This window comes from Thermobia domestica, chromosome 1 (assembly GCF_964235325.1).
Source record: "Thermobia domestica chromosome 1, izTheDome1.hap1.1, whole genome shotgun sequence".
NCBI classification, from domain to species: domain Eukaryota; kingdom Metazoa; phylum Arthropoda; class Insecta; order Zygentoma; family Lepismatidae; genus Thermobia; species Thermobia domestica.
In genome coordinates, this window is record NC_137454.1 from 337,969,165 (window position 1) to 338,099,500 (window position 130,336).

General features: G+C 36.2%; 1 protein-coding gene across 1 annotated transcript; it reads right to left on the bottom strand.

Moving 5' to 3' along the window:
- Window positions 1-43,019: 43,019 nt before the first annotated feature.
- On the bottom strand, window positions 43,020-114,704 carry LOC145663230 (death-associated inhibitor of apoptosis 2-like). Its single transcript, XM_081729601.1, has 9 exons — window positions 114,474-114,704; window positions 87,629-88,413; window positions 76,796-76,987; window positions 73,704-73,885; window positions 72,366-72,485; window positions 59,494-59,645; window positions 54,075-54,311; window positions 51,941-52,104; window positions 43,020-43,761 (listed from the first exon to the last, which is right to left on the bottom strand). The coding sequence occupies exons 2-9, from the start codon at window positions 88,374-88,376 to the stop codon at window positions 43,568-43,570; spliced, it is 1,989 nt and encodes a 662-aa protein (XP_081585727.1). The 5' UTR covers window positions 88,377-88,413; window positions 114,474-114,704; the 3' UTR covers window positions 43,020-43,567.
- Window positions 114,705-130,336: the final 15,632 nt, after the last annotated feature.

Sequence of the window (130,336 nt, forward strand, 5' to 3'; positions counted from 1 at the left end):
TACGTAGTATAATTCCTATTAAAGAATCTTCTATGTCAGTGGTCTTTTGAAACTTAATGTGCTATTAAGGAACGAAGGCCAACGCCTGTGTTGAAAATAGAACAGAGGGCAAGAGAGTTCTGTATGCATTGGTACAAAGAAAATATTTGTAGTTGTTGAAATAAAGAGCAGCGTATAAAAAATATTTAAGTATGATTCTGTTTTTAAATGGGAATTAAGTGACACACAAAATATCTTGATAGAATGCCTGTCTTGTGTTTTGAACAATATAATTAAAGAAAATTTTACAAGCAGAGTTTGTTTCAATACATGTAGACTGAATAATATATGTTTCTTGTGAAGCGCAGATAACATGATAGTCCATCTTCCCTACCCGATCATGCCAATTAAAACAATTAAATTGCATTATGGCGAATTAAGATCATCTACGAGTCACATACGTCAATTTCATTATGAAAATTGAGATCCGGATCGAATAAGTGCTGTCGATGGACTACAATTGCATTAAATTTATGTGAATTCGTCTTCTTGTATTTCTGTAGTAAAATATTTATGTCTAATCTGTTTCATTTTATTATTATTATTATTATTATTATTATTATTATTATTATTATTATTATTATTATTAGTAGTAGTAGTAGTAGTAGTAGTAGTAGTAGTAGTAGTAGTAGTACTAGTAGTAATAGTAGAACATTGGGCCTACCCTCTTGAAACTATCACCCTTCGCCACTGCTTATATGTCAATAAAAGTATTGATGAGAGAGAAATTACTTAACTGGGTGGAGTGGGAAAGTCCCGTTGACTGCATTTATACTTCAATTTGGTGTTCCATGTTGGTATCTCCTGATTTCATGGTTGCAGTCAACGGGATCATGATTAGTATGACAATACCAAAGAAAGGGAAACACCTTTCTTGAGAGAGAACCGATACTGGACAGTCCTTGAGGCAGTAAACATTCTTAAAATCTGCACCGATGTGAGCACAAAATTAAAATACGGAAGTATTTTATATTTTGACAATTCATCTGTTTTAAACATAATGAATATTTAGGACTACAAACGCCTGCTGAACTTTTCCCCACCCGCAAGTAAGGAGGATGGAAAAGACGGATACACAAGCGAAGTATCGAAAAATGAAATGAAATGAAATTTTTAAGTTTAACGTCCCACGGTTATGCCGGTTAGGCTAAAGGAGACGGTGATAGTGAGAAATGAGTGAAATGGTGGAATGAAGAAAGTGGGAGGAAACGGGAGAACCCCGAGAAAACCCACGCACACGGTGTTTGTCCACCACAAAGTTCATTTGGCGGAGGCTGGGATCGAACCCGGGACCCCAAGCACCAGAAGTGAACGCTCTACCACTGAGCCACCGCGGCCCCAAGCGAAGTATCGAATATACACACCTTGATGCAAACAATATTCATGAAATACAATAATTATAATGTATTTCATAATTTATAAACTATAGTAAATATATTAATTAATACTGCAGTACAGTTAAGCAAATCTAAAATGTTTGAGCATGTACTTCGGAGAACCAAACTCCTTTCGAAAATCCATGGGGATTACCCCATTTTACTCTCCGTTGCGGCTGTCTATGTTTGAGACTTTTACTATAAAATAGCCGTAATCACGCTTCTCTCAGTCAGAAAAGGGTAGAGTCTGCCCGCTTCCATTGCTGGTCTTAAACTTAAACCGCTTCATTTATTCATTACTTCTCAAGCTTTCTTCCAAAAACTTTTGCTCGGGAACAGAAAAACAAGAGGATAGATTCGATAGCAATTCAATTTTCTTAGCTTCGGGGGGAATGCTAGCTAACTTAGTAAGGGCAAAGCCCCCCTCCTAACATTATGCTTGGAAGAAACACTATTACCACTAGATGCATATTTGTTCTTTGCGAGTTTGTGTTTTGTGAATCAATCTTTTCTTAAAAGCTTCTGATCTTACCCAATCTATCAAATGAATCAAGCGCTGCCTAGCAGAGGAATTCGTAACTATTACAGAAGCTGTCTATATACCGGTTGCCGACCAAAGTGCAAATGGAAGCAGACAATACGGGAAGATAGCAGCAATGCAGGAATAAATCCACTTCTCCATGTTAAGAGATAGGAGCTCACTGCCATATGCTCAATGTTACTGCTTCCAGTGGCAACGCTCGCTGCAACTGGAAATGTAGATCTCTCTCTCTCTCTCTCTCTCTTTAAGTTTTTTAAATTGATTTTTTAGAGATACATCAATATTGTCTTGCGCTCAAGAGCAAAGGTTTAATTTTTTACTGATACACTATTTTAATACTTAAAAATATCCTTAGCATTAAAGAGATATGCGGTTGCACAACTATGCAACATATATTGCTAGCCGCCACTGAATAATAATAATAATAATAATAATAATAATAATAATAATAATAATAATAATAATAATAATAATAATAATAATAATAATAATAAGAAGAAGAAGAAGAAGAAGAAGAAATAGAAGAAGAAGAAGAAGAAGAAGAAGAAGAGAAGAAGAAGAAAAAGGATCATAAATATTATGTCATTATTCGCAGGTCATTTTTTGCAGCTGTGAAACTTTCATGCTCCACAGTCTTGAGTTCCTCTTCGTATTCACGTATGATTTTTCTGTTTTTATACCATCCATCAATTATAATTTCCTTCGCCCCTTCCCTCTCTTTCTTCCACCATACGTTTTACGCTCCACCCAGGTAAGTATCTCGTTATTCTTCACACCCACATTTCGAGAGGTTCCAGTAGTTTTTCATCACTTTCGTGTAATATCAGTATTTCTCCCCCGAACACTACAATACTCTACAGGAAGCATTTTATAAGTCTTTTTCTCAACTCCTAACTTAGGAGAAATGGGATTTTCTTTCTCCTAAAGGCTTCTTTCACCATTCCTATCCTGCCTTTGTTTCACATTCGCACTTCTATCAAAAGCTAATCACTTGCTCAATTTTCTCCCCTCCTACCTTAACATCTAGGCCACACGGTCTATCTCTACTCTGGCGTAAGTCCTCAACATATTTCTTCCATCTTCCTAAGACTTCATATCTTTCTCTGACTACCTTCTTATTCCTATTTTCTACTTGCATCCCTTTTGTTTCCTCCGAAGTTCCAAAGTTCCGAAGTGCTAGATTTGACACCGATGGCTTTAGTTTTCTAATATTTATTTTCATCCCACATTCTTCACAGCCCTTCCTCAAGTTTTCAAACATCTTACTGGTTTTCTTTTCAGATTCGAAAACAAGCACCATATCATCTGCAAACCATATACACCTAATACAGATCGTTCGTGGCTAAGTGGTAAGCGTACGCAACTTTGGCGAGTGAGACCCGGGTTCGATTCCTGGCGGAAGCTCATGTGGTTCGGATTCCACGTTAATCAGTAGGTCCACGACTCATATAGCGTCGCTGCTGAACGGGACGTTAACCTCAACATCAACTCAACTCATATACACCTAATTATTCTACCTCCTATCAAAATGTCTTCATTATGTATGTTCTTTTTCACTATCCCTTCTAAATATATATTAACACCGTAGGAGAGAGACAGCATCCCTGTCGAACCCTCCTAATTGCACTCTCCTCTGTCATTTCCTCCCCTATTCTAAAACTTATTTATTGGTACATATATACTTTCCTTACGAAACTCTGAACTCTGATCTTTCCATTCCAACCAACGCTCTTTAAGGCTACCAAAAAACAATTCCCAATTCACGCATTCCAACGCTTTTTCTAGATCAATAAATAAACTTCTATATCTTTCTGGTTTTTCTGTAAATCTTTCATTGAGTACCGTTAAAAATCCAATTCCATCTCCTGTGCACTTGTGCTCTTTCCTGAACCCGAACTGTTCATTTTATTCATTTGTTCTTTCATACAACCCCCTGTTCAATATTTATAACAAAATTTTTGCTACATGCGATATGAGACTAATAGATATTATGATAAAAAGGCCTTGTGTCCATCTTAAATACAAACTAAATACAACTTTCTTACAAGACTGTCTATAATCTTTATTATAAATTAACTAGGCATGTTACAGTTTCGGAAGTATATCACTTCCTTCTTCAGACTACTACTTCAACTGATTTCAGTTGGAGACTAATAGTTCTATAAATCTCATATCTCTCTGGGTTTGCTTTCTTAATCATCGGTATCATCATTGTCTTCTGAAAGTCTTTTGGCCACTCTTCTGTTTCATATATTTCATTGCAAAGTCAGGAAAAATTATTTTCTTCTCCTTGTCTCCCCTATTCTTAATGAATTCGGTTGGCACATTATCTGTACCGGTTGCCTTTCTATTCATAATTTCTCATATAGCTTTTTCTAATTCATCCCGAAGAATAGTAAATCCTTTATCATCAAGTACTTCATTCTCTACTTCAACATCTAGGCCACACGGTCTATCTCTATTCTGGTATAAATCCAACATATTTCTTCCATCTTCCTCAGACTTGATCTCTCTCGCTGACAACCTTCTTATTCCTATTTTTTACTTGCATCTTAATACCCCTTTGTTTCCTCCGAACTTCCATAGATTTCATCTCCCTGTACATTTCCTCATATTTCCCAACTCTAATTGTGTAATGGAAATGGAAAAGGCTGAAAGTGCCACAAAGTAAAATTTCCAGTATTCAATAAAAACTTCCTAAAACTGTACTTTATCCTTTAAGGTGCTGCTCCTTGCGAGTGCTCTAGAAACTAGTAGGAATTTTTCTGGCACTTTGGACCTTCTCTAGGTTGTTGGCGATGTCGTTTACAACACATTCCATGCAAAAAATCGATTTTTTATTTTTTGGCACTTTCAGCCTTTTCCATTTCCACTACACAATTGTTCCATGTCATCGTATTTTCTGTCATAAAACTTTTCTCTTGCTTTGTCTGTTTCTTTCTGTAGCTCATTGTTTAACTTCCTTTACATATTATTATTATTATTATTATTATTATTATTATTATTATTATTATTTGGGGGGAGAGGAGGAGGATATATATGTAAAAAATTAAATAAAATTTAACTCTTGAAACATCCAACTGATCTCGATTAAATTTTCAACATACATGATATTCGGGCCTAGGATAATTTTTTATAATTTTACTTTGACTTGCAACTTAGGGGAGGGATGCGGGAGATATATGTAAAAAAATAAAAAAAATAAAAGTGACTTTGTGACGTCATTACTCTTGAACCCCAGACCGATTTCGATCAAATTTTCAACATAGATTAGGTTCGGTCCTGGGGTGGTTTCCATCATATAACTTTGACGATAGAACTTAGGGGAAAGGCAGGGTAGGGGAGATATATAGAAAAGTAAATAAAACTTAACTCAACTCTTCAACCACCTGACCGATCTCGATCAAATTTTCAGCATAGATGAAGTTCAGACCTTAGATGGGTTTGTCATATCACTTTGACGGCGCAACTTAGTAGAGGAAGGAGGGGGAGGTACATTTATAAATGATCGAAAACGAAAGATATTAGTAGAGGAGAGGGTGCAAATGTGGAAACCCAGTTTGTATTTCATTTGTAAAAAAGCTGTGAATCGTTAATTTAACCTGGAAAATTGCCTCAAAATGGCTTAGAATGTTAGAAATATAGGACCATAATTCACAAGTGCAAAAACCATATACGTAAAAAATAAAAAAAATATTTGGCACATCATATTTCGATTTTTAAAAAAACTGAAGGTAATGTGGAAACACCCTAAAATTACAGTAAATCAATGTGTAAACACATAAATGGTTGTTTCCACACCGTCACACTAAGAGTGACTCCATTCCTCACATAATTGACATTGAATCCGTAGTTCACTACGCATATCTTTCAAAAATGGATTCCCATAAATTATGCACAGAGGGTCTTTTTCGGTGGACTCTTCTACTCCAACTGGAAGAGAGACTGCAGAGTTTCTTTTTTTTAATTGCAGGAGGAACTTTGGGCATTTTTCTAGTTTTCTTACCGCCTGCAGGCGGCTTCTGTTTAGGTCTAGTAGTACTCTTACGGTTAGATAAGGATTCTTCGAGCTGTTTTTTTTTTTTTTTTTTTAAATCGGAGACGATGTCAAAACAGCGCAAGAACTCGGCTTACGATCTCTATTCGGAGTCTTCCTCTTTAAAAAGGGTATTTTCATTATTTCATATGGTGACACACAAACTTTTGAAGAGATGCTCGGTACGCTGGGATCTTTTGAAGTGGTGCTCGGTACGCTGGGATCCTCTAAAGAGGTGCTTCGTACGCTGGGATCCTCTGAAGAGATACTTGGTACGCTGGAACCCTGTAATAAAAATCGTGGAGACAATTATTTGCCTTTTTCCGCCTCTTTGTCAGTTTCCACTTTGTTTTACTCCTAAGCCTTACCCCTCTGCCCTACCCCTTACTTAGACCGTGAATAAAAAGTATCTAACATATACCTGTATGATTCAAATGTGTGTTATCTACAATAAATTATTTACTAATAATAAAACAATGCAATGGACGTTAGGATGAGGGAAATGTGGAAACGTTTCCACATTTCCCTCATCCACAAGTTTCCAAGTTACCCGCACTGTAGTTAAACTGGATTGTATGAGTTAAGTTAAAAACACGTTTGCTTGTGATTGATTGAATACCACTAATACCTTCCCAATAACTCCCCTTCACAATACTCTGATATGTATTACACTACATCTATGATATTTTAGACTTAATAATACTACACACTTACCCCCAAAAACTTCACGAAAATGTGTAAACAACAATCGACGCACCACCATTAACTACACTGGCCGACTGCTTCATAGCGTTGTGTCGTGACGAATGGGGACGAGGGTGATTGTTTACGGCAATCGCTGCAAGGGTAAAGCTCTCTGCAGTCTACATACGTTACGTTTCCATATTACCCTCACGTTTCCATATTTGCATCCTTTCCTATATCAAATCTATAGTTTTAGGGGTCGCTGAGATGCACAGTGACACTTGTGATGCTGATTAAATCCAAATTCAGCATCGCAAATTGGGGGAGGGGAAAAGGAAAATACATAAAACTGATCAAAAATAACCCATATTTGTGTCGAATCCATAGTTTTCGGGGTCGCTGAGCTGAACGGTGACACTTCCGATGACGTGCCCCGCAACATGGAGGAGGGATATATATATATGATCGAAAGTGTCTGACATCAGTGTCCAATCCGAAATTTTTGGGGTCGCTATGATGAATAATGACACTTCCAATCCCGTTTAAACTAAATTCAGCCCCGCAACTTGGAGGAGGGAGAGATATATAAAAATGATCAAAAATGACTTATATTAGTGTCGAATCCCAGTTTTCGGGGTCGTTGAGATGAACAGTGATCTTTTCGATACCGTTTAAATCGATGCCATTGAAAATGAAAACAGCATATTTCACGGGTACCAAATACATAAGATACTGAGTTGTGCATTTAAATTTCATTTTAACCCAGCAAAGCGGGTAATGGATGCTAGTGATTATTAATAATAATAAACCAATAACAGAATTACAACAACAATTATTTAAACAATAAACTTTTATGAAGAAAATTATTTGATACATCGGGACTCGAGCCTGGGTCTTTTGCTTAGCAGTTTCATACAATACCACTACGCTATAATGCAGTCTTCATGTAATGCAGACAAATTAAACTACTAGTTACGGAGGACATACGTTTGCTAAGCGTAGTTTGCTTTAAAATAACTCGAAACCTCACTAATATTTCACACGTCTTGATACAATTTACGGAGTTACAAAATAAAGTTTGCTACATGTTTTCTACCGTCCTAGTCTGGAATCAACATTAAAATCTCGTCTTTAACTTGGGGAATATTTCGAGACATTTTTTCATTGAAGAAGGTTTATTCAATGTTTCTAAGTTGAAATAGAAAATGACGAGTAACTACTAATGATCGTTGCTTCACACAGTTCTATGAAAGATTTTGAACTAGCTAACAGTTTTTGTGTAATATCAAACAAGTGATTGGCGTAGGTAAGTGGTATCGTACCACATTGGATTTCTATTCAGCCGGACCGAATTCGAATCTTCTCAGATCTGAAATTTTTAACATGTTTCAATTTCAATTTCAGTCCATACTCAGTGTGATGTAAGATGTTCTCCTGGGGAAAAGGAAAAAGATGTTCGAATGACGAGAAATTGGAGTAGGTCAGAATGGAGACAAAAATTTGGAACCTTATTTTCTTCACTTGTTCCAGATTAGGAATTTTCAGTTAATTTCAACTGTTTTCTAACTCATATAAGATTAGTGAGTTTTTCTTTCTTTACACATAAAATATGTGGATAAATAACATTATAAACACGATGAATTATAATGTCATTGATGTATGGCACTCATTGGACAACACGCTCCAAACAATAGAGATAATCTTAAATTCGAGAAATTTTACGTGCATCAGTTGCACAGCAAAAGCGTATTTGAAATATTATGTGTACGATGGGTTGCATCTGTCCAGGCGTTTCTGATACCAGGAAAATTCCCTAAATAAGTCGGGAAATTACTGTTATTGTTCACTGTACCACGGCGTCAATCCCACCAGGGACGTGTTCCCTTCAATATTTGTAAAACGGTTTTCGCCCCCCCTAATATTTCAAGTATCTTAGGTTAAGTATGACCTAAAAGAGGCTTAAATATGTAGCAATTTGCTGCATTTACAAAATAACTTAACAAAGTGGATATGAAAAAAGTTTGTTTCCAATTGTGAAAAAAGGCTGTCCATTTCTGGCCCTACAAGGTGGAGGTGTAGTAAACTGTAAACTAACAAACTATTTTTGTTTATATAGCGAGCAGCAAAACGAGTTTAGTTGATCTTTTTTAAAAAACATAATTCTCAACTATTTTTTAAAACATAGACTCATTTACATTACTTGTAGGCTCATAGGCCTAAAGCCTATTTTCCAAACTTTATTGTTTCTGAGTATTTATTTTACATTACCCATTATCATTATTTTATTTTTGATATAAACTTGTTATTTAATTAAAACTGTAAAACAAGATTGAATTTTACTGTTTAAACAAACAAACTGTAAAGCATATGTGTACTTTTTAGTACATTAAAAAAAAAAGAACTATCAAAGATAAAAGTGAAATACAAGAAGTTTTAAGTTTTTGTTTGTTTTTAAGTAAAAATGCTTTAAAATGCAATGTACGAAGACTATTTTTTAAAAAGTTTCCGGGGGAGGACCCCGCTTTCCTGGGGTCACTCTATACACCCCAGTCCTCCCGGTAATCTGCCCACCCAAAGTTTATGTCCTGCTGACGCCAATGGACTGTACCAAATGTAATTCCATTAAGATGGTCACTCTTAGCTGTGTTAACTCATTTAGAAAATTACTAATCTGCTGTAGTACGGGAAATAAGTATAAAAATATCTTTCGTATTTGTTAGTTAGTCGCAAATGCATGCCAACAATCTTCGCATACAAAGCAATGAATATATATACGAGTATTTGTAGCAGAAGAGCAACACACTGAAAAAAAGCAGAAAGCTTCCGCTATCAGTCAATGCAAAGGGAAGGGTCTATCCTGCCTGGCAATGATAAAATTCTGATGCTGATAACTTCCGTTATTACGCTTCAGAAAACAGAGAAGCTACACTTTTATGTTCCACGTTTTACAGTGAACTCAACAATTTTTTTTAAAAAAAAGAGTTATTTATAAAAATAATACATTAGATTTTGTCACATATGTTGCAGGAAATATATCATAAAAGTTATTTATTTATTGATTTTCTTTTTGTAAATGCAACATAATAACCCACCCTCAGTGGCGGCTAATGTTAGTGTTGCAGCGTTGCACAACGTTCAAGAAAAAAATATGATTAACATTAGTTGTAAAGAATAGGAAAAAAAATACTCTCTAATACTCCCATACACTTTAAATAACATATTTTTTACATATATAATTATAAAATCCATTAATCCGTTTTAAAAACAATCCGTCACAGAGTCTCTCATTTTGATTGCGTTGCAGCGAGCATACAACGACCAGATTCCTACAGCATGACAATTGGAGCGAATCTTAAGTCTCCTTTCCCCTATCTCACAAGTTAAAATCTTTGGTCGTTGCAGTGTTCCTGCAACAACGCGTCACGGTTTCCAGTGAACGAGAAGGTTTTTCGCGCTTTTCACTACCAATTAACAAATGGAATTTATTTTTATGCATTCATATTTTTAAATTACGGAACTATATTGAAGCAAACTAATATAATGACAATTTTTTTAAAAAAGTGATAGCAGAATTACAAAATAAGAAAGTAAATATGTAATAGAGTAGAAAAGAAATGGAAATAAACACACATTTACAAGTTAACTCTTAGCTTATATAGATAATGAAAGCTTCTTGTGCAGCAATTTGTGAACCAAATATTAATAAGTCAATATATAGAATCCCCCCTCTGTGGATAATATTTTTAATGTTTTATAAAATAAATGTATTTTCTACTCTTGATAACTTTCCACATAAAACTGTATGATTGGGAAACGCCACATTGAATTTGGGACTAGTTAGCAATGCTCAGGGACGCAGCCACGATGGGGTCCATCTGGTCCGGACCTCCCAAAAATTTCGAAGCTCGACTGACATTTGTAGACTTTGTTGACGAATTATACTTGTTTAACAGAAAAATGATTGATGTAGGCTAAATAATTTATTTTACACCTCATCATGTACTCTTTCTTTTCTTATAAAGTAATCGTTCTATGATTTTTTTTTTTAAATATAGGAAACAGTAATTAAGAATTACTTTCGGAAGCAGAATAAGACAGGTTAGGAACGATATTACATAGACATATTGGACCCCCTCAAATACTTTGGACCCCTCCCAGCAAACATTTCTGGGTGTAGAACTGGCAATGCTGTTTGTTTTGACGTTCTTTGACTTATGTTACATGCTGCTTCTACACTTGCCGGGTTTCAAAGTTTGCTTTCCAGAACGTATGACATTGATAAGCATTGTTTCGAATTGTGTAAAAGTATATTGTGTTCATCGTGCATTGCTTACAACCAAGACGGATGATTTGAAATGTAGTTTTACGCACGTGTGTGAGTTGATATATATGTGACATTCGCGGTTCTTATACCTCTTTTGTATCACCTGTTTTATCTGAATCAGCTGGTTTGGTTTTTATTTATTAAATTTACTTGAATTGTGTGTGCTCTAATTCTGTAAATTACTTACAAATTTTGAATGAATTCTATACCATGACTTCTGTAAATAACTTACCAAAAAAAAAAAAAAAAAAAAAAAAAAGCAATTTGCCCAGCAATTAAGGCTTAGACAAAACAAGCAAAGGGCAATTCTGAAGAATGTTCCGGTTTAAATTCACAGGGCATCTTATGGCAGCAATATTGTTTGTCTTAAATATATTTTTACAATTTGTTTTAAATTTTCGTAGATAAACTATGAATAAAGTGTGTTCAATTTATATTTTTTATATAACACTAATCTCTGATACGAACTGTCTTCAGTGTACGCCGCAAAGTAATTTGGAGCACTGGATTGGCCTAAAATTAATTGTCCGCAATAACGAAGAAAAATGATTGAGTGAATCTACAAAGCTTCTGAAATTAATATTAACTGTACCTATGACGTTGGCAAAAGGAAACACGCGTTTTTTCCACATCGAAAAGAATTGACACTTTCAAGGAATTGAATGTTCCAAGAAAGGTTATCACCATTGGTTATACTTTTCATCGAAAAAAAAAAAAAGCCTCATAATGGGAATACCAGAGTTCATCTAGCATGTACAGGGCCGGATTTAGCATTTTGGCGCCCCTAGGCCCAATAATTTTTTCCGCCCCCTAGTCTGGTAAAATTACTTTCCTAAAAACCTTTATTAAAAATTATATCAGGCCTATATGTTAATTGCTTAAACACCACTCCACGATGCAATTTTATCATTGCAAGTTTTCTGAGGAATTTATTTGGTTCTGGGCTTAACAAAATACCGTTAATGTATTAACAAAAGATTGGTGAGCCTTACCAACAATTATTTGTTCCAATGAACTTCAAAATCAGAATGCTTTATTAGCCTGATTTTTTTAATCAATTCAAAAAATATGTTAAGTTATGGCTATTTATTTTTATTTCTAGATATTATTTTATTTTTTTCTTTCGGCCGTGCGCCCCCTGGGAGCTTGCGCCCATAGGCCCGGGCCTATAGAGAAATCCGGCCCTGAGCATGTATTAGACAAATTTACTCCAATCAAAGAGAGGAGAATGGACTTACTAATTAAATAAGGTGACTAATCGGATAAAATGTTCTGCATTATTATTATTATTATTATTATTATTATTATTATTATTATTATTATTATTATTATTATTATTTTTAACAGAATTTTATTTGATTTCACATGTCATATAGCATGTTGCATCTAAAGTTATGACGATTAGTCAATGAGTCCAGTTTATATCTTCTGTCTCCGATCGTTCGTACTGCAACATCCGAAACCACAATCTACCGGCCGTCACTGCCTACTCTATCATTACAGTTGTGCTCAAAGCAAGAAGGGGACTTCCTTATTGTACCGGTATACAAGTGATGGCGAGTTTCCAGAATACGGTTTTAAAAAACTGTCCTCCATTGATTTTCAATATTTTTTAATATTTAAATGTCGAATTTACTTCACAGGTTAACATTCAATCTGAAAGTAAGGTTGTTCCATATATTGCCTGTTTATTCTTTTTCTAACAGCAATTAACAAAACTTCTTGCAAAAAATTCTTTTAACTCTAAGTCCTAACTTTAATTGCCTTTAACTCTGAAACCAAAGGTCTGTACAGGAAAATGTTTCACATGCATACTGACTGTTCAAGCCAACTTTGGTTAAGGTTGAATATAAGCGTAACTTGGCCCATGTGGTTGGGGGCCAAATCATTCGTGTACGTACGTACACACACACACACACACACACACACACACACATATATATATATATATATATATATATATATATATATATATATATATATATATATATATATATATATATATATATATATATATATATATATATATAATTCTCAACCTTTGTGGAACCACTGATGGATGAAGGTCTCTCCAATTTTTTTTCACACATATCTATTTTCGGCAGTTCGTTTACACACACTACTTCCTAATTTCGTCACACCAGATTGTATTACAACTAGTGATGTGAGATGGAAAATTTTCCGCTATATTTTTCCGTTCTAAAAAAAATATCAGTAAGCAAGTAACAATTCCTCAGTAATCATAACATTGATTGAATTCATGTATAGGAATGTTAAAAAGTGAAAGATCGTTTAAACAATCTGAAAATTTTCATGGCTCAGACAATTTTCAGTACTATGTAGGAACAAGAGAAACCTTTTTCATGAATCGAAATATTTTCTGTCTTCTATGGAAAAATTGAAGAACTTTTTATGAGTCGGAAAATTTTCATCATTTTGAAGCAAAAAGCAAAACAACCTTTTTTGTGAATCAGAAAGTTTTATTGCTCTGTAGAGACAAGTGAAAGGAATATTCATAGATCGAAAAATTTTCATTGCGATGTAGAAACAAGTCGAAAAAAACTTTTCATAAGCCGGACAATATTGGACACTATGTATAGTGATTTTAGGTGGAAAATTTTCCACTATATTTAACTGCACATTGAGCTAGAAAATTGAATATCTGTAGAGAAAAGTTAGTCAGCAAGAAATTATAATTTTTTAATTAGCTTTCAGAACCGAAAAATTTTCTAATATTTCAAGTTCGGAAGTAAACAATTACATAGTGTTTCTCCCTCTCTCTCTCTCTCTCTCTTCCTCTGCGAGCTCCTTCGTTGCTAAGCGGTTAGCATACGCGCCTTTGGCACGGGAGACCTGGCTCCAATTCCCGGCAGGAGCTCATGTAGTTCGGATTCCACGTTAACCTCCTAAGACCCAAGACAAGACTAAAATTAATTTTGTCATAAAAAATGCATTTCTTAGATGAAAATCAGATGTGTATAAAACTCAATTCAATAAAAAAAAATTATGAACTCAGATTTTTTATAGTGTTGTAATTGAATGTTCCCTATAGGGAACATTTGGCCTCGAGCTCATGTTTTGTGAGAGTATTTTTTTAAGAATAAGTCAATGTTTATTTCAACTATTTTACTATTGTTTTACAATTATAAGTAAAATATATTATTACAAGGATTAAGAAAAAGGTGTAAATTATACATATACATACATAATTATAGATACACACTTAAAATATGTACAATAAACTACTTTTTAAAATGATATCGCTGAAATTTCACCTTTTCACCTACATTTACGTATATTGTACTCAATAATTACACCGTGGCCCCTCGTAGCGTAGTTGCTAACGTTCTCGCCTTCAGTGCGAGCGGTCCCGGTGGGGGCACTCGGTCGAAAAAGTGTAAAAACGCTTTTTCAGGTAAGCCATCCTGAATGAGATTTTCCTGAGTTTTCTTCATTCACACCAGCCAAATGCTGGGGTGGTACCTATTTTCAGGTCCCAGGCCGCTTCCTTCCTTCCCCCAATCCTTTATTTCTTTTCTTTTCCCGAATAGTGTGCTCGCCGAGGGACGATATCCCTCAAACGTGACCGGCAAAATGGCCGTAGATGCCGAGAGCCCAGAAATCTAAATCCTAAAATCCTAACTCAATAATTACACCATGTTGTGGTACTCTTTGAATCAATTCCTATTAGCTACCAGGCACAAGTGAACATTACGTGCCTTGCACAGAACTCTGGCTTTATTGCTCTTACATCCAGGAAGTCGACATCTATGTGCTTCGCTGTCCATAATTTCGGGCATATGAAGAGAACGTGTCTTCCTGAACTCAACTGAATGATGGGGACTTGTTGTTTGTCGTTTACGTGGATTTCTTGTCATTTCACCTTCTTCATCGGTTTCATTCTCTGGCTCTGGCTGTCCATAGTCATTCATTTTCATTGTACCGTGGAGGAGGGATTCTGCGAGAGATATTTTTAAATCAAGAAACTGGAATCTGTTCGTTCTAGATGTGCCTCTTACTATTTCATCTCGCCTCATTTCTAACTAGCTGGCTGCAATGGCAAACATAGAGATGCATAATAACTGTCCATTTCCTTGTTTGTGTTTGAATTCTGTAGTATGAGATAACTCTGTCCAAAAGATCGCCATCCCCCATTTATTATTTAAGCTTATCAACTATAAAATGGTGTATTGGTGTAAAGGTTCGGGTCTTGGGTTTAGCTTACAATAAAAACGCGATACAATAAAATTTTCCGTTTGCCAATTCAACGCGGGACGGAACTCCCTCGTTGCTAAGCGGTTAGCGTTCACGCCTTTGGCATGGGAGGCCCGGGTTCGATTCCTGGCCAGAGCTCATGTGGTTCGGATTCCACGTTAATCAGTAGGTCCACGTCTCATATAGCCTCGCTGCTGAAAGGGACGCTAAACTAAAATCAATTCAACTCAAAGGGGAACGGTTTTCATTATCCTAAAAAAAAAATGTTCAAACAGGATAGAATTATCTGGAATTTACCCCAGCTGATTAATAGTCTTTCTTTCAGAAAAAAATCTCCAAAAAGAGTATTTTAAAAGTAAAAAAGGGGTATTATAGTTAAACATATGTTTCTTGATATCCTGATTTTGTCTGAAAAATTGCCGGAAGGGTATTTTCCACTTGAGTGTGTGTGTACGTTGGGGGAGGAAGCCCCGGCTCACCCTCTGAAAGAAATACTGCTTATCAATAATACAAGGAAACCACAATATTAGGAAATCCAAATATTAGCCAGTAAATATCACATTTATAATTTTTATTTATTAAGTTAATATATTTAGGACCACAAGATTTCCGACAAAGAGCCGAGTTCTGTATGTCTCTGCTTATCCTTATAAAACACCCTGTATCCCAGACAACAGACCGCCCTGTACTTCCTTTGACCATCAACGTACACCGCATCCCCTTTCTCCAGCACGCTTAAAGTTCACTGACCTTTGTTAAGATGGATGTAGCAAAACATTTATTGCAGATGTGGTTACAATCAGAGTTCCATTCCCGTTGTTATTCTTTACAGTCGAACATTTTATAATAATATCAGCATAGATAAGACATTTTTAAATAACTGTCTATTGTCTAAGAAACAGCTAGAATCAGTAAGGGAGAAAGTACATGAACATCTATGAACATGACCAAATTATTTTAAGATATAGTTCAAAGATATAGTTCAATCACAATTTTACACTGGATCTGTAACCCTTTCCCTCTCCCAAAAAAATGTTCACAGTAAGTCCATCTTTATTCAAATTACAAGCATTTCTGATGTAACAGAAAAATTAAGAAATTGACACTACAGTTTATAAATAATTATTATATAATTATTGTTATATAATAAATTATTATTATTATAAAATAGGTGTGAACCAATTCAGATCACATGCATCGAAAATGAGTGACAATTACCCAGCTAGTAGTAGAAAGGCAGTGAGAGGGCTTAAAGTGAGCCGGAACGCGCCCATACTGCGTTCCGGCAAATGAACGTACTGTCGGAATTTAGTTCGTGTGCAATACTTGTCACTTTACAAACTTTGTGCATTAATTTTTAGTTAATATTTTGGTTCCGTCTATGAAACGACTGTTTATATGATTTATCAAACCAGATCAGGAACATGGATCAAGAATTATTTATTTTCATTATTGACTGTGTTCTGGCAAATCACTGTGAATAAGCATTCTGGCGAGGCCTCTATTCACTGAAGCCACTTTAAGTCCTGGGCAGTGTGTGTGCCTAACGATCACCATTGGAAAGGTGGTGCATGGGCACGAACTCTGTTCCGATCGGCCATCCTGACTGAGTGACTGAGGTTTTACCTGGTACCTTTGTCAGGCCAGGGTCGCTGTCATTTCGCTTCCTGCTCCTCCCTTCTTTTGGCCTGGTTAGTCGCCTAAAGGCCTTAATACAGTGAAACAAAAACAAAATTAATCAAAACGGTGTCCTATTCGCTTCAGCTTAGTTCACAGATAACACTAGATGACTATCCTAATAAACTTCAGAAATTTTGGGGGGACAGTCACTCCCCCTTGCCCCCTAAGTTACACCTATGAGATTGGATGAAGGCTGTGGATTGCATATGATGTCTTGACCTTGTGATTTAAAAATAATCAAATAAAGGAAAAAAAAAACGCATGCCAGATGAAACCACGCAATATTGAGGAAACACTGGACTCATTCAATCCTTTCTAATTGTTAAGCTTACCCATCAACGTTTATTATTATTATTATTATTATTATTATTATTATTATTATTATTATTATTATTATTATTATTATTATTATTTGAGCTTAGTGTATTTTCAGCCATGAGGGATATATGAGACGTAGAATTGCAGATTAACGCGGAATCTAAGCTCCCGTCGAAAATCGAATCCTCGTCTTGCAGCCTTTTCTCATATATATTGATTTTCTCATGTCGTACATATGAAAAACAAATGACATGAACCTACTTAACGTGGATAGTCAGATGGATTTATCTCAAATTACGCAGTTTCGATCCAACCACACGAAAGCTAACGCCTGAAAAAAGGAATCGTTCATCACAGGAGAATGTTCATAATGTTAATCTTAACTGGTGTGATCGCATCCCCCCCCCCCCCGAATATCTCCATTTTATAATATTGTTGCATTGTCATAAATGGCACATTTAGTGTAGTAAAAGTGTAATTTATTACTTCATTCTTATGATAGTAAAATATATTTTTAAAAAATCGCTTTTGATTTCATGAAGGGCAACGGAGAACTAGTTGTTACTGTAAGGGGCCTGCGACATCAGAAAGATTAGGAAATACCGCTATAGACTGTGAACTTCTATATTGTGTTACAAGAAAAGTATGCATGTTTTATCAGTTTCCTATAATAACTAAATTTGTAAGGAACTAACTAGTTTTAACATGCTGTAAGACTTACATCAAGCAAAACATGTGATTACTCCCTCAGTCATTTCAAAACATACATGTAATGACTTGTCTTTTTGATTGTTGCTCGATAGTTACTATCTTAGAGAAAATAATTTCATTATTGATATAACAGAAAAGAAAATATTGCTTATTTAAAATATTGATATAAGATTGAAATTACACAGTTTATCTAGCTTATTTAGCATGAATTTATACATTACAATGTCTTCGTCAACCACTTACCATACTTTTTTGTATTTTTTTTTAGATGAAAATGAAAAAATGAAATGAAATCTTTGAGTTTTACGTCCCACATTTATGCCGGTTAGGCTAAAGGAGACGATGATGATTAGAAATGAATGAAATGGTGGAATTAATAAAGTGTGAGGAAACGGGAGAACCCCGAGAAAACTCACGAGCACGGTGTTTGTCCACCACAAAGTCCACACAGCATGAGTTGGGATCGAACCAGGGAGCCCAAGCACCGCAGGCGAACGCTCTACCACTGAGCCACAGCACTTTTTTTTTTTTTTTTTTTTTTAGATGAGTGGACTGTGTTCAAGTTGACTTACACTTTCCTAAAACTGTAATTATACTTGTTGAATATAGTTAAAATAATTAAAAGCTGTGTCCAGAATAACTGTTTACATAAATAACTTGGCATAGTGGGTACACAGAATTTCCTTTTGAAAAAATCAAGCTTCAAAGATCATATCGCTTCTGGATTTCTGTATACATACCTTAATATTGTGAAGGTTTAGTTTTTCATATCTTGTTGAAAAATATTTCCTGTAGAAATCCAATTTTTATAAACCAAAACACAAGATACTGTATTTATGCATAGCTACATACACTGCTAATGTTTCGTATTAAAATAATTCATTTTAACATTCCTATCTATCGCTGAAGTATTTTACGTTTCCGTAGTTCTATTTTCTGTTTATGCTCGCCGCACCATAAACTGAAATGAGATAAAACATGGAAGTTATCGTAACAAGAGTTCATGAAGTACATATAAACATTCCTTCTGGTTGACACAAGCCCATATAAGATAGGTGATGCTAAAGCAATGTAAAAGCAAGGCAGATAATTTATTTACATACATACTCTTATGTATGTACAAGATTGTTCATGTATACTATGTATTTTTGACGATGACGACTTAGCCTCTTAATCATGTTGGTAAGCGTCTCCTATAAAATTAAGGAAGAAAAGTAACCAAATAGTTTCCCAACTTAAGACGTCATTCCGTACCACCTTCGCAAATAATGTGAAAAGTAATGCAACGCAAACAATAATAAAGCAATTGTAACTGCTATATATGTTATCGGAAACTAAAACGCAGACTTTGCGTTGTGTTGACACAAACTGATGCGGAATGTGGCTCTTAGTCATAGACTGCTGTGATATGTACTGACTGTGTGCCTTTGTAAATTTTAATAGATAAACATACTTCCTTTAATTTGCAGAAATAGGCCTATAATAATTGTACTTTCAAAGATTTACTGCACGCCATAACAAGAGCGGGTAGGAGCGCAAGCAGGGGTGCTAGCATGAGCAGAAAACTAGTAAGAAAAGTAATTTTGTCTTGTTGGTAAGAAATCTCGTGATCTTTGATCCCCAACTCGGTAAACATTTACATCATAAAGCCTATCATACATAGTCATAGCTTTCCATCAAATGTGTATTGAACTTACTTTTGATAATCATTTGGTCAACTAAGTTGACTAAAACTTTGACACGCACTATAAACGATAAAATACAAAACTTGATTGTCTTGCTCATTTGTTTATATTTCTTCATTCAATTGTTACATTTGTTTTGTAACCGCACAGTGAATTTCGTTTGTTTTCTTTGATGCTATGTTGGATAGGAATAGAACATATTGTACTTTAGAACCAAGGATCTTATAAAATAGAGGATCTGCTCTTACAACAAAATCTTGAAGCCATACGTCACAGTTTTGTCACCCCTACTCTGCCCACTCCGCCCAATAGGATCGCAATGTTTTGAGCCAACAATCATGGCGGAAACGAAAGTAGCCAATCAGACGTGCCGATGCTCGGTTGTATTTGGCTTCATCGATTTAATAGGATGACGATACATATGGGCAGATCCTCTATTTATAACATCCTTGTTTAGAACAGTTGTATCAAATGTTGTAAGCAACTTAAAAGTTGTTTATAATCTGGTATCATACATGTTCAAGTTCACTTTGCTGAAACATTTGATACGATATTTGATGAAATATAACCGGCTTAAGACGTTAGGTTTGTGGCATTGAATGCAAACATTGTTGCCGAGGTAAGGAAAAAAAAAAAAAAAGGAAGCATTTATGACTAAAGCACGCAACTTCTCTCTCCAAATTTGACTAATTTGCGTCATAAGATATATGGACCAAACCAACGCTGAAATGTTGCATTGTATCTAGTGACAAAAGATCATCAATAAGACCAAGAAATGGGAAGCATTCTGAGATAAGACAAGGGGGAAAGTTACCTAAGTGGGCGTCGCCCCAGATCTTATCACTACAAAAAAATAACGACTACCGTTTGTGACATTGCACGCCGCAGAAACTGTTCCTGATATATACAGTAACGGTGGGGTGCTGACTGCCACAGCCAATTATTGGTGCTGATTGCCACGACTGGCGGTGATTGCCAATATCAAGGTGCTGACTGCCACGAGCCTGAGAGAAAGTTGCTAGACGTAACATTACCGGACGCCAAGAAGCATGAAAGAAACTAGATGAACCTTAGGATCGTGTTGTTCAGACCAACACCTAACAAAGGTAAACAGGTCTCTATATGTACACTCATGTCCAAAATTATTGTCGCATGACTATAAATATGTTGTTCTAATAATTTGATAACGAATCGCCCGGTATTTCTTATAATGTTAGTATGTGATAATCGGCAAAGACAAGTATGTGGTAAATTTCATGTCAAAAGAGCAGTAAATAAGAACAATAAAACGAAAATAAATTTTTGTTGTCTATTAGTTACATTTTATTTTATTCATTATGATTTTCGCATTTATAATTCTTTCCCTATGAAATTTACCATAAATATACATTTTCTGATTATACACATATCAGTATTAAAAGTACTCTGCAAAATTATCAAATTATATTCTTACAAGAAGACAGTTATAGATATGCGACAATAATTTTGGACATGAGTGTACTTCAGTTTTGTCAGGGAGCGGTGCGTACAAAATTAGTACGATTTATGTATTCTCACTTGAAGTCCCTATGTCAGCATGAACTGTGTACAGCTGCGCAAATTGTTTCGAGCAGGTCTTGAAAGTTCCATCAAAAAAGCACTGCTGGCTGTCCCTCACAAGGGAAGTTCAGGATAAAGCACTCGCTGATACTAAGCATGTCATTTAAAATCCCAATTCATGCTGATTACAACAAGCTAATAAAATTCCTGTACGGTTGAGAACGGTTCGAGATATTCAACTTGGAAGTTTATATGAGAAAATGAGGATATACGCATTTATACGCGTTAAGTACAACATAATTAGTAACGAATATTGACATACGAATTGAAAGCTATCGGAAAAACAGGAAAAAAGTGTTTCGCAATAACTAACGGGTTTGTTAGATACAATTAGTCATTACATTGTTAACAATAATCATAGGTTAGAGATGAAAATTGATGACTGTTGTTCTGTTTTATGCAAGAAATGACGCAGGCAAAATACTCCCTTGCACCATGAACATTTTATATGTGCAATTGCGTTGCATCCGTCAAGGGAACAGTTCGCAGAACCAAAGCAAAAAGCAATTTCGACAAGTGATTCAAAAGTTATAGGCCTATAATAATTTGTTCGTAACCTGCCTTGTAGAACGCAAACTGAAACAATCCAATGTATAGCGGTGATCGGAAGTGATTCGTATGGACACGGAACTTTATTTGATTGTTTCGTTGGTACATTATAGCGTCCAGATGAAGATGTTTCATACTATGTACAAATCTCCTGCCATAATCTTTGATTGATCGGAATCAAAACACATCAAATGGTTGCACAAATCGTGTGCAATTCTTTGGTATCTTCTCAACCATTAGGTCTTTGCCATCCGTCATGCAACTTGTAATGGACAATTTGTCTGTGAATGGACCCCAGTGATCAAGCAATAGGAACTTCAAACCATCAGGCTTCGCCATGGGAGAGAATACTTAACGCATTGAAACGTGCATCCACTCATTTTCTCATATAAACTTCTAAGCTGAATATCACGAACAGTTCTCAACGTACCGGAGTTTTATTACCTGTTGTAATCAGCATGAATTGGTCCTTCAAATGACATGCTTATTTCTCTGCAGGCGAGTGCTTCTCCCAAACTTCCCTTGTCAGCTGGCTTCAGATCATCATATCCATTAAATAATATAATAAAACAATTAATATAAACAATGAAATGTGCAAATTGTACATGTAACAGAAAAGACAATCCCTTTATAAACATCCAAGCGTATGTCGTTCCACTTAGTGAGCAACTTTGTAACTTATAGGATGCCACATAGATTTGCTGTGATGATTACTAAATTAATCCCTAATTATTCTCTACTAAATTAATTAATAATCATAAATTTAGTATGAGGGATTAATTCCTCTCTTTCCAAATACAGTTTCTCCCAGGCTCGTGGCAGTCAGCACGCCGTCGTGGCAGTCAGCACCCATGGCAATCAGCACCTATCCACAGTAATGAGTAAGGCAAAATAATCGAAAGCATCTCTTGGTAAAACACGTACCCCCTTTTCCCAAATTTGAACGAAATTTACGTCACAAGATATGGCCTATCGACCAAATCAACGTTGAAATCTCGCATTATGTTTATAGTGATAAAATACCAATAATAACACAAAGAAATAAAAAGCAAGAAGCCAAGGAATCTAGAGACTACCTGAAACAAGGCGTCCGAACATTTTGGGCCCTTTGCAGAGTCGTTATGAAACATGATTAGTACCATACTAAAGAGTTCGACAACATATATTTCCTGCAGTAGTCAGGTTTTAAGTATGACGTTAATCATACATCAAAACGACTCTGCACAAGGCGGATTATGTATAGAAATAATTTTAAGAAGCGAAACAGTCTGTAAACCGAACTCAGAAGCTCCTGGTATGCAAAGCTGTGGAGCACATTATCTGTTGCCGAACTCAGATTGCACCTGCCCGAGCGCGGCCAAGAAATATAACGATCTTTATTCCTTAGACGATGGGTTACTACCCATCAAGTTTGATTCAGATCCGGCCAGTAGTTGCCGAGAAATAAAGACCACAACGCCTTGCGTTTAACTATAGACTTCCATATGCTTACCCACAGAGCTAAGAAACACATAGGCCTACATAAACCGGTGCTAGAAAGAATTATAAAGATAAAACAAAAAGTTTCACGACTACATCTGGAAATGATTTATTCTCGAAATTGACATTAGCATTCAAGAATAAATGAAGAAAATATTGTAATAATAAATTCCCTATTAGGCCGATTATATGGTATTGAAATCGTTAAAAGTTACTCCGAATATAGCATAGAAATGTGGACAAGAGTATGGCAGTGTTACTTCCGATCTGAACATCACAAAAACTGATCTCAGCTAAAAATCTGGAGTCGCCAAGCTTTGACAATATTTTATCCGTTTATGTCGCATTTCTCTGCATTCGGAAAAATTATAGAAAAACCCGGTGTTCTTGCCCAAGGATCTCTCCATGGGTGTCTGTCTGGGAGTCCTTGCAACAGGTCCCGGGTTCGATCCCAGCCCCCGCCAAGTGAACTTTGTGGTGGACAAACACCGTATGCGTGGTTTTCTCGGGGTTCTCCCGTTTCCTCCCTTTATTCATTCCACCATGTCATGCATTACTCATCATCACCGTCTCCTTTAGCCTAACCGGCATAACCATGGGACGTAAAACTCAGATTTCATTTCATTTTTTCCTTGCAACAGGTAAAAGATAGTTCATCCACTCCTTGTAACAACCATGCAAGCAGGTTTCTTCCAGACATGTTTTTGGGGGGCACTTTCCCCCGGAGGAGACCAAAATAATACGTCTTTAAGATAATTAGGGCCCGGAAGTTGAGGAAAAATCCTCTTTTTTACGAGTGCCCGAAGACGAGGCTTAACGTAATATATGTTCATTTTGGGACATTAACTAGAAAATGTTGGATTTTATTTGCCTTTTTTTTTTTTTTTGCCTTTTTCGGTGCTTTTTTTGTTTATTGGTCTTTTTTAAGCTTTTCATAGGTCTTAACGTCGTTTTTTGCACTTCATCTTTCAACAATAAATTTACTGGCCATTAACTCGAAACACCACGAGCTCTTTAAACATTTAGTAAAGAAAATTCCAATTATAAGACATTCTTCAACGACTGGACTGATAAGACCAGATCTGCAATAATCAGAAGTCAGATAAGGAGGCGTAACAATGTCCTCCAGCAAGGGGGGGAGGGTGAGGGGGGAAGTTTTTTTTATTTCAGTTTGTGGACGGACAGACCGTTAACCTACCAGAAGGGTGTATTTCTTGGGCATTATATTAATTAAATATGTAATTCAAATTAAACTAGGTCTTATTTTTACGTTCATTTTTCTAGTTTTTAGGTCTTTTTATAGGTCCATTTTAGGCAATTTTTAGGTCTTCAACTTCCGAGCCCTAATAATAATAAATAGAATAGTGCCAGCAGCTTCCCCCCCCCCCGGAACATATTTTCTGAAAGAACGACTGCATGCAAGTACTTCATGTAGAATCGTTTCCAAGTGTACACAAGAAACAACCAATCGAACTTTAGACCAGGTTCTTCCAAGTTTTGAGCAAAAAGATTTCCTCACTTTCCATGACTCTCAATAGAAATTCACAGACTACAGGAAATCTATTGAATCAGGCTGCTCCTTTCCTTACAGCCGACCGCTCGTCACCAACATGGTAGGCTAATTTTCCTTTGTTATGATGATTGATTACTATTCTTACATTCATTACATATTCCATATTAATAACATTTTGATTATAATAAGGACAACAAATATCACAATACCATATCTATACACGAAAGAATGTTTAACAATCGTATTTAGTATCTTGACAAAGTTTTCGTCAGTACCATTGTTTTTAATACAGTGATTTTTTTCAGCCTATAATTTTTGCATCAATTACATACTGTTTTCCTCATTCTCTTGACATACCTGTTATAACGATAACATTTATAAATATGTATATGTTGTTATGGACAACAATCCGTATCGTATGATATTATTTTTCTTTATGGCTAGACCTGTGGTATCATTGAAACATTCAGGGCGGAATGCAGTCATTTTGACGCATGATTAGTGCCATACTAAAGAGTTCGACTAACATGTTTCCTGTAGTAGTCAGACCTTTAGTATGACGGTAGTCATACGTCAAAACGACTCTGCATAAGGCTGTTAGTGTGTAAACTAAGTTTTAATTAGTTCCAGAAATCCTGAACAGCACTCATATATTCCAACAAAAGGGAATGACTATTCCAGTTTTCACTTTACAATCTCCACCGGAAAAGGTCAAAGCACACCTTCTAACCAACAAACACAATGGTACTCCGCTTACAATTCCAAGGATATGGGTGAAACAGACTATGTCTGCACTCCGATAATTCAACACCTATCGATAGGTGAAGGTGAAATCCTGAAATAACGAACTTAGGGGAGAGGAGTTCCGCGGAGATTGTGAAAGTGTAAACATTTCCGATAGTGAACTGCCGGAGAGGAAATGGTTAAAGTGGAAAATATTTATCATTCACTATCTACACACATTACACATAATCACGAAAACATTTACATACAATTCACAATTACTCTACACGCACTCATTTCATTTATTTTTCACTTTATCCAACATTTTCACCCCGATCATCTGGGTAACTGCCCCTCTTCTTCCCGCTGGAACTCCTCGATTTTGACCATTTTCATACCTGATTAAGACGTTACAATTCTTACCTGGATTTGTCTAATTGTTTTTTATACACTACAAACTACATAACTAACAATTTATATTTAAATGTATATTTAATACTATATGTAACAGGCAATTCGACTAGAAAGTCGACCAACAAATGCAAATGGCGGCTTCCGCCATTTGTAAAATTAGTTACAATGTCAATACAAGTATTTCAACTTAAACACATTTTTAGCATACTTGGCTTAAAGCTGATGCTCTATAATAACACCGATAACGGTGAAGAAGACAAGACAGTAACTTAGGGCAAAAATAGACGTTATAATGTTTATTTTCTTCTAATTCCTTGAGTCTTGCATCCAATATCCTATCCTTCTCACAGCTTTCTTCCATTCTTCACTTCATTTCTACCTTTCTTTGGTCTTGATAGTGGCTCCGTGCATTTGACGCATAATCCAGCATATTCCTTGAGGTCTCGACATTCTGAACCCCACCTGCCTCTAGGATACTGTCGTACACTTGACATCGTGCCACCACAACTGTCTTCTCCGTCACGTTCTACTGACAAAGACTTATTGTGGGAAAACCACCTTTGGCAGTTGCGTTACTGTATATGCACAGTCCTCTATTAACCTATTTCGTGAAAATATTGCAATGTCCTGATTGGTAGAGTCTTAAATAATGGACTCAGGATTTAAACCAATCATCTTTTATTAGAAATAAAGACATAGAAATTTTACAAAGTTTTTGTAAGTTTCTGAAATGTTTTCAGAATTCAATAAGATCCTCGGCACACGAAAGTAGCCTCGGGATAAAGGTTCAATTATTTTTAGGTTGTAGAAAAGTATCGATCACTACTACTTCGCTCATGACAGCCTCAGGAGTGATTGTTAAAGGATGTCTTCCTTGCTCATAGTAGCCTCAGGAGATAGTTAAAGGAATTCTCCGTAGCTCATTGCAGCCCCGGGAGAAGGAGATTAGAGGATAACTCCTTCGCTCATTGCAGCATCTCCACGAGATGGTTTTAAATGAATTGCCCATGGCGGCCTCAGGAGAAAGTGTAGGTAGATGAGTGATCAGCGATAAACTGAGAGCTTCCTCTTCTTTAGATCTTCTTTCATAGACTTCTACCGAAGCGAGGATTTATGGAGGGAAAGTCGGCCTTCTTTGTAGTTTTTCCGAATCCCCTTCGTGTCTTCCTGGTGGTCTCCTTCCGTCGTCTGCTATTGTTTACGCTTGAGCATAACAACACGTGTTCGTAGTATAAAAAAAGAAAAAAATCATGTGGTTGCTATGCATACGGGTATGAAACTACAATAATTATGATAAAATAATTATAAACTGTGTACTGGAAAGGTAGCTCTATTTGATACAAAAAAATGAGTATCAGGAGTCACGGTAAGCATAAAGGCCTTACCATCTGCAAATCAAATACGTTTGCCTTGTACTTCCTATTGAATTGCTACACTTTCTAGTCTAACAATTGTTCATTATTATTCTAAACACAGAGTATATCCCAGAAATAAGTAGAATGATGTGTTCCCACCGATTTATGGCGGGAAAGGTGATGGTGGAGTCTTGGAAAAGCAACACGAGTCATGTCAGTTGCCTGCATGCTGTTAGTGTCCGGATTGCTCCTAAACTGAACCCCTGTTCGAATTTACGTCACGATTTGAATGACACGTTCAATGGAGGAACGGTATGTGATCAAACTTTGTGTTAGGTTCGGAATATAGGGGTTTGGAGATCATGTCCATGATTAAGGATGCTTACAAGGATTAAGCTGGAACAAGATGTTCTGGTCCGGCAGAGAGGAGGTTGACGACGCGGAATGTCCTGAACGTCCATCAACGACATAGTGCGACGAACATGTGCAAAAAGTGAGAGACAAGATCAATTCCAATTGATGCCTGAGAGTCAGACAGCTAGCAGAAGAGTGTAATATTCCGAAAAACCACAGTACATCGTATTCTTACAGAAGATTTAGCCATGAGAAACGTATGTACCAAGATGATCCCTAAGGTGCTGCCGTAATATCAGAAGGATGTTCATATGGTCATCTCGCGTGAACAGTTAGACCGTTGTGAAAATGATCCGCTTTATATATATATAACTTGGTTTCTGGTGACGAGATATGGGATTCTGTATGACACCGACCCAAAAAGACAAAGTGCAGAGTGGTACACAAAGGGTCTATACATCCGACAAAAATAAATAAAGGAATGATGAGCAAGTCCCGGCTGAAGACAATGCTAATCCTTTTTTTTTTTTCGATTCAAAAATGTTACTCACAAGGAGTTTGTGTCGCAGAGATAGACAATGAACAGTAAGTTTTACGTGGAAGTCCTCGAAAGGCTTTGGGAAAGAGTGCAAGAGATCAGGAAGGAAATCTTTGTCAACACGAGGTTGCATCACAACAACCCGCCGATCCCACAACGTTTACTTCATGACCGAGTACCTGGCCAAATACAAGGTGGCAACACTGCCCCCAGCCATCCTACACCCCCAATTTGGCACCGCTGGACTTCTTTTTGTTTCTAGAATAAAAAGGAGCTTCAAAAGTAACATTTCGGAACGCTGGATAATATCAAAGGGGCCGCGGCGAGGTGTCTGAACGAGATTCCCCTTGATGTCTTGCAGGAAGCATAGGGCGACTTTCAGAGGCGCTGGCAATGGTATGTCGATGCACATGGGAGCTGTTTTGAAGTATTTTAGTAATTTGTACATTGATCTGCAACAAAATTTCGTTTCTCCAGACTTATTCTACCTAATTTGGAACAGATCTATATATATTGAATAAATTTGATCAAAGACAATGCCCTATCAAATTTTCTTTCCAATTTCACTTCTCTGTCATTTCCTTTTCTACTCTGATTCGTTGGTTCATACATAAATTCTTTGCGATCTTCGATCCTTCCATTCCCATCAAAATTTTCTCGTCAGCTGATCAAGAGACATATAAACGGTCATTACGTATACTACCTTTCCTTTCTCTCAAAATATTTCACCAATTACTCGTACTAAGCCAATAATCTCTTTAGTATCATACCCTTCTACATTCAAACTATCCTTGTTCAACATATTGCTTTGTTTGGCCTTATAATCCTCCGTTCGGTGTTCGAAAGATTTTTCTGCATGAAATATTAAGACTAATACTTCATCAGATGTTACATTATTTTGCATTTGCTCTAGTGAAATCAGTACTGGAAGAAATATTTCGGACATTCTTCCATTTCATGTTGTTACACATTCAGAACATGTATTTCGTTCCATGTATTTTCAAATAACTTAATTTGATTATAATCTTTACTGGTTGCCTTCCCATTCCACACCTCACTAGAAGTTTCCTCAGCTCATCTCTTAATATTGCGAACTTTTTTTTTTTTTCATCCCCGTTTGCTTACTTTTGCTCTTCAATATCTTACATGATTGATTCACTTAATTCTTCAAAAATAACTTCCAACTGACAACAATTTACTACACTCGCTTAGAGTCTTTCAATTCTTTGTTTTTTAGTATTATAGTTACACTGTTTGACAATTGCTATGGGACACATATTGGTCCACGACTCGTTCACACCGCTCAGTGTCCGTGTACTGTTACAAGTATATCAGTAGAGACATTCAAGTGAGCCGTTGCTTCCATTCTTCCTAGGGTTCCTTTCTACTTTCCCTTTCACCTCACTACATACTCGTGCGTTTTTCATTATCCTTTAACTTCTAACATTTACATTACTTCCCGATTTTGTCATTTTCTTTACACAATTCACTACTTCTTGTACACCCTTTTCCTTCTTCCATGCTTCTTTCTTGTATTTTCCTCGAAATTTCTCGTGTAACCTATAGCTTTATACATTTTTCCGTTCACTCCTCTTGATATCATAACGTTTCCTCTGTAGTATCATTTGAAATATTCCTATCTCTGTTAATGTGCTTCTGAGCTTAAATACTTCCTGTTAAACATCTCTTTTCGTATATCTCTTGTGCTGATTAAATGTCGTTTCCTATCAACTATCATTAGCGACCTCTCCTCACAAAAATTAGTCAACTAGTCTCCTCCCCATGCAGAATACATAAGAGTTTTATTTGAGAAGTGTTTGTGAACGAGAATAATGTAAAATTGCTCATAGAGATGGATTATAACGATTCAAATGCTTTCACACATGATGCAATTTTGTTTCTGCGAATGCATGCGAATTTTGTTTCTGCGACGATGAAATTTTGGGTTCCTTAAACCACGTGGTTACTTCCAAATGGTTGCACAATTCTTGCAAACATAAAAAGGGGGAAAGAAGAAACAGCAATAACGCATTATCAACATGCACGGCAGTGCATGGCAGCCAAGTTCCGCGAATAAAACTAAAACTGGCCTGCACTGCCGTAAGCATATTATACACGAACAAGAGTTTTGGTAAAATCGCCGATTTCGAGGCTTTGTAAAAACGATTCTATTAAGGGTAGAAACATGAAATTTAGAATGTAAAGAGATATCCCACAGATGTACTGATATGCTAAATCTCACATTCCTACCTTCAATCATATTTGAGTACTGGACCCCCAAAATATGCAGTTTTCAGGCTCACTGACTCACTCATCAAATTGATTAGGTACTTCCCAATGAGATAGAAACGTGAAACTTTGCATAAAGGTACCCTATAACAATTGGAGTATGAAAAAAGTCAAAAATCTGAGGAATGTGCTATGGGAAACTTTTTGTGGGCAAAAAACTGTATTTAGCCAGGAAAAAAATTGTTTCACTCACTCACTCATCAAATTGATTAGGTACTTCCCAATGAGATGGAAACGTGAAACTTTGCATAAAAGTACCGTATAACGATACGAGTATGACAAAAGTCCGAAATCTGAGGAATGTGCTATGGGAAATCTTTTATGGACAAAAAACTGTCCTTAGCCAGGAAAAAAATCGTTTCACTCACTCACTCATCAAATTGATTAGGCACTTCCCAATGAGATAGACACGTGAAACTTTGCATAAAGGTACCCTACAATAACATGAGTATGGAAAAAGTCCGAAATCTGAGGAATGTGCTATGGGAAATCTTGTATGGGCAAAAAACTGTCCTTAGCCAGGAAAAAATCTTTTCACTGACTCACTCATGAAATTGATTAGGTACTTCCCAATGAGATAGAAACGTGAAACTTTGCATAAAGGTACCCTACAATAACATGAGTATGAAAAAAGTCCGAATTCTGAGGAATGTGCTATGGGAAAACTTTTATGGGCAAAAAACTTTCCTTAGCCAGGTAAAAAATCGTTTCACTCACTCACTCATCAAATTGATTAGGTACTTCCCAATGAGATAGAAACGTGAAACTTTGCATAAAGGTACCCTACAATAACATAAGTATGGAAAAAGTTCGAAATCTGAGGAATGTGCTATGGGAAATCTTTTATGGGCAAAAAAACTGTCCTTAGCCAGGAAAAAATCGTTTCACTCACTCACTCATCAAATTGATTAGGTACTTCCCAATGAGATAGAAACTTGAAACTTTGCATAAAGGTACCCTACAATAACATGAGTATGGAAAAAGTCTGAAATCTGAGGAATGTGCTATGGGAAATCTTTTATGGGCAAAAAACTGTCCTTAGCCAGTAAAAAAATCGTTTCACTCACTCACTCATCAAATTGATTGGGTATTTCCCAATGAGATAGAAACTTGAAACTTTGCATAAAGGTACCCTACAATAACATAAGTATGGAAAAAGTTCGAAATCTGACGAATGTGCTATGGGAAATCTTTTATGGGCAAAAAACTGTCCTTAGCCAGGAAAAAATCGTTTCACTCACTCACTCATCAAATTGATAAGGTACTTCTCAATGAGATAGAAACGAGAAACTTTGCATAAAGGTACCCTACAATAACATAAGTATGGAAAAAGTTCGAAATCTGAGGAATGTGCTATGGGAAATCTTGTATGGGCAAAAAACTGTCCTTAGCCAGGAAAAAAAATCGTTTCACTCACTCACTCATCAAATTGATTAGGTACTTCCCAACGACATAGAAACTTGAAACTTTGCATAAAGGTACCCTACAATAACACGAGTATGGAAAAAGTCCGAAATCTGAGGAATGTGCTATGGGAAATTTTTTATGGGCAAAAAACTGTCCTTAGCCAGGAAAAAAATCGTTTCACTCACTCACTCATGAAATTGATTAGGTACTTCCCAATGAGATAGAAACGTGAAACTTTGCATAAAGGTACCCTATAACAATATGAGTATGTAAAAAGTCCAAAATCTGAGGAATGTGCTATGGGAAATCTTTTATGGGCAAGAAACTGTCCTTAGCCAGGAAAAAAATCGTTTCACTCACTCACTCATCAAATTGATTAGGTACTTCCCAATGAGATAGAAACGTGAAACTTTGCATAAAGGTACCCTACAATAACATGTGTATGGAAAAAGTCCGAAATCTGAGGAATGTGCTATGGGAAATCTTTTATGGGCAAAAAACTGTCCTTAGCCAGGAAATATATCGTTTCACTCACTCACTCATGAAATTGATTAGGTACTTCCCAATGAGATAGAAACGTGAAACTTTGCATAAAGGTACCCTACAATAACATGAGTATGGAAAAAGTCCGAAATCTGAGGAATGTGCTATGGGAAATATTTTATGGCCAAAAAACTGTCCTTAGCCAGGAAAAAAATCCTTTCACTCACTGACTCATCAAATTGATTAAGTACTTTTTAATGAGAGAGAGAGACGTGAAACTCTGCATAAAAGTACATTATGATGACTTGAATATGGAAAAAGTGCGAAATGTGAGGAATGTGCTATGGGAAATTTTTTATAGACGAAAAATTGTCCGTAGCCATTAGGTACTTCCCCATGAGATGAAGATGTGAATGTCTACACGAAGGTTGCTTATAATGGCTTGAATATGAAAAATATCCGGAATTTAAGGAATGTGCTATGGAATTTTCTATGGGCAAAAAATTGTCCTTACTCAAACAGAGATCGGTTTATTTACTCACTCATCATTGATTAGGTGCTTCCAAATGAGATAGAGAATTGAAATTCTGCATAATGGTACCTACCTTATGTAATGGCCTATGTAAGTAAAGGTTCCAAATTTAAGGAATGCACTATGGGGACTTTTTATGGGCGAAAAACTGTTCATAGCCATTAGCTACTTCTAAATGAGATAAAGATGCGAAACTCTCCATAAAGGTACACTATAACGGCTTGAAAATGAAATTTGAGGAATTTGCTACGGAAATTTTTTCATTAGCAATAAAACTGTCGTTACAATCAGAAATCGGGAACGATTCCGTTATTGAACACATCATGTGCATAGTGATAATGTTCTCAATCGTCTGAGTGGTCGAGTTGGTGTCCTTCTCGCTGGTCTATTGGCTACCACGTGCGCCTTTGGTGTATGGGGTCGTGGGTTCGATTCCCGGTGGAAGAGCCTTTGGAGTCTTAACTCTCCTCGATGTTTCTGTGTTCGTGTCCCTGTCGTTCTAGGTTAATAGAAAAATGACCTAAGGTCACTGAGAAAAATCCGTTATCCGGATAGCGGTTTAGTGTACAAATATACGGGATCCTTATGTTTACTACCGAAATCAATACTTAACATACGTTATCCATATGCTACATACGTACTGCCCTCTTTCCCGCTTAGATGTTATACAATGTCGTTGCAGGATGTCTGACATCTAACAGTCTTCCGTACATTACGTACGTCAGCTATAAGTTACACACGGCCATCTGTATGTGAGATCCTGACCGCCTACATAAAGTCTTTTCGTTCGTGTAGAAAGTACGTTTATTCGGAACACTTATACGGAAAGTACGTTCAAATATACTTTTTCAGTTATACGTTTAGTGTACGTTAAGTCCAACAGCTACAGGATTTACACATGTAACAAACGTTTTTACGTACGCCACATACAGTTTTTCCGAGTGTGCGAGTAAAATAAGTGACAGCTAGTAATAAGTAGTTAAGCAAGTTAATGAGGTACGTTCTGTGAATCAGTTAACTTTTAAAACCGTGGACTAAGACACGTACATACTGCCGTAAATTTCGTGGTTGGAAACCCAGAAAAGGAAAGCCAATATTTCGTCTTTTTTCGGTGAATATGTTTCCTTTATTGCAGTTATTAGTATTAAACAGATATTGAAATTAATTTGATAAGTAAAATAATGTTGAGGTGAGAATGTTTAAATTTAATGTAGTTTTCGAAGAAATGAGAAATCCAATTGTTCGAATTTATGTGAGACTAGCAACAAAATGTAACCGATTTCATAAATATATTGGTACCAGAGTTATATTATAGTTACCACAGTCGTTATGTAAAAATGTTCTTGATACTTCGTGTCTCCATCTGTGAACAGTGTGAGAATCTCTTACGTATCAGTCTTTTCATCAACAGTGAATTTCGGCCTTTGCTCTTCGTATTCCCTGTATTTGCCCTTCGGGGGTTCGCCCCCACACCCTCGCCTTTGCTCGTCCTACTTCCTCACACCTCTCAAGTTTCTTTTCCTATTTCAACTATCTAAAAGATAAGATTTTGTATTCCAGGAAAACGTCTATTTAAATAACATGGTGATTTCTTCATCTCCCTTTAGACTCCTTAAAAATTAAAAATTTTAGCAATTGTCCTGTTGGTTAGTCTCGGGAGGCTACAATCGTGCCAAATTTCATCATTCTAACCCTGCCGGAAGTGCCTAAACATTTTGGGGTGTAGAAGACGTCCAATATAAATAACATGGAAAAGTTTTTCTGTTCCCCATAAAACCACTCTAAATTTATATATTTTCATTTTTACTGACTTCCTTAGGTAATACTAACGAAAACGTTGAAGCATACCGAATTTCACGTTTGTATTCTAATTTTAAGTACCTAAAATATGAGATTATATGTCAAGAAAAAAAAGACCCATTTAAATAACATGGGAAAATTCTTCATCCCCCTTCATCATTTCAACTTTCCACGTCAACCGGAAGCACCCCTTTAATTTATGTCAGTTCATGTAGTTTTATATACAGTTAGGATATGTTGGTGGCAAATATTATTAAGTTTACAAGCTATTTGAAAGGTGTATATCATTGGAAGGAAAACCCGAGGCAGTATGAAACTGCGCAACATGCGCGTCATGTAATGAACTCCGTAATTTCGCAATGTGAAAAGGTAGAGAACAACTAAGTATATTGAAACACCAGCTATGTCTAGTGATGTAGCAGCGAGGATTCAGCATCAAGGGTTTTGGGCCCTGTTGATACTCTTCGTATTTAGGTAATGAAAAATGAGATGTTAGCGATCGTGATTTTGTAATTCGGGTAAATGAATTGGAATCTCGTTTGGACATAACGCTCTAACAGATATTTAATAGAATAAATCCTCCCCGCTGTTCTAATGGCTAGCATGTGCGCCTTTCTTGTATATGGTCTTGGGTTCGATTCCCGGTGGGAGAGCCCTTGGGAACTAACGTTGTATGTGACACATTATGACTCCTTTAAAAATGTACAATTTAAATCCAGCAATATGCCACAATTGAGAATCCCAATATACGATATTGACATGGTGAACTACAAAAAGAAGTGAAATATGAACAAAAACACCAGAGATGCAAAAAGTGCAGCCAAGTTCGTCAGCCTCAAAAAGTGTTGAGATGAGGATGGATGAGCCAAGGTTCTTGGCCACTGCATCTGAAAGGAACACTGGAACTTGGCGCGAGGTCTCAAGGAAAATGATGTTAAGGAACCTTAGGGATAGTGGTGGTGGGCGTGGTGGGTTTGGAACCACCATCAACCTTAGGAATATCAACTTTGCTAAGGCGCTAAGGCACATATACAGTATACTGCAGTAAGATTGGTGGTTCGAAACCCAGACAAGGAAAACTTATATTCCTCGACGAAGTGTCAAAGTAAATGATGCTAACGAGCCTTAGGGATGGTGTTTGTGAGCGTGGTGGATTAGGGGGTCACCACTAGCCTTAGGGCTGAAATGTCCCGGCCGTGAAACTAGGAACAGACATCTTAATGTATTCGAATATGTTAGACATTTCGCGCCAAGTTCCAGTGTTCCTTTCAGATGCAGTGGCCAAGGAACTTGGCTCATCCATCCTCATCTCAACACTTTTTGAGGCTGACGAACTTGGCTGCACTTTTTGCATCTCTGGTGTTTTTGTTCATAGTTATATTACACCAGAGTTATCTTAATATAAAAATACAAGGCTTGTTCGGAGAGCAAGCTTACAGTGGGTACTATTTATTCAAAAAATGTGTATTCGACAAAAAGTCTATTACAACGTATTTAGTGATACAATGGTTATGTTTTGGCATAATTGCTGCCATTGTCCAAATAATTGTTAAGTCAAGGTACTAGCTTCTCTATCCCACAGTCACAGAATTCTAGCGCCTACTGATGGAAATATATTCCGACTTCGTTCTTGATCTTTTCATTGTCCTGGAAGTATTGTACAGCAAGATATTTCTTCAGGTGAACAAACAAATGTAAGTCGCTATGTGCAAGGACCGGGGTTATAGCGGATGGTCCTAAACTTGTGCTTAGAGAAACCCGTAAAACGAAGCGGACTTTACATTTGGCGGAATTCTAAATTGGTACAGTCATTGTAAACACATTCTCCTATTAGATTCTACGTAGCAACAAGGAATAGCCGATATAGCTAACTTACTCATGAAAAATGAAATGAAAAATTATATATCTTTCAGTTTAACGTCCCACGATTATGCACTTTAGGCTAAGGGATAGGGATGATTAAGGCAAGTGAATGATGATGGAAGAATTGGTGGAATGAGAATATGGGAGGAAACGAGAGTACCCCGAGAAAATCTATGGACACGATGTTGTCCACCACATACATACATGGCCGGGAATCGAACCAGAGAACCCATACGCCAGAGGTAAGTGCTCCACCACTGAGCCACCGTACCCTCCCTTACGCATCAAAATATAACTTATTTGCTTACGGGAATTGTAACCTTACTTTAGCAGCATGTTGTATTTTCAATACATGTGTAATGTAACAATAAATAAAAGTTGAAAGTCCATGCCAGATTTCGAAGTCATGTGTTTTCGTTATACCTATCTTGTTCCGTATTTCTAACAACAAAAAGAAGTAGAATGTCTTTTTAAAATATAAATAAATAACCAGTTCCTTCAAGTAATCATATGTTTATGTGGAATCCAAGCACTGCCTCCAGGCAAGAAAGCGAAGTATCGTTCACAACGCTTAAGTTTGCTTCTCGTAAACAACACGTATAGACTAAAGAATAATTCCTTCCACAGCTTTCTAAATATAATAACACACCAGTAAGAAAATAAGAAAAAGATTATCTCATACACATTTCCAGCGTTTAATATATGGAGAAACATTTAACTAAAAATTTTAATAAATTCATAAACTAATATTTATAAAGGAAAAGGTATTTTAATTCTTCAGATTAGAATTTGAATCCAAGAATATTCTAGGATAACACTACAAAACGTACATTTATACAAAGCAGAAAGCAATCAATGTTTTTTCTTTTAATGTGAAAACTTTGAAAAAAAGTTCCCATGTGGGAGATGGTAAAATAAATAGAAAAGTTTTAATTAATCAAGCTGGGATTGAATTCACTTTCTCTGTATACAACTATCTCTATCACTTCAGCCGTTAGCAACTCGGCTGTGTAAGCACGGATGTTTTCGTTGATACTTGTTGGGTATACGTAGAAACTAACTGAAGCTAATTATTATGTTTTCGACAGTCATTTCTTGGTTCCATTGCATTTATATGCCATTAACAGTACAGACACAAATATTAGGATGATATACGGAACATATGTACTAATTTCATGTTAGAAACAGGAACATAAAAAATCCTCCTCCTTGTTTCCGGATAAGAACGCTCAATTTTTGGCACAGATTTGTAATATGGCAATAATGATGGCAACACTCAACCTTGCCAAGTCGCTACACAAATACAAAAAGTAATATAAGAAAATATACAATAAATTCTATGGTCTACTACAAATATAAGATACTGACTTACAAGGCAGGGTACCTCGGTGTAACACACCGATTTTGATGAGATTGCACAGACATGGTAAAAATTATATTATGTGGAATATCGCGAGAACGAGAAGAGATATCGGAAAAGTTTAAATGTACGAAATAGTCGACGCAAGGCAATGAGGTAAAACGCACCCATGAGAAGAAAGCGGAACACCCGGAAATGGACCAATCACGTGTACAACATTGTCACAATGTGTTAGGGAAATGAGTGAAGAGGTTGGCAATGAGCAGGAAGAGAGAAACGAAAACAGAAAATACGTGTTTTTGCTTTCCGTACATATGTCGCCCGTATGCGAAAGAGAGACAGATTCATCTCAATACACGAAGATGGGAGAACACGCAGGAAGGATGCAAACGCCGTTCGTATAGACAGCCAGCGAGACAATACTGTGCAATCGTTAGACCACAAAACGAACACAATTTTTTTTACGATATTCACGGCTGTTGTCACCTGAAGTTACGCAGGACTATTAGTAGCAGTAATTTAAAATTTCCTTATAAAAGTCTATGCACATGAATGACAATTCTCCCCTAATGACTTACTAGAATAACAAATTAGCAAATTGTCGATGTCCTCTATCGATGTTGTATCCATTTCAACTAATAAGCCCGGTAGCCTAAACCTTTGGTACAGTAGTGTCGAGTTTGATTAAGTTGTGACATGTTAGTTGGCTTCCAGAGGCAGAAGAGTGAATACGTGTTCAGTGTGTGTGTTGCGTGCCAACATTAAGTTTTGTTCTAAGCTGCAAAAAAGTGCCAAAGAAGCTCACAAAATGTCAAAATCAGTGTATGGCGATGAAGCGGTGGCATTTAAGACTGTTTACAAGTGGTATGAGCGGTTCAAAAGCGGCAAAGAGTCGGTTGAAAACGAGCAACGATCGAGACTAAGAATATAAACTAGTAGTTACGGAAGATACAAATAGAACTTTCTATTTCTACCCTTGTTCAAATTCAAAGAATGCGAAAATAATGTCTGCCGTCTTTTCTTCCTTGGAAATTTGAAGTTAGAGTGAGGAAGAATAGTAATGTAAATCGGGACCATCGTTAAAAACAATAAGGTAGTCTCAATTTGAAGAACGTTTTGTGATATTTTCCTCATTGACGAGGGTCTATATAACTTGTTTTTGATTTAAAGAAATCTCGAGTAAGTCATTGTAACACTCACATAAGGAACGTCTCGTTATACGACCATTAGTATCTTGTTTTACAGGAAACGATTTTAACTAGCTAATAGTTTGAGTGGAAGCTGAAGTGACGCGGTAGGTAAGTGGTTAGCGCATTGAGCTTCTATTCAGCAGACCCGGGTTCAAATCCCGTCCAGGTTCAAACTTTTTCAAATGTTCCAATTTCAATTTCAAAACATACTCAATGTGACAAGCAAAATCTTCTCCCCTCCAGAATGAAAAAGATGTTGGAATGAGGAGAATTGGAGAACATCTGTCAATAGAGACAATTATTTGCAAACTTATTTCCAGCAGTTGTTCTAGATTTGATATTTTCAGCTACTTTCAAGCATTTTCTGATTCATGCGTGGTCAGAGTTTTTATTTCTTTGAACTTACAGTATATAATGAAATAATACGTTACATGCACAGCAATATTGAGATTAATATATGGTATTCATTGGAAAACACACTATGAACCATAGAGATTTATATTAAAATGCAGAAATGTTTCGTGCGTCATCTACTCACAATTTTCCTTCCATAAAGACATGACTCAGTGCTACCAACTGCTGTCAGTGCCGAGAAAAGTTACGTGTACGTTGGGTTGCATCTGTCCAGGCGTTTTACAAACTGCAAATTATCTGGACCGCAAGTGAGGGAATTAGAGCACTTACGGGGGGAGATACTTTTGCTGGTGACTGTACAAACGTAAAATGACCTGGTTATGTTTAGTGTACGTCCCGAACGATCGATTGGAACGTGCAAATGGGGCTTCCCCATTGTAGCGCCGGGAAGCAATGTATACGACAGAATACACCACGAACGAATACAGATTCTCACTTTCGGGAGTCCCCTTGTGGAGTTCACTCTGCACCTTCCCGTTTGCGCCATCATTTTGGGGGGTATGACTTTCTTTACATTCTTTTGATCCGACGTCAATATCTCTATTTGTTCGGCAGATATTACACTTAGAAGAAGGAGGCCGGCGAAACGTCGCACAGCTGATGCTTGAAAACGCCACGGTGTTGGATCTACGTTTATTTGAACTTGCTTTTTTGTTTTTAGTTGTACAATCACCTTCCTAAGTTTTTCGGTCTTGTTTCCTTCCACCATATTATATATATATAAACGTTATACATATAAACTCATGCCTATTTTGCAATTAACAATGACGGATGGTGTTCACTCTAACATTTTACTGTAGTATGCAGTTCTCCTTTTCGATACATACGGTGTTTACGTAAATATGGGGTCTATCGGATAGGTCATCTGAAGATATATCTTTAATTTCATATCATAACAATTACTTAGTTAATCGAATATTAAACAGTATGGAGCTTTAAGGCAAGCCCATGGTGGAAAGACTACAAGGTGGTTGCATGCGCATGTCGCCTGGAGCGCTGTCGTGGCTGTGACGTCATCTGGTTTGCAAGAGACAACGGGAAAAGGCGCGGCTTTAAGTGAAAAGTGGAAATGCTTTGTTACTTTGTTCTTTTAAATGATATCGAGAATGCCTAACTGTGCAGCGTACGGCTGTAGTAATTATTACAGAAAAACTAAGGGAACTAATATAAAATACTTTAGATTTCCCCAAAAAGAGGGGGAATGTCTCCAGAAATGGATTTTAGCTTGCAGTCGATAGGGCAAAATAATCTTAAAATATGGCAAGTTTTACATAAAAGTAATAAATAAATGCAATGTTAAATGAAAGTATAAAAAAGCGATTTCATTATGTAGTTTCTTTTTAGTATTAATAGTATGTAATAATAGTATATAGGGCTACAGTAGCTTATGTTAATTCTGCATACAAAAATCTAATAGTACGATTTAAAAAGACGAACTTTGAGGCAAGACCCGGATTCGAAATCATGAGGGAGGGGAATCGACAGAGGTGATCATTTCTATCATCATTTCCTTCTACACAAGATATTGAGACAAAATTTTCCCCACAGAGGCAGGCATGTAACTCGAGAAGGGAGGCACGATGATCTAGGAGGCTTACCTCCCTCGAGTTACGCAAATGGAGAGCATTGAACGCGTTAAAGTAGTTCAGGTGCCATTTCGTTCTGGAGGTCTGCATTCCCTGTAGCCTCGGTGCTAAAACGGGACGTTACACTTCAAATTAACTAACGAATGGAAGGTTCGTAATAACGATTAACGGTTACAAGGATATATAACAATGTATTAGATCAAGAGAATAAAGTATCCACCTACCATGTCAGGGCGACATTGTCGGGATATTTTTACACTCAGATTTTGAAATTTTTGTTCATTTTAATCATAACTTTGGATAAGTACATATACATATTCAGGGGCCCCCTCCAGAATTACAAGATTAAGAATGACTGCAGTAAATTTAAAAATATGGTAGATTCTCAACCAATCAAGGAAGCACGGTGGCTCAGTGGCAGAAGGCTCACCTCTGGTGCAAGGGATACTGGTCCGCTTCTCGGTCAAGTGAGTTTGTGGTGCATAACATCGTGTCCGTGAGTTTCTCCGGGTACTCCCGCATTCTCATTCCACCAAATTCCACATAATCATTCACTTGCATTTATCTTTTGTCTTCTTTAGTCCACAGGATAGAAAAGAGAAAACTTATCAAGAAAATTAAGAAAATTATGTAATTTTATGGTTTATATGTGTTCTAGTCTAGCTGTAACAGCCCTACATCGCCTTCACCTACGCCTAGTACTTTGTTTCTTGCTTGAAATAGTCAAGTTGCAATTTCTTTGTTTGAGGTGCTTTGTATATACATATTTATTTCTGTATATTTTTAGAACAGAATAGTATATGTAACGTTTTATTTCGTACAAATGTTTAATAATACAGTTTGTTATGGCGTAAATTTTGACACTAATATTCAGAGAACTGTCAGTTTCACCAAACCTTTAGTTTAAATACAAATTCTATAAATAAGCGATCAGCGACTTCAAATAAGATTATTTTTTATAAATCGAAAATAAAAACGACGTTTAAAATATTAAATACGTGCGTTCCTGCTCAATAAAGTTTTAACCTCCCCTGAGATTCTGATGAATCTTACGTGGGAGCAACCTCTTAAAAAAACTGTCCAAGCATAACGAAAATATACGTACGTGCATTTCTGTTTACGAAAACTATGAATTCTTCCTTGAGATATTCTCAAAATTTATATGGGGTCATCAGTAAAGTATTCTCTTTCAAGCAAAATAATAATAATAGCAAATCAAAACCGATCAATGTGTTACGAAAATATACTTGAGCATACATAAATATATAATAATGAAATGCATTAACGACACACTGAGTTATAGATTATTCAGGCCTATACATACTCGAGTGTATTACTTCAAATATTTAAAAAAAAGAAAGAAAGAAAGAAAGAAAAGAAAAGAAAAGAAAAGAAAGAAAAAGCAGAAAATGTAGTGAGTAATATTGGCTTGTTCAAGCTCCAAAGTTGTTTAATATGAACTGGTATTGCTGTTTCTTTTGCTATTGTAAATATCTTCCTTTGAATTCACTTAGTTAAGCATTGATTACATTACGTTTATATAATTATTGTTTCTACTAAAATTTTTACTTCATTGAAGATCGCTATAAATAGAAGACAAGTTTGCGTATAAGATACTAGCGAGCAAGCGCTTGTTAAAAGTTCATCTGACTCTCGCTTGCCAAGTCTGCGACCAGGATGACGTCATGCGCCAGAGCGACAAGAATGTAGCACTGCATTGCATCCACCTTGTAGTCTTTCCACCATGGGCAAGCCCATCGTTACAAACTTAGAAACACCACATTGCAAACTGAGCGTGTTTCTGTACGTAATTACAAAAGGAGGAGGAATTGAGAATAGTAATAGACTTTGCTTATAAAATACACTTATTATCTACAAAGAAAATTTGCTTTTCATCTTTGATTAAGATATTCCGAAAGAGTCAAACTATACACAGTTTTTAGAAATAAATTCGAAAACATATATATGTTTATATTTTATCCATTTTAAAGATTCATACATCTTTTATCAAGGCATATAACTTGATTATTACATACATAAAACAAATATTTTTATTATCTGTACAAACGGCCTAAAGTCAAGTATCTACATTAAGAAAAAAAATTATAATAAAATAACCACGCATTTTCTGTCAGTTCCTTCAAAGTCGCGCTTAACAATATAATGCAAAATAAAACGTCCATATACATAATCTAGCTATCCACAAAACTATTTTCTTTATTTCTTATGCGATGAATAACATGTTTCATGTGGAATAACATAATTTAATATAATCTGTCTGTTGAAATTTGTTGTTCCTAATTTCCCTACATGTGTCTGTGATGCTGCACGAAATATTTACAGTGCTTCATTTGATAACATCATGTGCAAACGCCTACAACGAATGTTGCAATTACTCTGTAGGACACGGTTACAGATATTTACACATTATTGTAAATATGATCCTTGTTAAGTAACTCAATGATCACAATATTCATGTTCTTGTGGACTCATATTCTACAACAAAAAAATTATGACAAAAATGCCCTAACTGACGCCTTAATTGGCTTCCTACATAGAGGGCAGTCCTTTAACACTGGAGCACATAGGATACACGTTATTAGATGACCACATGGCAAGAATACTATACCAACGTCTTCATCCATACAGATTTTACACAGCTTCGCTTCTTTCAGTCTCCTGTTCTCCTCTTCTAAAGAAAGAGCTGAAAATTAGCATTTTACATTATTAAAATGTCAACTATATGGCTGCTATTAATACTTAATTCTAAGTCATTTTAACACGTTTGCTACTTGGACGATCTTAGTAATTTACCAGAAGTCTCGTTATGTATTTTTATCTTTTAATCTATTTCGGATCCTCAAAGCAAAATGAAAAATGACACTAACGCCCTAAAGTAATTAACAAACATTTTTACATAGTCCATAGAGGTCTGCATGGACCGGAATTTTAGCCCGAACCCTACCCGACCTGTCAATTTATAATGTGAGGCCCGAGCCCGGCCCAAGTCCATGTGATAATCAAATGAGTCAGAAATAAGAACGAATTACAGAAATTTAATAATTACCGTAAAATTGTATTTTTATTTACAGCAATTAGAGGTTTAATTTTGCAGTTATGCTTTAAATGTTCTTCAGAAAGAACGATCCGATAAATATCATTGACAGTATATTTACAAAGTCAGGCCCGAGAAATATGGTTGTACAGTGAAGTCCACTTATAACGAATTTCAAGGGATCAACAAAATGACTTCTTTAAATCCGAACTTCGTTATAAAGAAACACATATATTTTTCCGAATTATGGAAAAAACAAAGGATTAGATAACAAGCAGATACGTTTAAAAAAGAATATACAGCAGTACAGCATTAAATCGGAAGATAATTTTATTAACAGGATTGTTATCTAGCCTATCGTACATATTGCAGTTCTTCCTACCTGTTCAAGCACGCTTGAAGGAATCTGTAATTTTCTTCTGAACCATGTCTGTTGCCGTTGTTCGTAGCACCGCCATTTCCACTTTCTCAAATGCCCAAAATGCATTATCCGGCACCGTGTTGTTGTAATCGAAAAGATAACATTTCAAGTTTTCCAAACTTTGAATCGCTTCTTTGGAACTCACGAGTTGTTTCACATTTTCTACTTCTCCCTCATTATCGGAATCTGCTTCTTCCTGTAGTTTTTTTTTTTTTTTTTTTTTTTTTGCCATCTTTCAATTTAGGGTTGCACAAACACAAGTTTAAAAAAATGAACTTGCGGCGTATTCCTACCTTCCAGCTACCGAAAAATGCACCTCACTTTTTCTCCGCGTCTAACACCATGAGCTCCAGTGAAAACAGATTTATTTTCAACCTCGACTTTGAACTCTGGTGGACGCGCGTTGCCGGAAATATTTGCACCCGGGGTGATTTCTGTTGTCATCCGAGTGGACGGGGGAGGAGTGAATCATGCCTGGCTTGCACAGCGACAACAGCAGCTATGAAAACCAGCTTTGCGGTACATGAGTAATCTACGAACAGAAGGAAAGAAAAATGACTCCGTACTGAAAACTTTGCTATAAACGGTCTTTCCGGAAAATATTGTTCGTAATATAGGTCATTTCTTCCACGTTTTAAATAGGCGGTATGATGGAGATTTCATTTATGTTCGTAATATCAATAATTCGTTATTTCCGAGTTCGTTATAAGTGGGCTGCACTGTATATTTAAAAATTTACGGCCCAAGCCCGCGGATTCGGCCCGGGCCCGTCCAAACCTCTAATAGTTCGTATCAATTCGGGCAGGGGGTTTACTTTCACAGTCTCAGACGTTATTTAATTTAGCACACGTTAAAATTCAGGACAAGAGAAGAAACCCGTATTGTCTTGTCGTCTCACAGAAAAGGGCCGCGAAAGATGAAACTATTTCTCACGTGCAATTTTCGGCAAAATATTAAATGCTCTATTTCTGGAACGGTTTAAGTTTTTTTTTTTTTGGGGGGGGGGGGAAGGTCATTGAAATATTATAATTTATTGATTCAAGTGATATAATTCATTTGAAAAATCTGTGTATAGTCAAAGGAAGAATACATGAATTCACAGTTTAGCTGTCAACAGGCAAACAGAGAGCAAAGAAATGTGTGGTCCAACAGTACTTGTATGCTTTTGTAAGAATACTGCTAATTAATTAAGTAGGAGTGTTTTGTAGAAAGGACTGAGTTTGAAGTGTCTTTTGACTTGGCCAAAGGAGAGTGAAGTATGCTGACTATTTGCATATCCATAAAACAGTGATATATAAGACTTTAAAAGAATGTCTAGGTTGGAAAAAAGAGTGCTCATTTCAAGACAGTCTCAAATTCAAGATGTTTCCAGTGATGACTTTCTGTATTTTAAATACTTTGACAGAATATCAGCAATGACTCTAACTGAACATAGTGTAGGTGATGAAGATTTTGCATATGCAGAAGAAGAATTACATTCCCTTCGTCAGTCAGTTATAGAGGTTGGTGTTAATCCTGTTAAGAAACCATGATTGTGAATTCAAGTCGTACGCCATATGCATTAAGATAGCACAGCGAAATTACTGCAGCTCTGGGTGAGTATATCAAATCAAAACTGACCAAACTGTACCAAAAGAAATTTGTGCAACTTGCCGAGAATTTATATCAATCACCAATTCAGCTGTTGAGCCGTGTGAATCCTACAATAAAAAGATACAAGCTCTAACATTTACCTTAGTGTATTTTTCGAAGATACAAATTTTGCACCACATTCCGTCTGTAACAAAATACATGGTGGACAAAACAAGAAATGTGAGGTTTGCAAAAGTGTGTTTAGACAACCGAACCTCTATTATGGTCATCATGTGAAGGAACCACATATTAAATTGAACAGTTATTTTATCTGGGAGATAAACAAAAAACGTTCTTGCCAGAGCGCCAACAAAGAAGACACTACCACTATAACAGTTGCACGAGAAAGTGGTGAAAGTGAAAAGATACACGACCCACAGTATTAAAGAAACTTTCGTCACATATAAGGAACATTTAGTACTTTGCATTGAAGATCGAAATTTTACGTACTCTGACCTAAGTGGGTGGTTCCACACCAACTAGAGAAGTCTGTTTGTGTGTGTATCGCGCCAATTTTGTATATCGCATGGTAACTTTGAAGAACTTACTTGAAGGTGTGAAAAACGACACTTCGGCTGGACGTGTGAAGTTGTTCGCAGTCTGTGATGTATAGTCATGTCCAAAATGATTGTCGCATATCTATAACTGTCTTCTTGTAAGAATATAATTTGATAATGATTTTGTAGGGTATTTTTAATACTGATACTGCGTGTGTAATCAAGAAATGTATATTTGTGGTAAATGTCATAGGAAAAGAATTATAAATACGAAACTTAGAATGAGTAAAACAAAATGTTGCTAAATGAACAAGAAAGTTTTATTTTCGTTTTATTGTTCTTAGGTACTGCTCTTTTGACGTGAAATTTCCCACATACATGTCTTTGCCGATAATACACATACTAACATTATAAGAAATACCGGGGAATTCATTATCAAATTATAGTTCTACAACAACATATTTATAGACATGCGACAATAATTTTGGACATGGGTGTACAACGAGAGAGACATTTGTTTCAGGAATTTGATGCCTGCCCTGGAAAGAGAGGATTCACCTTACAGACACTTAGTCTGGAAGACATAACAGATGACTCTTCTGAGGTTACATACGCAACATGAAAGGAAAATTAATTTATCATAAGAATTGTTACCATTGATACCTTCATTGACGAACTTGGCAAATGAACGGTGAAAGCAGTAACGTACCAACACTCAAAGAAATTGCAACAACACATTGTGAAGGGGCGTGCAGAGGCTGAGCAGCTATGTTTAGTTCTTCACTGTGATTCTGCTGAGAACTAGTCTGTGATTCGGCCACAAGAAGTACAAGAGTATCACTGAAAGTGACAGGTTTCAATTCGTACAGGAGTCACATATTTTCAAAACAAGACCACATATATTGCAGTTATAAGACTCAGTTACCGTCGAAGACATGACTCAGTACATGCATTGTCGCCAATACGCAAAATTCTTTTTAAGAGCTCCAGTCACAGGCAGAAAATATCATAATTATTTCTGATCGTGCCTATAGCTACTTCAAAAGTCCTTATGAACTGTCTGAATTGACGAGGTCGCTTGTGCCAATGGAATTATACAGTGTTGCTGACCATGGGAAGGACCCTTGCAATGGTATACGGGGCCTGTTGAAGCACCACACTACAAAACAATCTTTCGAGTCCAAGTACAGCTGCAATTCAGAATGCCGGGGATTTTACAAGAGTAGTGAAGTCATATACATCAACAGCCCTAATCCTATTGCCCAAAGAGGAAGTTGAAGAATTCCGCCAGCAGAAAAAATAGAAGAATGGTCCAACAAACTAGCCCTTCAAAAGAAATTCAAAAGTGACATGTCTGGACTCACAGTGATAGCTGATACTATGTTGCATGATCTTTAAAGAGAATATATATATACAGTAAAACCAGTAATCTTGGTCACCTCTCTAAGTTGGCCACCTGCTTATCATGGCCTGATTCGTCTTGAACCTGCATTTTCCCATAAGATATAAGTTGCTTATTACTCTGTACGTTAGTCACCAGTCTATCTTGGAAGTTGGCCACATTGAAGCAATGTTTAACCTATGACGATAATGATAAATTTACCTGCGCATCTTGGCCACGCAAAATACCGTTTTGTTATTTTTCTTAAGTCTTTCGTATTCCGAGGATGTTCCGTATTTATGTCTGAGGACAAAGAAGCATGGATTCCCACGATTTGTTCTTGGAGGTCAATGGCCAGAACGCTACCCTGATAAAGGGGTGGTGAAGGAAGATGTGAATAAGAAAAATCACGTACAGGAATTCAGGAAATGGCTGTACGTATTTGCTTACCCTGTCTCTTTTGGTAAAACCTTTAGCTATAACGGCTCCTTTCATCAGTGGGGAGGTGAAAGCTAACCATCTTAACTGTCAACTATTAACACCTGACGGCTTGTCGAAAGGTAGCGGAGGTTTTAAGATATGAATTCCCTTAAGATTTTCTCACAACATCTTTTGCTCCGAGGGAAACATTTGTAGCTCATTAACAAGCGGTAGAGGATACTATGCAAGAACTACAAAATTAGAATGCGCATATGCGCCAAAAAGAATAAAAGAAATATGTCTAGAATAAACCACCATAAGATACGTATTTTTCTATTACCGTATATTGTTATGATTACTCTCAGTGGCGTCTTTAAAAGGGATTCCGGGCTTAAACCCCCTGAAGTATTAATTACTATTTTAAAGTAAATCAAATATCTTACAGAATTTTCACATTTCCAGGAATAAAGGCAGCAAAGCCACTCGAAACAAAATAATAAATACGCCACTGATTACTATATATACATATATATTAAAGGAGCTGTCGTGCCATTGTTTATTAAAGTTTTACAATCAAGTAATACTAGAAATCCTATTCTAAAAATACACTAATTACACCTATTTTCTGTAAGTTGGTCACCTGTCTAAGTTGACCACTTTTCAATGGAACCGATGGTCGCCAACATAGACAGGTTTCACTATATATATATATATATATATATATATATATAGAGAGAGAGAGAGAGAGAGAGAGAGGTTGACTTAAAAAAAAAAAGTCAGAGGGCTACAGCACAAGAACTTTCACACATTGTTCCAAACTGAGAATATTATTTTATCAGTAAATTATTATCTATCAAGCAAACGAAAACGCAAGAAAATAACTTGAACCGTTAGGAATTGCGCCCGAGACGTCATCTTTGGCGGCCTATATGTCGGTCCAGGATTTTTTTTGGGGGGGGGGGACGAAAGGAGGACACGACCAAAAACGGATTTTTCACTTTGCTCTGAAGTTTAACCTATGTTAAATTCAATGACATGTGAGGCTATCAAAGTAAGATTTTTTTTTTCTTTGTCAGCCTGAGTTGATCTAGACTACGCCTTTTAAACATTCACCTCTTAAATATTTGCTATCCTTGTTGGCTTGAAAACTGCCCATAAACAACTCCGATATTAACTAATAAGTAACAAACAAATTACATTCAATTATTGTGATAAAAAGTGCACTTCTTTTCTTCTTCCTTATACTCAATACAGTTTGTGAAATAATGTTCAGTAACGAAATAGAGGAGACTAAATTTTCCACTACTAAGTAATTCAACAGTTTCTATGGAGTTTAGTTTACCAAAAACTCTTTTATATATTTACTCTGTCTGGGAGAGACAAAATCTTAACAACTATTTGATGAATTACCATCAGAATGTAGAGGACCAAATGTTAGGAAGAGTGTTCGTTGATGGTGATATATTGATCTACAAAGCGAAAACGATCAGGGATAATGAGAAGTGGTATTTTAGAGTCGATTTAGTGTTTAAGTTAAGAAATTAAATATGATTTTGTTTTAAACTGAATAACTCCATAGTAAATTTAGATCAACAACTAACCTAATTTCCTCATCTATCCTTACAATGGTTCGGAAAAGAAGATTGCTGCAATTTGCAGTTACATTTAGTCAGTTGTATTTCGTAACTTGATACTTCTTTGTACGTAGGATTCTGTACTGCATTCAAAAACATGTGCATCGCACTCTATTGCTAAATGTACTATTTACAAAAACGTCATTATTTCGCTATAAATAATAATAATAATAATGCTTCATTTGAATTTCATTGGTAACGAAAGTGTCAAACTACAACTTTCTACAAATCATCATTAACATAACTCTCATAATATTCAGTAGTTTTAATTACGTACTAATCATGTGAATGAATGATTAAGTAAGAATAGCCTAATGTTACATTTATACGGTTGTTTCCAATGCGATTTGTATAAATTTACGCTTAATTTACACAGTTTTCTCATTTGAATTATGTCCTTTTCGAATTGTCCAGCGTTGGGCTCTTTTAGAACCTTAAGTCAAGTTTTAATGAAGCGAGGCATCATCGAGTAAGCATCGAGTTTAGGATTGCAAGAGAGAAAATAATTTTCGCCAGGACGATTTTACGATTTTTACGATGTGACATTTAGAATTTACATTAAAAAAAAGACAGACATACATAGTAACGCAGAATAATTTTAACCAGAGACAGGTAGTTTTATGAAAAATAACTGGAGCACATGAAACACACACACAAAAAATATATTACAATTCCCGGTGGGAGCAAATGGGCCCACTTTAACTCCTTGTCTCATATAGCCTCGGTGCTGGAAGGGACTCCAAACTTCAATTCAACCAACCAAGTATATTACACAAATCTTTGTTGCCTTTTATATGTATTTTAATGAAGACTTTGCATCTCTTAACAATCTCACATCCTTTTTTATACGTTAAAAAAAAAAAAAACAGATAAATGGATTTTCACAACATTTGCAGTTCTATCCTTAATTCACAGTAGCTTCTGTTTCTGACAACAGTATATTCTGCTTTTTATTATTATTATTATTATTATTATTATTATTATTATTATTATTATTATTATTATTAGTAGTAGTAGTAGTAGTAGTAGTAGTAGTAGTAATAGTAGTAGTAGTAGTAGTAGTAGTAATAGTAGTAGTAGTAGTAGTAGTAGTGGTGGTGGTGGTGGTGAAGAAGAAGAACAACAAGACATACCTTAACGCAGCTGCACCGATAGAAACTTCATGGACATACGTATTATAGTTGTAATTGTTATGTAAGTAACAGAAGGGAGCCGTACTGGCTCAGTTGGTAGATACGCATACCTCTCGCACGTGAAACCCTTGGTTTAATCTCAGTTTCCGTCAAGTGGGTTTTGTAGCGGACAAACACTATGAGCGTGAGTTTCATCACGGTTCTCAGCTTCCTTTCATTTTCGTCACTCCATCAAAATCTCATCACCATAGTCTTTCTTAGACTCTCTGCATAATCGTGAGATGTTAACTCGAAAAAAGATAGTAACAGAAAATCTCATACGGAAATTCATTAATGATATAATAAATTATAATTTAAATGTGTCTATAAAGCTTTCATCGATAACACTGCATTTGGTATTTGTCTGTAACATTGAAACAGTTTACCATTTTTTCCACAAAACTTCACAAGACCGAAGATATATCTATCTATCTAACTATATTTACGGCTCATGTTAAGTCAGAAGTTCTTAATTCACACTAGATACATCCACTCTAGTTCCCTCTTAACCTACAAGGATTAAAATTATGCTTTATTTGTTAGTACTTTATTATATGAATAGCGTATCAAACGGAATCTTATGATAGCTGTGAGAAAATGTTGGACAGCACTAGTTTACAATGAACAAATCACTTCAAACAACATCTCTCTATCAAGATGAACTAATTTACCTGCTTTATCCTTCTCTTCCTTTCCAGGATGTTCGTAGGACAAATTCACTGGTTTAGGAGTTGTAGCCTTATCGTCTCGCATTTCACAGAGATTAGTGGGCTGCCCAGTAGTACCTGGACCCATCACAACGTCAGGCCAAGATGAGTGTGAACGCTGACTTGTTCTGTAAAATGTTAGAACCAACGGTGTTCTGTTATTAAATGTATCAATCAAGAGTGTAACTTATAAATTGTTATTACTATACTGCGAGATAAATTCCTTTGGTACTAACAACTCGAGGAGGTGGAAATACTCTGGTTTTCCCCGCTGCTCACGCTTGCGAAATCAGCTTTAGTAATTGGAGTTTACATTACTTAGTCCAGGGCGCAAAATTTTAAAGTCAGACACATTCTCCAATCCAAAAATGATGGTCGCCAATATCTCTCACGTACAAATTATGAGAGGTCCCCCCACAGCCTTTGGTTTGACAAGGAAAGAGATTACATCAGGGCATAAAATTTTAAAACCAGACAATTAGATTCAGGATAATTAATTTTGAATTGGACAATTCACATAATGTTAAAAATATCTTATCTTAAGACTTCATGTTTGTGTAACGTTCTCTCTCTGCACTGAAGTACCAGTTGTCGATTGCAGTTTTTGGATCAAAGTCCTTAAGTCCTTAAGAAAGGGAGGGGAGAATTACAACGTTGTGAACACTTCACATTCCGTGTTTTTTCTCACTCAGTGACACTTATTTTGTGCGAAACAGAAACTGCGTAGCCCTATGCGTTTAGGCAAAAACCACTCCTACTGAACAGTAGCCACCAGCTCTAAATTTCTAGTCGCTAATGGCGATCTGGCGTCCTGGCTTAGTCTATAGTTCCATCCATCAACAACTATAAACTTCGAAATACTTTTTAAACAGAGTTATATAAAACTTCAGTTACGCCCATCAACAACCATGCACTTCGAAATGCTTTTTAAACAGTTATATAAAACTTCAGTTACGCCCATATTAGTACACGAACTACGTTCATCAGTCAGTACCAGAGAATTTTCTCTTGAACCATATGTAATACACGAAGTGCTCTTAAGAGTATACATTCATATACACACCTTGGCTACATAATACGAGAATAAAAGGTATAAACATGCACAACTGGACAGGAATTTGAACCCAGGTCTCTGACTCATGCCGACACACCAACCAATATGCTACCATCAGTCTGCTCCCAGAATAGTCATACATTTCATCACTCTTGAAGTCGGAGCTCAATCCGGCCTCAAGAGTGAAGAAGTGTGGTTGGTCAGAAAGCTGACTGGATAGCGCAGTAGTTAAGACACCAGCACAGTATGCGAGACACACAGTTCGATTCTTGTTCCAATCGCACTCTTTGAATTTCTCAGAATGAGTTCATTATACAACGATGATCAATGTGTTGGCCTTTGTCTTGAAATTGATAAAATGAACTATGAGATAAAGTTACTAATAAATAAACCTCGCTAAAAGACAGTAAAGAGGATCATGAATCCCATATCCTTTTATCATAGGCAACCAACATTTCCTTGCTACTGTTCAGAGTTCATAGAAGCTCGGAAAAGTTATAGATTTAAAACAAGATGTGGATAGCAGCCATGAACGTCATCTGTTTTCGTGAAGGTGTTAACGGATTGACTCCATTAATAAACTTGACCGATATAATCGCTCTAGCCGTCTATTGCAAAGAAACAGAATTCAATAATTAGCTTTTTTAGGAGTTACCGTGTGGAGTAACACCCGGAGGTACTAAAAATACAAACTTACGGGTCCCATTGCGTGATCCTAATAAAGGAGAAACGAAAAGTTCTTGAAAACATTTATACACATCATATTGGTTTCTTTGCGGTCGAACTCTCGAAGGATTTGAAAAGACGCATTATCAATACCAACTATACCGGCACTTATCAAAAAGACAACCAATCTCACCGTTAAAGTTTCCGCAAATGGTTGCTGCCTTTCTTAGCTGCAATTCAGGGTGAAAGAATCAGTGCTGAGGAAGGCATTATCCTTTTCCGAAAGGTTCACGGTGAGATTTATATTCTGGGTATTTTGGTAAGTACAACTTTCGTTAGCGTATGTATATTACCTAGGTATAACAAATAGTTTCTTACTCTTCAGATTCTATAGAAGATTCCTGTTCTAAATTCGTAATACCCGGTCTGTCTTCATTCTGATCTCCATCTCTCGCATGATCCAACACATCCTCTCCAATCTCCAGATCACTGTTCTCTTGTTCCTCATCCTCCTCTTCAGTGTCACTGCTTGATAAGTGTTCCTCATCAATCCAACGGAATGAATTTTGCGAAGATCCTGGGCCACGTTGTCTAGATGGAACTTCTTCATTATTTCTGAAGGAATAAAATGAACGAATATAACCAAAGCAAACACACATCATATAACACTGTATTGCTTCACCTTTTCTAATACTGGAACATAATATGTATCTCCCTTCTGTTAACATAATCCCTAGTGATTGACATATTGCGTATGTTTCATTGCTTTAAGCAATTCAAATACTAAAGTACAGATTAAGACATACAACATTTATGATTTTCTAAAATTAATATTACATGTACAAACACTACAAAATATAATGTTGAATTTATCTAATTTAATACATTCACTAATAAGCTTAATAGATTCAGTGTACTATAAATGACAAACTGAAATCGGCATTGATCATTTTATTGTATTTACCAGTAACTTCAACTTTTTTAAAGTTATCGAAACAGATGAACAAAAGTATATTAATCTTTACGTGACAATTTTGGATTTGGAAAACGAAATTTATTCTTTAAACTTATACATAGTACTTCACATACAGGAAATTGCTTTAAGAATTCTTTTCTCACTCTCAATAAATGTATAAAATTCCTTACAAGTAAATTTTAAATTTTCCCTGAAACAGTCCCTGTCATCTCTTAAAACTATCTATACTGATGAATAATGTCCGGATTTGTATGTAATTACATATTTTTTCCTTCATACGTAAATTCGTCAAATCCTTAAATGTTTGTGATTCACACCTGTAGGGTGCTTCAACTCAAGTTTCATATTACATATATATATATATATATATTTTTTTTTTTTTTACATATTTTGACCAATATTACATATTTCTATGGTTTCTACATATTTTTTTATTACATAAAACTGTTTTAAAATTTTGCGTTTACTGAAATTTTAATTTAAAATAAAAAATAAACTCTCCAACTGTGCAAGGCTTGCATCTAGATTCAATTTTGTCATGTCTATTTTTTCGTTTCTTTATCGAAAGAGAAATATCTCTCTTTTTTATTTGTCAAATCATGCTTCGCAGAATTTTCACCGATAACAAAAGAAATATAAGAAAAAAACAAGTAAAAATCCTCCCTCCGGGGTACATTAGCAGCGACTTTTATTCTCAACTCTGGAGTAAGGCAGATCACGTGCCTGACAGGCGACTGGCCAGGAAATTCCTAAAATGAAATCCATTTGATTGTTATCGGAGGTCGGACGGAAAAAAAGATGAAAGCAAATCCTTCAATTCAAGTTAAAACTGTATGCTAGTGTGCTTCCAAGAATTTACTGCAAGAGTTCGTTCCAAGAAGCTGGCGACAATGGCAATATTATAGCAGGTAACCTAAGCTTTCAAAACACTTCGCTTGTTCAACTGAATGACAGAAGGATAGTACACTAATATTGCAGTTGCAAAACGCACGTGTTCTGTATTGGCCGTCGAAGTTAGAAATGGCTCCGGTTGCCTCAACTTTATACGCGAAATTGCGGTCGTGGGTAACTATCGATGATGCGTTTACTACGGACGGTAAAGTGGTGGTGTGTCAAGTGTGTGATAAAAAAAATTGGATGTTCAATGAAATCTCAGTTAGAACAATATGTACGAAGTGCATTCCATGCAAGAAATAAAAATTTCCGAACTGCAAGGAAACAAGTACTCTTGACACAAATGCACCAAGATACTTCAGTGAGTGAGTATTTCAAAGACTTGTGCCAAACAATGATAGCAGCAAACATTCCTTGGAACAAAGTTCAAATGCCAAAATACCGTGCTTTTCTGGAGAAGTACTGCGGGCGTCGAATTCCTGACGAATCCACTCTTCGAAAGTGTTATCTCGAAGTTTGTTACAGGGAAGCTATAGATACCATTAGGACAGAAATAGGTAGTTCATATATATATATATATTTGGATTTCTGTGGACGAAACAACAGACGTTTTGAGACGTTATGTAGCAAATTTAGTGATGGGGAAGTTAAGTGAAGATGTTCCATCTAAATCCTATCTTATTGCAAGTAAATTGCTGGAACGCACGAATCATTCCACGATTGCTCGCTTTGTAAACGATGGTCTTAAAGTGTTGTGGCCGGGAGGAGTTCAGGAAGAAAAAGTCCTTGTTCTCTATACAGACAGTGCAGCGTACACGTTAAAAGCGGCTAGAGCACTTCCAGTTTTTTACCCTCACTTAATTCATTTCACCTGTATGGCCCATGCTCTTCAGCGTGTTGCTGAAGAGGTGAGAGGCAACTTTTGCAAAGTAAATCAACTAGTTTCTTCCACGAAAAAAATGTTTGTTAAGGCGCCACAACGTGTTCAAGTTTACAGAGATCAACTGCCAGACGTGCCACTTCCTCCGGAGCTTGCGCTAACGCGATGGGGCACTCGGATTTCTACAATGAACATTTTCAAAAAATTAAGCATGTTGTTCATTCATTTCCATCGGAGTCTGCTGTGTCAGTTGGCATTGCTCAGAAATTGTTTAATGACTCACAAGTAGCGTGTAATATCGCATACATAGACAGCAATTTTGGTTGGCTACCTACAAGCATTAAAAAGCTAGAGACTGTTAGGCGACCTCTTCCGGAATCCATGAAAATCATAGAGGATGCAAAGAGACTGCTGCAAGGTGTGTGTGGAGATGTAGGAGAAAAAGTTCGAAAGAAACTAAATGCAGTGCTAGAAAGAAACCCGGGTTACGACAGCCTATTGGCAGTGTGTGAGATTCTCAGTGGTGAAACAAGAACCCCCCAGAAGATATTTCCCCCAACTACATCCCCCTGTTGAAATACGCTCCCCTGTTACCTCATGTGATGTGGAGATATCATTCTCTGCATACAAGAATATTTTATCCGATCGCTGACAAAATTTTACTTCTGATCATTTGGAAATGTACCTTGTAACCCATTGTGCAACAACACACAGTTGAACTGCAGGCACATCTTTTGTAAGCACTTTATTTCAAATTAATGTTCATTAGTGGAAATATTCTTCAATCTTAGATCAGCTGGTATTGTTTAAAAGACATAGGACTGTTTTTCCCTGCATGAAATAAATATATATAAAACAATACATTTCGTCTTAAGTTGCTTTTAGTATTTAAATTTGTATATTGCGTATAATTCATTTCATGACTGGGCCGTGGTGACGGATGCGCATTTAGTGTAAAAGGTTCTAAATTTGAAACGGGACCACACCACACCACATGAGATTCCTGACGTACAAGTGCCGTATGCATTGCTTTTCTCGGGGCTTTCCTGTTTCTCTCTAGCCGATTCACATCTTCCTTCATTCGCGTCTGATTTTTATTATCCTGCAATCAGTCACGTCAAGTGACGTATGGCTTTCTCAGCTGTTCAAGTATTTCGCTTCATTGGGGGACTTGCATTAAGCAGAATAAAGTGTAGTAGATTTTTTTTTTTTAATTTTCATAATTCGTTTAAATATTGCATACTCATAGGCGTGTTAATATTACGTTTTCATAAATATGTAACATATGTAATATTACATATTCTTATATAATATTACATATTTCTTACATTTTAAAGCGATTTTTGTTACATATTTATGTATATATTTAGGGGGTTGATATTACATAAAAATCCAGACTCTACTGATGAACAAAATATATTAATTTTTGATAGATGGCGAAATGTGACACTTTTGGATTTACAGAATGAAAGTTGCTTTTTAAATCTATACTTCGAACTTGATGGAATTGCTTCGAATTAGATGCAAATTTGAAAAAAACCGGTCATAAATGGGCTGGTAAGAAGTTTGTACCGGTCACCAGCTTTAATCAAAATAGCATCAATATTTCCGGCCAGGTCGGTGAAAAACCGGCCAGTTGGCAACCCTAAGCCTAGCCTGGGCTATTTCCACCACACTATCTTGCCTTTAAAAGAGCCGGAATACGATTAGTTTCCCAATGACACCCCCAAGAAGCTACTGATTCGTTCGAGTTCCGTATATACTTTCTGCAATTTTGACGAAAACCCAAGATGTCTAAATCCCGTACTAGTTAACATTTCTTAAAGGCAGTATGTGTAGCAGAACCCACATAAACTTTTTTCACAGGAAGAAGATATTCTCATTTTCCATATCAATTTGTATACATAAAAATACGCGCTTTCGGCGTAGGATATCCGAGTTCGATTCCCGGTGGAAGCTCATGTGGTTCGGATCCCACGTTAAGCTGTAGATCCCCGTCTTATATAACTTCGCTGCTGAAAGGGATGCTAAACTGAAATTAACTCACTCAGCTCGTGTACATGAACTCAAAGAACTAAAAACGTCTACTTTTACACAAACTTATTTTTCTTTATATTTTTATCACGTCCAATAAAGTGTTGTAAAGAAACGGACTGATAGGAGAGTCAGTTTGAAATTTAGTAAGGAAAGGTTCTACTTCTGAAGCAATTGCTTTAAAAATGTAAGTTTAGGAATAAGCATTTTATCTTCCAACATCTGGCAGTTTGAAGAGCTGAGAACTTTCTTATCCTTGCTGACCCGTTGAATATACAACAGGCATACGGATAAATGTCAATGGCTCGCTGGATGACAATTATCATTTTCAAGCAAACACAGAATAAAACTTCACTGGAAAATTTCCTAAGCCTCTACAGGAGTGTAATCGGTACAGTTTCTTGAAACATTCATAAGTGAATTACGAAGAGCTCTTAGAAATTTAACGATTCTCCAGTTCGTTACCTCAATTGTAGCCGTAAATGCTCCACAAGAAATAAGCAGCCCAACAGCTTCCTACCAAGTATTACAGGATCATTTGATGACGTATTGATATGTGGCTTGAGGATATACAGAACTGTAAAATTTTCATTAGGGTCATCCATTGAAATCTGAATCATTTTTCTTAAGTTGAAGAGTGAAAGCGTCTCTTGGAATGCGACTAGAAAGTCAAGAGCTGTACAATTCTCCAAAAATGTCCATGCCAAATAACGCGTGCACACTTACCCTTTTACAGTACTCCAGAATCGTACATTTATGTCTCTTTTAACAACTGAATTAGTTCATTTATAACACAACGTGAAGTGTATGCTATTTTGTCAAGATGAAGCTGCATTTCTCCGACAATCTCAATGTCTGGGAGAATAAGTTTCACAACTTTAGCGGCGGTGGGCACGATGTATGTCATTACACTTTGAATACACCATAATAATCCCTTTTTCAGAATGCTATCTTGTACTAAGAATTCCTGTAAATTACTTTGTTTGTGAATAGAAATTTCCAGAAATACTTACTCCTCATCGTTATCTCTGTCTTCCCCCAACTGAATGTCTAACGCTGCTTCAATTAAAGATTCAGTCGAACTAAACGGTAATCCTGTTTGTTCCATTTTCTGACGCAGAGCCATTTTAATCCTTGATGGATCCAATCCTATTTGAAGAGCAGCCTGAAACAAATAAAATCAAGTAGTTAAATTTTATCAGTTTCAATATACAATAAAACTTAATGTTGGCCACCATTCGTTTCATTGATGAGTAGCCAACATACGTAAAATAAATGTATTTTTGAACAAAAAAAAAACTATTATAGATTATAATGTACAGTCATTTTTTTAAAAATAAGTCTCACACTGTCACAACTCATATACAAAAAGTTTGTGTTTTGGTAACAAATAAAGATCTTAAACAAAGAAAACTCATATTTGTTTTATTTCCGTTTATGCATAAGGATACAGAGCTTTATAAAGTGACGTGGGTGGCAGCGACGTTTTGAACAGAACTATACGGCACTAAATATACTTATATGGCACTAAATATCTGCACCTGCACATGCATAATTTTATTTTACTAATGATGAACATAGTGAAAAATCTTTTCTTTAATATTAAACTGTTGAATGTATCTTAGTTTCCCATTTACACACTATAATTTACAGTCGCGGTAACGTAGTTGGTTGAGTTTAGCGTTTCTTTTCAGCGCCAAAGCTATATGAGACATGGACTTACAGTTTAAAATAGATTTGATTTGATTGCCAATTTAGCGTCCCTTTCAGCAGTGAGGCTATATGAGACATGGACTTACTGATTAACGTGGAATCCGAACCACATGAAATTTCGCCGGGAATCGAACCCGGGCCTTCCACGCCAAACGCGCGTACCCTAACCGCTTCGCCACGAGGGAGCTCAACTTAAAATAGAATCCGAAATACCATGATGTGTTCAAAAATCAAGGCTCTACCACTGAGAATCGAACCTGGAAACCCGTGTACCAAAGGTGTGAGCGCTAATCATCATATTAGCAGGATGGGTTCGCTAATTCGCAAGGCTATCAATTGGACGGCTTGGGTTCGATTCCCACTGGGGGGGTTGATTCCAATTTTATCATCGTTTCACAGATGCTAATATGTATGGAACATATATGGAAATCAAAGCTCATTTTCCAGTGTAGTGCAAAAGCTCAATAGAATATATTCTAAATGTATTTTCAAATTCCAGGTTTCTTAAGTTCCTCAATATATATGAGAGACCAGGAACCTCTCCACTAGACGTGTGTATTTTACTAAGCCACCCTTTCTTCCTTGCCATATGATTGCAAACATATTTATATCCACTGACAGAAATGAATAATGTCAAGATATTTCATCGAAGAAAATGCTGAAGCAGAATATATCTTTCCCAAAAGATCAGCAATTCCTTTGCAATAGAAAAAAATAAAAAAAATTGCAATAACTTTACAAAGTATAAAAATGTAGGGTTCATAATTTTTAGAAAATAAAATTCCACAGAGAAAGCAACTTTTGGGATCATCGGTAAAAGTAAATTCTAAATTCCAAGAATTTCGTTTAAATTTCATGATAATTCCTCCTTTTCCTAGCACCAAAGAAATTCCAGGTTTCTCGGCATGAAAGAAATTATAGGCTGACTGAAAATTTTGCAGCTCTATACACATTCAGCTCCAGTATCTGAGTTACTAGAGGAAGGACTAGCTTTCATCCTTCTGAACTAGTCTAGTGGCTAGTGTGTGCACTGTCGGTGCACACGTAGTCCTAACTTTGATTCACGGTGGGAGAGCATTCTTGAACGTATTACATGGTTTGAATTCTACTTTAACAGTAGGTCAACATCAAGGTTACTAGAGTACAGGCTGCCTCGAAATATTTAGGTTTTCGTTCGGAGGGAGTCGGTGAAGATCGTAATAAGTCACTCGCAGACCCAACGCTTTGAAGGCACTTGAGGATTCTATGATCATTCTACGGCTTTAAATGCATTAAATATAATTAGAATGATTATTTTAGACAATAATCTTGGCATACTGGAAACTAACAAAACACAAATACTGTTGAAAATGAAGAATTTATTTTAAGCAAATTTCTTTTAAAATGTGGTGTTGTATGTACAGAAGAAATGCTGAAGACAATGATGTTCGTGAGTTATGTGAAGTGTGCGACATTGAGTCAAAATTAGCAATGGAAGATGGACTGGCGTATATAGCAGGTTGACCTCATTTAAGTAATCAGTGCAATAAAAATGTTCCCGTTCATCACTCTTCACCATTATGGATTCAAAGCAGGGGTTTACCCACGGGGGACCCATCGGGGCCAGGCCCCCCAAATGATTTCTTGGAACCCCCCAAATGACCAGCTGTTAAAACACCATCATAAGATTACCTTGGTTCAGTCATTTAAAAATAACAATGTTTACATATAATTAATAGTCGGTAAGTTATTTACAGATCCTAAAAGAGTATGGTATCTCTTCCGTGTAAGGAATGACTAAATGCACAGCTTGCTACCCCATTTGCTACAATCGATTGATCTAGTGCTCCTGTGCGGATTATGTCCAATATGAAGCACGAAAATATTTTATATAGGCCTATTTTAAAATAGTCAATCTATGCCAATACGAGAATTTGTATGGTATTTTTAGTAACGAAAAACAAATACATATTTTTGTCAGGAAATCATAAAGAAATTCAGAGAAATTTCAAAGAAAACCAGTTCTGTGTACAAGGGCTTAAATTGCAATAGTTATACACAAAAGCATAACGTTTAGTACGGAGCTGTAGTTGTTGATTAAGCATAATAAAAACTACCTCTTGGACAAAAAGCAAAACAAAAGCATTTTTTTTTCGATCATTATTCTATGTAGTAAATTACAGACACTTAAGTTTGATTCTGCACGTAAGTAACCAAAAAGTATTTTACTATGTAATGTTAATTCAGTGTAGGATTTCTCACGCGAAGACCCTCTTCCTTATTCTTAAGGAGGAAAAGAGCAGACGACAATTTTTTTGCGCGCTTCACGGGTCCATGGAGGACGTCATTCACGGACAGTCAATGACCGTGCAGCATGGATAAGAGGCAATTTGTTCTCTAGTAACCCTGGGTTCACATCTCATACTGCCTCGGAACTGACAAGGGATGCTGAACTTCAATAAACAATTAGCTTTGAGTTTGCTTCTTGCTTGCAGCTTCCAGGAAATTCTGGAATTTCTTTTTGTAAAAGTAATCCACTCTTGATGGATATTTTCTAGGTATATCATTTTTCTATGTAGTGTTACAATGCTTAAGTAAATGTTAAAAAATCCAACCTTCTAGATCAGTGCTATTCAACTTTTTTTTTTTTTTTTTTTTTTTTTTTTGCATACCCCTAGACACAGTTCGCCATCCAATTGTGTACCCCTAAAGCTGTTTAAAAGAAATTAAATCGAAACGAACTTATTAAACTTAATACACATCTCTTGTTGATTAAAAAGCGGGACAAATAGAGACCCAATAAAAGGACAATCAGTGTGCCAATCAAAAGACTATTTACAGGAGGATACACTGCATATCCGAAAAAATTAACATGGGAAATTTCAAAATTTTCTTCAACTACGATAATCCAATAAATGTTGGAAATATGCTTATATTAGGATTACGTACCCCTAGAAACATCTTCGTGTACCTCCAGGTGTACGCGTACCCCGATTGAATAGCACTGTTCAAGATCATTCAATTAATAAGGCACTTGTGTGGTGATAAACAGTCAAAGAAGAAAAAATTGTAATCATGAAATTAAAATACATGTGAAATGAGAAGCAATGTGATGCGAAGTCTGTTCTCACAGTCAAATTGAGCAGAGAAACAAAACATTATTGCAAGATACAATGATACAGGTGGAAAAACATTCTCTTCAAGGCTAGCTCTAGTAGTAAAAACATGGCCAAGGACATAATATAAAAATAAAAATAAATAATTAATAATAATAATAATAAAACAAACGAAAAACGAATTTTCCAAAGTAAAAACAGGGGTTCAATGCATTTATCGGAAACAAAAGCATGATTAAGATCAGGTGCGAACTAACAGAAAAGTGCTACATAAGCTACCGTGAATTTCAAAAATGGCATTCGAATTCAGACTCAATTACTGTTTCTGTATTCAGTTTTAATTCTCGATTTGGTAAGGCTGATATTCAAGACTCCATATTCGTGTAGATACACTGAAATAATTATTATAACACTGTGATTTAAGGGGAAGAAAAGAACAATTTTAGATGTTATTAAGAAGAGAAAGAGAAACTAGTTGGGACATTGGGGATTGTATTAAGAGGGACGTTTCAGAGGGTATGGTGCTACGAAGGAGATTACAATTAATGTACGAAATCGAAAGAGAGAAATCATACGTGAAGACGAAGAGCTTAGCGGAAAACTGTGGAGAATGAAAGTTTCTTATTTGCAGCAAGTGACCTGCCAATAATGGCAGAATACCTATGATGATGTGATTTAACAAGATTTTCAGAGTTTCAGAGTGAGAATGACTGTTGTCTACAATATGAGATTAATGTAAGTAACTTGTGTTCCCCTTAATGAACAATAGCTTTTACTATATTCATTTCGAAGTAAGCCTTGGTTTTGGGAAAGGTCGCCCCCCCCCCCAAAAAAAAAAAAAAAAAAAAAATGAGGTTTCATTGTGTGACACTTATACTTTTTATTGTTTCACTGTATAATTTCAATATACCAGTAATGGCTGCCATATTTAGATTTGAGGTTTAAGGTTGTCATATGAAAATCATTATGAGATATATGTTTTAATAAATTCTACTTGACACTAAAGAAGATTACACGAAATTTTAATTTTGTTCGGTAGATGTTATCCACTGGAGAATGTTTGTTGTCATCTAACAAGGCGATTGTAACTTCTGCCTGAGACCATCGTTACCAGTTAAAATTTAACGGACTGACTCCATTAAGAAACGCGGCCGAGCGCTATCGTTCATAGATATGGTGTGAAGTAAGGAAAGGAAGGGCGGAATAATAACATTACGAACTCATAAAGCCCGCTAGCGACATCATAATAAACTTTGTTAACTGATTTTGGGAAAATGATTCTCTAGTGCATTTGCATATTACTCCATAACCAATTTGAAGAAGAATGCTTGTTTTACCTATCTTAACAACATACGATTTAACATTCACTCATTAATTGCTTTTAAATCCAAAGAACAACACATTCAAAAGGAAGGTTCTTAAGCATTCTTCTACTTTAACATGCAGTACAGACTAATTATACCATTCACAATACCTCTGAGAATTGGGTTATGTGTACTCCCCCCCCCCCCAAAAAAAAAAAAAAAAAAAAAAAAAAAAAAAAAAAAAAAAAAGCTGTCTACTTAATTGAAGCCAGAAAAAAAAAGTGTTGCTAGTAACCCAAATTTTAGGGCATTCGCTGGTAAGCAGGAGATGGCAGTTCAAGCCCTTACAATCCAGTTTTCGAATATCTTCCTTTTAACAGTTATTTTTTGTAATATTTAGAAAAGAGCTTAAAAAAGTGAGAGTTCTTGCAAAATCTTTATTAATGATTCAGATTCTAATTAAGGATATGAATTGACGCATGTTCACAATAATTTGTAAATGTACAGTGCACACGAAATGGTGCAAGACAATATTCTAAGAAGTGAGAATAGTCGCATATGAGTTTCCTAGCTCTGCTGATGAAGATGTCTGGGAACACCAAAACAATACATTAAATGTTAAACACTGTAAATAAAAAGAGTACGTTTACGAATTAAATTCAAACTAGCACCTTTAAGTATACACTATGATAAAGTAAGAAAAAACTACGTCTACAATGAAGGTGTCGTGTATATTTTGCATTACAAATGCAAAAGATAACTAAAAATACTCACGCATATTGGAAGCAGCAATATAATTAAAGAAAATAAAACTGGTAGCTGTTCGACAGTCACAATCATCGTCTAGCTTACAGAAGGAAAAGATAAAAAAAGATAAATAGAAGAAAGAAGGAAGCAGCAATATAATTAAAGAAAATAAAACTGGTAGCTGTTCGACAGTCACAATCATCGTCTAGCTTACAGAAGGAAAAGATAAAAAAAGATAAATAGAAGAAAGAAGAGAAAATCATGCACGTAGCGTAATAGATAACAAAGCAACTACCGATATGTTTCATTTTTATCATCATATTGAACATTCCGACAAGCAGTAAAAGAATTTAAGTTAACCTCTAAACTAACCCAGAAATATTTAAGAAATACGGTTTAAGAGAAGCACAACTTAAGAAACTTTTCTGATTGTAAAACACTTCCTAATGGTTAAATGGTAAGAGTTCTTATGTAATTATAATTTCTGGTGAGAATACTAGTGCCTCTAACCACACGTACAACGGCAGATTCACGTCTTATGCACAAGGTCGTTTCGAGTTTATGGTAACGAATTCGATCGTCAGGTAGTAGCACGCATGGAAACACCCGAAAAGTTATTGCAGGTAGTTCGAAGATGATGTGTGTTGAAATACAAAGAGGATGGTACTCGTGTGTGTGAGTGGTCATATGGCTCTAAGTAATAGTTAAAGAAGTAAACAGTGTGCGACAAAAGATTTCGGTGTCTCGAAGAAAGGGACCAATGTTGTGTTGAATCACAACAGAAGGGGCACTTCTGCTCTTGCTGGGCCCTCCAGTACTAGGCATCGTAGATATTGGGGATCCAGGCGTACACCTGATATGGTGCAGAAAGTGCGTTCTTTGGTGTGACGTTGAGAGCCCACTGTCTCAAAGAACAATAGGAGGGCAGTACAACCTTCCGCCGCGACCGTAAATTGCACAAATACGCACGATTTACATCTGGTCAAGAAGCACAAGGTTCGAGTTCACATCCTGCGTCCCTCACATGTTATAGAGAGGACGATGACAAATCAAAAGCAGCATAAACGCCATCTTGCGCGGAACAGGCGGAAGTTTGCAGTGACTCTGAACGAGGTATAGATGGATGTATCGGTCAGAAAGTGGAGAAAAAAGGAGGGACATTTCCTTCGTCCCCGTGATTATCGAGGTCGTTTTGACTGGATACTTGAATGTGTGGGGAGTTTCAAACGCGTGATTACTGCTATAATGTTGAACTTCCGCTATGCAGAGTGGCCAAAAAGGTTAAAATCAATACAGCATATTACCACACAAACACTTCGGAGGCACTATACCGTCTTGATATTCCATGGCCTTATGCCAGCGACACATCTCGAGTTGCCATTCATCATGACAAGGTGTACATTCATACAAGAAAATCTACAGTGGATGACATATGTGAAGTGAAACGGGACTTCATGCAACTCCTTTTACAGATATTCCTGTGAAATCCCCTAATGAATCCCCCCCCTTTTTTTTTTAAGAGTTCCCATTGTTAAAACGATTGTTGTTCTGACAACAGCCACACGCACTCGATGACATTTGGACAGTTTGTCAAGAAGAATGAATAGAGTTGATGAAAGAGTTGCAACATAATTTCCTTAAGTGAAACTGAAATGTGGGTGACAGCAAGCAGACAAGGTTTGCACACCAAGCACAACCCCTGGTAGCGTCGCGGTACATTTTAAGCTGGTACATAGTGTTATATCGTGTTATTATTTACTTCCACTTTTTCAATTAACCTATTCTTTCATCGTTTAATTTTGTAACTGTTATCCGTATTTGTTTAGCCTACAATGTATAACGTAAACTAGCCATTTAACTTCACTCAATTAGTTACATATTCTGAATTTTGCTCAGCTCAATCACTTAATCTATAGTTAGTTTTACTCAGATATCTTAAACAGAAACTTGGAACAGTATTATTAATGTTAGTTTCGCAATGTTGGGGTTAGCAACTGGAAAGTCAGTACTATAATTGGATAAATTTGCTTTAGATTTATATTTTAGAAATGTTTTAGTCTGTATGATTGTTTTTATTCTATTTACATGGAGGTTTAGATTATTTACACTACATGGAAGATTTTAGAAGAATGTATATTTTGAAGATATTTACATTTGACTGATGTCCCCAACTTACAGGTTATTATGAGAGCGATATTACATTAGTATGAAAGTTAAGCAATCTTTATTAAATAAGAACTTTCTGATATACAACTGAGTGTACATTTGCTTACATAGGATACTTCATTATGTAAGTAGTTACTTAATGATGCTAAAGTAAAATTAAAATTAAAAGAGAAGCAAAGTATAAAGAAAAAATAACATGTGAAGATCAAAAGTCCAAAATATGAAATTTTAATGATATATTTTCTAAAAGATGGACCATATATGTATATATCACCCTACATTTGTCACGTATTCCTTTTTAACTTTTTTAAAACAAAGCATAGTACGTTTATATAATTATTTCAATAATAAAAGCTTATGATTAACAACTGGTATTGTTAATATGTATATTAGGGTGGTCCTTAATTTTTGATTTCCTAATTTATTTGGACTCACCCCCTAAAATGGTTCCATATGGGACTAAATTAAGGAAGGAGAAAAATTAACTTCATTGAATAATATTAAATGGTGCCCCAAGCGACCTAAAATTTTGAATCCGATTACAGTACATAATATATGGGAAAAATCTGGAATAAAATCTTGTAATTTAGAAACGGCTTAAGGGAACGCAAAAATACCCTGGATAATGGAACTAGAGGAAGAAACACACCTAATGTTGTATAGTATTGTCACAGCGGCCATCTTGAAGACCGCCATCTTGGATTCAGATCAAAATTTTCAAATAGGCAGAGGGTCATGTGACAAATCGTTTTGAGGTGGCGTTTCACCAGAAACACAAATCTGGCACTATTTTAAAGATAGCTTTAGTCGTCTAAGAATTATTACCTGTGAAAATATTTCTCTTTTTCACAAGTAATAACTCTTACACAACTCAATGTAAAGACATGAGTTTGGCTCGAAAAGAACAAGAGGGATATGCGCGGCTTCATTAGAAAGAGGAACGCAAAAGAAAAATGCACTTTTGAAAATGATTTCTATGAATTTTACACCAAAATACACGGAGGTAAGTATTTCAAGAAATGAAGAGGAACACCCAGTTGAGTATGTAAGATAAAATGTAAATATGTGCCTGTGTGCGCCTGCAAGAGATGTAAAAGGGGAAAAACTAATTTTAAAACTCCAAGACAGGTTGCTGCTCTTGATCGATACAAGTCCACTGATAGAACGAGAATACATATTCTGACAGCGACGGCGGAAACATTAGGCCATAATGTAAAGGAACTTTAAATATGCATCGATGCTGAGAGAAAATCTGTAGCGAAATTGCATAAGACCACAAAAACAATTTCGGAGTGCATCAAGTGCGTTAGTTGTGCAATGAGATGGAAAACTACTGCCGAATTTGACTGGTAGAGAGACTATCGACGGGTTATCAATATTTATTACAGGAGATGCTCATGAGAGGCTAATGGGTGTTCTCAATTTGTCATCATGAAGAGAACGAACATATTATTTCTACTACAGTTCGTTAGTTTGAAGAATGGAACTTGGTAAAGTTCGTGCAGGCAGTTTGTTGTCACACTATTCCCTGCAATATGTGTCATGTGAACGGTGCTTTAATTCTGCTAAAGCAGATGTTCCAAAATGATCTTCTATGCCTTCCTTGTAGACACTACATTTATGAATTGGTTTTAAAATGTGTATTTGACAAGTGTTGTGTTTCGTTTGCATCTGGACCGGACGTTCCCCTATTTAAGCATTTTCAGAACGATTGGTCTAAAATAGATTGTACTAACTTTATTCCAGAATTGATGATGATAATAACGTAAGGAACAACATTTCAGATGTAAGAAATGAAGTATTGAATTTTGCTATCAAACTTGTAGAAGCAGGACACCGCAGAGAAGATTACAGTAAATTTTTAGAACTGACATTCTAGGATGGCATACCTGCTCGAAGAGTTTTCTTTCGTTTGCCTGGAGCAATTCACCATGCAAGGTAGATGGGAAAAGCAATATACTGTTTAAAAATATTTCTCTTTCGCCAACATTTTCGTTTAACGAAGCAAATAGAAACGGGTCTTCGGAGAGCATGAATTTTTCTGATACGACTATATGTCCAAGCTTGATTTAAATGTGATCAAGTATCCCATTCACCATTACAAGACCTGCAATTTTTGAAAGCTTTGTACAGTTATAGGCAAATAGATAATGAATTATCTGAAGTGGCTCTTTCTAAATTTTCTCGGCATCTCTGGTACTTGAAGGAGGAATACGTAGCATTGAAGTTTTTTGATGATGAAGTTAACATAGTGGAAAAACAAAAATTGGTTGAAAGAATTAAAACTGTAAGGAGAGACCGTGAAGCAGCAAAGAGGCTTGACGCAAGGATAATATCATAAAAATTCTTGCGAAAAGAGAAATCAGTGATTTTGATACAACAAACAATTTTTTCTCGTGAGATTTAAAATACCTAAAGGGTTTCTTGAGTGTGATCCGATTTCATGGTCAGATAACAATCACTATCTTCAAGGAAAGACAATAGTTAAATTCATCTCCGTAATAAACGATGCAGCAGAAAGGGGAGTGAAACTAACAGAAGATTACAACATCGTTTTTACGAAAAATGAGTATCAGAAAAAGTTTATTTTGCACATAGTGAATTCTCATAGATAATCTTTTCCTAGATGTGACAAAAGTGAACTGTGTGATATATAAGATAGAAAACCTATTGAAAACTTACCCCAAAGCTACAGTACTACATAAATAAGGGATATTTCAATTTCTTCCATGTTATATTTTTTCTTTTTCCTCATAATAGTCTATGAATCATCTTGATGGAAAAACTTATTGGTAGTTCATGGGGAAACAAAGATTTAACTTTCTCTAGCAGTTTGTTTCCAGTTTATGTAAAATACTTCCAAAATTCTTACAAATCTGTGGTCCATAACTACAATAAAATAACATTACATCGAAGCATTTCGTTTTTCACACGTAATAACTCTTAGAAGATTATTGGTAGCTTGAAAATAATACGAGATTTGTGCTTCTGGGAAAACGCCACCTCAAAATGATATGTAACATGACCCTCTTCCTATTTGAAAATTCTGACCTGAATTCAAGATGGCGGACTTCAAGATGGCCGCCATAATAATGCTATACAAAATTAGGTTGGTCATTTCCTCTAGTTCCATTATCCAAGATATCTTTCCATTCCCTTAAGCCGTTTGTAAATTACAAGAGTTTATTCCAGCTTTTCCCCATATACTATGTATTGTAAACGCATTCAAAATTTTAGGTCGTTTGGGGCACCATTTAAAATTATTCAATGGATCTAATTTTTTTCCTGGCTTAATTTTGTCCCATATGGAACCATTTTAGGGGGTGAGTCCAAGGAAATTCCTAAATTTATTTTTGCCCATATAAATAAGGACCACCCTAATGTATATATATATTAAAGGATACATAACATACAATAAGAATGAAACAGAGAGGTATACAAGCCTGGAAATGTTCAACTGTCACCATTTTAGTCTCCCCATTTTTGTGTTAGCAACGCATAGCTAAGTCCCTCCTGAGATACAGTGGAGTAAAGTTTTTTTTAAAAAAAATATATATATTGATGTAAATCCTACGCTGGCGTTGTTTTTTCTTTCTCATAAAATGTGGTAAGTTAATATGAGAGACATCCTGCCGAGGGAGGAGTGTTACCCCACCTAAATGAGCAGATTGTACGAAACATTGATTCCAGTATTGCAGGTGGTACCTCACCAATAATATGAGATAGGCAGGGATGAGAGTAGTTTCCAAGGTGTTTCCAGATTATAGGTTAGACTGTCGTGTTGTAGTCATATCGTGGGATTCGGTACTTGCGATATCGGGATGCCACATGGCATCAAAAGTATGGTCTAGTCTCGTCTTAACATGCTCTCGTGCCAAAATTGGAGATGTTGGTAATACTGCGTCCTCCAGTTAGAATAATTGGGAGATGAGCTTTAGTCCATCGCTTTTGATCTGGGAAGAAAGGAACCTCCCCTTCTATATGGAAGGAAGTGCGTTTAACCTTGAAGGTACTGCACGGTCACTAGGTTCAACGCAGTTAGAAATCAGTTTAGGCATACAACACAGAATATGAGGGTGCATATGGTCTCGGGTTCGATTACCGGTGGGAGAGCAAATTTGAACGCATTACAATGGTTTGGATACCACGTTACACTGTAGGCCAATGCCTCATAACCCTCGATACTGAAAAAGGACGCTAATCTTCAATAAACAACCCAAGAATATGAAAAAATATTAAAATTTTTACTTAATATGAAAATTTTGTCACAAATTATGCAATATGGAAATTTAAAACATGGTATTTTAATTCGATATACCATGGAAAATTGAGACATTTGCTACCACTGCCCTACGAGGTATTCTTGAAAATAATTTTCCCTCTCTTTAGTTATAAGACAGAAAAACATACCCAAAAGGTTGATTATATGTCTTTTTGGAATTTAGTTATGCAGTAGAAGTATAGTTGAAATGAGTCTTTCAGTTTTACGTCCCACGTTTATGCCGGCTAGGCTGAAGACGACGACGATCAGAAATGAATGAAATCGTGGAATGAAGAAAGTGGGAGGAAACGGAAGAACCCCAAGAAAACCACGCACACAGTGTTTGTCCACCACAAAGTTCATTTGGCGCGAGCTGGAATCGAACCAGGGCCTCATGCACCAACAAGTGTAGTTGAGGAAAGTGGGAGATAAACATATGGGAAAGAACAGATAACTTATTTAGTAGGTGTTTCGCTCGTAACCATTTTAAGTAATGTCGAACTCACTCGTCTACTAAACAAACACAAGATCCAAACAACTAAGACGGAAAGTTTATGTTCTCAACGACTAGGCTGACTGAGGTTTCATAAAAAACTTACCACAGCGGGCGCAGTACCCATTAGGCCTTGCACCTCCTCATCCGTTACTTCTCGAAGTCGATGACTGGAAACAGGAGGCACTACTGGGTTTTCTACAGGACGTTCTCGACACGCTACATGCTATAAATACATTTAAAAAGGGGTTCTAAAACACTGTCAAAGATAAACCACTTCTTAACACAATTTTGTTAATATTTTTAAATTTAAAATCAGTTTCAAAAAGAAAATTGTGTTAGCAGAAAATATACAATGGAACATTCGAAAAGCTTCCAATTCCCATGTACTTAATTACGAGATATTTATTAATAACCTTGGAAATTTGTTAATGTTCTTTTCAAGTATAAATGTGTTTTCACATACAATGTTCCCTTTGATTTTAAAAGTATTGTCAAAACGATTAAAAGTGAGGAATTAAAAGAGGGCACGTAAAAATGCAAATAATAATGTTATCTCTTATGAACTTACATACTTATGCTACAAAGAGATTTTTACTTATTTCAATTTTCCCTTCTTTCTCCGTATTCACAATATCTATAGAGCTAAAGCGAAAATTTGACTTGGAATCCTTATGATTAGTATTAACTGTAAGTTTTCCTTTAGCATCAAACTGCTAATACGAAACTGGTATCTATTCGATGTTTTTAATTTTTTATAATTCTCAAAGTAACGAAAAAACAAAAATTAATATCTAAATGTGAGATCTGTAGCAATGTATTGTACAGTTAGAGAAAGCTGGTGTCTAATAGATAGCTGCACTTCCTGCAAATAAAACGAAGGGAAGGATTATTCACCAATTACTGCAGTATTCTTTCGAGCTGTTTCTCGACAACCAAATTACGACCAAGCTGTTATCCGTAGTCGAATGTTAAACTTTCTATCTAATATTTCAACTACTGTTATTTTTGTAATTTGAAGGGTCATATGTTACAAATCATCCTGTTATATAATTACTATTACGAACTGAATTCCTAAAAGTTTTAAGCTTGTCACCAGAGCTGCTGCGGACTTTTTGGCAACAGCGCTTCCAATGTACCACGTGTCTGTCTAACGCCAGCTTTCCTTAGACAACACTAATGTAAGAAATACTTGTTGACTTTTAGATATTATTTATCATTATGTAAGTTAACCACCAACCAATTATGACGTCAATACAAGTGGGCATATTATGCAGCAATAGAAAAACGGTTAACTTATACTGAGTGATCGCATAATACTTATTAACACTCTACACTACATTCGATTAAGAAAAGTTGCCGTATATTTTCTGACAGTCGAGTTCCATTTTTAAAAACAACTGTGGCAACAATTGCTGAAACAAGTACAACGAAATGTACTTACACTTGGAGGCTCAATAGGTGGACGTTCTTTGATCGCTTGCTTCGTAAATTCTTCACCTTTCACCAAAGCAACAAAGCCACAATTGGGAAACCATCGCGCATGCTCCTGCCACGGTTTATCTCCCTTCTCCCAATGCCTCAGTCCTCCATCACAATGGAAGCATCTAACATTATCACTTACACCTGAAAACAGAACAAGCAGTCATAAAAGGCTAACACAAAACTACTGCAATCACTCCTCTGACATACTTTCCCTGTTCACTGAGCAAAATTTAAGAAGCGAGAAATATGCCTTTATAAGTTTTAATTCACACTAATTCATGCACTTAAATTTCAATTCTAATGTACTGTATTTAAATTTCCCATTTATTTTATTTTACTTCGCACATTAGTGACCAGAAAAAAGAATGCGTTGCCGAACAATTCGTGGAATGACCTAAAAGAAAACAACTTTGTGATTATGACGGCAGTAAAACTTATTGTTGACTATGCACTTTGGGTTTAAAGTCATAACGTCATCTCTCGTGTCAAAATGACGCCCTTTGATGGAGAAAGAAATCACTTGGTGCCAGATTCTGAAAAGACGGAGAGTGGGACAAGATATCATATCCTAATTGCACTGCCTTCACTATGGATGCATTGGCTGAATTAGCTGGTGCACTGTATACCAACAGCATCACATTTTACCTGAGCATTTCTCCACGTTTAGTTTTCATTCATCTCGTAACCGAGGTAAGAGATAAGAATATTATTGACTGATGGCTAGTCTCTCATAATGATCCCCTCACAGTACCAGAACACGGTCAGTGTTACTTTGGCGGCACTCTCTTGCACCTCTGCTTTTCAGCGGATCGACATAGCAGACGATCTTCCAACTGTTTGCTCAATTTCTTTGTTTCTGGGTTGTAAAGATATACCCAGCTTTCATTCATTGTGACTACAATTGGACACAGTTCGGATTCCACATAAATGCCTTTGGAATGCACTGTGCGGAGTGGCTGCAGAAAGCAGTAGCTTATGGATTTACGAAGAAAAAAATCAAAGCAACAAAAGTAAATCACTCATAATATTTGCCTCCATTTTACGTCTTCATTTTGTGTTTCCTTTGAGCCGTTATCACGAATATAACAGAAGGTGCATCACATTTACATCACACCTATACCAATTTATGCAATTATTAATTAGGTTTCAAATGTTCAATCACAAAACGGTATAAAATGAAAAGCAAAAATGTCTAATGAGTTGGCCTCTTCATTATGTAGTATGTATGAATTTACGTAACAGAAATGTTTACATGTATATAAACTTTATTATACACATGTTACTTCATTACACCCGTGTTTTGAACTATCTTAAGCACTGGAACATTCATGCAAGCTAAGGAAGTTCAAGTTCCCAGGCAACTAAAGAAAAAGCTTTTGGTACAGTCTTAATGTTATTTTCAATTACTGTAATGATTTGAAAATGAAATCAAAATAAAGATGTCTACTTCAAATTTGTTGTGCTCGAAATTCATTGTATTCCTAACTTATGTTTATACAGGCGACTCACTCCCAAACTCTCCTCGCTCACAATTCACTGCACTGTGCACGACATCTGCGGTTCTCTTCTGATGTGTGGCAACACAGCGATCGCCATGCTAGAGATAAGCAGCATTCTGTTCGCTCTCATTTTAAAACTAATTACATACTCTATATAATCTTAGAAGCCTGTTTGTGTAGCACTTGGTGCTTACTAATACCGCCTTCCATTATCAACAAAATGAATCCTAATATTTCAGATTTAGTAGCACGAATATGCTCGAATAATCCACTTCAAACTCCGCACACTAAGATCACCTGTTGAAGAATGATCGGTTTCAGTGAGAAACAAGAGGGCGCGACTTGCTACTGCACATACTTCAAATTCCATTTCTCTTCTGCGCTGTTTGCGAGTCTAGTCAGCCGAAAAAGTTTTCATTCCGTTCACAGCGAACCAACATTTTTCTTGACGCTTCTTTCGAATTCTCTCCTGGAAAAGGATAAGCAGCCGACACTTTCCCATCCTGCAGACACTTTCTGAAGATGCAGCTTGTTATGAATTATATTTTAGATGGATTCATAGCTCACATCTATTTCAGCCACAATACTTTCAATGATTACTCTCCTGCCTTCCAGTATGATTTTCACTTTCTCCGTCATGACGGCATCTTCTGGGAAAGAAGATTGCAGTAAAAAGAATAAAATCTGAAGTGAAACATATTCTTGATACTGAATCTGTATCAAAAATCTGCCTGTAGCTAACTATTTCCGTTTTATTCATTATGCGATCAGTATTGTAATAGAACACACGTACGTTTTCATCACTTCCGGTTTAAATAGATATATAAAAATTGAGAATAAAATTCATTCTTTGGGTGTCGAATCTGTGTCAAAACCAGTTTTTTGATATTCCTCATGATTTTGCTCTATGGAATCCAGAAGCACTGCAACTTCCAACCAGTTCCGGTTTTAGTAGTGTTGAGGATGTTGATAGTATGTTCTCTTGAGAGGCTGAATCCATTGCTTAAATCCGCTTGTCGCTATCTATTAGCATTTTGTTGTATGACAACTAACGTTAAAACCGGAAACGGTTAATTTCTATCACTTCCGATTTGAATAGAGGGATACGGAAGATTTGGATATATTCCTGGAACGCTGAATCGATTGAAAAAAAAAAAAAAAGCTTCTCGATATCTCTTACCGTTTTTGCTCTATGGAAATCAATATTGTAACCGGAAGTACTAGTAAATTTCAACCATTTCCGGTTTCGGTAGTGTTGCAGGTGGTGATGCTTTGTTCTCTTGAGACACTGAACCGATTGCAAAAGCTTCTTGATCTCTCTTACCGGTTTTGCTCTGATAGCTGTCAACAGACAGACAGACACACGGGCGGGCGGGCGGACAGGGCATAGCCGTTCTATAAGACTTCCGACACTTATGCCTAGCGTAGTTTGGAAGTCTAATAATATTAACTTATTGACCTGTAGAAAAGAAAGTGTTTGGCACACTTTTCTTTAATGTAACACAATAACTAATCATATTACAAGTTAGTTATTGAATAACGAAATACTTACCAACATAGTAAAACCCAGACTGAGCCATTTCTTCTGCAGTCTGTTCAATTGACGATGGCCAATTAGTGAAAGTTCGAAGCCTTGATTCAAACGTTGCGTACTTTGGATGTCGTGGACCTTTGTGACTTTGAATGCCCAATTCCCTTGCCATGGACTCTTCAATTAATCGCTCATTATTAAAGGTTTCAGTCTCTAAATAAAACCAAAAAGTGAAATTATAGTGAAAACAACTGAATAAAAAGATAATGATAGTAAAACTTGGTAGTTTACATTAATGTATTATATATATATTGCTTTAGAAAATACAAATACTAAGATAATGTGTATTTAAAGTTACTTCATATAATAATAATAATAATAATAATAATAATAATAATAATAATAATAATAATAAAAATATTCATTGTATAATAATGACAGACTTTTATTACCATTATCTAACAATACTTCAGTCGAGTTGTCAGATTAACAAAATGGGAATATATAGTTTTTCTTATATTACTAAATTATGGTCATATGAAGAGGTTTTTGGTCACACAAATATTCGGAATAGTAAACCATATCCGTATCCGTATAGTAAAGCAGAATCCGTATAGTAAAACAAACTCATCTCGAAACGTTAATTCCTATTAAATCAAATACTGATGTCTGTTTATTTAATTCAAATGCAAATTATCTCTCATGTGTATTTTTTTTTTCATAATGGAGGTAACATCAGAAGTTGAAACGAGAAAGTTTATTACATTATTGTTATTACCTGTAGCAGTATTAGTTTTTGTAGTCGTAGTAAAATCGTAAGATGGCGCCCGCCTATCCATAGACATTAGTAATCCGTTCCCGATCACGGAAGAACGTTGGACAGTACTACTCTAAAGACATAAATAATACTCATACTGTTATTATTATTATTATTATTATTTTAATGAATCGCTATTGAAGGAAAGTATATATCAATAGACACAACTGATAAAGATACTCCAAAAAATCTCATACCGTATACGTCAAGATAATTTTTATTATTATTCTACACATACATATTTTGTTGACAGCTTTTTAAATACTGTATATTTGATAAGAATTTATTACTTGTCAGATTTTAAAAGAACTTTATGGTTATCCTTGGCACTTTAGTTACACACTTTTGATTACTTTCTTTCCAAATTTTAGTCCGCAAATAATAGGAGAGTTACACAAGACTCTTTGAACGGGTATTTGCAGGAGGTGTTTAGATGAACGAGGAACTAATAATAAACTAATATACAATGTTGTAAATTAAATAAAACTCGCAATATTCCTCCCAATTACGAAATAAATCCAATGAAGGAATTATCAAACGGGACAGGACGTTTGGGCGCCGCCATTTGGGCGCAGACGTTTCGGCGCTGCCGTTTGGGCGCCGGATGCTTGGGCGCAAAGCCGTTTAGGTGCCGGACGTTTGGGCGCGAGGTACATAGTAAAAATCACAATTTACGACATATAAAGTAAGCTAGGCACTGAAAACTAAGCGCGAACCAAGATATATACATTTCCTACACTTCTATCTTTATCTCACCTCATTTATCTGTATATTTTCTATCTCTGTCTTATTTATTCATCTAAATTAAATAGTTTAATACGTTTGTGGTATTTATTGCCTAACCTCGTCATGGATTGATTTTTCGCTTGTTCATGATTCTTGTACTTCTGATCTAATGTTGATCTAATTTTTGTATTATATAAGAAAGCTAGGAAATGAAGGAATCAGACGAAAATTTTCTTAATGTTAATAAAATATATTGATTTAATTTTTGTATTTTTTTTTTAAAAAAAGTTAATAATTACATACTTACGAATATTAAAATTTGTTTTCTTTCGTATTACGTTTGCCAAACTCTTCTCTTCCTTAAGTCCAATAAAGAACTACCAATAAAAGATTTCCGCGCACTGGAGTTGAGAGAAGTAGCCTCGCGTAGAGTAGTCGCTAACGCTCTCGCCTTCGGTGCGAGCGGTCCCGTGTTCGATTCCCAGTAGGGGCATTCGGTGGAAAAAGTGTAACATGCTCTTTCAGGCCAACCACCCTGAATGAGGTTTTCCTGGGTTTTCCTCATTCACACCAGGCAAATGTCGGGGTGGTACCTAATTTATAGGTCCAGGCTGCTTCCTTCCTTCCCTTTCCCCGGATAGTGTGCCCCCTCAAACGTGCCGGGCTAAATGGCCTTAGATGCCGAGAGCCCAGAAATCTAAAAATCCTAAATCCTAATCGAGTTGAGGGAAAGATGTTAATACAGGGTGTCTAAGACATTGAGTTTAGGAACTGCAGTATGCCGTATTTCTGGTATCAGTTTTTTTTTTAACATTCCAATATAAAAGTCAAAAGCAAACAGTTTTTTTTTCGTCCCATTGTAAACATTTAATCTGCATTAAAGAAAGTGTCGAAAGAAAAAAAAAGATTTCAAAGTGAAAAATAATTGTTAAGTGTACATATATTGGTCATTTAGCCACTAGAAATGTGTTTGACATTCACACTTATTGCATAACTACAGTAGAAGTCCTGCTTTAAGTTTTTTAATGGAATAGGCTCACTATGTACGTAATGCAGTCAATCATATCTACTATCCATTTCATAAAGATAGGCCCCTGACTTCGCGGTGCTGCCGTGACGTCCAGTCAAAACTTATATTGCATTGTCGTACCTCGTTGGAATTGCTGGAATGTTTTCTTTTTAATACTTAAGACATAAAAATTTTCTTTGTACTATGTAGTGAGAAAAAAATAAAAATTAATGAAAAAGTGCGTATTTTTTCGTACTTTTTTGGTAGATCAATGTTTATAGAGCTATATCTCAGAAAAGAGATCACGTGAAATAATTTCCTGTGTACAATATGTAGATGCATCCATTAACTGTAAGTTGTGAAAAGTTCAATTTTCATCACTTGATATTTTTTGTGTAATTAAAACAAATGTGCGAAGCTCTGATCTCCTTTACCATGGTAGGTAGAGAAACGTACAAAATACTGTTCGAAAATTTGGAAGTCTAGTGTTCCAAATATTTGGAACTATTAACAAAAAAGGGTTTAGTTGGTAGAGTATTTATTTTTTAAAAAAATATGTTTACTTCAACATGTTCTCTGCGTTAAGCGGTGAGCCATGTTGCAACCCAATCTTTAAATTCCCCGCGCTTATATGAAGAAACAGCATACAGTAATTGGAAGTGCGGCAACGCTGTCGTGCAGTGTTGTCGCGTTCAGGAAGCTTGTAGCGCGAAGCCTACTTCATAAGAATGTAATAGGAAAAAGTATTTATTATAACCTTTCACAACATCATAAAAACAATGCATGTACACTCATGTGTAAAATTATTGTCGCATGTCTATAAATATGTTATTGTAGGAATATAATTTGATAACGAATTCGCCTGGTATTTCTTATAATGTTAGTATGTGTATAATCGGCAAAGACATGTAGGCTATGTGGAAAATTTCATGTCAAAAGAGCAGTAAATAAGAACAATAAAACGAAACTAAAATTTTCTTATCCATTTAGCAACATTTTGTTTTACTCATGCTAATTTTCGTATTCTTTTCCTATGAAATTTACCACAAATATACATTTACCGACTCTACATATAGTATCAGTATTAAAAGTACCCTGCAAAATCATTATCAAATTATATTCTTAGAAGAAGACAGTTATAGATATGCGACAATAATTTTGGACGTGAGTGTACACATCTCAATGTAATCGAAATAAAACGTTGAAGTAACACATCCAAAAACTCATATCTTAATCTATTTACTTCATTCACTTTCGTCATGACTTTGTTGACTCATCGCTGCTCCTGCTATCTTCCCTAATATTTATAAACAATTGCTTCATTTCTACCTCAAGATCTATCAGTTACACACTCTCCAGCTTACGAACATGTTAAAGGTTAAAAAGAAATGTGCCTTGGCAATCACGTGTTCACGCAAGTTCTGCGATCAATTCCCTTGCCGAATGTACAGTAACACAGAATGGGTCCTTTGTTTTCTTTCAACGAAAGAAAACAATGCAATGAGTAGGTGACGAGGGCTGTATTTGCGTCTAATCACGTTGCACTGATTAAGTCTTCAATACTACTTCGGTTCGTAGGCGTCAAAAACTTACACACGCATTCATATCATATGGGTTCATTGCAATGAGACGGACGAACGGGCATTTATATTTTCGTGAGTATATCTTGTGCTTTTTGATTTAAAAAAAAAAAAAAAAAGTAAATATTCCTTCACGAGCGGCGGTGTTACAAAAAGAAGAGGCAAAATGTTTAGCGATAATGAAATTGCAGAACTGATGAATGACTCTGACTCAGACGGTTATGAGTTAGTAATTAATAGTAAGGACATTGATTATTCTGTGCTCAGTGGCGTATCCGGGAGTGAACAAGATAGTAACTCTGCTTCAAGTAAACCTGAGGCTGCGCCGAAAAAAAAAACAAAAAAAAACCGCGTCATTTCTATTCAAAGGCAGATTCTAATGTAGCTTGGAGCTCTTAGATCTAAAAACAGATTTTCTGTGAATTGTAAACTCAATATTACATATCAACTAAGGTTGTATCATATAATAAACTTTGTGCGTGTTTTTGTTTCTGTGCAAGTGTATTTTGTACTGCGTGCAATAAGTGAAGAACTGACAAAAATCAACAAATTTTCGAGGACCATCACATGCAAATCCAAACAAGATAAGAGTTCGCTTTTCTAATTTTGAACACTTGGTACATTTACTGTATATCCTGTTAATTTTTAAGAAATTGGTTTAAAATCTGTGGAGACATTACATTTTTAAAATATCTCTAAAAAGTGACGGACAGTGCGTAACAAGTTTAAATACCCGTCCGGCTGAGAGTGTATACGCGTCAGGAAAATGTGGCAACGTAGCACTCCGTATAAACAGTGAAAGCGAAGGGCGCAAAGCAGAGAAAATCATAATGTCATATTTGTGATTGTTTATCTTTTAAAACAAGTCAAAACAGTTTGGTTGAAAAAGCTACTTTAAGATCTTTCTAAAAGTTTTTTCAGATTGTTAATACACCGCCGCAATTCAGAGATAATGATGTCTCACTTTTTGCTGAATAACAAGATAATTACTACGTGTTGAGTAATGAAATTTTCAGAACTTGCAGGTAATATATGCATCTACATATCTTGCACAGGAAATTATTTCATGTTAACTCCTTTCCGAGATATAGTCCTACAAACATTGATTTACCAAAAAAATACGAAAAAATACGCACTTTTTCATTAATTTCTATTTTTTTCTCATTATACAGTACAAAGAAAATTTGTATGTCTTAAGTATTGAAAAGACAACATTCCAACAATTCCAACGAGGTACGACAATGCAGTATAAGTTTTGACTGGACGTCACAGCAGCACCTCGAAGTCAGGGGCCTATCTTTATGAAATGGATAGTAGTCTGGTCTACTTACCATTGGCTTGAAAAGTTATCAAATAAAAAGCACGCTTAACTTTGGTTGAAACTTAAATTTACAAAATTTAATTGTTAATTCAGTTTTTAGAATTTTGAAATTCCAGTATTTCTAGTATGTAAAACAAAATCCAGTATAATTCAAGGACTTCCACTACAGTAGACACCTTGTGATATCTTGATCCGAACTTAGTACTCAGCGCCTAACATAATGACTTTTTAATTTAACTCGCGCCCAAACGTCTGGCGCCCAAGTGGCTTCGCGTCCAAACGTCCAGTGCCCAAACGGCGGGGCCCAAACGTCACGTACCGTTATCAAAGGTTATCATAAATAAACTTTTGATTTTTTTTTTTTTTTTTTAATCTTTGTGAAAATTCTATTGCTATGCATCCTAAAATCATGGATAATCTCGTACCAAGATTTAAATTCCTTTGATCAATACAAGTTACACGACTTAAGGATAAAAATGCATCATGAAACCTTAAGCTCTCTATCCTTTGCTTGTCCTCCTAATTTTCCAGCATCAAATTTAGCTCTTCGAATTTGAGGATGGCAACAATTTGAAGCAATTTATTATTATTTCTTTTTTAAATAAATAAAAAAAAAAATGGATACAGAATTGACTTTTGAAACAATTTAGTGATACACTGCAATTCCAATTATCCGGATTAATAGTTTTGGACGCAATCCGGATGACTGGCACAATCACAAAAAATAAATAAAAAAGATTATGTTCTGAACTAAAGATTTCTCTAAAATCGGATCCGTTTAATAAAAATATATATATGGCTGGTTCCAGTGAATAACCGGCTAAGTCGACTTTTTTTTTTGAAAATTGAGATTTTACGGGTATAAGCTTCTTTTGGTGAGTTCTACATCGTGTAGAAGCGGCTAAGGCGAATTCATAAAATTGAGGAAGTTACAGCATTTGGTTATGTCAAAATTAGCATGGTAACTGTTGTAAAATTTTACTTTAAACTGCTCTCCTATGAAATTTACTTTCCCGATTTAGCCGGTTATTCACTGGAGCCAGCCATATATTGAAAATTAAACTACTTTCACTACAAACAAATTCTTAGAATATAAGAAAAACAAAAATATAGTATTTGTGAAACTGGTGAAATATAGAAGCATCCAATTCAAAGACAAACTGCGAGAATTCCAATTAAACATAAACATTAGTTTAGAAACAAATTTCAAGGTAATTATACGTTTACAAAGGAACACGTACCGTTAGCATTTAAATGTTTTTTTTTTTTTTCTTTCTTCCTTCTTTCTTTCAAACTATAATGTTTACTTTCGAGCTACGATAGGAGGAAAAAAAAGTATAGTAATCGTAAAAAGCACCTGAATCACACTTCAACGGATGTACAGCCACGAACATAAATAAGTAGAGGTTGGAGCCATAAGAAATAACGACTCTTACCTATACTTATTTATGTTAGTGACTGTACAAGTTTCATGCCCCCTACATGGCGAAAAGTGTTTTTTGAACGTGTGTCAATGTTCAATGTATAGATTAACGTTCAATGACAAAAGGCTATATAGTAAGAAGTTTAATAGTGTTAGCCAGAGGCGGTTTCTCTTAATGTTTGCATGTTTGTACAAACCTTCTTCCAATATTTTCATTTTTTATTTATGCTAAATCACTTTTCGTTTTATTGTCAACATCATCTTTCCTTAGAGAAGTTCGTTTGAAACGGGGCTGGCTAATAGCTTTTTGCTTGAGAGTTTGACAAACTCCCCAGTTGGGCTACTGCGGGGGTTGCGAGGTACGAGGATCCTTATAGTGCCTCACAGGAATCTATATGTTTGCAGATCTTTTGCAAGCAAGTCTACCAACTAAAACAACTTTTCCAAAACAAAACGCTTTGGAACTGGAAATTCTCCACCGTCTCTTCCCTTGCAATATTGGTTGACACGGTTCTCGCCTGAAGGGGAATGGTTCGCTCCTCCAAGTCGTACACAGAGGAAAAAAAAAAAAAAAAAAAAAAAAAAAAAAAAAAAAAAAAAAAAAAAAAAAAAAAACTTGCGCCTTGCCTAAATGCGAGATTGCCAAGTGGTCATAACTATTGGTTCTGTCAACCAAGTAAGGTCAAGGCAGTTATGGAAACAGTAAAGGCGACCACGTAAAGAGTGAAGACAAATTGAGGGTGCCAATAGTTAATACACTCGTGTTTGAATCAGTAAAAATTTGGCAGCATAGAGAGAACGTTTTCAGAATGGTGAATAAGAGAGTTGGAGAACAGTTTTCAGAAAAAGAGGGTTAATGGGGGGAAGGGGTGAGATTTTAAAGGGGACTGCAATCCCTGTCCTCAACTCGACTGACCAATGTCCAATGTAGGAAACACTTCGTCTTTCTTCACTTTCCTCTTCCGCCTACTATCACCCACGCCTTTATCTGCTTAAATAGGGGTAGCACCCCTCTCACTAAAAGGTCTTTGATGGGGAGTATTTGGATGGTATCTTTTGGCGCAAAATAAATCACACCGGAAAAAATCATGTATTTGAAGTCAGACGGGAGTATGTTCACGATCAAATTGTTGAATCTGTTCGTACTTTGTAGTGTTGTGTGTGTGCGTGTGCCGGTCTTTGTTGTTCATTGGAATGGTTCTATAATTGCATAATTACGTGTCTGTACCTGATATACGTGAAATGACAATGAATTCTGTAACGTCTCTGTTGAATGAGTCGTTTTCAAAAAGAACTTTAGAAGCAAAGTTACCTGTGAAAAACATCAGAGGGCCGATTCCGACTCTCAATATAACGCAAGCAATTAGAAGTCAAAAACAAACATTTACAAGGAAGTTTAATCTCAACTTGTATGAACAGCATAAGTGGTTATGTGGATGTGAAATTAAAAATGCTTTGTTTTGTTTTCCGTGTTTGTTGTTCGGGGCGGGGGAAGATGGTCCAGCATCTGCAAAAAAAAAAAAAAAAAAAAAAAAAAAAAAAAAAAAAAAAAAAAAAAAAAATCGTCAGCTTATATAAAGCACGTTCTTAATGTTACTGTGTTGGGAAATGTGAATATTGCTGCTCAACTAGATGCTGGTTATAGGCAGTCCATTGAGAATCAAAAAGTGACGCAAAACAGGTACGTGCTCAATATAATTATCAATTCGGTTTTGTGGCGTCTTCGAACTGGCTTTATGAGGACATGATGAAACAGACTCTTCTTCAAATCCATGCGAATTTAATGGATTAATTAATTTCAGCGTTGAACTTGACAGCGCTCTCAAGAGTCATTTGGAAAACGCAACAATTTTTTTAAGGGTACGTCAAACATCATATAAAATGAGCTTCTCCATTGCATGTTAGAAATATACCATGAACAAATCGCTAAAGAAACGAGGTCATATATTGTTCACCATCTAAAATTCAAAGCAAGAGCCTCCACTGGTGTTAGCGATAACATTTCTGTAGTACTCGTTACAGTGGATATTATTAATGAGTACAAATTCAGGGCTCTGCACATAAAAGCAAAATTATTTAAAATTTAAGAATAAACTGATACTTCATCATAACAATATACAACATTTATTAAGAAAATTAAAACTAGAATGCAATCCATAACTTTCTTATTTCAAACATTTTGACACAATGTAAGATTAAAGAAGAAATTATGTGAATAATGTGTTAATTAACATCATAGCTGAAGTGCTATTTATGGCTTTATGGAAATTGAACTCATATTAGGTTTTAGTAGAATACCTCAAGGTCAGGATGAAGTGTTTCTCGCGAACGGACAACATGATGTAAACAAAAATTTATACCAAAATAAAAAAAGGGTTTTGTATCTGTGTCTTGGTTTATGGTACTTTTTTTTCTTATTAGTTTAAATTTAGACAATCAGTAAAGCACATATCACGATGTATAATTTCCAAGCACCTGATACGATGGTTAGGCAATCAAAACAACACCCATGATGTGATGAGTTGGATACTTTACAACCAATATAATGCCAGTTTGAAAACCAATCAAGAACATGGGACTCTCAACTGAACATAGGACTCAAAAGTATTAAATATTATAAACGCACTTTTCCGAATTGTAGAATTCACTACAGAGCAAACAGAAGTGAATCTTCATTAAGAAATTCATAGAAGCCAAAAAAAGCTAAAATTTCATTTAAAAAACGGGCTTGTTTATAGGGAAACAACTCCATCCCAAAAAAGGTAGCTTTCCTGCATTTTTACCTACGGGTAAGTAAATCTTTTGAATTCCTTAAATTGAAGTCAACGATTGTGTAATTAATATGCCAGAGGTTTAAGCATCTAACCCTAGTAACGCCATAAAATAAAAGTAATCCAATGTTATTATGAGTGATAGTTCGCTCACAATGCCTAATTAAATATCGAGTGCAATGACTAATTAAATATCAAGTGATATAAACAGATGTAATGGATTACATGAATATCATAGGGCTGATCGAAATAATTCACGAATAATAATAATATATTTTCCGTGGTACAAAAGTAGGCCTGTCGATATTTATGTAATATGTACCCTATAGCTTCAATCAGTAAATATTCACAGAAATTTTATTTTTACTTTTTTTTTTTTTTTTTTTTAATTTCTTGTTTAATAGGAAACTCATAATAATAATTTAATGATTGATATACTTCAATGAGGTGTCAGTAACGAGGTTATTTGTCCCCGCCACGATACGGTCAATAATGACCGACATATGTTGTATATTAAAAGTTCAAAATGAGACTCTTGATAAAATAAGATATTGAAACAAATTATTTTTAAAAATACTATAAAAATTAAAAAAGAAAACAGAAAGGCTAAAAAAATAAGTAAAAAAAAAATATATCATAAGAAAAATAACCTAAAAAATATCAATAGTAGTACTACATACCTGGAAAGCTCTAAAAGGACAATTCTTAAAATACGAGGAAGAGTCCGAAAATAAGTTTACCACGTGACTGTGTACAGAGGTGGGGATGCAAGACCAAAAATAGCATGTGACATTCAAGATCAGACATGCCTTTATTTTTCCACATAAGTACCTAGTACACATTTGTTATATCGGTCTATAAGCTTCAAAATACCTTCCAGGAAAATTTCAGGGCTCTGCATACAGAAGAAGCGTCGAACAGCTTCTGTAACTTCAGCATTGCTTCAAAAGCGCCTGCCGCCAGTGTCTTCTTGAAAGCCGGAAAAGTCACTGGGTGCGAGATTAGGACAAGATTTAATTTCAACCACTGCTGTTTCCTTTGGTGGGGAAACTTATTTTCGGACTCCCACCGTATGTTAACTATTCAAGCTTATGAATAAAAGATAATTTGGCCATTAAGAAACGCATTATCTTCCAAAACCTGAGTAATAATATAAATTCGAAAATTTTATATTACTAAAAGACATTCAAATAAAATATAAACTTACGTCTTTCCGGCGCAGAACGTTTAACCGATGAGGTCCTTCCATGAGCAGGTACACTGTCTTTCATGTCCACATCACGCGGCACTGGTAACACTACCATGTTAAGGTAACAACAATTTGGAAAATGGCGCTTATGCTCTGTAATAGGATCATCTCCAGCCTCCCAGCGCCCAACTATAACTCCACAAAATGCGCATTGCACTTTATCCTCTTCTTGTAGGTAATAGAACCCGGCACGTGCTAAATCCTCCGGTTTTATAAACGACACTGGCCAACTTTCAAATGACCGCAGTCTATCTTCTTCCCTATGATACAATTCTGCCTTGTTAACCAAGGGATTTCGATTGTAAGAAGTTACAGAGCCCGACAAAACGGATGACGGACCACTAAAACTTCTTGAAGAGCTTGGACCACTCGCGTCACCCCCTCCCATTGAGCACAGAGGACTAGTTTGTAAATTATTTGTGATCATGGGAACATTCCCAGACTGTTTCGAATCTCTTACAAAAGGACAATCTGAGTTTAAATCTTTATGTTTTGCCATAACTTGATCGCCATAATTCCATGTACTAATTCGACCACCACAAGCGAAACACTGTACTTCTAAGCCATTACCGGTGCTAAAGAACCCAGCCTTTGCTATACGGTGTGGATCCACTGGTGCATTTGTCGGCCAACTGTTGAAAGTGTGAAGCCGTTTCTCTTCTACATGCATATCCTTCATGGCTTGAACTCCTTCAGCCGAAGCCATTTTACATATTCAATTATTTCATAACAACTTGATTTTCCTGAGAAACAACAAAAAACACAAATCAGTATTTAACTCACAACGATTGAGACTTACCGTTGAAAAACCGAAACTAATCAAACATTGATCAAAGGTTCGAGATAAAAAGAAAATCTAGTACACATATAATCACTAATCATAATGCTAATATAAGTAATGGGCACAAAAACCGGTTTTCTGCTATTTAGAAATACCGAAAATAGTTTTTGAAAACGAAAACTGCCAAAATCTGGTTTTTGAAAATCGATTCGGTTTGATGTCAAAAGACGAAACGTCGAATTTCTACACACAGGTTTCCGGTATCTATCTATCTATCTATCTATCTATCTATCTATCTATATTATATATATATATATATATATATATATATATATATATATATATATATAAACCGGTTGGGTCTATCCCTAGTTAATAATGACGATTGTACTCTACCATTGGCACAGAGTAGAAGAAATCAGCCTTAAGCATAAAAAAATTCTATTTAGTTTTGGGAGGAAAAGGATATCGTTAAACATGTAATAATCAGTCACTTCCATGATCCCTAAAGATCAATTTTTGTAAATAATAATCTGCTACATTTCATGCACATGATTTTTAGACGCATGAAATTTCAAACATCTGTCCTTAGATAACATACAAGGATATCGTTAAACATGTAATAATCAGTCACTTCCATGATCCCTAAAGATCAATTTTTGTAAATAATAATCTGCTACATTTCATGCACATGATTTTTAGACGCAAACATCTGTCCTTAGATAACATACAAGGAAGAGTTAAAAATATAAACAAATATTCTTTACGGTTCTTATCGTAAATGTAATAATCAGCTTTATTTTAAAAATCACTGGTTGAATTGCTTAAACTTTATTTTATACAACTAGTCCTTTTCGACAGTTGTTTTCCACTGTTTTTTCCATTCTGCATGTGGTCATAACAATCAGGCAATAAGAACCGTTCAGCCAATTACAGTAGCTCATTTCTCTCGCTCTGCAATGGTAAACATTCCACCCTTTCTGCACGTTGCCGATTTGAATATCAACAAATGCATATTGTTTTAGTCGAATGTCAACTTGAGTAGTGGATCTGCTAGTTACTGAGAGCATTGTTTTTAGTTCTTTTTTGCATCATTTAATTTTATAAAACTGAGATTTACTTGCAGTTCCGTGTTTCAATACCCTAGTGCAGTAAATGAAGCTCAAATTTTAATGAAGTAAGGAACAAATTAGTAACTAGCTGAAAATTGGTACAGATGTTGGGAATGATGTTCTAAACAGCATATTATAAGTCCCCTGAAATCCGAAGTGACCTTCGCCGCTATATTGGAAAATGACCGCTGGAAGTGTCAAATGAACAATACCCAGATAAAAATAGCAATAACTTCGCTATGGTTGAACACAAAGAGACAAACTTAGTGTCATTTTATAGAACATAGATAACACAATATTTTTTATGGAGAAACAATTTTTCATAAAACACATACTTTTAGAAATATTAAGCTCTAAATTCTAAAATTCCGAAAACTGCCGTCGAACTGATTTAAAATTTTATTGAACTTAGGAAGTAATTATTAATAAATTAAAATTTAACATAAATGCTGGTAAAGATTATTTAAATGACATACTAAAAACTCACTATTTCTTCGTTTGCCATATTGAAAAATGTCCAAATGTCCGAAGTAATTGAAAGTTAATATTTTGTTAAGTGAAATACAAAATCTGGACCGGGCTAAATATTTTCGAAACTGCAAATGCAGTCGATCTAAACTCAATTGGGATCAATGTTGGTGGGAGAGAGGAAACATTATGACGTGTTTAAGGTTTGTCGTCGCCATCTTGGAACCAACTTGTTTATTTTAAATGGCAACATGGTCGTGTGACATTAAACAACATCTTCGTTCGAAGAAAAACCCAACGGCAAGGTTATTTTTCCAAACCCTACAACGGTTTCGAAGTTGTAAATAGATTTAGGAGATGCTATGTTTGAAATGCTATGAGAAGTTTCGAATTAAAGAATAAAGTTAAAAAAAAAAAAAAAAAAGAAGCTTTGTAACATCTCACATTACGTATTCTTTAATAACCAGGAAAAGAGAGAGCTAGCACACATATGACAAATACAATCATATGACATGTTCAACATGTCCACCGTTCTATTCTATGCACATCCTTAACCGTGCGACCCAGTGTTCGTACACTCTGCGAAGCATATTTGTTCACAGGCCGTAATGATTCTCCTTTTCACGTAGCCAATGTCATTAATATTACACTCGTAGAAAATAGCTTTAAAGTGTCCCCAAAGACAGAAATCAAACAGAGTTACTTCGGAGGATCTTGCTGGCCACTCCAGTTGTCCATACCAATATATCCAGCAACCGGGAGAGTGTCCATTGAACCATCGATTACATTATGATCATAATGCGGTGGTGCTCCATCTTATTGCCAATCAGGGTTGGCATAAACCATGATTTTTATTGAAAAAATGAAAAAAAAAAAAAGTTTTTTTGGTTTAAACTCGTTTTTTTTGTTTTTTTTTGTTTAAATAATTTATCTATGTATTTATATTAGATATGGACAGAAATTAGTTTGTTTCGCCTTGGTGTTAGTATGCAACAACAAGGTTATGCTGGAAGGGGACACATAAGCTTAAAACGGAATCCAAACCGCTTCTCGGCTTCATCCAAGAAATATTGTCCATTTCGACACGAAACCGGGACTAATTGGTCACAAATGCGATTGCTGACTCACTCACGAAGGACTCCTGATAAAAATACGTTGTACTGATCTTTACATAGGCCTAGTTGTTAATATAATTGTCAAGAGTCATTCCAGAAGTACAAAAAGATAAACAGTTACACAAGTAAAAACATTATACAATTATATATAAATCGGGAAACTCCCGCCTTAGCCATTGGGAAAGTCCTGTTATTACTTTAAATGTATTTGTATGTAAAATTTTAAGGTCAACGTATCATAATCACTACGCTAAAACTGAGGTATTAAATTACAAATTTGGTATGTAGATATCATTCAATCCGTGTAACGTGGGTTCCTGTCACCACGGCATGGCGCGTCCTCAGGTTGCGGATCGAGGAGAAGGCCTCTAGATATAGAGGTTAGCTGCGAATATACTGAATAAGCAGTCGCGGACAGACGACTAGGAGTGGTCCTCCAGCTTGGGGGTTTGGGTAAGGCTAACACCCTCATCCTGTAAAAAAAAGGTACTTGTTCAGAAACATTCACAAAAGCCTCGGACAAGGACTGATAACTTGGCACGACATCAGCAAAAGAAAATGGACATGAGATTTGGAACATGGAATATTAGAAGTCTTTATAGGGCAGGCGCGTTAAAATCTGTAACGAGTGAGTTAGAGAAATACAGGATGGACTTAGTAGGAGTTCAGGAAGTTAGGTGGGAAGGAAATGGATCTGAGAATTCCGGAAATTTTACGTTCTTTTACGGGGAAGGAAATAAAAATCACCAGTTAGGAACAGGGTTTTTCGTTCACAAACGAATATTACCAGCAATTAAACGGGTTGAATTTGTTACTGACAGACTTTCTTTTATTACTCTTAAGGGACGGTGGTGTGACATTATTGTTTTAAATATACATGCTCCAACTGAAGATAAGGGTGACGATATAAAAGATAGTTTTTACGAAGAAGTGGAACGGATATTTGACCAACTCCCGCGATACCATATGAAGATTCTATTAGGGGATTTCAATGCGAAGGTAGGACGAGAGGATATTTTCAAACCGATTATAGGGGACGAAAGTTTGCATAAGGAAAGTAATGACAACGGTGTTAGACTCGTGAACTTTGCAACATCCAAAAACCTAATCGTGAAGAGTACAAAATTCCCACATCGCGACGTTCATAAATACACTTGGACATCACCAGACGGAAAAACACATAACCAAATTGATCACGTTTTAGTAGATAGAAGAAGACAATCTAGCATAATTGACGTCCGGTCGTTTAGAGGGGCTGATTGTGACACTGATCACTACCTGGTAGTAGCGATAATACGGGAGAGATTATCGTTGAATAAAGGTAATATTCAATGTCCAAAAACGGAGAGATTTAATTTAAAGAAATTAGAAGAGAGCCAGGTAAGAGAGGAATACCAGATTGAAGTTTCGAATAGATTCGCGGTTTTAGAAGACTCGGAGTGCACTAGTGTTGAGGATACTTGGATTGAAATTAGAGATAGCATTAAAAGTTCAGCAATAGAAAAATTGGGACACGCGAAAATACGTAGGAACAAACCATGGTTCGACCAAGAATGCATTAAACTAGCAGAGAAGAGAAAACAGGCAAAATTACGTTGGCTACAAAATCCGAATGAAATAACTACACAAAATTTCGCAGATATCAGGCGGGAAACTTCCAAAACTTTTAGAACAAAGAAACGGGATTTTTTGAAAGCTAAAATTAAGGAACTTGAAGATAATAGTAAAAATAAAAATATTCGGGACATGTATAAGGGGATCAGCGAATTTAAGAAAGGCTATCAACCTCGTGCTTATATATTAAAGAAATCTGACGGAACAGTTCTCACCGATACGGATAGCCTCTTAAATAGATGGAAAGATTTCTTTGACGATTTGCTGAACACGCAGCCAAAAACAAATGTGCATGGAGAAAAGGAGATACACACCGCAGAACCGTATATTCCAGAACCCAATCGAATAGAAGTGGAAGCCGCTATAAAGAAATTGAAGAAACACAAATCTCCGGGTGTAGATGAAATTCCGGCTGAGTTAATTTTAGCTGGAGGCGAAAAATTGTGGAACAAGATACACAAACTCATTCTCCTTATCTGGAACAAGGAAGAATTGCCACAAGAGTGGAAAGAATCAATCATTGTTCCAATTCACAAGAAAGGCGACAAAACTGACTGTAATAATTATCGAGGCATTTCTCTTCTGTCAACATCCTATAAAATCCTTTCAAATATTCTGTTAGCAAGATTGACCCCATACGCAGATGAAATTATTGGAGATTATCAGTGCGGATTTCGACGAAATCGATCAACTATCGACCAAATATTTACCATTCGCCAAATACTCGAAAAGAAGTGGGAATACAATACCCCGGTACATCAACTATTTATTGATTTTAGAAAGGCTTACGACTCGGTTAGGAGAGAAACATTATACAACGTTCTTACAGAACTTGGAATACCGAGAAAGCTAATTAGATTAATTAAGATATGTTTAAGTGAATCCCAAAGTAAAGTCCGGGTAGGAAAATTTTTGTCCACGAGCTTCCACGTCGAAAATGGCCTGAAACAAGGAGATGCGTTGTCGCCATTATTATTTAACTTTGTGCTGGAATACGCCATAAGGAAAATCAAAGATAGTAACCAGGGCCTAGAGTTGAACGGCATTCACCAGGTTATGGCATATGCTGATGATGTAAATTTAATAGGGGATGATAGGAGAACAGTAGAAATAAATGCAGAGATCTTATTAAACGCTTGCAGGGACATGGGTTTGGAAGTAAATGCAGAGAAAACTAAATACATGGAAGTGCGTCGGGACCGTAATACGGCAAATTGTGGAGGCGTTAAAATATTAAATAATGCTTTTGATAAAGTGGATAGTTTCAAATATTTAGGATCAATATTAACAGACGAAAATCATATTCACGAAGAAATTAAATGTCGACTAAAAGCAGGGAATTCGTGTTACTATTCGGTTCAAAATCTCTTGTCGTCGCGAATTCTGTCGAGGAATTTGAAGCTTAAAATATATAAAACGATAATCATGCCTGTTGTTCTGTATGGGTGTGAAACATGGTCGCTTACTCTGAGGGAAGAACATAGACTGAAAGTATTTGAGAACAGGATCCTGAGAAGAATATTCGGACCCAAGAGGAACGAGAATGGGGAATGGCGGAAGCTTCATAACGAGGAACTACATAGTTTATACGGTTTACCCAACATTGTTAGGGTCGTCAAGTCTAGGAGGCTTAGGTGGGCAGGTCATGTAGCTAGAATGGAAGAAAGTAGAAACGCTTTCAAAGTCTTGACTGGTAGACCCATAGGAAAACGACCATTAGGAAGACCTAGGCGCAGATGGGAGGACAATATTAAGATGGATCTCGCAGAGATAGGAATACAAAGTAGAAACTGGATGCAATTAGCTAAGGATAGAAGTCAGTGGAGAGCTTTTGTGAACGCGGCACTGAACCTCCGGGTTCCATAGGCCATAGAGTTAGTTAGTTAGTTAGTTAGATATCATTCAATAAAATTAAAACCAAGTCAAATCCAAGCTGATGTTGGAAGCTACGCAGGCAGTTGATAAATTGTGCCAATTTCTATCAATATATTTAAGCAATCTTGGCTTTTTTATAAAACAACATGTATTCATTCAAGTAGAAATATATAATTTGGTTTCGTCGTATGTTTAGGCTTACATCCTTATGAAATACCAAGTTTATCACGGAGAAGACTTTCGCTTAAAGGGACACCTCGAAGCGAACTTGGTTTACACTTGAAAGATGGGTTGTGGTTCGACCGAGAATTGAACACGGGACCCCTTGATTAAAAGGTGAAAAGTACATAAACGTAATGCAGATGGTTTCATATGTAGAGACATCACCATGAAGTTCACACGATTTAAAGCATTTTTCGTTCGGTTTAAACCAGTTGGTTTTTTTGAAAAAAAGAAAAAAAAAAAAAAAAAACCAGCTGGTTTAAACCAGCCAACCCTGTTGCCAATATTGATGAAATCACCCTCCCTCGTTCAACAAAAGTGGCGTGACAGTGTTTTCAAGCATATCTTCATATTGTGCAACATCCAAGGTCCCATCAATGAAAACAGCTCAAATAAGTTTTTCATCCCTTATTCCACACCACACCATTACCTTACCTACACCTTGCATCTTTGATGTATATATCCAGTTAAGATTTGTATTAGCCCATTACCGGACATTTTGGTTGTTAATCCCACCTGTTACATAGAAATTTGCCTCATCATTAAAAACAATGTTATGAGGACATACTGGGTCATGAGCTATCTGGGGCAACACCTACTCACAAATCTTCATAGATCAGAATCATTCTCTGACAGTTTTTGTTTCAACTGTAATTTTTAAGAGTGCCACTTTTCCCTTTTTAATATTCTTTGAACACTTTTGACACTAACATTATGTTCACTTGATAGACGTCGCACCCTCTTCGTAGGACTACTCACCAATACACCCAACACAACTGCTGATGTTATGGATCAGTTGCATTTCGTGGTCGTCCTAATCTAGGTAAATTATCAACATTTCCCTTTGCCATGAATTTGCGGATTAGTTTTCGTACAGCACTGTCTGTCACCAGCTCGCGATTAAGATGCCGCTCTTTGAAGACAGTTGTTATTATTGCTGAACTGCGTCCTCCATCCAAAAGCATTATTTCGATTCTTTTTTCTCGAGTTAGCATCCTGTCTTACCTACAAGAAAAAAGTAACAAGACAGACGGTTCCCTTTTATACAATGTTCCACACATAAAAAAAAAAAAAAAAAAAAAAAAAAAAAAATAAAAATTTCTAAAGCCATTCACAGCTTGAAACCCGATGCAGATTTAAATAAAATTTTACCGTAGAATTTCTCGATACTGGGAAAAATGTCCATTACTGGACTAATACAAATCTTAATTAGATAGATGCATCGAAGATGCAAGGTGTAGTTAAGTTAATGGTGTGGTGCGGAATATGAGGCGAAAAACTTATTACAGCTGTTTTCATTGATGGGAGCTATTGGACCTGATTTTATTGATAGGACCTTGGATGCTTCACAATATTGAGATATGCTTGCAAACACTGTTGTACCACTTTTGTTGAATGAGGAAGGATGATTTCATCAATATTGGCAAAAAGATGGGGCACCGCCGCATTATGGTCGCAATGAAATCAATGGCTCAATGAACACTCTCCCAGTTGCTGGATATATCGGTATGGACTACTTGAATGGCTACCAAGATCCCCCGAATTAATTCCGTTGAATTTCTATCTTTGGGGATACTTTAAATTACATTGGGTACCTGTAAAGGAGAACCATTACAGCCTGTGAACAAATATCACCAACTATGCCTCGCAAGTGCATAAACACTGGGTCGCACGGTTAAGGATGTGCATAGAACAGAAGGGTGGACATGCTGAATATGTCATGTGATTGTAATTGTCTTATTTATGTTAAGTCTCTCTCTCTCTCTTCCATGTTATTAAATAATACGTAATGTAAGATGTTAGAAAGTTTGTTTTCTAATTTATCCTTCAATTCGAAACTACTAATATCCTTCCCTTTACCACTAATATCCTTCGCACAGCACATTTCACAGCATTTCAGACATAGCATATCCTAAATCTATTTACAACTTCGAAACCGTTGTAGGGTTTGGAAAAATAACCTTGCCGTTGGGTTTTTCTTCGAACGAAGATGTTGTTTAATATCACACGACCATGTTGCCATTTAAAATAAACAAGTTGGTTCCAAGATGGCGACGACAAACCTTAAACACGTCATAATGTTTCCTCTCTCCCACCAACATTGATCCCAATTGAGTTTAGATCGACTGCATTTGCAGTTTCGAAAATATTTAGCCCGGTCCAGATTTTGTATTTCACTTAACAAAATATTAACTTCCAATTACTTCGGACATTTTCCAATATGGAGAACGAAGAGCAGTGGGATTTTAGTATGTCACTTAAATAATCCTTACCGACATCTATGTCAAATTTTAATTTATTAATAATTACTTCCTAAGTTCAATAAAATTTTAAATCAGTTCGACGGCAGTTTTCGGAATTTTAGAATTTAGAGCTTAATATTTCTAAAAGTATGAGTTTTATGAAAAATTGTTTCTCCATAAAAAATATTGTGTTATCTATGTTCTATAAAATGACACTAAGTTTATCTCTTTGTGTTCAACCATAGCGAAGATATTGCTATTTTTATCTGGGTATTGTTCATTTGACACTTCCGGCGGCCATTTTCCAATATGGCGGAGAAAGTCACTTAGGACTACAGGGACTTATAATATGTTGTTTAGAATATCATTCCGAACATCTGTACCAATTTTCAGCTTGTTATTAATTGGTTCCTTACTTTTTGGTAATTTGACTGCACTAACCCGACGCAAAAGCTAGCAACACAGCACTGAGCACCACGTGCACGCAGCGAGCTGCCAGAAAGGACAAGTAGTATCAACTGCTGTTTAGTTAGGACACTTCGGCAAATTTCTTTAGTTGGCATAGTCCCTAAGTTAATAAATGCCAATAGTGACCAGTTATCACCAAAAATAAAAGCAGAAAGGTAAGAAGAAGAAATAATACTATAAAGGAACTAACGAATGCACAATGCCGTAACATGGTGTGACATAATCCTTCCTACTTTCATTTTCAGCGATCCCATTCCAAAAAATGTTACCTAAAACCACCACTAAAATGTACTAAAATTAAATTGAATTTACTTCTTAATAAGTTGTAGTGTAATTTTAGACTAACACTTCGATACCACCAACTTCTGATACGATCCTCCGGAACAAGTATATCGCAAGATGCTAACCGAATTGCTACGCGGAATCACATTCCTATTTTCTTCTTAATCAAACGATTTAGACTTAAATCTATAACAGCTATGAAAGCACTAACAAGTCCTATTTCTGCCCAGTTACTGTAAAATTCAACACAACGCATGAAGAAATAACTAAAATTGTAACCTGCTGCATGCATCACTACTATTTGTTGTTTACTACAATGTTTCTGTCCGAAGTATGCCTAGTTCATGTTTAATGTGTGGAAAATTTCCGAGAAAAATAGAACTAGGATTATAAATTATATTTCTGGGCATTACCGGTATCTAAGACGTTAAACTTGTCACGTTTGAGAGATGACGTCCCTCGGCGAGCACACTATCTATCTATTAAAATGCTACAATAGCAATTACAAGCGCCTGAGCTCCAACCTATAACTGTAGCTTTCAGATCTTTCATTTACGGAATTGCGATTTTACGTTTAACAGATACAAACATTTTAAGTATTTGTACTTTAAATAGTCTAAATTAGTTAACTATATCTTTTTCATAAATTTTATGATATGAAATTATTGTTCAAAGCCTTTGTATTTTAATAAGCCTTCTCTAAAATCAATGCATGTGAATTGTGCTTCCATCTTCCGAGTTCTTTTAAACTATATGTTGAGGACGTTTATATGTATGTAGTCAATCCTTTCGACAATGAGATCTCGAAAACTACAGGCTCTAGAAAGATGACGTTTTCACTAATCGATTGGAAATTTTGCGTAGATTGTCCAGTTGTAATTGAATATTTTAATAAAAAACATGGCCATTGTTTCTTTATTACATTTTTTAGGTTACACTGGAAGCGTTGAAATTAAAAAAAAAAAAAAAAAAAAAATCATATCATATGCATTATACATTCCAACACCACATTGTTGTATATGTCTCAGGCGTTTGTTTCATGGCCAAATAGTAATGAAAAAGGAAGAATAACCATTTCTCGAGTCTAAGATAAATCTTTATTTTTTTAGTGTTTTGCCCAATGAACACCATATATAACTGACATTATAATCAATTGTGTATGTAATTTATTTGCTTATTACATACTGCATGGAAGAAGAAAGAAAACACTGGTCATACATGAATTAGAAACTCCAACCGGAAGTAGGCTCAAATCTTGCAAATGGTGTAAGATATTGAGAAAAAATAAACTCTCTCCTTTGTGATACCCCTTGCCGATTTTTTATCAAGACATCTTTCACTTGTGTCTGTAAAGGGTCATGTACATATGTTGTGGGGAATGAGAAGGAGATTAATGCTCATATGCGAATGATGCGCTGTGTAGAGAGCACATGTTCAGCTAGTCCAGGGAAATGGGGAAGGAAGCGGCCTGGAACATTTGAGACTTCAACAGCGTAGTAGGAGAAGGAGCTGCGAATAAGGTAGTGGGACCATTTGGAATAGGTACAAGAACGAACGAGGTCAAATTCTTATCGACTTCTGTAGGCAACATGATATGGTGGTGATGAATACGTGGTTTAAGAAAAGAAAAACCAAGTTGTACACGTGGAAAAGTCCAGGAAATTAGAAAAGCTACATTCTTGTGAAGCAACGTTTCAGGAATAGTGTACGAGACGTGAACAGACTGCCAGGAGCGGACATTGATTCGGATCACAATCTACTGGTGGCGGAAGTGCAAACCTGGTTAAAGGCGCTCAAGAAAAATGGGAGGAAATCGAAAATGGAACTTAGAGCGATTAAGAAATATCGACGATGATGTGAAAGAAGAGATTGAAGAAAAGTTCTGTGCAATGGGCGATGTGGTTGACAATATAGAGGATAGTTAGAAAAAAGTTACACAGATTCTACTTGACACACTCTGCAATAGCATTGGCAGGATGGAAAGAGCACCGAGAAAACCATGGATAACTGAAGCAATGCTTAAGAAGATGGAAGAACGCAAAGGGCAAAAAACACAGACATCAATGAATACAGAAGGCTGGATAATGAATTGAGAAGAGAAACAAAGCCAAAGAAATGTACATGAAGCAGATATGTGAAGAAATAATGGAGCTTCAACGGCGCGGCAGATATGATCTGATGTACCAGAAAGCACAAGAGTTAGGAGGGAAAGCTAATAAAAGTATACGAACGTTCAGCATCGAAGATCAAGAAGGTAATGTAACCACTGACCAATAGGAATCCTTAGAACTTGGGAGGAATACATAAAAGATCTGTATGATCAGAAGAGTCACCCGAATGATACTGATGCACAGGAATAGGTGGATGATGATGAAAAAGGACCCAGTATATTGAAAAGTGAAGTAGTACAAGCAACCAAAGACATGCGAAGGAAAAAGGCCACTGGAGACGACGATATACCAGTAGATTTGCTCACGGAATTAGGAGACAATGCATTGAAAGTATTGACTTCACTTATTAACAAGATCTACCTGAGTGGAGAATGGCCAAAGGATTTTCTTGATGTTACAATGATTGAAGGATTTTCTTGATGTTACAATGATTGTATTGCCCAAGAAAAAGCAAGCAAAGAAGTGCAGCAATCACAGAACCATTAGCCTGATTTCGCACACTAGAAAGATCATTGCTCTCATACTGAGCAGGCGGCTGAAAAGTAAGATAGATGAGAGGTTGGAAGAAGATCAATTTGGATTCCGGAAAGGAAAAGGCACCAGAGATGCTAGTGGATTGATGAGAATTACATCAGAAAGAATTCTTGATGTAAAGGAAGAGTTGTGTTTGTGCTTCTTCGACTGGCGAAAAGCTTTCGACCAAGTCAATTGGACGAACTGGAGAGATCGACGACTCATTCGAAACCTGTACATAGGACAACGAGTGAAGCTGCGCTTGAATGAAGGAGAAACCAATAGTGTGGAGATTGGAAGAGGAGTCAGACAAGGATGTAGTGTGTCGCCCCAATTATTTAACATTTACAGTGAATGTTTAATGAAGGAAGCATTAATAGGAATTGGAGATTTCAAGATTGGAGGGCAATCATTAACAAGATTAGGTATACAGATTATACGGTTATAATAGCTAAAACCGAAGAACGACTACAGGAGATGATTGACAAAATAGCTGACACCGGAAAACTGTATGGAATGGAAATTAACATCGAAAAGTCGAAAGTCATGAGAATATTCCGTGGAAATACGCCCTTACGGATCAGAGTAGAACAAAGAGAATTTGAAGAGGTCGACAATTTCAACTATCTGGGAAGTATTTTGACGAGAGATGCTTAATGCACCAAGGAGATCAGGTCAAGAATTGCCATAGCTAAAGAAGCATTCAACAAGAAAAGATCACTCTTAATTAGCAGGCTCAATATTGGACTTAAGAAGTAGTTTGTCAAGTGCTATATATGGAGCATTGGCGAGTATGGTTCAGAGACTTGAACATTACGAAAGTTAGAGAAGAAATATTTAGAGAGCTTCGAAATGTGGTGTTGGAGGAAGATGAAGAAGATAAAATGGACAGAGAGAACAACAAACGAGGATGTTTTAAGACGGATAGGAGAGAAGAGGACACTTCTAGCCACCATCCTTTGTAGAAAGGCCAATTGGATTGGACACATCTTGCGAAGAAATTGTCTTCTTCACACCGCCATAGAAGGAAAGATGGAAGGGAAGCGAGGAATAGAAAGAAGAAGAACACAGCTGATTGATGATTTGAAACATAGAAGAAAATATTGAGAGTTAAAAGAGGAAGCTGAAGATCGACAAAAGTGGAAGAAACATTTGCAGGCCAAAATCTAAAATTGAAAATAAAAATCCCCATTAGTCTCAGGACCTGCTGAAAGACAAATACCTAATAATAATAATAATAATAATATACAGACGTGTGCAAATTATTAGACTAAACGTCGATTTTTCATGATTTTGGATGGATTTTTGTTTTATGCCCAATTGGATTATGTACACTTGACATTTTTCTAAATTTAAAGTATATTCTGGGCTTTATGTGTACCTTGATAATAGAAAGTATTATTGCTGGCAACAGTGCTAAGAAACTGACGATAGTGGTTAAAAACTGCATCACTGTATAATTACATTAGCAGATGAACTGGAGTTGGTCCTTTCTATACACGTCGTACTAAGTTTGGTATTTTAATGGGTATTAGGTGGAAAACGCATGGTGCCTTCCATTTCAACTCAGGCAAAAAAACTACCATCACCATCTCAGATATTGTTGAAACTATTTTTTTATAGCAACTAGACATGTTTTTAAGAGACCCATATTTTTTTGTTTTGTCGAAAAAAATTTTCCCGCCAAGTAATGGGCCATCAAAGATGGGGAGTACAATTTATGAATTGTAAAAGACATTGAAAATGGTCAACTTCGGAGCCCCACCATTCAGCTATGGAGACAGGTAGAGTTATAATTCTTGCTGTGGTATGTACATAGAGATATAAATAAACTATATTTTATTGTAGTTCGGTTTGCGCATGCGCACCTTTTTGTACATAAATTTACAAATGAACGTTAATTCATCTGAAAAGTCAAAGTTTACAAATTTTTTTTCGAGCACTTCCGGTTCGAATTTTAAAATTCTGTTTTCACGTTGGTAAAACCTAGTTACCCGCTTTCCGAAAAAAAATTTGTATCGCTTCTGTGTGCAACCATTTTGTCGCAAAAAAATTCGAGAAATTGTAAAATTCTCAAAAATCGCCATTTTTGGAAGCCGTTTTCTCGAAAACACCATCTTTTTAAAATTCTGAAATTTTGTCAGATGTTTTAACTTTACATGAGTAATAAACACACCAAATACCATTCTCGACCAATGCTTCATGAATTATCTACAGCCTTTTGAAGTTAGCGAAGTTTCGTTAACTGTGATGTCACAGTTAGCAACACTGGAAACAATAAAAATGCAATGATTTGATGATGTTTGCGGTTCACATTAATTAAATGAAGAATAAAAGATTTTCCTGACTGGTTTTTTATTATTTTTATCAAAAAATCGCTCTGAAATAGTAAAATGAGCCTCCCCCTTCTTCTCCGTTTTTTTAAAAACGAAGTAATATGAGATGGAAATTACGATTACGAAATACACAAATTTTAAGTTCACTTACTTAAAATGGTCTTCGGAAGCAAAATTTCACTGTTTTTTTTTTTTTTTTTTTTTTTCACATGGACCAATCATTTGCTTGCTTGGTGTCTTCTTCGCTAATAGCAGTAGTACACTCACAACTCGTCCAGAGGTGAATCCAAGGAGTCGATCGTCCCCCCAGAAGAAACTTTCTTATTTTATATGTAAATAAAACCCATTCCAGAGTTTGGAGCTCTTAAAAGTAGCTCTAAATAGCAGTATTACACCCCCCTCCCAGAAGTCCCTCCTGGATCCGCCCCTGCGTAGCACATTGTCAATAATCACAAAACACTTATTTTCACTCCTCTTATGCTCTTCTGAAAACCTGTACCCTGCTGAAAGTCCATGCGGAAGCATAAACAGCACTTAAACTGTATGTAATTCATAATTCATAAGTATATGCAAGGGCGCCGAACTTGGGGGGGGGGGGGGAACCGGACCCTCCAAAGCTGATGTGGGCCCCCTATTGTATTTATGAATATACAATATTTGGCATAATTTGAATGCAATTTGTCTTAAAATCCTCATATATATACCTTCTGCATCTGAATCCCCCCCCCCTTCCAATTAGAGAAATCGGCGCCTTTGCGCATATGTATGTAACAAAAGTTCCTTTTTGCAGACTTCTTAAATCTACACTTTGAATTGCAGAAGCTCGATTTTGGGGGAAGAAGCATGAAGTTATTTTATGGTGACCCGTTACTGCCATAAAAACTTCGCCATTTTCTGGAAGGCAAAGGTGACTTCGTTGAATACCAGTTACCGGTCGCATACTTTCCCATTCTTGCTTTTTTTTCTTTCTTTCTTCCGGAAGTTGTTGAATTCAGTTTCAGGCAACAAAACGAGGGTAATACCCGAAGTTTGTACTTGCACTGTACTCACGAATTCTTCTGCGGTTTTAATACTGTGTATCTGTTTTTGTCTAAGGTTATGCCGCGTTGACACATTCTTTCCAACCCCCTCCTTCCCAATACTGTCGCAGAGACCCTAACATGGCTGGTTTCACTGCAAAACCACTGCTTTATCGGAGCTGTCTGCATCTCGAACATCTGAAAGCGATTTTCAAAGTGGGATGCAGCACCATCATAAGTCACTGACACGGTTTGGGAAATTGTAGACACTTATTTCCACGTATTCGAACCTTTTTCTATAACCTATATTTTCGCTTTTCTTCGAGTATTTTTAGAATCTTGTCTATGGATATGAGTACATGAGCCGAATCGTGTGTCTTGTCGTCGCTTATTACAACAAACTGTCAGTTGTTCCATATTCCGGTGATAACTCTGAATTTCACTTTGCAGAGTAACAGTCCAGTTTTCAACGAAGTCCACATGAAGTAAAATAGAATTTGAATCTTGAAATTTTATACGATGCTTTTCGGTAACAATTAATTCTCTTTGGATTTTCTTGATGTAGTCATGAATTACAATTCTTACAGTTAAACCAACAATGTATGATACGAAAACGGAAAGTGGTACATTTTTTTTTTTTTTTTTAACGAGATCATTGTTTTCCCATATGGCGTACGTAACACTGTCATTTTCAACAGGATTAAAGACTCCACACTTATTCCTTTCATTCCTGGACATTCACCACATTCTTGAAGAAGACAGCTGTCATTTTCAGCAGATCATACTACTAAAGGAAATAGGTCACTCATGACAGCTTCAATACAGGTTGCACCTTTGATTTGTTGCAACGCAGTAGCAGGTAACTTAAAATTTGCACAAGGTTGCACCTTTGATTTGTTGCAACGCAGTAGCAGGTAACTTAAAATTTGCACAATATATATATATATATATATATATATATATACACTCTCTCTCTCTCTCTTCCCTCACAGGTTGCGGACTGACCCACTCTAGTCGAATACTATAAGATTCCGAGTAACCCATTCTTACGCTGAGATTGTTGTGTTTAAAAGAAAGTCCGTAAATTTCTTTGATGGAACGCGTAAGAAAATGTTTCGATTTTTTTTTTTATTTTTTGTCCTTTTTCGATCACTGTAATGACATCGCACTTGAGACTTTGTCTGGATCATTCCAAGTCATCATTGAGGTAATAGTTCAGGCTTTTTATAGATCATCAGAATTTATTGGATAGCCATTTTAAGTAAACTTAAAATGTGTGTGTTTCGTAATCATAATTTCCATTTCACATTACTTCGGTTTAAGAAAACGGACGAGTAAGGGGGAGGCTCATTTTACAATTCCAGGGAGCTTTTTTGATCAAAATAATAAAAAAACCAGTCAAAAAAACCTTTTATTCTTCATTTAATTAATGTGAACCACAAACATCATCAAATCATTGCATTTTTATTGTTTCCAGTGTTGCTAACTGTGACATCACAGTTAACGAAATTTCGCTAACTTCAAAAGGCTGTAGTTAATTCATGAAGCATTGGTCGAGAATGGTATTTGGTGCGTTTGTTATTCATGTAAAGCTAAACCATCTGACAAAATTTCGGAATTTTAAAAGATGGTGTTTTCGAGAAAATGGAGCCCAAAAATGGCAATTTTTGAAAATTTTAAATTTCTCGAATTTTTTGCGACAAAACGGTTGCACATAGAAGCGATACAATTTTTTTTTCGGAAAGCGGGTAACTAGGTCTTACCAACCGTGAAAACAGAATTTTAAAATTCGAACCGGAAGTACTCGAAAAAAATTCGCAAACTTCGACTTTTCAGATAAATTAACATTCATTTGTAAATTAATGTACAAAAAGGTACGCATGTGCAAACCGAACTACAATAAAATATAGTTTATTTATATCCCTATGTACATACCACAGCAAGAATTATAACTCTACCTGTCTCCATAGCTGAATGGTGGGGCTCCGAAGTTGACCATTTTCCATGTCTTTTACAATTCATAAATTGTACTCCCCGTCCTTGATGGCCCATTACTTCGATAAAACAAAAAAATATGGGTCTCTTAAAAACATGTCTAGTTGCTATAAAAAAAAGTTTCAACAATATCTGAGATGGTGATGGTACATGGTCTGTCTGAATTGAGATGGAAGGCACCACATGAATATTTGCTTTTCTAAGTGTTATTTTAACTGAAGGTGTGTAGAAAAAGAATGTATTAAAATTTATTTTGTTCTGTATTTGGAGGTTTAGTGAAAGTGACAATTATGGGCAAAACCAAAGACTTATCGTCACGTAAAATTTCCTTGACTGAATGTCTTGTGAAAGAGAAACGTTACATATAGCAAGAAATAGCTAGCTGAAAAAACAGTCGAATAAGTCGAACCTTGAAGCTCGGTGAGTCATACACGCAAAACCGCACAAGTAAACGTGGGCGTAAACCGAAAATCAGCCCTCGTGCTCAAAGGAAACTACTACAGATGGCCAAATCAAATAGAAGAGCTACAAGCAAGGATTTTTCAAATCAGTTAAAGGCGTACGTAAGTGATATATCTCCGTCTACAGTGAGAAAGCGATTATGTGCAGCGGGCTTACCAACGCGAAGATCTCTGGAGAAAGGCGAAGTTAACCCCAACAATGGCAAAGAAGAGGTTGAAATTGGTAAAGGAAATGAAAAATAGATCTGGAGCAAGATAAGGTACCAAGCATTACATATTTATCCTGTATATTTTCTCAATTTGGGCATCTTTGGGGTGTTGTGGTACATTTGAATAATTTTTAACTTTATTGTACAAGGGTTTACGGGAGCAGTTACTCCTCTTAATATGATGTTTGGTGTATGATATTGTGATAAAATTTAAAACAAATATTCTGAAATACATTAGAATATTTCCAGATATATTTCTCTGGTGAATCAATGTTTTCCATAAGGAAGGAAAGCAGGCAAATGTTCGCAGAACGTCAGATGAAACATTTTCTTTCAAACTGTGTATCCCAAACAGTGAAGCACCCAACGTCAGTTATGGTCCAGGAGCTTTATGTCAATGTGTAGTCCTGGTATACTATATCTCGACAAAGAAATGATGAATCAAAAACAATATCAAAAAGTGCTAGAGACCAGACTTATCCCACAAATGAAGGAATGGTTTCCGGATGGGGAACTTTGTTTTTATGTATGATGGTGTCCCATGCCATAAAGCAAGGACTGTAGCTAATTTTCTGAGGGAAAATTATATTCAGGTTCTTCCATGGCCAGAAAAAAGTCGCGACTTAAGCCCTATGGAAAACTTGCGGGTTATTGCTAAGAAGAAAGTAAAGAGAGAAAGGATAACCACGAAGATTGATCTCATCGCAACACTTACCGAAATATGGGATCGCGATGAGGAAGTGAAAAATAATTGTGTAAAGCTAATAAAAAGTATACCAAAGCGTATAGTACTGAAATCAAAACGAATGCATACCAAATACTACTAGGTTGTAAAATGGTGACAGAACGCAGCAATACATGATTTATTTAAGATTGTATTTAAGTTTCTTCATTTTTCAAATTTTAGTCTAATAATTTGCACACGTCTGTGTATATATATATATATATATATATATATATATATATATATATATAAAGATGTTTGTTTCATGTATCATACATCAAATATTGGAAAAATTTCTAAAAAATGATAACGTGTTTGCTCGAATGTTTTTGAATACTCAGTCCAAGATTTATACGTCCTAACTCATTTTTAAACCTTTTATTCCGGTACTTGAAACTTCACATGACGTGGACGGATTTAATCATTACGATAATGTTTGCAGTCACTTATTGGCACCCAGTGCTCAACAAAAATTACTGCGACTCAAACTGGCTGAGTTTAAATTTTCAAAAACCAGTTTTGTGCTTTAAATGTATATGGCAATAGTATAAAAAAATCTTTAAATTAAAAATGGTGAAGCAACCCTCATTGATACCAAGCATATGTATTGACCCATCTTTAAAGTATTTATTCCGGTACTTGATACTTCACATAATATGGTCGGAGTTAATCATTTCGTACAAATTAAGAACTGCTCAGCATACCAAATATGACTGCAAAATAGCTTTCATCTCTGGTCAAACAAACCTCTTGATGCTTTAAATAAACTTATTATGTTAGCAATTACCATTGCGCAAAACATGCTGGACAAGAATATTTATTACATAACACACAGGGAGGTGCAAGAGCTGAGAGGGCAAAGGCAAGCGAGTGGCGTAGTGTAAAGGCACGGAATACACAAGCTCTATTTGAAGTCACACGGACTTACAATACTTCAGACAACTGCTTACTAGTTGTCGGGGTACGTAAGATGTACGGAGTGCTTCTCGGCATTACTGCTGTACGATAATGTTTGCAAAAATGTTTGCTGTACGATAATGTTACGTGTGTCGCCAGATCACACGAAAATCGACCCCCCCCCCCAAAAAAAAAAAATTTAGTTTCTCCCCTAACATACTAGGTTGTGATCCCGGCTCACTTGGTAGTGACTATTGTTCGAAATACAGTATGGACGTATGGTGCATAAAACACAAACCAACTTGTGCTAGGTGGCCACTAAAAGGGACAAATGCTATCTAACCGAGTCAGGGAAGGAGCGCAGCAGAGGGTACGAGCGATAGTGAGGGGTGCGTCCGTACGGAGAAGGCGCGGCAGTGGGTGACCGATTCCATTTCAAATCGTCCAGGCAAACCACAATTGGTCGCCATCATAGTCTCAGATTTCATTTATTTTTTTATATGGGATCTACATGCAATATTATTAGACCTATATTGGTTCTTTTTGCTGAAAAAAAAATTTCCGCCCCCCTCTCGGATTACTCGAAAAACTGAAAAACATGTCAAATTAAAAGTTCTGTTGTAGAGAAACGAATGTACTTAGTAACATAATCTCAATAGCGGAAAGAGTATAAAGTTTTATGTTTCGTTGGAGGACCAAAATTCGTCTATTGGTCCAATAGGAATCGAGCAATTCACTCGCAATGTTGCCAACTTTGGTGAAATTTTTGCTAACTTCAAACATTTTTTTCTGTCCTCACGAGCAATATCAACAATCTGCTTCTAGCATCGAAATCTACTCCATAAGGTCTCTTGAAGATGTAAAGGATTTATGTTTCTGATTATTATATCCCACGTTACAGCATGATGAAAAGCTGAAAATTTCATTAAAACGCCATGTTTGGACGCCATTTTCTCAAAAACCCTACCTTTTAAAAATCTGATTTTTTTTACATGTATTGGAGAAGTACCTAAGTATTTAATATCCGTTAACCGCTCATGCGGCTGCAGCCCCTAACATTCCCAATTAATTATTGAAATTTCGATTTTTGTACTTGAAATGTAAATATTTCCTATGGGCATTTAGGTACTATACACAAGGCGATTTGAAAGGGAGAATGAAAATTTTGAGAGATGAATCCTGACATCAAAACCAGAAGAAAAGTTCCTATAAACATGAGTCGAATTCTGCTTCGCTTTCGAACTGCAGAGTTTCCAACTCGGGAGCCAAAATCGGTTCGGGACAATAGAAAATAAAATATAAACTTCGTGTTAAATCAGAACTATGTTCTAAAGTTATGATGAAGTTCAGAAAGTTGATTTATATCAATGTGATAATTTTTACGTGCGTTGCAATTCGGTTGGCAGCAGGGTTTGCCCAAGTGGGCCCAGCCCGAAAAAACCCACCCGAAAAAACCCATCTTAAAACCCACCTGGGTTTTTGACTTTTTTGTTAGTGTATTATTGGTACAACTAAGGTGATCACATTGAAAGTTATTTTTATCAGATTTTAAACTTTCTTTGGGCGAATTATATGCTTTCATGTTAAGATAGACAATAATATTCAACATAAGACCTTTATAAAGCTCTAAATGCACTGAATAAATAAATAAATAAATAAATAACCTCACCTTAGCTTGAGATAATTGTAGAACAAATTAATGTGCGGATTATGCTTATAGCCTATTTGAAGTAAAATAAGCGATTGTATATTTTAGAAAATACTTTCCGTGAATAGTGTGTTTCCTGACCCGGCGCCGACGAGGGACGTTATCTCTCATACGTTAACGGGTTTAAGGTCATAGGTGCCGGTACTAACTGTAAATATGTAATTACATTAGTAAAACTATTAGTATTATTTCTTACCTTTGATGGTAACAAAAGTATTCAGTAAAATTTGGTTTTCCAACAACAGTTAAGTTCAGTCATTTGTTGCTAGCCTTTAAGTAAGCATTCTGTAGAATCAACACTAGCAATAACGTAAAAATTCTTGTCAAAATTAAGAAGCTTAATGCTCGGAGCTCCGAAGGCTACGTAACGCTTACTATTTCAAGTGCTGCATTCAAACTTCAGTATTAATGGAAGTTTCGATGTACAGTAAAGCAAGCTGCATTTTCAGGGAAAACCCGTCGTGAAAGAAGTGTTCGGGAAATTCCCGCAATTGAACCCACAAACCATCGAAAGTGAATACTTCAATAATAAATCTATTTATTATACGCTGGAGGATATTTCATTTCATTTTCGACATTTTGAAACATTTACTTTATAAAATATGAATTATAGGCCTATCTTTGTTATTTGTTTTAAATTAATTTTCGGAAAAGAACGGTCTTGCAACAAGTACTCGGGTAATTCCCGTAATTGAATGCATAAAGCATCGAAAGTGAACTTCAACAATAAGACCATTTATTTTACGTTGAAAAATATTTAAGACATTTTGATGAATTATGTCTTTGTTTTAAATTAATATAGCTATTTGGTATTCATATTTGGCGAACGTCACTGAGGCTCCTAGGATGACTCGATCTACATTTGTTAATTTGTCTGCCTTTCCACACAGTGTTCAACTTTCGGTCTTTTAAATTTTCAGTATACAAACCAGAGACACTCTAAATTTTCTGTTTAGATTTTGGCAGCATACCAACGTAAAATTACAAAATGGCGCTTTTTTTTTTTTTAAATAGCGAATATCCACTGGCAAAAATCCCGGGGAGATGATGGGAATATATTTCCTACAATCTTGGAACTGTCCCCCTCAATAATCCGATTGGAAATGTGTCTTTTAGGAAGAAATGTGATGATTTGTGTCCAACTGTCACAAAGGAAAGTGAGATGAAATTGATACCTCCCAGAATAAGCCTCAAATCTGACCGCCTCCCAATGTTGAAGACAACTCTGCGCCCCTACCCATGTTGTCCCGGAGTCCCACACAGGGGACAAAATATGACGATATTATTATTGCTTTACAACTTTAAAATCAGACTGGCAACATTGAAAACTGTTTACAGGGAATGATCATATTTGGATCATCCATTGTGAACAGTTTTCAATGTTGCCGGTCGGATTTTAAAGTTATAAAGCAATAATAATGTCGTCATATTTTATGTCCCCTGTGGAGGACGCCGGGACCGACATGGGTAATCTCCTCAGCATTGTTTTTCGCCTTCATAAATATTTTGTACATCGCATATATATATATAATATACCGTTTTACCCCCCCTCCCCCCAATGTTGAAGACAAATTTGCGCCGCTGCTGATATCCACGCTACAAAGCGCAATTTTATTTCTTTCAAGTTGAAATTTTCAAAGTAGAAGCACGAGAGACTAAATTAGCTGTATACATTTTGGTGGCATAAAATTTCAAAGTGGCGTCCATTTTTCAAAATAGCGGGTATCCATGCTACAAGGTGCAATTTTCGGACTTTTTAAGTTGATACTTTGAGGGTAGAAGCACAAGACATTCTAAATTTGCTGTATAGATTTTTTCGGCGATCCAATATAAAATTTCAAAATGGCGGCAATTTTTTCAAAACAGCAGTGAATAGAAAGTTGTTGCAAGTTGTGACAATGACACTCATGAAATGTAAATCATATTTTAACATTTTTACCCCAAAGAGATTGAAATATTTCGAAAAAACCCAATTAAACCCGAAGAAATCAATAAAACCCGAAAATACCCGAAAAAACCCACATGGGCCCAGGTGGGTTGGGTTTTCTCAAAAATACCCGGGTTTTTTCACACCCTGGTTGGCAGTGTTGCCAACTTGATAGAACTTTTATTTGTTTCCAAATGACACTACGTGGTTTTTATTTGATATTTGGTATTCATTAATGATTGCAAACATCACATGAAGCACAATTTTCCCCATGTCATCACAGTTTTCGAAAACTACATGTATTTCATTAAAAGATTTATCTCGTGCGTTATTGATAGTTTGCAATATTAAATGTGAATTTCACTTGATGTTTGCCATCATTAGTAAAACCAAAATGTCGAATAAAAACTACGTCTGTGTAAGTTGTAATAATAATAATAATAATAATAATAATAATAAAAGAATAAGAATTTTTTTTTTTTATTATTGCAAAACCTCCAATAACTCCATGCATCAAGTTCGAATTTGTTCAAGAATTTCTGCTGCAACCACGAAACAGTATCTTCCGAGATTCGGTGTCGTGAACATCGTCCTAGTGTTCTCTGGAACCATGAAAATTGTTTTCACTGGTAACATGACATTGTACTGCACTAGTTACAATGTTTGTGTGAATAACAATGGGGAAGTCCTATTACAGTAAGGACCATATTAAATGTGTTGATGATTCTAAAATCTAAAATTCTGTAAGATTCTTAGTATATTCTTAGTATATCAATGTCGTAATCTCTTTAACCCTCAGCAACAACAAAAACGTATATTTTACCAAACTAAAAAAAATTTTAACTAAAAAAGTATATAAGATATCAAATTAAAATTTGGTGTGATCAATAAGGATAGCAAGTAGAGTAAACAGAAAAATCTTCATGCCATTCTGAGACTATGGGTTTCATGACCTGGATGAATTGACATGGACTGACCCAACTACGTTACATAGCACCCGTGCTTTTCTAGATTTATCTGTGCCTTTGCACCGCAGTTTTGTAAATATTTTAGTTATTAAATAATCAGAGCATAAGTTGAACGTGTTAGTCTTAAAAAGCTTGAGTTTGAAGAGTTAACTTAGTTTTTACACTCGTGAGTTTGAGCTGATGAGCTAAGCTCGTTTTAAAAGTGGGAATTCACAACCCCGCCAATTACCACATACAAAACTTTACCTACACAAACGTTTGTACTGAATTACAATTGAGTTACGGACAATTCATTTGTCTAAAATAGGGGGCCGATTTACTGTACAGATAAACATATTTATGAAATTTACGGAACCAATTTGTAATAAAATTTTGGGTTCAATCGAGCACACAGTTCTACCAAATAGAAGAAGTACGGCATATGTAACTTAACCTTACCTAAAAAATGTAAGAAATCGCGTATAGCCACCGTCGCTGACGTGCCTGCTCCCTTCGGGCACAGCCCCTCGCTTCGCTCGGGACCCTCTGCTGTAGTCTTGCCCCGACTCGGTTAGATAACATTCGTGTTTTTAGTGGCCATCTAGCACAGGTTTACGTTCTTTTGCATTGCAGTTATGCCCCTAACGTAAAGTAACGTCATCTAACGCAACTTAATATAATCCAACAGAATATAACCGATTGCAGTATATTTTGGTACTTTTTTTTTAGTTTTCAAAGTGGTCCGGCGATACGGCACTAATGCCATTTGTTAAATGTACACGAGTAATGTGCGATGTTATATTGAAACACAAATGTGCAAGCAACAAAAAGATATCGGCATATTACCTATAACGTCGTAAGTAACGTACAAGCAACTAATCCAACATGTTAGATAAGTGTTTTAAGTAATGTACAGTTTTGAAATATATTCTCCTTTATGTATATAACCACCGTCGCTGATATGGCTACTCTTTACGGACACATCCCTGGGCAGCCCCTGTTGCGCTTTGCTTGCCTCGGTACGATAGCATTCATGTTATTACAGGCCACCTAACACAAGTTGGTTAGTGTCTTTAGTAACTTTGCTTTGAGCAAGGCAATGATATCCTATACACATAGTATTGCCGAGCGAGCGTCAGCAAGTGAAGGCGGGTTAGAGCCCGGCAGGGCACGTTTTCAACTAACCATAACTAACTGCGGGAACTAGTTCAGGCGAATCGGCTATTGTCACTGGCTTACCTAAAGTAAAGACTTGCTGTGTATTTTATACAATAATTCTGTTCGTGTACGTACATTGAAGCTTCTAAAAAGTAATAACACAAGTCGCCAAAGTGAATCTACACAAGTCGCACACCCCAAAACTGGTGTTTATAATATAGTCGATTTACTTTATATATATAAAGCCTGAATGAATTCGTACCTAAATTGGAATATAATATGTTAATTGAATTAAATAATAATTGTAATTACAACCTATTTTAAACCTCTTTTCATCTGTGCATTAAATCACTTATTATAACTACTTTGACAGTTATCACAACGATCGTCACTTTAACCTTTATAAGAACCTTTATAGGGTCTCATCGGTATTTAGCAACAGCCATTTAATTGCATTTGGATGTTGATAAATATCTGGTATTCATATAGTTTATGAAACACAGGTTTCTATTATTAGAAAATTAACGCGGCAATAAATATAGTGAATATATAACCTACCACTCAATTAATAAAATGTAACTTTTCCTCCATTGAATGACTATTTGACTACAAGTTAACTTCCTTTTCTTCCATAAAAACATTCTGTGCACCGTGGGTGGTATGATGATGTAAGACTTCACCTGTATACATATATTTTGCAACAACCATACATTTAGCCATCTTTAGTCGCTAACTACTTATTCAAGTTGTGGTTGACTACAGAAAATTTCGGTGTATGTGTGTGAGACAGCGAGTTTTATAGTAACTGTTATCTAATTTCAGTGGTGAGTCTGTGATAATATTTGCGGTGCTTCCCATTACTAACTAGAATTTGCATTTCATTATGGAAATATTAGTGCAGATAAATGATCGCAAAACGCAAGATTTACGCCACAGGCATTAGATTTCAAGATCAGTATGTGATATTGATTAAAGCAAATTGAAACCCTGTTCTCTTTGATCGAGATTTATGTTTTAGTTAGAGTAATCTGTATAGAAGTTGTAATTATTTTTTGATGTTTGGCGCGCATTACGCTCCGTAAATTAATCGGAAGGATAAGGAATGATGTCAATTATTTCATCAACAATACTTTAATAATCAAACAGTTGTATAAAAACATAAATATAGACTAATTAAATTAAGTGATGAAGTGATAAGCGTTAGTGAAACGGGCTTTTCTCTTTGAAAGATGATATAGTAATTAGATAATAGCATTTTAACCATGGGCGCCCGCAGGATATTTTCCAAGGAGGGGCAAGACACACACACACACACACACACAAACACACACACACACAGAATTGCTAGAATGAATCACAACAAAACAAAACTTCATTGATATCAGCACCAAGTCAGCAAAAGAAACAACAAAGAGCGAAATTATCTTTTCAACTCAACTGACTGATACCATCATTCAAAATACTTAGCATTGCATGCAGCATTAGGCTGAATATAATTATTACTGAAAAAATATGGAACATCACATGGGAGAGAGAAGTAGATTAAAATCTTAGGGATGGGTTTGACTAAATTTTGTTATCCTAAATCATTTAGTGAATGTTGAATTTTAAAAGTATACTATTGTCACCAGAAGAGCCTATAAATGTTAACCTTTTGCGAAAATACAGGGAGGGGCAATTGCCCCCTCTTGCCCCCTCTGTGGGCGTTCATGATTTTAACATAATTAAAGTGTGCTAAATATCGTTATAATTGTAACAGATTATAAATTGGTCTAAAGAAAAAAATCTTAAGATAGTAAAAAAAAATGACAGCAAAGCAGGGGCGTACCCAGTGGGGCGATAGGGTCATCGCCCCCCCCAGAAAATGAAACTTTCTTATTTTATATATAAATAAAACCCACCCCAGAGTGTGGAGCTCTCAAATGTACCTCTAAGTAGCAGTATTATAACCCACCGTCCCTCCAGAAGTCCGTCCTAGATCCGCCCCTGCAGCAAAGCTCTCTTATACTAAGCTTGTTGGTCTCCATCTTCATCCTCCTCAGCTGAACTACTAGAATCTCATTTCACTTTTGAGATTTCCATTTCCATAGATATACGTGTTTTATTCGTAGTTACTAACTATAATTTTTACGTGCTCTTAAAAAGTATAGTATATTTGAGTCTTCATTTCCAAAGATTTTGAAATTTTGTAAAATAGTTTCATATTTTGTTCGAACAGGTGAATCCGTACTCTGTAGTAAACTCCTTTGAAACCGATAGCCTGTCGTAGCATAAATAACAACATAACAATGACTATACCTAAATCATCATCATCATCATAGGTATTCTGCCATCATTTGCAGGTCACTTGCCACAACGGAGATGCTTCCATTCTCCATTGTCTTTCGCTAACCTCTTCATCATCGCGTATGATTTTTCTGTTTTGATGTTGTCCATTCATTGTAGTCTCCTTCGCCCTCTCCCTCTCTTTCCTGCCACTATACCATCTAGCACGTCCCTCATGATACAGTTCCTTTTAGCCAATGTCCCAACCAGTTTTTCTTCCTCTTCTTAATACCTAAAATTGTTCTTTTCTCCTGCACAATTTCTAACACCATCTCATTCGTCTCCCGCTCGACCCAGCTAATTATCTCCATTCTTCTCCACACCCACATTTCGAAAGCTTACAGCGTTTTTCATTATTTATGCGTAATGTACATGTTTCTGACCCACACAGTACAGTACTCTACACGAAACACTTTGTGAGTCTCTTTCTCAACTCTTTATTTAAGGTCCCACAAAGCAGTATTTTCTATCGCCATTCCTATTCTTATTTTTATTTCACCTTCACACATCATATCATCATTAATAATACTACCCAGGTATCAAAAACTAGTCACTTGTTCTATTTTCTCCCCTCTTACTTCAATATTTGACATTGACCACTTCGTTCCAAAAATCATGGCTTTTGTTTTTCCAACATTTATTTTCATCTCATTTTCTTCACAGGCCTTCCTAAAGTTTTCTAACATACCTAAGTAAATTTTTAAATTATGTAAGTGTCTTGTTTTTTATTTTTCTAAATCTCGCTAATATACATGGGTGCGCAGGTATTACATTTTGTCTCGATGCGCAGGTTGCACTCATGAGATTTTTGGGGCAAACGGGGACAATTTTTCATTGACAATGACAAAAAAAATGAACTCTAATTATCTCATAGTGATGCTCTTAAGAACTCTAAATTGAACAAAATTTAGTTTACGGAGCAAGTATTTTTGCTCTTTTACAACCAATTTTAGTAAGGGGCAATGCTCCATAGGTTATATTCACGATGGTGTAGTATACATAAAGTGCACTTAAAATGTAACAAAAGAAAAAGAAGCTGATTCAACTCCAAACGTGGCAGCCAGATAGCTTATGATACACTCTGTAGCATGCTCAACTACATTGAGTTGGAGCTGCCTGTGTTTTGGAACACCCTATATATGCTGGTCGCTGGATGTGAAATGAAAATATGGACTAATGACTAGAATATGAAAGAAAAGAAAGAAAAATGTATAATATCTGATTGTATAAGTTACTCCTATTTTTGTATTTTCCTCGTTTGAGAGAATCTATTGTGTTTGCTTTTTTTTTTTAAAAAAAAGAAAAAGTAAAAATCTTAGGTAATGAGAAGAAGAGCGAAGGTTGTTGAAGCGAGTTTGTTTGTAACAAACTTAAAGTTAAATCGCATGACGTAGTGTCTGGTCGTTTCCGCGTGGGCAGCTGCCTCGCTCGTGTGCGAAAGCCGTGAGCCAGGTCAGTTGCTGCGTCGAACGTCCATCTGGAAGTACCTGACTGTTGTATTTGGTCGAATGTTTAATGGTTCGATTCCCGGCGGGAGCTCATGTGGTTCGGATTCCACGTTAATCAGTAGGTCCACGATCATATAGCCTCGCTGCTGAAAGAGACGCTAAACTAAAATCAACTCAACTCAACTCGAATGTTTAATGGAGTATGGAGGAATAGAAAGTTTGAAGTCGAATTCTTCTTTTCGTTTGAATTATACCGGATCGGAATAATACGAAGTAATTATAAGTTATCGGTTTGGCGTTCTTTAGAAACATCCGATTTCCTACCAAGTTATCTTCTTTTAACTGCACTAATTGGGAACAGTAGAATCGAGTAGAGGTGATTGAGGACAGACAATTCCAATGGCAGAATAGAGCAGTTTGGAAATTGATAAGTACAAACCTAGCTGTAGTTTCTAGAACCTAAACCCTGGTAACCTTGGTTTGGTTAATTAACTAACAGTTTGACTAATAATATTTTTCCTGCTAACACAAGTAGAAGTAGCTATTAGACTATTAATTATTAGATTTAAGACTTGGTATGAAAATAATTCGTGATTTGATATCGAAAGAAAAATTGCATTTAGCATTCCATTATAGTCTTTTTGAGATTTCTATTTAGATATTAAATTTTGACGTTGAATTAAATTTTCTTGTTTCTTGCTTTTGCGAATTTGATAGTTTTTCGCGTTATATTGTATTTAAATTGTTTGGTCGAGTCGCGGTCGCTTTTGACTAAGTTTCGACACTTTCTATTCCGGTTAATTTTTATTAACTTTTGAAATTGTTAATAGCGTTAGGATTGTTCTTGTTTGGAATTATTTATTTAATCATAGTATATTTAACTATTTTTCAAGTAACTTTCACCTATAATTCAGTTGCATTAAATTACTTTTTCACTCTTCATAGTAAGAAGCTCATTCACAGAATTTAAATTGTTGTTGTTAGTTTGTATTTATTTCCTTGATATTTGATTATTTGTAATAAAAAGCCAATTGAATATTTTCTTTTATTTAAAATATTTAGTATTTGTAATCTTGGTAATCTTGCATTTTCGTTTGGGAGATTTGAAGCCTGCATTACTTGGGGGATTCCTTTTTCTTATGCCAGATATCAGAACCGTGTCAAAAGATAGTTTGGCTAAACTTAATCATTGCTTATTTGTCTTGAATAGAACTAAGGTAGGTGTCAAACAATCCTCGGCACAAGGTTCGTTACAACTCATGTCAAAATGATTGTCGCATATCTATAACTGTCTTCTTGTAAGAATATAATTTCATAATGATTTAATACTGATACCATATGTATAATCGGGAAATGTATATTTGGGGTAAATTTCATAGGAAAAGAATTATAAATACGAAAATTAGGATCAGTAATACATAATGTTGCTAAATGGACAATAAAGTTTTCTTTTCGTTTTATTGTTCTTATTTACTGCTCTTTTGACATGAAATTTGCATACACATGTCTTTGCCGATTATACACATACTAACATTATAAGAAATACCGCGTGAATTCGTTATTATATTATATTCCTACAACAACATATTTATAGACATGCGACAAAAATTTTGGACATGAGTGTACATATAAATGTGAAATTATTACATATACTGCGCTGTGCTGGTGTAACAAACCAGCGAGAGCTTAGCAGAAAATATAGAGGTCAGTATCCAGTGTGTTTACCATTGGTATGTAGATCGTTTGCTACACGACAATACAGAAAAGATTAGATGCCTTCCTGGGCTATGGAAAGCCATGCATCTGCGGCACGTTGCCAAGGTGCATCAGTTGAATTGGGGAACGTTTAGCTTAGCGTTGCACAATTATGGATCAGACATGTTTAATCAGCAAGAGATCAGATGAACACGCCGACGAAAGAAACAGTGGAATATCGTGTAGTCAGGAGGTGAGCGTTGAGTGTCATATGCTGTCCTGTTGGAAATTCAATGTTCAATGCCTATAAAATCTGTTTAACAAACAAAATTATTGGTAGGAGCTCACGTGGTACGGATCCTACGTTAAGCTCTTAATCCGTATTTCACATAGTCTCACCTTTAACAAAGACTAACTCAACTAACCAACCAACTGAAAATCCAGCGAAATCTTATTCGAAACTAACGAATTTTTAGTTTTTCTTAATTTGCCAGTTTACGATTAATTTTTTTGCCACACTTTAGGTTTCCGTATACTTTCCCTGTTTTTTCTATGTATAATTCACTTTCACTTTATAAACTAATTGAAAATCCATACACATCTAAGGCCGGAAGCGCATTGACCAGAAGCAGAACAGGTATTCCAAGGCAGAGGTGGGCATAAGCACAGCCTTCTCTATGTTCCTAGCCACGAAGTAAAAATGACAAAGCCGCATTATTTGTCATAGGTAGTCCGATGGTTCTGGCTGGTGGTTGTAGGGGAGTGCAGAAAACACGTCAAAGCAGCAATACCATACTTATCACACCATTCGTGATGATGTGGGTGTCCTACGATTATTATAGTTTAAAGCGTATATTTTGCAAAAGAAAAGGAGCATGAACTGTATGAAAATTACAGTAAATTCTGGACAATACGTACATGTTTCATAAGAATATTTACAATGTTCGGTGCAGTTTTACTATACTGATCTCTAGATTGTAAAATGTAGCCACAGAAAAATTTGTGCAAGTCTTTAATTTGCCCATTTGATGTCGAGAACATAACCGAACCAACTCCTGTGTGGCTTCTAACCCGTTCCTACCACTATTGCAAATCCTGGGGGGGTAAGGGGGATATGTCCCCTCTAATCTTGGAACTGAGGAAGCCTGCCGCTCCCCAATAATCCGATTTGAAATCTATTTTTGGGGAGAAATTTGATGATTTTTGTCAGATTGAAACAAACAAACGTGAGATGAAATTGATGTTCCCCAGAATAAACCTCAAATCTGCCCGCCTCCCAACGCTGAAGACAACTCTGCTCCTCTGATCCTCCACATTGTTTTTCTTCATAAATATTTTGGACATCGCATATATATATATATATATATATATATATATATATATATATATATATATATATATATATATATATATGAACGGGTCTTACCCGTGCCCCCAATATTGAAGATAGATTTACGCCGCTGTCTACTACTACTATTACTACGTACATTATGGATCCGTATAGTAATGATTTCAAGAGATGGCACGCAAGACTCTTATTGAATGATTTCTAAGATCACAAAGAAACTCTCATTCTGTTTTTTTTTTCATTAAAATCTTGTCATAATGCAGAAACATGATATAAAGTCCCGTATCTACGAGGGCCTACGGGGGCCGGGCTCCTCTAAAACTTTCATGGTAGGCTTGCAATTAGGGATGCGCACGAGTCGAGTCGAGTCGAGATTTCAGCCTGTCTCGACTCGTCTCGAGAAAATGTTGTCTCGACTTGTGTCTTGACTCGAAAATATATTGCTGTCTCGACTCGACAGTCTCTGTCTCGACTCGACTCGAATTCGAGTCGAGACGTCTCGAACCTCGAGTCGAGACAAAATATACTTGTTAAAATATACAAACACATCAGCCAGACCGTTATGACTACCTACCTAATTGTTAGTATGTCCACCTTTTGGCACGAATAACAACGGCAACGCGTCTTGGCATGGTCGCAATGTTCCTCGGTGGGTCGCTGGAGAGAGTTGGCACCACATATGCACACACAGGTTATCTAATTTCTGTAAATTCCGGGGAGGGGGTGATGCGCCCTCACGTCACGTTCAATCACATCCCAGATGTGATCGATTGGGTTCAGATCCGGAGAGTTTGGGGGCCAGCACACCACTTGGAACTCGCTCCTGTGTTCCTCGAACCACTCCATCACACTCCTGGCCTTGGGACATGGTGCATTATCTTGTCGTAAAATGCCACTACCGATGGGAAACATGGCTGTCATGAAGGGCTGTACGTAGTCTGCAAGCAGCGTGCGACGCCTCGGCCGTCATGTTGCCTTGCTCGAGCTCCACTAGACATGGATGCTTACCTGAATGTTCCCCAGATAATAATTAAGCCGCAGCCAGTTTGTCTCCGTCCCACAATACAGATGTGAAGAAGCTGTTCCCTTTGAACACAACGGATTCGCACCCTCACATCGTCATGATGAAGATGATATCAGGATTCATCATACAATGCAACGTTCTGCCATTGTGCCAAGGTCTAGTGGCGATGGCCATGTGTTCATTTTAGTTATAGTTGCCGATGTCGTGGTGTTAACATTCGCCATCGTTAGGAGTGTTCGGCGCACTGTGTGTTCAGACTAGCGTTGTGAAGGCCTGTGAAAAAAAAAAACGGAAATTTTGGGTACAAAAACAGTTTTTTTACTGTTTTCCCGAGCTGGGGAAAAAACGGAAAATTTGGGTATTATCAGAATCATCATTTTTGTTAATCACAGAATCATTTTAGTTAATATGTTAAATTAAACATATATTTCATAGAGATATCTTCATTGTTCTATGTAAAAGTCCAGAAATTTTGAAATCATTAGAAAAAATAATTTGTTCGGAAATATTGGCAAAAACAGGAAAATGTAGTTTAAAAACTATTTGTTGGCCTGATGCTAGTAATCTTACTTGCTGTAACATGTCTGCAACATATACAGTGGGAAGCCGAAAATCCGAACTAATTGGGACCACAGGTATTCGGATTTTCGAAAATGACCAAGAAAATGCCATTTAGGCTTACATATACTGTACGGCATGTTCTTCTATCGATACAGTGGTTATTCAGTACATATAGTAATTACAATACCGTACGTAAGGCTACTTATATTTAATGTTTCTGAAGAACTTGCTTGTACTCTAAATAACACTGTTCTTGTAAGTCACACTTAAAACTTATAGGCCTAAGAAAAAAAATAAAAATAAAAATACATGACAAACAATTACACATAAATGAGCTTTTGTAAAAACACTGACTTCACATAACGTCGATGGACACGCTATTGTTTGTTTATCGCTAGCGTTAAGACAAAATGTAAAAAGCTTCTAGGGACAGCGTTCGGATTTTTGACGTTAGGATTATCGACGTCATACTGTATATACAATGTATTTCGCTAACGGAAAAATACTTAAAGCAACAGGTTTTAATTCTACTTTACACACATATACCGCACAAGTGAGTAAATTTGAGCAGCGATAAATATATTAAAGAGTTGAGTATGTGAAACTTCCGTTAGTTATTATTACAGACTAGCAGAGTACCCGTTCTTCGCACGGGGATAATAGTTTCATTTTGGACACAAAGGGCACCAAAACTGTCACCAATGAACTTATGGAGCCCCAAAACTATGAATTTGACATTAATATTGACAATTTTCAATTATCTTTACATGTCATCATCCCCCTTAGGGTACTATAGGGGCTGAATTTGTGGATTCAAACGGCATCATCTGTTCATCTCAGCGAGTATGGATTCGAGGCCATTTTCGATCATATATATATATATATATATATATATATATATATATATATATATATATATATATATATATATATATATATATATATATATACTGTATATAATGCTCAAAAAAATTAGGGGTTCAGCTGAAATATCACACAAGACCTTAAGATAGTGTATGAATAAGCTTGTATTTGACTCATATATCATACAAGAAGGAATACTTTAAGATACACTAGAAAAATGGGGCACATACTGGTGTTGGGGCACGGAAAACCTTGTTCACATGGCTCATGACACAAGACGGTTATGTGTGCACCTCTCGAACTGCTCACAAACAGGCAAGGCAACAACACTGATTGTTCCTTAATATGTCATATGACCACTTCGAATAGCCAACAGAGCTTCGCACCTGCGTGGCATGGATTCAATCAGATTATCGATGAGTTCTTGGGGAATATTGTGCCACTCATCCAGAAGAGCGACTTCCAGCTCTGGAATGGTTGTTGGATATACTGGCCTAGCGGCAATTCGTTTGCCAAGCATGTCCCAGACATGCTCAATTGGAGTGAGATCCGGAGAGCATGCTGGCCACTTCATCCGAGCGATACCCTCAGCTTCCAGCATCATATCCACTAACCGAGCTCTGTGAGGACGAGAATTGTCATAATTGAAAAGGAACGAATCACCAATGGCACCAACATAAGGAAGAACAAGAGTTTTCAGGATCTCATCCCTATACCTGAGAGCCGTCAAAGAGCCATTTCGGATGATGTGGAGATCAGTACGTCCACCAATGCTGATTCCTGCCCACACCATCAGTCCACCACCATGACACTGGGATCTTTCTCGCACAAACATGGGATTGTGTCGTGTTCCACACTCACTCCAGATGAAAACTCGTCGATTATCAGGCTCCACACTGAATCGAGACTCGTCAGAGAACAAAACATTGGCCCATTCATTGCGTCCCCACCCACGATGTTCCTGCCTACGCTGTTCGATCAACACGGTGTCGTGCAGTTAATGGGAAACATACCATAGGCCTACGTAAGTAGAGGCCACCTTCTCGAAGGCGATTGCGGACCGTTTGAGTGGATATTGTGCGTATTGTTGCTGTTCGGAAGGCTCGAGGGAGCAGAGTTGCATTCTGACGCCGGTTTCGACGGGCTGTTAACAAGAGATAACAATCGTCTCTGGCTTTGGTTGCTAGTGGACGGCTCTGTCCTTGTCTTCTTCGAAACGTTCCAGTTGTTCGAAATCGATTGCACAATCGGGATATCACACTTTGTGCTACTGCTATGGCATGTGCCACCACCCGCTGTGACTGATCAGCTTCCAACCTGCCGACAGCTCGCCATGCCAGCGATTCTGGCAAATCACGTTGTTGCGCAATTTCACTACGTGGATTTGTGACGCACTAAACACAATGAGAACAAAGGTATCCTGGAGCTGGAATGTGTTGGCAGCGCCACACTACAAACTGATCTCTGATAGCGCCACGTCACCGATCACGTCCACAGATGTTTCAAACGGTTCGTTTTCACGTTGTGCCTTCATGCTAGTCGATTTTAATCTGAACTGGAATTATTCGTAAGAAGTTTTACATTAGTTTTCATATGATCCCGTAATTTTTTGACCAGTATATATATATATATATATATACAGGGGCGGATCCAGGATATGATCAAGGGAGGGGCTAAACTATATTTTGCCGTTTTATCCAGTGTAAAGCAGGATTGAAGCCCATTTTATCCAGTGAATATCTGTGCGTCAATGGGGGGAGTTATAGCCCCTGTAGCCTCCCCTTGGATCCGCCACTGTATATATATATATATTAGCTGAAAAAATGAAATCTTTAAGTTTTACGTCCCACGGTTATGCCGGTTAGGCTAAAGGAGACGGTGATGACGAGTAATGAATGAAATGGTGGAATGAAGAAAGTGGGAGGAAACGGGAGAAATCCGAGAAAACCCACGCACACGGTGTTTGTCCACCACAAAGTTCACTTGGCGGGGGCTGGGATCGAACTCGGGACCCCAAGCACCAGAGGTGAACACTCTACCACTGAGCCACCGCGGCCCCTATATATTAGCTGATTATACGCGTTCTTCGCATGTGGGCAGTATTTGGAAGTCAACGCCTGTGGAAGTATTACCCTCATTTCGGCGACCGCGAAAACTATGGATTTGACACTAATATCGATCATTTTGGATTACTTTTACAAGTCTCGGTATCCCCCCCGCTGACTCCCGGTCTGCATGCAATGGTAGCTGAATTTGCGAGTGATCATTAATGAAAGTGTCACTATTGATCTCAGCGACTGCAAAAACTGTGGATTTGATACTAATATCGGTCATTTTGGATTATTTTTACATGTCTCGGTAATCCCTCCCCCTCCCGCTGACTTCCGGCCGGCATGCAATTGTAGCTGAATTTGCATATCATCGCTAATGGAATTGTCACATTGATTTCAGCGACTGCGAAAACTATGGATTTGGCACTAATATCGGTCATTTTGGATTACTTTTACTTTTCTCGGTATCCGCCCCCCGTCCCGAATAGGGTGAATTTGGAAGTTAATGCGATTAGACTTTCACAATTGATTTCAGCGACCGCGAAAACTATGAATTCGACAGTAATATCGGCCATTTTCTACCACTTTTACATGTCCCTGTAAACGCCCCCCTGAGAGCCCTCTGGTTCGAAATTTGAAAAATACGCTACGTCTTGATCTGGGGCCTGGGCCAAGGTACTCCTGACCAAAATTTGGTAACTCTCGGTCCACTCGTCTGATCCCCAGGCCTCACACAGACAGACAGACAGACAAATACACAAACTCTTTATTTTATTTATATTAGATTAGATAGATTCTTGCAAATTATGCCAGATTTTCATATTATCTTTCCGAACTAATTTTAAAGACCCGCTCCTACTTATCTTTATATGTATACAGTATATCTATATTTATATCTATCTATATCCATATATGTATATAACAAAGGCAGGAATTAGCCCCTAAATAACACTCCTGCAGGACCCTTTCTCAAAAAATATGCTTTGTTAACAGCCTGGGGAAACACTTGTAGAAACTTCAGTTTTCGTGACGGACGATTACAAAGAACTGGTGCACCAAAAAAATCCTTTAATGATTGAATTTTAAAAATAGTTATCCTCAGGTTAGTATTCACTGAGAATATTTTTATAAAATTTAAATTTGATGGGTAAATCAGTAGACTTTGAATACATCCACATCGTATCCACTGAGTCGCAAAATTGTGTACCTTCAGACATGGGCGGCCGAAGAAAATTTTGTAGGGGGGCATCTTCAATGTTTGCTATATTAGTCTGGCATTTAATGTGCATGGTTTACTATATTACGTATACATTTTCGTGAGCCAGGAAGGTTCATTCTTATCAAAGATGGATATTATGAAGGAGCAGATCTACTGTACAAAATATAATAAAAACATCTCTTTTGAATTTCTATCATCCCGCAGTCCAACCCCGAGACGGAAACATAAGAGATAGGCTTTTTGTTTTTAAACAAGATAACGTGCCTAGCGAATGCTTCACATTGTGAAGATCATATTAGTGAAAATTAAACGAATATAATTTTACAACTTAATATACATATCACTAAATGTTGAGCTCTCCGTTGCTGTGTGGTTAGCGTATGCGCCTTTCTCGAATGAGGTTTGATTCATGATAGGAGCTCATGTGTTTCAAATCCGACTTTAAACTTTACGTTCACGTCTTGTAGAGCTTTGCTCCTGAAAACGACGCTAAACTATAATCTAATTTAATATTACTAAATATTAAAAAATAATGACTTACCAAGGTGACGTCAATTAGGCAGTCATCAAATCCATTTTATACTTTCACTTAATCCAGTGGATATTAATATAACAATTACAAGACACACGCGCATATAAATGCTCAGAAACAAGCACATACACACGTACACATACACAAATATGAATACTTGAAATCTATTTACATGTGGTGAACTGCGCTGCATCAAGCACTGTTATCTTCGTTATCATCTTCTCATGTATCTACATTATTTGATTCATCCACAGATTTGTTATTTGTACGCATCATTCATTTTAGCATTTTCGGGAGGGTTCAGGGTGCTTTCTTCATTTAAAGAGTCAGTTCTCTGTATTGGAAAGAGAATCAGGGGAGGAAGGGGGAATTTATACTTTATGAATGGATAACATTTTAAGAAATATATACAAAACATGCCGCTTCCGACGCAGCACTGAAGCATTTCTTTTAGTGGTCATACCCCTTCCCCTCTCAAGTTGTAAAGTGAGAAGGGACAGAAACATCCCAGACACTCAGGGTTCAGTTGACAATAATAAAACTATGGGTAAGTAAACATCTTTTACAGAGTCACGTTTTGCTTATTTTTGAACATTTCTGTGAGTTCAACAATACAACAGCGGAAATACTAACTGGTTTTATTGCACCAACCATCGCTTCAACTAAGGGATAATTCCCAACGGTCAGTGAGCCATCTAAATTTTCGTTCGTTCTTTTTCTCTTCTCCAGAGGAAAGAATGAGATTTTGCCAAGATGCTAAAGTCAAGATGCTAGATGCTAAATGGGAGTGAATTATGCTAGATCTAGCACCAAGATGCTAGATATGGCTTCACTGGTGGGCTTCGATATCTACAGAACTTTCTGCCAAAGCATACAAAGAAACAATAGCACAATAGTTTTGATAACATCTTTGTGGTCCTTCGGTAGTCTACACATCCGGTAAGAAGCTCATCCCAAAGAGTAGTTTGGACTGCACCCGTAGCCGGCTTGTATAGATAATTGAATTCAAATATTAAAGTATCCATTTACTGAATGCCCATATCGTCTATGCATGCATTTGCATGCATTTTTTAATAGGTAAATAAAGTACACACACAGTTAATTATGTCAGTGATAAACGGTGTTTATTGAAAAAAACCCTCTCCAAACAATGAAGATTAATCTTAGACTGGAGAAATGGTTATCCTTCGTTTTCATTATCATTTGGCCATGAAACAAACGCCTGACAGATGTAGAACCCCTATATACAACTATGTGATGTTGGAATATATAACTCGTAGCGTATGATGCTTTACTTTTTCAAAAATTTCAATACTTCTAGTGAAATGTAATCTTTAGTTTTACGTCCCACGATTATGCCGGTTAGGCTAAAGGAGACGGTGATGATGAGAAATAAATGAAATGGTGGAATGAAGAAAGTGGGAGGAAACGAGAGAACCCCGAGAAAACCCACGAGCATGGTGTTTGTCCACCACAAAGTCCACACGGCTCGATCTGGGATCGAACCAGGGACCCCAAGCACCGGAGGTCAACGCCCTACCACTGAGGCACCGCGCCACCACAGTACTTCTTGTGTACCCCCTATAAATGTAATAAAGAACTAATGGCTATATTTTTTTATAAAAATATTCAATTAGAACTGGACAATTTACATAAAATTTGGAATCGACAAATGAAAACGGCACGTTTCTAGCACTTGTGGATTCGAGTTCTCATTGTTGAAAGGATTGGAGACAAACATATAAACTTTTCTGTGAGGAGAAACACATACGCGTAAATCTAGTATTTTAATATATAGATAATAATTGGAATAGTTTTATTTTTGAGTGCTATTTATACTTAAATTTTTCGCGTGTTTGAGAAAAACGAGATATCATTATTAGTAAAATTAACCTAATACAAACATATTTATTTTTTTCAATTTTTCCGGAAAATCGAAAAAAACGTTTTTTAAAAAAAAAACAGGTTCAAAATTTCCGGAAATTTGACAACACTAGTTCAGACACACTTGCACTTTGCCCAGCATTAAACTTTGATCTTAGTTCCGACGCAGTTCGCTGCCTGTTCTGTTTTACGAGTCTGCCCAGCCTACGACGTTCGACATCTGTAATGAGGTGGGGGCACCCAACCCCTCGACATTTGGACGTCTTTTCCCCTTGGTTTCGCCACTTGCTGAAGACAATCACCACAGCACTCCTCGAACACCTGACAAGTCCTGCAGTTTCCGAAATTCTCGTGCCGAGTGTTTCTGAGCGAGCACTTTGTTCAAAATAATATTAAAAATTATAGAAAAATTTTCGAGACATTCGAGTCGAGTCGAGATTTTTACCAGCTGTCTCGACTCGACTCGAGTCTCGACTCGAAAATTCGAGTCTAGAAATACGTTTGTCTCGACTCGTCTCGAATTTTACAAAGTGTCTTAACTCGAATCTCGACTCGAATTCGAGTCGAGTCGAGTCGAGATTCGAGACATGTCTCGACTCGTGCGCATCCCTACTTGCAATATATTATAATTATAATATGGTTGGATCGGGCCTTCCTAACTTCTACCGGATCCTCCCTACAGTTTTGCGCTGGTTATGGGTTTGAGGATATAAATCAATACTTAGCAAGTATAGATAACTGGTTCACCATATGCGCAATATTAATAATTCTGAGGTACAAGGTTCGATGTGTTACTAAATTGCATTCCTCAGATGTTTATCTACTCCAAACTTGAGCCAGTTACTGACCAGTATTATACGTTGTATAGAACTAGTTTTTAAAAAATAATTATCCTTGGCACTTCCATGTAACGAGAAAACATGGTGACGCACATCATAATAATTCGTAAAATACGCACTCCAGTTAATGCAGAGACGGATATAATGGCAAAATGAAATGAAATATTTGAGTTTTACATCCCACGGTTATGCCGGCTAGGCTAAAGGAGACGGTGATGCTGAGAAATGAATGAAGTTGTGGAATGGAAAAGCGGGAGGAAATGGGAGAACTCCGAGTAAACCCACGCACACGATGTTTGTCCACACTAACCGGACATAATGGCACGCAGAGGAATAATAGTGGTGTCACACCGAAATGGTAGTTTATAGCTTTTGTTTTCCTTCATTGTTTATAAATTAAGCTACAGTGGGTTGGGTTAGGTTCGATTACTTTTTGTATATCATTTTCATAGTTGACAATCAGCTACTGAAAATTCTCCCCCGCGGCGGAAACTCATATAGTCCATTTTTTTCTTGTTCCAATGTTTTGACCCGAAAACATTCTAATTTGCGTTTTAACATTATCACAAACTTTCCTAACACTATTTTTGTCTCATGTATATACATTTCACTTTCTTTGAAGTAGATCAAA

Excerpts from the sequence above, each read along its gene's own strand:
- LOC145663230 (XM_081729601.1), bottom strand. The coding sequence starts at position 88,376 with ATGGCTTCGGCTGAAGGAGTTCAAGCCATGAAGGATATGCATGTAGAA. Across the intron at positions 73,886-76,795 it reads GTCTGGGTTTTACTATGTTG|GTGTAAGTGATAATGTTAGA; the intron begins GTAAGTATTTCG and ends TTCTGTTTTCAG. Across the intron at positions 59,646-72,365 it reads TGGGTACTGCGCCCGCTGTG|GCTGCTCTTCAAATAGGATT; the intron begins GTAAGTTTTTTA and ends TATTTGTTTCAG.